Source organism: Thamnophis elegans, chromosome Z (genome assembly GCF_009769535.1).
Source record: "Thamnophis elegans isolate rThaEle1 chromosome Z, rThaEle1.pri, whole genome shotgun sequence".
Lineage (NCBI taxonomy): Eukaryota > Metazoa > Chordata > Lepidosauria > Squamata > Colubridae > Thamnophis > Thamnophis elegans.
The window spans coordinates 133196978-133324577 of NC_045558.1; the positions used below are offsets into that span (position 1 = coordinate 133196978).

A 127600-nucleotide genomic window follows, 5' to 3' on the forward strand; every position below is an offset into this window, starting at 1 on the left:
TAGAGTAGAATAGAATAGAATAGAATAGAATTCTTTATTGGCCAAGTGTGATTGGACACACAGGGAATTTGTCTTTTGTGCATATGCTCTCATGTACATAAAAAGACAAGATACATTCATCAAGAATCATAAGGATACAAGCAACAAAGTTACAGACATACTGTCAGGCCTGCAGTCAAATTCCTTTTAAGATCTTTGGCCTGCTACACTCTCTTTCTTTACTATGCTGTTTCATTAGTGGGGTAATTGGGAGGGGGGATAGTAAGGAGTAGAATTGTAGAATGTGTTGTCGTCAAAATAAAACATTCCTTTCTAGAAGCCCAAGGTCATTCTTTGTCTCCGCATCTCTGCACCTGACCGGAACTAGATGGGTGGAAATGCCAGCGTGGCAGAGGAAGCTTTCAGATTCGGGTTTCCCACAGATTGTACCAACATGTCTCTCTTATTAAATTGGAACTTTGAGGAAAGCTCTGCCTTGGACTCTGATTTAATTCTGGATGCTATTTGGAACGCTGACACATACAGTCATAAGTGGGAGGAGATGGGTGATAGGAACGATGAGAAGATTAATAGTAACCAATTCTGTTGTATTTAAGTCCAATGACAATAAAGATTATACTTGTAATTGTAATGCAGAATAATGATGGTAATATTGCCTTTCTAGATAGTTTGACAGTATTGGCGGAATTATTTATTTAGCAGAGTGATGGCACTGAGGAAAAAAACTGTTCTTTTGGTTTTGAGGGTAGAAGTTGAAACAATTTATGTATGTCCAGGATGCGAGGGATATTTTCACAGTCCTCTTTTTGACTCGTGCAGTATACAGGTCCTCAATGGAAGGCAGGTTGGTAGCAATTGTTTTTTTCTGCAGTTCTGATTATCCTCTGAAGTCTGAAATTATCCTCTGAACACCGAAGTACGGTTGTTCAAATCACTTCAGGAAGAATCTGCAATTCTTTATTCAATTTAGATCCTGTCTGAACTTAGATTGATCTCATTCTAAGAGAACATGTTAAGAGAGAAGGGTTCAAAACTTCAAAAATGGCTTTCTCAAGACTCCAACTGAGATCGAGAAATGGAGTTTAAGATGTACAGATATTGGGGGGGGGAGTGTCGTCTTTTGGCTGTAAATAAAGTAGTGTGATTGAAAATGTACAGAGCTGGGGAAGTCCAAGATACGGTGTTTTCCCCCTGTAATTCTCCCTATCAGATGTCAAAATGGCCTTACCTTGAATTTCTAACAGTGCCTGGGCTGGTATAGTTTTTAGAAAACCTGTGTTTAAAGATTTCATAGAAATAGGACATTTTGCACTCTTTGGTATTGTAGTGTAGCAATTCATTATCCTTGTGTCTTATTGCAGGGATTATATTTTGTAAACTGCCAAGAAGCCACTGAAGTGATGGTGCATAGAATGAATGAATAAAGTGAGTGAATAAATCAAATCTGAACAATGACTAGATAAAAAACAAAAAACAAAGTTATCTCTTGGCCATGCAGATTATTTTTTATTGACGTATAAGGTTGCAACAGATCTTGGGTTTATAACACACTTTCCATACATATTTTTTTTTAAATCCAGAAACTGTTTTTCCTACCGTCCAGATGTTGCAGCTTCATTAAAAGGGAGAACAAAACAACTGGTTTTATTAGACTTCAGCTATATGTTTCAATCATTAGGAATCGTTCCAGTAGGAACATTTAGAACAATCAATAAACTTGGTAAAATGGTTCTTTTAAAATGTTTTGCTAGTGTGGCAGCTTGGAAAAATGCCATGTTTTGCTGTCCTAAAAAAATAATAATGCAAAAGAAGGAATTGTTACAATGTTCTTTTAGGAAAGAAGGAAAGGGAAAAAAAAAACAGGAATTGCGTTGGCCGGGAATCGAACCCGGGTCAACTGCTTGGAAGGCAGCTATGCTCACCACTATACCACCAACGCTTCATAGGGAATCTTCTTGGAAAACATCTTTAGATCACAAGCGCTCTCTGCATTTTTGTATTGTAAAATGTTAAGAAAGTTATCAAGACACCAGGGGGCGCTGTTCCTTCTGAAGAATCGACCTGTCATTAAGTTGATGTGCCAATTAACTTTTTCTCTTGCTACAATTAAAGGTTAACCGCACCCATCTTTGCCGAATTTCCTTGCAGAAGTGGACAATCAATTGCAAAGAGTAACACGTTATGTTTGCAGTGACTGTAATAACAGCGGTACTTAATAGCATTCTTTATTGTTCAAGTGTGATTCGACACACAAGGAATTTGTCTTTGGTGCATAGGCTCTCAGTGTGCACGAAAAGACAAGATACATTCATCAAGAATCATGACACAGCACTAAATGATAGTCATGGGGTAGAAATAAGCAATCTGGAAACAATCAATATCAATATAAATCGTAAGGCTACGAGCAACAAAGTTGCTCCTGTAGTCATTAGTAGGAGGAGATGGGTAATAGGAATGATGAGAAGACTAATAGTAATAGTAATGCAGACTTAATGAATAGTTGGACAGTGGTGTGGGAATTATTTGTTTAGCAGAGTGATGGCATTCGGGGGGAAAACTGTTTTGTGTCTCGTTCTCTTGTTCTGCAGTGCCCTATAGCGTCGTTTGGAGGGTAGGAGTTGAAACAATTGATGTCCAGGTTGCAAAGGGTTTGTAAGTATTTGCACAGCCCTCTTTTTGACTCGTTCAATGGAAGGCAGGTTGGCAGTAACTGTTTTTTTCTGCAGTTCTAATTATCCCTTGAAGTCTGTGTCTTGTCTTGTTTGGTTGCAGAGCCAAACCAGACAGTTATAGAGGTGCAGAAGACAGACTCAATCATTCCTCTGTAGAACTGTATCAGCATCTCCTTGGGCCGTTTGAGCTTCTTGAGTTGGCACAGAAAGAACATCCTTTGTTGTGCTTTTTTGATGTGCTTCTAGTAGTAAATGAGAAGTATCAAGACGTTTGACACAGCCAATGGGATTTAGTTTTTAAATCACCGACTTACAATTGGAAACTTTCAAAAAAGTGAGAAAAAGTGCACATTCCTTGTTTTGCCTAATAGCAAATACACAAGATTTCACGATATGGAACATCAAAAGGGTGGGGGCTGGGGGGACCTTGGCATGAAAACTTAAGATGGAGGTTGGACTGGAAGACCTCTAAGGTCCTTCCAACCCCATTACGGGTAGTCTGTGACTTACCAAACAGTTCATTCAGTGACCATTGAAAGTTACTACACTAAAAAAGGTGACTTATGACCGTTTTCCACAGCTATGACCCTTTACAACCTCCCATAAACTTGTGATCAACATTTACAGTAGAGGTTGGCAACTTGTTCATATTTATGACCATTGCTGTGTCCCAAAGGTCATGCGATCCCTTTTGGGACCTTCTGACAAGAGAAGTCAATGGGTAAACCAGATTCACTTAACAACGGTGGCAAGAAAGGTCGTAAAATGGGGCAAAACTATCCCACACAGCAAATGTCTTGCTTAACAACAGACATTTTGGGCTCCATGACGGTCGTAAGTCGATTCTGTAATAGCTTTGTTCCCTATGTCATCCGTCTGGTAAACTCGCAAGATTTGTTTTTCTTGCCATGTATACATATATGCATCTGACGTAGACTGTGTTGTTTCGCTGTGTCATAGAATATATGTGGGTATATGCATAATTTTGTAATAATTAATTTATTTGTTCATGTTTAGGTAGTCTATATTGGAGGTGGTGACCGTTTGACAGACATATGCAATGAAATTTCATTTTAATGTAGACTGATTAGGGTACATTCAAAGTGACAATAAAATTATATTATTCTGTTCTGTTCTCATCCATTCCATTCCATTCTAATTCTAATCTGTTCTTGTTCATGTTCTGTTCTTGTTCCGTCCTGGTTCTGTTCTGTTCTGTTCCATTCCTTTCTATTCTAATTCTATTCTGTTCTTGTTCTATCCTATTCTATTCTATTCTAGTTTCAATTCCATTCTATTCTAATTCTATTCTGTTCTTGTTCTATTCTATTCTATTCTAGTTTCAGTTTCATTCTATTCTATTCTATTCTAGTTTCAGTTCCATTCCATTCTATTCTATTCTAGTTTCAGTTCCATTCTATTCTATTCTAGTTTCAGTTCCATTCTATTCTAATTCTATTCTGTTCTTGTTCTGTTCTGTTCTGTTCTATTTTATTCTATTCTATTCTAGTTTCAGTTCCATTCCATTCTAATTCTATTCTGTTCTTGTTCTGTTCTATTCTATTCTATTCTAGTTTCAGTTCCATTCCATTCTAATTCTATTCTGTTCTTGTTCTGTTCTATTCTATTCTATTCTAGTTTCAGTTCCATTCTATTCTAATTCTATTCTGTTCTTGTTCTATTCTATTCCATTCCATTCTATTCTATTCTAGTTTCAGTTCCATTCCATTCTATTCTATTCTATTCTATTCTAGTTTCAGTTCCATTCTATTCTAATTCTAGTTTTGTTCTGTTCGTCTTCTTGTTCTGTTCTTATACCAACCTATCCTATCCTTTTCTATCATGTCCTGTCCTGTCCTATCCGTGTTCTATGTTCAATACGTTTTCTAATTATTCCCAGATAAGAGAACCAAGGAGCAAAGAAAATCAGAAGGAGGTAAATATGTTGAGACTCGGAAGTGAAATCCTTTTACTTTATTTATTTATTCCTGTCTGAACCATCATGGTTAAAAAGCCCTTTGACTCAGCTCGTCCTTCTTAAGAAACGTGACACTTGAAACTATGCACCGCCTGCCAAAACAACTTCTTGGCTTCAACGTCGTTCAGTTTATATGTCAAAGGAGAGAATTCTTTACCAGCTGGCTCGTTGGTCTAGGGGTATGATTCTCGCTTTGGGTGCGAGAGGTCCCGGGTTCAAATCCCGGACGAGCCCTTCTTTTGATTTTTCTTTTCTTTTTCTTTTTTCAAATCCCCCCCTTTCCACAACTGTCTCTCTTTGCAAGTATCCTGTTTAAACTTGCGAATAATGATAGCTGTAACCAATCGCTGGCATAACTGGTGGCTGAATAAGATTCAGGCGACAATTGTTAGGGGAAGGTGTGTCAATTTGCATAAATTATATTAGAAATGTTGGAGAAAGAATCACATATTTGTCTCACGATCAGTGTGACACAAACAGCTTGTCGGGAGAGGGAAGGAAACAGACAATGGAAGAACAAACAGACAAAGAGACAAAACTTAAATTTACACTATGGAAACATAATTATAATGCTTACAGTTTAAAGGAAAAGATTTGATCATCCCGTGAGTTCATCACTCTTCTGGTTAATAAGAAATGCTTAAAAAACAAGAATACTACAAATATTGTTGCTAGAGTGTTTCCTATTTTGTAGTCTACTTTATGTGGGCTTTAACTCTTGAAAATACATTTCCTCCGGTTCCGTGGTGGGGTTCCAAAATTTTCGCTACCGGTTCGATGGGCGGGGCTAGGTGGGCAGGGCATATAACTGAGTGGGCGTGGCCAATGTGACATCACCCACGCCCATTCGGTCACATTTCCCCTCCCCCTTAGCCACGTCCACCGAACGTGGTCCAGGCAAGCTCTGGTTGGTGAAAAAGTGGCTGCCGTTTTCCGCCATCTTCTTCTCCATTGTCTTGCAAGTCCGCTTGGTGGAGTTTTCAGCAGCTTGCGGCCAGCCGCCGACCTTTTTGAAAACCAATATGCAAGGAGGCAGCGCAAGCAAGCAGCGACTACATGGGCGGGGTGAGCAACCGGTGACAGGGGGACGGGTTTGTGGGCATGGCCAGCCAGTTATCGCTACCGGTTCTCCGAACTGGGCAAAATTTCTGCCAGCAGTTCAGACGATCCGGTGCGAACCGGCCAGGGGTGGGTTTCTCGCCCCGTTCCAACCGGTTCGGTTGGAACGGGGCCGGCGGCGTCCTCGTGCACGCGCGCAGTGCACGCATGCATACTAGCGTCTGTGCGATGCTCCAGCTGCTCCTGGAGGATCGCGTAGGCGCTGTATGCATCCTGCACATGCGTGGAAGCGCAGAACTCATCAAAACCGGGTAAGAAACGCGGGCGGGGACCGCCACGAACCGCCTGAAACCCACCCCTGGAACTGGCTGAATGCTACCTTTGCTCCTGTTCAAGTAGAGGTTAGTCCTCAACTCACAGCCACAATTGTCCTCACTATCCATGTTGTTAAGTGAGACATTTGTTAAGTGAATTTTGGCCCATTTTATCATCCTCCTTGCTTGCGGTTGCTAAGTGAATCATTGCAGTTGTTAAGTTAGTCACACAGTTGTTAAGGGAGTCTGCTTCCCCCATTGACTTTGCTTGTCGGAAAGTCACAAAAGAGGATCACAGGACTCCGCAACCGTCATACATACGAGTCGGTTGCCACACATCCGAATTTTGATCACGTGACCATGGGGAAATGCTGCATTGGTTATAAGTGTGAAAAACAGTCCTAATGGTCCTAATTCACTCCCCCCCCCAAATGCCATTGGAACTTTGAATGCCATCTTATCACCGTTGTTAAGTGAATCACCGCGGTTATTAAGTTATTCCCACGGTTGTGAAGTGAATGTGGCCTCCCCATTGACTTTGCAACCATCAAAAATATGAGGCCAAGTTTTTGAATTTTGAATTTTGATAACATGATAATGGGGATGCCTCATTGGTCATAAAGTGTGAAAAATGGTCATATGTCTACTCCACCCTAACCATTCCATTCTATTTTATTCTATTCTATTCTGTTTTCCATTCTATTCAGCCCTTCCCTATTCTATTCTATTCTACCCTACCCACCCCCATCCTATTTCTATTTCTATTCTTTTTATATTCTATTCTATTTTCCATTTCCATATGCTATGCTATTCTATTCTTCCCTTCCCTATTGTATTCTATTCTATTCCATTCTATTCCACCCTACCCATCCCATCCCATCCCATCCTATTTCTACTTCTATTCTTTTTGTATTGTATTGTATTGTATTGTATTGTATTGTATTGTATTCTCTTCTCTTCTATTCTATCATACCCTACCTATTCTATTCTATTCCTTTTCCTATTCTATTCTATTCTGCTTTCCATTCTATTCATCCCTTCCCTATTCTATTCTACCCTACCCATCCCCCATCTTAATTCTATTTCTATTCTTTTTGTATTCTATTCTATTCTATTTTATTTTCCATTTCCATTTCCATATGCTATGCTATGATCTGCTATGATCTGCTATGATCTGCTATGATCTACTACGCTATGCTATGCTACACTACGCTACCCTACCTATTCTATTCTGTTCTGTTCCACCCTACCCATCCCATCCCATCCTATTTCTACTTCTATTCTTTTTGTATTGTATTGTATTCTATTCTATTCTATTTCTATTCCTATTCTATTCCTATTCTATTCTATTATATCCTACCCTAACCATTCTATTCTATTCTATTCTATTCTATTCTATTCTATTCTATTCTATTGTTTTCCATTCTATTCGTTCCTATTCTATTCTATTATATTATATTCTATCATACCCTAACCTACCCATTCTATTCTATTCCTATTCTATTCTATTCTGTTTTCCATTCTATTCGTCCCTTCCCTAATCTATTCTATTCTATTCCAATAAATAAATAAAGTTTGTGACATGCACTGAGTTAATAGAAGGGGGGGGGCAAGCGTTGATCTTTGAGTCGTAAGCGTTGAGTGATTATAGTGAAGAGTGAACAGAAGAAAAATAAGCAAGGTGTATCCGAAACGCCTTTATCCCGAAACAGTTTAAGAAAAACAAAAAAAAGCATTAGGATGAACCTAGAGATCCGGGGGGCGAAGTTTACCAGGGTCGCTCTTCGCCGCGCTCCAGTGGCGCAATCGGTTAGCGCGCGGTACTTATACAGCAGTACTAAGCAATGCCGAGGTCGTGAGTTCGAACCTCACCTGGAGCAGGTTTTTTTTTAAATTATTATTTCTTGGGGGAACTTTCTTAACTCGGCTCATAATATGACAATACTGCTTCTGTTTGTGTGCGTGTCAAAGTTTAGAAATTTTAGTTTTGAAAAGTTTAGAAAATCTATTAGGCAATTCCGGAGTTTTGACAGTTCCACTTTTCCTCTGTAAAGGGAACTGGAATTTCGGGAGGTTTCCCCAGTAAGTAAGTAAATAAGTAAGGAAGTAGTAAGTGTTCTCTGTTGCTTGCCTTCTGAAATAATGGAGATATACTTTATTTTTCTTTTCAGTGTCTCAATTGGGAATCTGCCTTTTTCTAGAAATCGGTGGTATTGCAAAACTTCAAATTTTATGCTCCAAACCCTTCCCCCCGTTTATTTTTAAAATGTTTGACACCAATATTTTTAAAAAAATTCTCCCAAATACAAATACATTTCCAGATATTGCAAGTTCTAGAATGAACAATGGCGTTTAAAAAAGATGGGAAAGGACTTTGACAATCAATTTAACTCTGTTATCTTTTAAACGAAAATGAAATTGTCCTGCCGTTAATTTTATTATACTTTTTTAAAAGTCTTGGGAGGAAAAAAAAGGAATGGCCCGTACGGGGATCGAACCCGCGACCTTGGCGTTATTAGCACCACGCTCTAACCAACTGAGCTAACCGGCCCTCATGCAAGCTGCTTCATTTTAACCCCTTGTTGCAGAAAAGGGGAGTGGAAAATATATTACTGTCGTCTAGGATGACCCAAATTATTTGCAACTTGCAAAAAAGGCCCTCAAATTTCAGATTCACAACAAAACCGCGGAGGGTTTGAACAACAACACAGGTTATTTTATTAAGGATCTATAAAAAGGTTTATAACCTTTATAAAATAGACCTTTATGAAAAGAAGATCTATGGCATAAATTGGCACGATTGTCAGAAATACAAATAGTATGACACCTTCTGTGCATTTATTAAAAAGATATTAACACTGCTGCATTACTGCTTTAATAATAGGACTTGTGGATAATACACTGCAGCTATATGGATATGAATGAAAGGACAATAAGACTTTAAAATGGATTTTGATGGGTCCGCTGCACAATTTCCTTTTGTAAGGAGTAATTATACATTTCCCCCCTCTGTCCTTGTTGTTCTTAATTGTGAAGCAGTGGTGGGTTTCAAATTTTTTTAGAACCTCTTCTGTAGGTGTGGCCTGCTTTGTGGGAGTGGCTTGCCAGCCATGTGACTGGGTAGCAGTGGCTTGCCAGCCATGTGACTGGGAAGGCGTGGCCAACATGTAAAATGTGGTGAAACTCACTTAACACCGCTCTTGCTTAGCAACCAAAATGTTGGCTCAGGAACTCTGGCATTTGAAGCACGCAAGTCTTAAAGCTGTCAAGTTACAAGACCCTTGCACCCCTCATCCTTTAGGAAAAAAAACAACCCAGGGGTGTTCAAACTTGACAGTTTTAAGACTTGTGGACTTCAACTCCCAGAATTCCTCCTCCAGTCATGTTGGCTCAGGAACTCTGGCATTGAAGTGTGCAAGTCTTAAAGCTGTCAAGTTACAAGACCCTTGCACCCCTCACTCTTTAGGGAAAAAAAACCCAAGGAGTGTTCAAACTTGACAGCTTTAAGACTTGTGGACTTCAACTCCCAGAATTCCTCCTCTCGCTCTTCATCTTGATGATGTGCAGACGGACAGGGGTAGGGAGCTGGAACCGGTTCTAAACGGCACTATAGATTTGTGGAACCTCTTCTATAGAAGAGGTTAGAAGGGGCAGGAACCCACCCCTGTTGTGAAGTCATGTCTGACCCATTGAAACCCCATGGACAACGTTCCTCCAGGCCTTCCTGTCCTCTACCATCCTCTGGAGTCCATTTAAGCTCATGCTGACTGCTTCGGTGACTCCATCCAGCCACCTCATTCTCTGTCGTCCCCTTTTTCTTTTGCCTTCAATCTTTCTCAGTGTTAGGCTCTTCTCCAGGGAGCCCTTCCTTCTCATTACTTTATTTATAGTCAAAAGACCCTCATATCTGTACATCTTAAGCTCCCATCCACGATCTCAGTTGAAAGGCATTTTTGACTGCTCCTTAGGACTAACTGGATGCAATTCAAGGTGCTGGTTATTACCTTTAAAGCCCTACATGGCTTAGGTCCAGGATACCTGCGAGACCGCCTACTGCCACATACCTCCCAACGGCCGGTGAGATCCCACAGAGTGGGCCTCCTCCAGATGCCGTCAGCCAGACGGTGTCGGCTGGCGGCTCCCTGGAGGAGGGCCTTCTCTGTGGCTGTTCTGACCCTTTGGAATGGACTACCCCCAGAGATCCGGACCTTGCCCACTCTCATGGCCTTCCGAAAAGCTGTTAAAACCTGGCTATTCCAGCAGGCCTGTGGCTGTTGACCTCATTGTTGAGGTCCAGCCTCAATCAGATTGGGTGCATGGGTGATGTTTTAAATTGTTTTCCTTATTTTTTTTATTAATTACTCTTCTTTTCGCTTTGTAAGCTGCCCGGAGTCCCCTGGGATTAGGCGGCCTATAAATCTACTAAATAAATAAATAAATAGACTTCTACAACCACAAGGGGGCAGCATGGCACATAGGCAAACTAAAGCCTTTCAGAATATCCTAAACCAAGTGATTGCTAATCTTTTCCTTGAGTGCTGAAAGCCTGTGCGCACCCCCCATAGTGCAACGCACACACAAACCCTCCCCATCTGTCAGTTAGCAGCTGCCTTCAGAGTCAGACATCAGTGAGGCAGATGAACAGCTGGAGCCTGTTCCCAGTGTGCAGAGTTGCCAGACGAAGGGAACAGCTAAAGAACAGGGGTCGATTTGGGAGTAAGGCCAGATGATGAATGGCTCCTCCCAGAGGAAATAAAAGAGGAGCGAAAGGGGAGTGGAGTTTGCAGGAGACAATTAGTTCACTTCATTGGTTTGTGACTCTCCGAGACTCCTTGCCAAGTTTTGCAGATATCATCCTGGCAGCTCTCCAAGCCAGATAAGGTCTGTGACCGTAAATCCTCCCTTGAAAGACTTTGCTGGATGTGAATGAGCAGAATTCAGAGTCAATTAATAAAAGGGGGTTTTGTCGGGACCAGGAGTTGCTTCATGCTCTCTGGAAGTCAGAACAAGGACTCAGATGAGCATAGATCAACTCCAAGGTTAACTTCAGACCAACCATAAAGTAGAATCTCCTTTTGTTACCTTCCGACTGGCAAAATCAGCAGGGAAATCAGATTCCCTTAACAAACATGTGACTAATTTAACAACAGCAACAATTCACTTAACAACAGTGGCAAGAGAAGTCCTACAATGGGGCAAAAATGAACTTAAATGTTTTGCTTAGCAACATACATTTTGGACTCGATTGTGGTCGTAAATCAAGGCCTGCCCAATTCATTAAAAAAAAACCTAATAATTTGTGTCAATGGCACCTCATGGACGTTCAATCAGCCTCAAGGTCTTAAGTTGTTTACCAGCACAAATCCTGAGCAGTATTCGTAATCTTGCTGAACTAACTTGTTTTTAAATTACTCAACAAATGAAAGAAACATAATTACTGTAAATAGCACTTCCATTCTCCCTTATGTAATAGACTGTGAAGCCAGTAGTTTTCACCTGCTTGTTATACAGGGTGCTGTAACTTTTCCCAGCCATCAAAATACTTACGAGTACTTTATGTAATATAAGGACAAAAATAATATAGTAACTATTAGTAAATAGTTAAAAGCATCGTATGCGTTAAGGATCAGAACAATTTAGTGAACCTTTTCTGAGATACCGACGAGGTGGCCGAGTGGTTAAGGCGATGGACTGCTAATCCATTGTGCTCTGCACGCGTGGGTTCGAATCCCACCCTCGTCGATGTCCTTTTTTTAAAAACTTTCAAGTATTGATAAAATAGCGTCAAACCCGGGAGTGCATTAAGGTTAAAGAGATTAAAAGCCTTGCACCGGTCACTTAGCGGTAGTAGCTAGCTACTGTAGCGCTGCTGGGAAGTTACTGTTGCAGGCTCGTATTTCAACATAGCTTCGCAATGAACCACGTGCGATGGTTTTGCACGGGTAAATTTTACTTACACCTCCGCTGATTCAAGCCAGCGAATTTTTAAAAACCAGAAATTGACATTCGTCTGGGAGCAAAGAATGCAAGAACGGAGATCGGTCGCTCTGCAAATAAGACACTGAAAAACATCTTTTATTTACATCTGGCTTTAGAAGCGGGGCACGTAAAACATTAGTGCAAATTGGAACCACCAAGAGACTCAGGTCATCCCTATAGAACGAAGGCTGCAGGAAACGTAATAATCTCGCTGAAAATGGAGTATTTGAGCAACATTAGAGTTAAATGGAGTTTTTTTGTTTTAAAAAAAATGAAAATCAGAAATGAAGCCAGCTCTTCCTTGGAAGCGGTGAAGGGCTCTTAAAAGAGCCGTTAAAAGCACGATCACTTTTCCAGTCTGCTCCCCCGACACCACCCGCAAGGCTACGCGTGTCTTTATGCCCTCTCCCCGCGGATGCGTCGGGCCAGCTGGATGTCCTTGGGCATGATGGTGACGCGCTTGGCGTGGATGGCGCAGAGGTTGGTGTCCTCGAAGAGGCCGACGAGATAAGCCTCGCTGGCCTCCTGCAGGGCCATGACGGCCGAGCTCTGGAAGCGCAGGTCGGTCTTGAAATCCTGCGCGATCTCGCGCACCAGGCGCTGGAAGGGCAGCTTGCGGATGAGCAGCTCGGTGGACTTCTGGTAGCGTCGGATCTCGCGCAGAGCTACGGTGCCCGGGCGGTAGCGGTGAGGCTTCTTGACGCCGCCTGTGGCCGGCGCGCTCTTCCGCGCCGCCTTGGTGGCCAGCTGCTTGCGGGGCGCCTTCCCGCCGGTGGACTTGCGAGCCGTTTGCTTGGTGCGAGCCATCCCTTCTTCTAAGCGCTCCGCCGCCGCTGCTCGCTGGAAACTGGAATGAAAGGAAGCTGTCGCGGTCGTTCTTTTATAGCCGGCTCGCTCTCCTCTGATTGGCTGGTGGGGAAAAGACGCGTTCGAGTGTTCGGGATTCGTCGGGGATTGGTCAGAATTAGAAAACCAGGCGAGATCTGGAATCCCAACCACGTCTCAATGGAACGGGTTTATTAACAGAGGTGGAAGGGACCTTGTAGGTCATCTAGTCCAACCCCTCTCTCCAAGCAGGAGAGCCTATTTCATTTCTGACAGATGGCAGCCTCTTCTTGAAACCTTCCATTGATGAAGCTCCCACAATTTCCGGAGGCAACTTCTGTTCCAAGTGGGGAGAAAGACAATGGAAACATGGTGGCTGTTTGGAAAAGATGGTTATAATGGTGGATGAGATCACATGCCTTGAAGATGTTGGGTGAAGAAAAAAAATGGGGTGGGGGAGAGATGCTGAGAGTTCCTAAGTTTTATACTCCCTCTGGGCTTTTGAATTTGAGATCGTATTCTGATTGGTTGTCAGACTACCATGGGGCTATGCAGGGGCAACTCTGTACGCTGTTCTGAGTCCCAGGCTTGGTTGAGCCTTGCTGGGTGATGTAATCTTCCCAGGTGCTATGTAGTGAGATGGGTAAAGAGCTAATCCTATCTTTGTTGGATCTTAGGTGAAGGCATTTGCCTATGGATAGACCTAGCTATCTCTTTAAGTGTGGACATCTGCTGTGGGCTATTGAGGATGGTGGGGGCTATTAAGAGTCAGTTTCCTGCCTAAAAACATGTTTCTCCATTTCTCATCCAGGGAAATATATTATTCTGCCTTTCTAATATTTCATTTTTCTAGGAAAGGGGATGGATGCTAACTTCCTACAGTCCCAAAGATCCTATCCTGTCCTTAGAGCTGGGTGGGGAATGTAGATTTTATGAGCCTTTGTTTTTCAACTTTCAATCCCTTCTGGGGGAGCTGGGCTGAAGGCGTTTTGTTTATGAATAGGCTGGCCTGGATTTCTTAATAGGCACAAAATATCCTTCTCTAAAGACTTCAGGCATCTGCTGGAGGCTATTAAGAAACACTGGGGGCTGCTTTCTGCCTCCAAGAGCATGTTTCTTCATTTCTCCTTTGGGGAGATATACAATTCTTCCTCTTTTAATATCCCCCAAAATATTTCATTCTCTTGGGGGTGTTTCCTACAATAATAAGGAACTGAACTGAAAAAGCTTCTTGAAGGAGAAGCTGTAGGAAGTTAGCACCCACCCCTCTCCTAGGAAAATGAAATATTCTAGGGAATATTAAAAAGGCAGAGTATTATAATTTCCCCTAAAGGAGAAACATGTTTCTAAAGACAAACTCAGAACCTCAGCTCTCTGTGCCCACCCCCAGCAGATATTTTGGTGCCAACCTATCTACAAGACAAAGACTGGACCAGCTAATCTACAACACTAAAGACATTGCCCTCAGGACGTGATAGGATTAGCCCTCTACCCATCTAGCCATAGAACTCACCACATGGCACCTGGGGAGATTACATCACCCAGTAAGGCTCAACCAAGCATGGGACTCAAGACAATACAAAGTTGCCCTTGCGTGCCCACATGGGAGTCTGACAACCAATCAGACTACATGCCCTTTCACAGGAACAGGAAGCTCCAAGGCAGGTCCAAGAGAGGGTATAAACCTCTCTCTCTCTTTCCCACTCATGTGCTTTTTCTTTTGCCCAGAATCTCAAACCATGTGGACCTGTCCACCATTAAACCATCTTTCCAAGCAGCTTCCATGTTTCCAGTGTCTTTCTCCTCCTTGGAACTGAACCCAGATGGACATTTCTTCCAACAAAGCAAAACATCTTCAACATCTTCCTTTTGAAAAAAAAAAAAAAAGCACCTTTGGGACAATCCTAATGACACCAATAAAGGGGTGGGTGGGTAACAGAGGACATGAGATTTTCTTAAACGTTGCTGCACAGGTTTAGCTAAACTTTGCTAAACAGGTTGCTTTTATTCAGTCAGTATTTGCCTATTACTAATTAATGGCTTGTTAAAACATCTTAAGGATGTATTGTTCCTGCATTAAATACGAGGGCAATCTTGAAAAGCCTCCATCTTGAATTAAAGGTGACTAATAAATGCAGAAGGACAGGACAGGAACTTTAGGACCTCATAGGATTAATGCACCACCATTGGAATAGTAAAAGACATAAGGCTCACTGCTTTGCACAACCCCCTGGAGCATCTCAAATCTCCATGAGATGTATGATGTATGAGAAAAGCCAGGCTGGAGGTTGATGGGGTTAAGAATTTATATTCCCCAACTCAAAATCTAAGGGCAGGAGAGGACCTTTACAACATAATTAACCCACCCCCATTGGAATAGTAAAAGACACAAGGCTCACTACATTGCACAACCCCCTGGAGCATCTCAAATCCCCAAACCCCAGAAGCCTGTATAGTCAGTCTACATTTTATTTCCAGTTCCCCACCACCACTCCTATTGCCTTTCCCTTCCAATACTAGGGCAATATTGAGAAGCCTCCATCTTGAATAAAAGGGCACCAGAACATGCAGAAGATCGCTAATAGATGGCGAATGCTGAAAAGTAAATATGGAAGCATTTTAAAAAGGTTTGGTTCTAAATTGATAATTTAGGGGGATAATAAAGGGGAAAGGAAGAGGGGGAAAAAATCCAATTACGTAGTTGGCAGGATTCGAACCTGCGCGGGGAAACCCCAATGGATTTCTAGTCCATCGCCTTAACCACTCGGCCACAACTACAACTGGAAAGCCACCTGTCTTAAGATCAAAGTAAATATTAAAATACTTGTTCTAACTTGCTTTGTTCTCTTCAATTTATCCCTTTTGTTCTGTAGTTTCATGCTATTTCATGAGATGTATGAGAAAAACCAGGCTGGAGGTTGATGGGATTAAGAATTTATATTCCCCAACTTAATAGCAATAGCAATAGCAGTTAGACTTATATACCGCTTCATAGGGCTTTCAGCCCTCTCTAAGCGGTTTACAGAGTCAGCATATTGCCCCCAACAATCCGGGTCCTCATTCTACCCACCTCGGAAGGATGGAAGGCTGAGTCAACCTTGAGCCGGTGAGATTTGAACAGCCGAACTGCAGTCAGCTGAAGTAGCTTGCAGTGCTGCACTCTAACCACTGCGCCACCTCGGCTCGGAACTCAAAATCTAAGGGCAGGAGAGGACCTTTATGACATAATTAACCAGTGGTGGGATTCAAATAATTTAACAACCGGTTCTCTGCCCTAATGACCGTCTGGGTAGGTGGGGCTCGGTGGTCATGTGACTGGGTGGGCGTGGCCAACTCAAGGTCACTCAGGTCGATGGGCGCTTCGCCTTAGCTGTTACAATGTAATAAGGGTTAACCGGAGAGGCAGCTTCTGTAAGCAGGGCAATAAAGATTAGGCTAGAAACACCACCAGAATGTTTCCTTCCTGCCTTCCTTACAGGATCAGCCCTGTAAAGTAGGAAAAAACAAAAGGAGATTTCTTCCAACAATCGGTTCTCTGAACTGCTTAGAAAGTTACCAACCGGTTCTCCCGAATAGGTGCGAACTGGCTGAATCCCACCATTGTAATTAATGCACCCCCGTTGGAATATTAAAAGTCACAAGGCTCATTACATTGCACAACCCCCTGGAGCAAGGTGGCGCAGTGGTTAAATGCAGCACTGCAGGCTACTGCTAGATCAGCAGTTCAGCGGTTCAAATCTCACCGGCTCAGGGTTGACTCAGCCTTCCATCCTTCCGAGGTGGGTAAAATGAGGACCCGGATTGTTGTTGGGGGCAATATGCTGACTCTCTGTAAACCGCTTAGAGAGGGCTGAAAGCCCTATGAAGCGGTATATAAGTCTACTGCTATTGCTATTGCTATCTCAAATCCTAAACTCTAGAACCCTGTAATAATCCATCAAAGATACTCAGCCATTTTGTCAGCCACCCCAGAAACATGTTGCTGTCACTGAAGTTTTGGAAAACAAAATAGACTTTCTTTCCTTATAGCCAGTTTTACATTTTATTTCCAGGTTTCCCCTCCCCCCACTCCTGGCTTGGAATCAGACTGGATTTCCCTTCCAACATTAGGGCAATATTGAGAAGCCTTCCTCTTGGAACATGCAGAAGATCGCTAGTAGATGGCGAATGCTGAAAAGTAAATATAGAAGCATTTTAAAAAGGTTTGGTTCTAAATTGATAATTTAGGGGGATAATAAAGGGGAAAGGAAGAGGGAAAAAAATCCAATTACGTAGTTGGCAGGATTCGAACCTGCGCGGGGAAACCCCAATGGATTTCTAGTCCATCGCCTTAACCACTCGGCCACAACTACGACTGGAAAGCCACCTGTCTTAAGATGAAAGTAAATATTGAAATACCTGTTCTAACTTGCTTTGCTCTCTTTAATTTATCCCTTTTGTTCTGTTGTTTCAGGTTATTTCTTGAGATGTGTGAGAATGGAAAGACTGTGAGGGGACATGATAGCAGTATTTCAGTATTTGAGAAGCTGCCACGAAGAGAAGGAGGACAAGCTATTCTCCAAAGCACCTGAGGGCAGGACAAGAAACAATGGATGGAAACTAATCAAGGAGAGTAGCAACCTGGAATTAAGGATAAATTTCCCATCAGTGACAACAATTAATCAGTGGATCGATTTGCCTTCAAGATGCTCCATCCCTGGAGGCTTTTAAGAAGAGAGACTGGGCAGTCACTTATGTAAAATGGTATAGGTTCTCCTCCTTGAGCAGGAGGCTGGACTAGAAGACCTCCAAGGTCCCTTCCAGATCTATTCTGATTCTAAACTCTGTTCAGGTATAGCTGTCTGGGAAGATCGCTGGCCTAACGCCAGGCTACAGCTAATAATAAAAGGAGGAAGTTTAGGAATTTGCTTCCGGAGCAAATGGACAAATTCAAATAGGCGAAGTATTTAGCCTATGGGAATTCGACTTACAAGAGTTCATTTAGTGAGCGTTGAAAGGTACGACAGCACTGAAACAAAACGATTTCCCCCCCACACTTAAAAAGCATGGCAGCATTCCCATGGTCATGTGATCAAAATTCAAAAGCAACTGACTCGTATTTATGATAATTGCTGTGTCTCGCCGGGGTCATGTAATTTGCTATCTTCTTCTGATAAGCGATGTCAACGGGGAAGCCAGATTCACTTAATAACCGTGTTACTAGCTAAGGTGCAGTGATTCACTTAACGACTGTGGCAAGAAAGCTTGTAAAATGGGGCAAAACTCACTTAACAAAGGTCTCACTTAACAACAGAAATGTTGGGATCAATTATGGTTGTAAATTGAGGACTCCCTTTAGTTGTGATGTTGGAGTACAGCTTGGGGAGGGGGCAGGGATGAGAAAAACCTGGCGGATAAAAAGAGCATGAATAGAATACAGTAGAGTAGAGTAGAGTAGAGTAGAGTAGAATAGAATAGAATAGAATAGAAAATATGGAATGGAATGGATAATAGAATAGAGTAGAATAGAATAGAAAATATGGAATGGAATAGAGAGTAGAGTAGAGTAGAGTAGAGTAGAGTAGAATAGAATAGAATAGAATAGAAAATATGGAATGGAATGGATAATAGAGTAGATTAGAGTAGAATAGAAAATATGGAATGGAATGGATACTAGAGTAGAGTAGGGTAGAGTGGAGTGGAGTGGAATAGAATAGAATAGAATAGAAAATATGGAATGAATGGATAATAGAGTAGAGTAGAATAGAATAGAATAGAATAGAGTAGAGTAGAATAGAAAATATAGAATGGAATGGATAGTAGAGTAGAGTAGAGTAGAGTAAGTAGAGTAGAGTAGAATAGAATAGAATAGAATAGAATAGAATAGAATAGAATAGAATATAGAATGGAATGGAATGGAATGGAATACAGTATAATACAGTACAATACAATACGGGAATGGAATGGAATGGAATACAAGACAACACAAGACAAGACAAGAAGAGAGGAGAGGAGAGGAGAGGAGACAAGACAAGACAAGACTTTATTTGACCAACTCTGATTACACAAGGAATTTGTCTTCAGTACAGAAACTCTCATTGTACATGCTAAATGGTAATCCTAATAATGAACTGAAGAAGCTTCTTAAAACATCTTCAACATCTTCCTTTTGAAAAAAAGCACCTTTGGGACAATCATAATAATGACACCAATAAGAGGGAGTAACAAAGGACATGAGACTTTCTTAAATGCTGCTTCCCAGGTTTAGCTAAACTTTGCTAAACAGGTTGCTTTCACTCAGTCGGTATGTGCATGTTAGTAATTAACAGCTTGTTAAAACATCTTAAGTATGTATTATTCATGCACTAAACAGTAGTGTAGGAAGCCCCCTGTCCCCAGATTAATATTTATTCCTAATAAGGTGAATATCTCCTGATAGAGAAATGGAGAAATATCTTAACAAAGGCAGAAAGCAGGCCCAGTGTTCCTGCCATAAGCAAACATAATAACTTTGAAGAGGCTGACCTTTAGGAATGCAGGTTTTATATACATTCAGAAAAACTGGGACAATCTATGCATTTTTTAAAAAAAACCTTCAGCCAGACTGGAGCTGATGGGATTAAGAATTTACATCTCCCCAACTCAAATTCTAAGGACAGGACAGAACCTTTAGGGGACAATAGGATTAACCCACCCGCATTGGAATAATAAAAACCACAAGGGTCACTACATTGCACAACCCTCTGGAGCATCTCAAACCCCGGAACCCTGTAAAAACCCACCCACTAACTCAGCCATTTTGTCAGCTTGGAAGCAGTCTGGATTTCCCTTACAATACTAGGGCAATATTGAGAAGCCTCCATCTTGAATAAAAGGGCACCGGAGCATGCAGAAGATCGCTAGTAGATGGTGAACGCTGAAAAGTAAATATGGAAGCATTTTAAAAAGGCTTGGTTCTAAATTGATAATTTAGGGGGATAATAAAGGGGAAAGGAAGAGGGGGAAAAATCCAATTACGTAGTTGGCAGGATTCGAACCTGCACGGGGAAACCCCAATGGATTTCTAGTCCATCACCTTAACCACTCGGCCACAACTACAACTGGAAAGACACCTGTCTTAAGATCAAAGTAAATATTAAAATACTTGTTCTAACTTGCTTCGTTCTCTTCAATTTATCCCTTTTGTTCTGTAGTTTCATGCTATTTCATGAGATGTATGAGAAAAGCCAGGCTGGAGGTTGATGGGATTAAGAATTTACATCCCCCCACCACTCAAATTCTAAGGACAGGAAAAGACCTTTAGGAGACAATAGGATTAACCCACCCCCATTGGAATAATAAAAACCACAAGGCTCAATTCATTGTACAACTCCTGGTGCATCTCAAACCCCAGAACCCTGTAAAAATCCACCCACTAACTCAGCCATTTTGTCAGCAACATGCTGCTGTCACTGAAGTTTTGGGGAAAAAAACAGAGACTTCCTTTCCTTGTAGCCAGCCTCTGTTTTATTTCTAGTTTTTTTTTCTCCTCCGGGCTTGGAAGCAGTCTGGATTTCCCTTCCAATACTAGGGCAATATTGAGAAGCCTGCATCTTGAATAGAAGGGGACTAGTAGATGCAGAAGATCACTAATAGATGGTGAACCTTGAAATGTAAATATGAAAGCATTTTAAAAAGGTTTGGTTCTAAATTGATAATTTAGGGGGATAATAAAGGGGAAGGGAAGAGGGGAAAAAAAAATCCAATTACGTAGTTGGCAGGATTCAAACCTGCGCAGGGAAACCCCAATGGATTTCTAGTCCATCGCCTTAACCACTCGGCCACAACTACAACTGGAAAGCCATCTGTCTTAAGATCAAAGTCAATATTAAAATACCTGTTCCAACTCTTTAATTTATCCCCTTTGTTCTGTAGATTCAGGCTATTCCTTGAGACGTATGAGAAACTCTGTTTAGATCAGTGGTGGATTCTGGATCCTGTTGCAACCAGTATGGTGCAAAGGGGGCCATGCGTCCACCACATGCACATGCGCAGCACATGCACAGCTCATGTGCAGCGCTGCATGTGTACATGCATAAGGTGACGCTCTGCAATGCTCTGCGACGCTCCAGCTGCCGCACGCTCCGTGTGTATGCGCAGAAGCCCTGATTGGCTCAAAGACAGGTAAGGAGGGAGGGAGGGAGGGAGGGCGGACCTGGCCTTATGGAGCACAGTACCTGATATTCCTAGCAGGCATTCCACCGCTGGTTTAAATATACTTTGTCTGGGATGATCAGCTGCCGGCCTACAACTAATAATAAGATGAGGGATTTTAAGAATTGGGTTCTGGTGCAAATGGACAAATTCAAATAGGCTCTGCGATTCAGTGGTGGGATCCTGCCGGTTTGACAACCAGTTCGGTGACTGTGTGCTTTGTGTGCGTGTGTGCTCTGCACACATCCGGAGTTTTAACAAAACTTACCTTCCACGTTACTTCTGGGGAGTAACACAGCTGAGGCGCGAATCAGCTGAGAGGATATAGGTAAGTAAAGCTTAGCTAGCTTACCAGGGGCGAGTAGGCAGGCGGGCCAACCTGATCGTCGGAGCACTCCGGTTCGCCCGAACTGGTCCGAACCGGTTGAATCCCACCCCTAAGGCTAAGTACTGGTAGCAATTGACTTATAACAGTTACATTTAGTGACCATTCGAAATTAAAACAGCACTGAAAAAAATAAGACTTCTGACCATTTCTCACACATAAAACCACGGCAGTGTTCCCGAGGTCAAGTGACCAAAATTCAGATGCTTGGAAACCAACTCATATTTATGATGGACTAGCCCTATCATGGCGGAAGCTGTGGTATGCAGGCCACAGATGGCACGCAGAGCCATATCTGAGGGCACATGAGGCGTTGCCCTCTATCACCTCCAGCGCGTGTGTGCACACTGAGCTAATTTTTCGGGCTTCCGGAGGGCGGGGGACAGTGGTGGGTTCCTGATCTCGTTGCAACTGGTACGGCGGCAACGGGGCCTGGCATCCCCCACATGAAAGCGAGCATTGTGCACATGTGTCTTACAATCCAGTGATGCCTCTGTGAGCCTCCGCGATGCTCCAGCTGCTCAGCAGAATGTCCCGCAGGCGCTGTTTGCACTGTTCACTGTGCGCAGAAGTGCCGAAGGATTTAAAGACAGGTAAGGAATGCGGGCGGGCAGATGAGCCCTTTGGAGCACTGTACTGGAATAGTACCCAGTGCTCCAGGCAGGCTCCGGTACGCCCGTACCAGGGTATACCTCCTGCAACCCACCACTGGCGGGGGAGGCCGTTTTCGCCCTCCCTAGGCTTCAGGAAACCCTCTGGAGCCTGTGGATCATGAAAAACGGGCCGAACGAGCTCACCGGAAGTTCAGAAATGAACTTCCTTTGGTCCCGTTGGTCCGTTTTTCGCCCTCCCCAGGCTTCAGGAAAGCCTGTTGAAGTCTGGGGAGGGCAAAAAATGGACTACTGGGCACACGAGAAGTCAGAATATGGGCTGTTTCAGGTGTGTGGGTGTGGGTGTCACATGTTCATGCTTAGGTGGGCACAATGGGGGTGCATTTAATTATGGGTGTGGGCACGCACGCACATGCTTTTGGCACCCAAGGAAAAAAAGGTTCACCATCACTGGACTAGCCGATAACCCGCCATTGCCCGAGTATTTATTTCTAGGGGGAGAAATGTCTGGACCAAACGTAATTTCTAATATTGGATTTTCCCCCTTATCAGAGGGAGCCCCCTGGTGGAGTACTGTGAAGCCGTTACCACAGCAACTCCACTGCGCTGCACAGTAGAAGCCATTTTTACAGCAGTACAGTAGAAGCCATTTTTACAGCAGTACAGTGAAGCCATTTTAAGGCACAACAGGCTGTATCTTAATAGAACACACACTCCGAGGGGTTTTAGGGGTGTTTTATCCCCACCATCTTGGTTTCCCGCGAGTAAGTCATCTGTGTACCAAGTTTGCTTGAAATTGCTTGAGGCATTCCAGAATCATGCTGGAGAACACACACACACACACACACACACACACACACACACACACACACACGAAGAAGACGATAGAATAGAAATAGAAATTCTCAATCCAGCTCCAGCCTTCTGTGGGAGCTGTGGCTGAATGTATTATGAATAGATAGGTCCAGTCTCTCTTAATAAATTCAAAATATCCATCTCTCAAAACTTGAGGCTTCTGCTTGAGGCTATGGCAGGAGAACTGGGGCTGCTTTCTGCCATTGTTAAGATTTTTCTCCATTTCTCCTTTGGGGAAATATAATATTCTGCCTTTAAAAAAATATATCCCCTAAAATATTTCATTGTGGGGGTGGGGGCTTCCCACAGTGTTGAATGATAGTTATAGGAAGATAAGCAACAGATTTAAACACCATAGAGCTATATTATAAACAAAACATTACAATCATCCAGCCATTCATCCCCTTATTTTATCTTATGTTGTTACAATCAGTTTTAATGTTATGTCATTGGTGGTTTTATTCTATAGCTGTACTCTGTTTAGGTTCATACATGTAATATATTCGGGTAGCCCTCATTTAGCCACCACACTTAATTGTGGCACCTTAGTCATGAAGTGAAGTGGTTGCTAAGTGAACACCAAAACTAAATTTATTAATTGATTTCCTCTTTCTTTACTACACAATCTGCAAAATCTGTAAATATGAGCATTGGTGGTAAAGTTACCTTTTCATTACTGTTGCAATTGCAAACATCTGAATATTGAATATTGAATGTGGAATGTGGAATGTGGAATGCCGAATGCCGAATATTGAATATTGAATATTGAATATTGAATATTGAATATTGAATATTGAATATTGAATATTGAATATTGAATATTGAATATTGAATATTGAATATTGAATATTGAATATTGAATATTGAATATTGAATATTGAATATTGAATATTGAATATCGATTAAATGAGTCAGTTGTTAACCAAGGAGTACCTCTAAAGCTGTTAAGTGGAAAGTGATCCACAAAGCTAACAAAACAGAAACTACTAACTAGACCAAGAATTAGTTTCATTGGAATATCTATACTGTTTTTTTTTTTAAAAAAAAAAATATTGTATCTGCCAATGGCCTATTCATTTTCAATTAAAAAAACGAATGATGCATGGTTTTGATCTTTTCTCTCTCTTTCTTAATGGAAAAAAAAAATTTATTTAATGATTTTTCAGAGCAGACTATCCATAATATTTTTTATAGGCAATAGCAAAAGTAGATCCACTTTTTTTACTTAGAAATAAATTTAAAATTCCTGAAACTTGCATCTAAATGAGAAAGTTAAGATTGTAGCTACTTTCAAGAAAATATCAACATAATCACCCTTGAGCATCAATTTATATGAAATATGAGCGAAAATGAGGCAATTTTAACCAAGGTTCCATGGTGTAATGGTTAGCACTCTGGACTCTGAATCCAGCGATCCGAGTTCAAATCTCGGTGGAACCTACATTTTTCGCGTTCATACGTTCCCGGATTTAAAAGGTCTTCAGTTCCATCTCCTCGTAGGGAATTCTAGGAAGGAGACGCTTCCTCTATTATTGACTCCTTTATTGGTTCCTAATCTTAACTTTTTTTAAAATCCCAAACCTGCAAAAACCCAGAGACAAGAGGTGGTTGGGATTGCGCTGCCATCTAGCGGCCGCGTGGGTTTTTGCAGGTCAGAATTGCCTTTATAAGACAAGAAATGTTTCAGTGGCTTTTTAGGATGGATATCCTTTTAAAAGATACACGCGTGTCAAAGACCCCATGTGGGTGCTTAAAATGTAACCACCCTCACGTGGAAATTTGGAGCCGAAATCAAGGGCTGCCTGCGGGCAAATAAACAGGAATAACAATTGCATTAGGAGAAGGGCGAATTCAGACGTGACACGTCGTTTAAGGGCTCAGAATTGGAAACTTAAAACAAATTATATATATATAAAATAAAATAATAAAGGGTGTATTGCATGACCCTCCTGCACCGAGACTGAGCTTAATTAATTAATTAAGAAATGTTTAAGAACCCCTAATAATGTTTGTGAACATGAAATTGTATTAAGAAATTGTTTAAGTGTATTATGACTACTATTATTATCAGTACTACTATTATTCTATTGTATAAGCAAATTGACTCAGACAATAATACACCGTTCATTAAGCACCTGTGTATATTAAAGAAAAACAAAATATAATTCTTTTTAAAAGAAATGTTTCAAGACCCCTAATGTTTTATGAAAATGAAAGTGTATTAAGCAATGTTTCAAGACCCCTAATAAATGTGTGTGAAAATGAAAGTGTATTAAAAAAATGTTTAAAGACCCATAATAAATGTGTGTGCAAATGAAAGTGTATTAAAAATGTTTAAAGATCCCTAATGTTTTGTGAAAATGAAAGAAAAAATTTCACTCTCCCCGTCGGGGAATCGAACCCCGGTCTCCCGCGTGACAGGCGGGGATACTCACCACTATACTAACGAGGAGTAGCTGTTCCCGGACTTTCGGAATGCTTCTCTTATAGCAAAACTCATCACTTGTAGTGGAAGGATGCTAAATTGAAATTCGTTTCCTCCACTTTCCTAGTGCATCATTTCTGTGTTCTCGGCGACTGGGGATTTACAGGCTTGGCTGCTTTAAGGCCGGAGAAAGGTTGTCTCCGTGCTTAAACATCAACGCAAACCGCAAAGGGTGGGGCGAGGTTAAGAGGAGCACCCTCTGCCTATGCTCAGAGGCACCCTTTCCACGGCTCCCCGGTAAGCAGAAAAGGCCAAACTGAGATTGCCATACAGCTGGCTTGTTCTGGCCGAGGGCAAAAACTTGGAAAGATCACGGAGGTTTCAAGAGGCAACTGGACTTTCTGGTTTTTATTTGAAGACGTTTCGCTTCTCCTCCAAGAAGCTTCTTCAACTCTGAACTGGATAACTGCGAATCTCCATAGATGTCACAGGTTTTGTGCCTAAGGGAGAGCCGCGCGGGTGAAGAATAAGAAGAAAGAAAGAAAGAAAGAAAGAAAGAAAGAAAGAAAGAAAGAAAGAAAGAAAGAAAGAAAGAAAGAAAGAAAGAAAGAGAAAAAAGATGGAAGGAAGAAGAAAGATAGAAGGAAGAAAGAAGAAGGAAGAAGAAAGAAGAAGAAAGAAAAGAAGGAAGAAGAAGAAAGAAAGAAGGAAGGAAGAAGGAGAAAGAAAGAAGAAGAAGAAAGATAGATGGAACGAAGGAGGAAGGAGGAGGAAGAAGAAGGAAGAAGAAGAAGGAAGAAGGAAGGAAGGAGGAAAAAGAAAGAAAGAAGGAGGAAGATAGAAGAAGAAAGATAGGAGGAAGGAAAAAGAAAGGAGGAAGGAGGAAGAACAAGGAAGGAAGAAGAAGGAGGAGGAAGGAAGAAGGAGAAAGATAGAAGGAAGAAGGAAGAAGGAAGAAGAAAGAAAGAAAAAGGAAGGAAAGAGGAGAAGGAGAAAGAAAGAAGGATGAAGAAAAAATGAAGGAAGGGAGGGAGGAGGAGGAGAAGAATAAGAAAGAAAGAAGGAATAGAAGGAGGAAGAAGGAGAAAGAAAGAAAGAAGAAGAAAGATAGATGGAAGGAATAAGGAAGGAGGAAGAAGAAATAAGGAAGAGAAGGAAGAAGGAAGGAGGAAAAAGGAAGAAAGAAGGAGAAAGATAGAAGGAAGGAGAAAGATAGGAGGAAGGAAGAAGAAAGGAGGAAGGAGGAAGAAGAAGGAAGAAAGAAAAGAGGAGGAGAAGAAAGAAAGAAGGACGAAGAAAAAGGGAGGGAAGGAAGGAAGGAGGAGGAGAAGCGAAAGAAAGAAAGAAAGAAAAGAAAAGAAAAGAATTGGCTACAGAAGGAATTTTTCTTCGGTGTATAAGCTCTGAATCGAGCCTGAATCGAATTTGCAAAGCTTCCTGGCGTAAATCGGGGCGTGGGAAGCTTTCAAGGTGAATTCCCTTTCTTTCCCTCGGCGTGTAAATCCACATTTTGGGGCTTCCTTTCATTGCAGACTGAACGAGAGAACGAAAAGGCAAAGGCGCTCCCTTAATTTCCGTAGAAGCAGCGGCAATAGTGATGTCATAAGCTCGAGAAGGGGATGACGGGAAGCTGCTTTGCAGGACGTGGCTCGTTGGTCTAGGGGTATGATTCTCGCTTCGGGTGCGAGAGGTCCCGGGTTCAAATCCCGGACGAGCCCATTTTCATGAACCACAAGGCGATATTTTTTTGCCCCTTCCTTTCTTTTCTCTCTCCCGGTAAAACTTGGCTGCAGGTTTTGCCGTTTTGGAACAAAAGGAAGCACGAAGACGCTGGAGGAAGAGGAACACCGAAGTTGGTTTCAAGGAAGGAAAGAAGGAGGAAGCGAGGGAGAGAGGGAAGGATGGATGGAAGGAAGGAAGGATAGAAGAAAGGGAGGGAGGGAGGCACGAAGACGATGGAGAAAGAAAAACACAGAAGTTGGTTTCAGGAAAGGAGGAAAGGAGAGAAGGAAGGAAGGAGGGAGCGAGAGAGGGAGGGAGGAAGGGGATAAAACCATGCCCTGAAATTATGACCTGGTCTTTAAAGGGTTTAGCTTCAGCCATTCATTTTGGAAATTAAAGATGTGACAAGCCCACTGTGGTGTGGATCTCAGGAAGATTGGGGCACAATTTTGGCTGGAAAAATCTGGACAACCACCAGGGGGCACAAAAGAGGTAGGAAGCTGCGACTCTTTGCTGCCACCCAGTGGCGGCACGTTGTAGAATTCTTCTCCTCTCCCTCATCCTCTCTCTTCCTCTTTCATATTTTTAAACCCTGCCTTTGTTTTTTTTATAAATAACTCAAGGCAGCAAAAATAAATGTAACGTTATTAAATAGGGCAGTCATCCTGCAAATCTTCTGCCCTGAGGATGTTGTACAGTATGACAGATTATTTGTGTGGGTGGGTGCGCCAATCAGCTGGTCTTTGCGGGTACCGGAGTGTGGGGAAATGGCCCAAAACAGCCCCGCCCCCCAAAAACAGACCTGTGTACACTGGCCAGATGGTTTTCGGGTTTCTGGTGATCCGGTGTGCACGAACATCAACTGGCCACCACTCATGCATGTATTGAAAACCCAAAGTCCAGACGGCCCCGGGGGGGGGGGGGGTGCTCATGTCCTCTGGCACACATGCACATCAGTGGTGGGTTCTGGATCTCGTCGCAACCAGTACACTGCTACAGGGCCGTCCTCCCTTGTTCCTTATCTCTTTTTAAGCTAGTGGGCCATTTACGCACCCACCACCCTGTGATGCTCCAGCTGCTCGGCGGAGCATCACTGAGGCTCAGTATGCTGCGCGCACAGGCGCAAATGGCCCGCTAGCTTAAAAAGAGGTAAGGAACGAGGGCGGACAGGTGGGCCCAGCAGAAGCACCGTTCCAGTATGGTGGCAATGTTCCCAGCTGCTGCTGGTATGCCCTTACTGGGGCGTACTGTCCGGAACCCACCACTGATACACATGCATTCTGGTTTGGGCACTTGATGCCCAAAAGGTTCTCCATCACTGGAATAGGAGCTAAACTTCCATCGATTAACATGCCTGTGTGGGAAGTTATCATCCAGCCCTCTGCCAGAAAAATGAAAGATCCTAGCAAATATTGAAAAGGCAGAATATTTCTCTGGATGTGAAAAGAAAGAAACATGCTTTAAAAGACAGAAGAGTTGCCTGTAGCTTCCTGCCCATCCCCACTTTGTCAATAGGCCATTGAGAAGGCCAGGCTAGCCCACTTTACATAATAAAGACTTCTCCACTGCAACTGCAGGGGGAAGGGATATTGGAACGTTGCTCAACTCTCCACATGGCATCTGAGAACTCATCACAGCCTAGAGAGTACGGCCTGCACGGCCCCATGGGAGTCTGACAACCAATCAGAATACATTTCTTACACAGGAACAGGAAACAGAGAGGTGGGACTAAACAGGGTATAAAAAGCCTAGCAAGCCCCTCCTTCAGCCCTTCTCTTCTTCTCCACCAACATTGAAGCATGTGATCACCTTTTATGTTCAGGGCTCAATCCATGTGGCCCTGTCCAACAATGAACCATCTTTCCAAGCAGCCTCCATGTCTCCAGTGTCTTCTTCCCCACTTGGAGCTGAACCCAGAAGGACATTTATTTCAACACCTGAAATAAAAAAGACAAAGAGGTGGGAGGTGGGTGGATGGGCCTATCACACACACAATGGCCAAATTCTCTCTCTCCCTCCCTCCCTCCCTCCCCCCCTCTCTCTCTTTCTCTCACTCACTCTCACTGTCAGGGCTGCTTCGCTCAGTAACCAAGAAAGAAACCACTCAACTCCATTTTGCAGAATTAAGAGTACTTTTACTGGCCATGAGTAGATAGTAGCTAGGTAAAGCAAGATCTGAGGCAGAAGCGTGTATAATCATAGATATCAATATGTGACCCAATCCCCTCCCCTTGGTAACCCCATCCTATAGTCCACCACAGGTGTCATGTGGGAGACATCGTCAAAAATCATCATCAGGTTGGAATGCCGGACAGTTGGCCTTGGCGGAAACTCCTCTCTCTGCAACATGCGCAGTAGATGGTGAGAACATCTCCCTTATTACAGTCCCTCCTGCACAGAATATTTCCCTCACCCAAATACCATGCCCCCGCTCCCCATTTCAATGGCAGCCAAAAAGCAAGCAGCAAAACAGAGGCTGACACACTCTCTCTCTCTCTCTTTCTCTCTCTCTCTCTCTCCCTCCCTCCTTCCCTCCCTCCCTCCGTGTGTGTGTGTGTGTGTGTGTGTGTTTTCCTAGGGATGTATATGTACTTACAAGCACAGATATGTACATGTTTGACATGAAGGCTGGGGTTAGTAAAATTGCAACAGGAACTGTCATGTCTGTAATAATTTTATGTAGGATTTGTCAATAGTTGGGAAATGATGGTACAGGGAGTCCAAATTTCCTTTACCTATTTTCATTCAAGACTTTATTTCCCCCTCAAGGAAATTTAGCCTGAGTCCCCTTTAGGGGAAAAGAGCGGCATAGAAATATAATAAATTCAATTCACAGAAATATAATAAATTCAAATTTCTAATCAACTACCAATAAAGATCAAAGGAGATCTGAGCCCGCAATTCTATTTTCATTTTAAGATTAATTCCCACTGATTTGCAGTGCACAGAACTGACTGGAAAAGACTGTCAAACGGCAGAGATTCTTAGAAGGGTATTCATATGTTAAGCTTCCAGTCACGTATTTTGCACCCCTGAAATGGATTTATTTTTTTTAATCAATTTTTCAATCCCGGTTAAACAATATCTGATCAAAGATTGTCTGTCCTTTATAAAAGCCATGCGTTTTCATGTCTTTTTATCGTATCTGGTTTGTATTTGCAGTTGAGGCCACCATAATGCAAAACTTTATTTAAAAAAAAATGATTTATTTTTCTAAGGGAGGAGCAGCAGGCTGCACCCATCAATCATCTTTTGATCAGAAGCATCATTGATGAGCTTTTGTTGTTCTCTCCCCCCTTTCTCCCAAAATGATGTACCATAGAAAAAGTAAGCATTGGATGGTTAATTGTAGCTTAAATAAGTGCCATCTCTGGCAAGGAAAAGACAAAAGTAATTTTAGCAGAGGATGGTTTCGATCCATCGACCTCTGGGTTATGGGCCCAGCACGCTTCCGCTGCGCCACTCTGCTGCTTGGAAATATTTACCTTTCTACTGCAAGTTGAAGGTTTTTTCCAACCATGAAACCACGCCATCGAGACACACACACACACACACACACACCCCATACTGAACGTAGACCATCTCCTTTTGCAACTTTGTATATCAAAATATTTTGTCGATCTACACCTCCAGGGGGCGCACATGGCTTGTCATTGTGTGCTTTCTATATATAGGCTTAATTAATGCTCTTGCTAGATTTTATATTTGGAGGCGGATTCAAACCGTGTTAATTGTAATGTACGGTAGGTAGTGACGAGTCAATACGAAATGCTTGTTCGGTCTTTTGGCTGCATTGTTTTAAATTATTAAAAGGGACCAGTTGCTTTAAACGGTGTTTTGTGTAGTTAATACACAAACATACAAAGACACATACGTACACGCACCTATATAGACATGTACAAACACTAATATAAAGACAAACACAAACATATGGAACAGCCCTCTCTGGAAAATGAGTTTTTCCCCAGCACGGGCCCCGAGAAACGACGCCAACAGCCGTATAGAAACCACAGGAAAGCAGCCATAATGTAGTTAATATAGAAAGCTTGACATCACATAGGCTGCACTCAATTTGTCCTTTTATTTTTTTTAGTATCTTTATAATTCACCTCTAACACCCAAGAAGTTTCCTTTCGAAATTTAAATCGCAACCAACAGCTTTTTTAAGGAAAATGTGATTGGCCCTTAAAAGGGCCTTTTTTGTTTAGTTTAGAAGTAAATGTTCGAAGGTTTTAACCACCGAAGCCGTAGAGGGTGCGGCCCTGGCGCTTCAAAGCGTAGACCACGTCCATGGCGGTGACCGTCTTCCTCTTGGCGTGCTCGGTGTAGGTGACAGCGTCGCGAATCACGTTCTCCAGGAAGACTTTCAAGACACCGCGAGTCTCCTCGTAGATCAAGCCCGAAATACGCTTCACACCTCCGCGGCGAGCCAGACGGCGGATGGCTGGCTTGGTGATGCCCTGGATGTTATCGCGAAGGACTTTACGGTGCCTCTTAGCGCCTCCTTTCCCCAAGCCTTTGCCTCCTTTTCCACGACCAGACATGACTGCGATGCTCTCTCTTTGTAAGCAGAAGAACTACTGACTTAATCGCCCGTGCACCGGCGCTTTATATACAGAGGAATCCGACCAGAAGGAAAACTAGAAGGAGGAACGTTCACTACCTCCCGCCTTGAAGCAATGGCCGGTTAATTCGATTTTGTCCAATCAGAAAAAGCCACTGGAGTTTCAAACACGCCAATCAGTACATTTTCTGTTGGCGGGAAAAAAGCTATTGTCCAGAATGATGAGGGGTCTTCTTTCAGAAAATTCATTTACTATATTTGAGAGTCGCAGTTTAATACTCTTTTCATATTATTTCCAAAACACGAGCAGCTGAAAAAAAAGCCCCTAGACCGGCAACTCAAAATCGATTTGGAATTCTTGAATAACTGATAAAATACATACATACATACCCATTTCTTTCTAGTTAGCTATGAATGGGACTTGACTATATTATTTTTACTAAGATGATTCCTGGAATATGGTTTCCATATTAAACTATTAATATAGCTTTTAGGACAGCAAATTTCCAACCAGGAAAAAAAACCCATAACATTGGACAGAGCGCCCCAAATTTGCATATTTGAGAGAATTTCTAATTGTTCTTCTGAAATCGCAACATATTACAAAGTAAACCAATGTATTAATTTACATGTAAATAGAGTTTGAATTTGAGAGGCAACTTTTTCTAGGATGTGGTTTGGATGATCCCATTCTAGAAAAAACACCCTCAAAATAGATCTACTTTGGTCTAAATAGGTCTGTTTTTCTCCTGGCTTTATTCATTTTGGCGCCCAAAACATTGAATTAAAGACTTGCTTACATGCTGCTCCTTTTACAAAGTAATCAGGGCGAAGGAAAGGTGTACATTTTACTAGAGACAGAATGAAGAAATAGTTTATTCCCCTCTCTCCTTGCCTTTGGTTGTGTTAGATTCTAATAAAAAAAAATTTAGCTGGCAAGCAGAGCTGCTCCGGGATGCCCAATGAGTCAGTCGTGCGACTAGAGCTCTGGGATACGAAACCGGGCAGGCAGCCCGTGGCGCAGCTGAAAACCCCCGCTGTAGAGGGAAGGACGTGCAACATGCAACTGGGAAAATGTGCAATGAGTAGCGCAGCCCTAGCCGGCCGGAAGTAGGTAATTGTGCTGGTGCGGCAAGGGAGCGAGGGTGGGGGGAGTGGCGGGTATGGGGGCCGAAGCAACGGGCGCCTGCAACCCGCGGCTCTTTCGTCTCTGTGCCGAACCCACCCTTTGCACACACTCCTCGCTAGGCTGAGGGAAAGGAAATGGGAAGCGCCCTGTACTTGCCTATTACAACGCATGTGCATTCTTTGTGCATTCTTTTGTGTGTGTGTGTGTGTGTTTAAATTTTTTATTTCTCATATATACATTCACAATTATATGATCTCATAACTGTTATTAATATGTATTTGTAACAATTGTTCTCCCCTACAGTTGACAATATACTTGAAATTGCTTTCTTACCATCCCATAAACCCATCTTATCTTACAACAATCCTACTTCTTCTTCCTTCCTTCCCTCCTACCTTCCCTCCTACCTTCCCTCCTTCCTTCCCCCTTCCTTCTCTCCTTCATTCCCCCCCTTCCTTGTGCATTCTTACTTACTTATGTTGTTGCTTTATTTTCCAAACTATGTGTATTTTGCACCTTCTAAACATGGAGCTATGCAGAATGAACCCTATATATATACATATATACATACATACAGTTCCTGGTTTAATGCCCTCTCTGGCCTTTGATCTTCACACACACACACACACACACACACACACACACACACACACACACACACAAACGAGATGAAGTGACAAGGCTTATCTGGCTTATCTAAGGAAGGATACATATTAGCCACCTATTCTTGGATGCGAGACACTTAATATATTTTTGAAATTGTTGGAAGAAATGTCCATCTGGGTTCAGCTCCAAGTGTGTGTGGGGGGAAGACACTGGAAACATGGAGGCTGCTTGGAAAGATGGTTTAAGGGTGGATGGGATCACATGGCTTGAGCTCCTGAACGGAGAAGGGGGATCACATGCTTCCAGATGTTGGGTGAAGAAGAAAAGAGACCAAGATGCTGAAAGTTCCTGGTTTAATGCCCTCTCTGGCCTTTGATCTTGTATCCTGATTGGTTGTCAAGCTCCCATGGAGCCATTCAGGGGCAACCCTGTAGGCTGTCAGTCTTCATTTGGTTGAGCATTGCTTCTTCCCAAGGTACCCTGTGGTGAGATGGGTAAAGGGCTAATACCATCATGCATTAATCCCATCACCCAGGAGCTGAAGGGGGAGATCTTTGTTATGTAGAATAGACCGGCTCAGGCCTTTTAATGGCCCATTGATAAAGGTGGGGGCTATTAAGAGTGAGTCTGCCCCCTGCCTTAAAAACATGTTTCTCCATTTCTGACCCAGGGAAATGTAACATTCTACCTTTTCAATATTTCCCAGGATATTTCATTTTTCTAGGAGAGAGGTGAGTGCTAACTTCCTACAAAACTTTGAGGTCTTTTTTTTTTACAAAATAGGTGGCTCTTAACACAGGACTGGGAAAGGCTAAGCTCTAAGGCAGTGGTTCCCAACCTTTTTTTGGCCATGCCCCACCTAAGCGCCTCTAAAATCCTGATGCCTCCCCCTGTAGGAAGTTATCACCCAGCACTCTCCCAGAAAAATGAAATATCCTAGGAAATATTGAAAAGGCAGAATATTTCACACTCCCATGGGCCCATGCACGGGCAACTCTCTAGGCTGCGTTTTGAATTCAAGTTTGGTTGAGTTCTCAGATGCCATGTGGGGAGTTGGGTAAAGGGCCAATATTATCATGCCTTAATCCCATCCCCCTGGAGCTGAAGGGGAGAACTCTTTATTGTGTAAAGTGGACTAGCTAAGGCTTTAATGGCTCATTGACAAAGGGGGATGGGCAGGAAGCTGCAGGCAGCTATTCTGTCTTTTAAAACACGTTTCTTTCTTTTCACATCCAGAGAAATATTCTGCCTTTTCAATATTTCCTAGGATATTTCATTTTTCTGGGAGAAGGCTGGGTGATAACTTCCTACAATGCACCAAGATTTTGAAGAGATACATTTAACCCCCCCCCCTCTGCAGGCCCCCCAAACCCTCTGCACACCTTGATTTTTTTGTGGAAAATGGGACATGCAGCGTTTGAGAGGCCTTCAAAGTACTCCTGGGGGCTGTGGGGGGGGGCAAAAAGGCTAATTTCCACTCATTTGTGCCCTCCCCAGCCCCCAAGAGCACTTTGAGGACCTCCCAAAGCCTCTCCACATCCATTTTTGTGAAGGGGGTGGGGTTTCAGGAGGCCAAAAATGCTGTATTCAGTGTATAAAGACACACCCAGATTTTCACCCTTTTTTGGGGGGGGAGTGCCTCTTATACTGTAATATTTTGCCTTTTTAATATTTCCTAGAATATTTCATTCTTCTAGGAAAGGGGTGGGTGCTAACTTTCTACAAAGGTTTTTTTTTAAAATCCTGAAGGTTTGCCACAAAAGAGTCCCAGTCCCACCTCTTTTTAAGATGTGTCCTGTACTAATTTTCAATTGGCTGAATGCCAAAAGGATTGCTATATCGCCCCTGCACCGCTGTCCTTTCTATGAGCAAGGAAACAGCTTGTTTTAATCATTTCAAACTTAAAAATCCAGACCCTTTTAGGATGGACAGCTGCAAGAAGTAAGGATAACCGAGGGAATTAAAAATGAAATCACTGCCAATGCATTAGCCATTTCAAAGCAGCAATAAAATGAGCTGAAATTCAGTTTTCTATAACTATTTTCATGCAAAAAAACTAGCTCCCCCCCCCAGAGGAAATTCCTAAGCAACTACCAATGAGAAATGATTTGAGATGGCAATTCTATTTTCATTTCAGATTAATTTCCATCGATTCAGTGTGCCCAGCAGGAAAAGGCTGTCAATCTGCAGAGATTCTTAAAAGTTTATTCATATATTAAGCTTCCAGTCACGTATTTTGCCCCCATGAAATGGATTTATTTCCTAAAGAGCAACAGCAGGCAACACCCATCAATCATCCTGTGATCAGAATGGCTCACAAACCTGCCATTCTCTTGGCCTTTCTCCCAAAGCTGAGCCCAATAGAAAAATCGGGGCATTAAACATTGGATGGCAATTGTAAATTAAATAAGAGCTATCTCTGGCAAGGGGAAAAAAGGGGAAGGACCGTAATTTTAGCAGAGGATGGTTTCGATCCATCGACCTCTGGGTTATGGGCCCAGCACGCTTCCGCTGCGCCACTCTGCTCCTTGAAAATATATGCCTTTCTACTGCAAGTTGGCGATTGGCTTTTTTTCTATACATGAAATCACCACAAACACTGCATACTGAAAGCAGAGAACTTTTTTTTGCATTTTTTTTATTTCAAAGTATTATTTTGTCGAGCTACGCCGTCCATGGGTATAAGGCTTGCCATTGGCTGCTTTCCTTGGTAGGTTATATTCTTAATAAATGCCTTTGCTGGATCTTCTACTAGAGGCCAATTGTAACAGTGTAATCATAGGTAACATAGATAGATACTGTATAACTTATGCCTCCATTAGAGGCCGATTTTAACAGTATCATCATAATGGTATTATAATGTAGGTAACAATGAATCAATGCATACGATTGTTTAAATCAGCAGTCACCAAACTGGCAGTGGTCTGCGGGAAAATTTTGGTGGTCCACAGTGCATGGGGGATGCTCCTTGAAAAAAATGCTTTCTACAGCGGAAAAAATGTGCTTTCTTGTACATGAAAGCAGCACACAAGGACAGCCACTGCATACTAAACGCAGAAAACATGGATTTTTTCGCAACTTTTTATATGGTAATATTAACTCCCCCCCCCCATCTACCTCTCCCTTGGTGTAAGGCCTGCCATTGGCTGCTTTCCTTGGCAGGTAAGTCACCCTTGCTGACTCTTCTACTGGAGGCAGAGTTTAACAGCGTCATTATAGGTAATATTATGGGTAAAGGTAACATGTTTCCCTTTTGCTTTCTTATACAACTAGTAAAATGTGCAAGGAGTAGCGGAGCCCTTGCCGGCCGAAAAGAGGTAATGTTGCTGTTACGGCAAAGGGTGGCGGGCCGAAACAACGGGTGTCTGCAAACCAGCGCAGCTTTCGTCCCTGTGCTGAACCCCCCCAGTGGCTGTCCCCGCCCCTCGCACTCACTCCTCACTTGGGCTGAGGGTAAAGTTGGGGGGAGATTCGCTCCATATTTCAGAGCGGGAGCTAACCGCCCCTATACTTGCCTATTACAACGCATCGCGCCGAGCGACCCAAGCTGCGTCCATTGAGGGAAAAAAGGTCGAAGCGCCCGCGATACCCATAGAGCACCGGAGAATCAGAATGAGAGCCAGAGATAGAAAGGGGCAGAGAAAGAGATGTGAAAGAGATGAGAGCAAGAAGAGATGTGTGTGTGAGAGAAAGATGTGAGAGACAGAGAAAGATGAGAGGAAGGGATAGAGAGAGAGAAGGGAGGGAGAGACAGACAAATAGGAGAGGGAGGGCTGAGAGAAAGATAAAGAGATGTGTGAGAGAGACATAAAGAGATGAGAGGGAGAGACAGATAAAGGAGAAGAGGGAGAGATACACCAGAGAGAAAGAGAGAGAGGAGAGACAGAAAAAGGAAAATGAGAGGGAGAGACAGAGAGCGCGAGACCGCTAAACTCATACTAATGATCGCCGGAATCGAAAATAATGAGTGTCGTAGGGCCCGAGGACGACTTATATACAGAGGAATCCGACCAGAAGGAAAACTATCAATTGGAAATTTCCCGCCTTGACTCAATGGCCGGTTAATTCGATTTTGTCCAATCAGAAAAAGCTACGTCATCAGTACATTTTCTGTTGGCTCAAAGTAAAGCTTTCGTCGAGAGCGCTGGCGGGTGTTTTTTTTTTTCCTTTCGGAAAATTCATTTATTTGAGAGTCTCAATTAAATGCGCTTTTCGTATTATTTCGAAGACACGATCAGCTGAAAAAAAAAAAGCCCACACATCGCAACTCAAAATCGATTTGGGATTGATTAACTGATAACTGATCAAATAAATACACACCCATTTCTACCCAGCTAGCTATGAATGGGACTTGAATATCTTTTCTACTAAAGCGATTCCCGGAATCTGGTTCCCGTATTAAAGTATTAAATCAGTACAGCTTTTAGGGCGGCAAATTTACACCAGGAAAAAAAATAAATCAAAACATTGGACAGAGAGCCCCAAATCTGTATATCTCAGAGAATTTCTAATCGTTCTTCTGAAATCACAACATATTACAAAGTAAACCATTGCATAACTTTACACGTAAAAGGGGGATTCGAGGGAGAAGTTTTTCTGGGATGCGATGTGGATAATCCCACTCTAGGGAAAAAAAACCACCAACAAAATAGATCTACTTTGCTCTAAATTGGTCTACCTATCCGTATTCCCTCTCCCCCCCCCCACCGCTTATTCCTTTTGCCTGCCAAAACACTGAATCAAGAGTTGCTTACATGCTCCTCCTTTTACAAATTAATCAGGGTGAAGGAAATAGGTCGAAGATCCCTTCCATCTCCCCTTTTAATAAGTCACGATTTAGGTATAAACCGGCAAATAGGTATGTAGATGGCAAACTTATTTTTCACCTAAAGCAAAAAAAGCAAAGAGAACAGCTCTTCCCTTGAGAAAGTGGGTGGCTCTTAAAAGAGCCTTTGGGTCTGTTGAAAGAGACTTTTTTTCATCTCAAAGCTCGTTTTATTTGGAGCTGGTGTATTTGGTGACGGCCTTGGTGCCCTCGGAGACGGCGTGCTTGGCGAGCTCCCCGGGCAGGAGGAGGCGGACGGCCGTCTGGATCTCGCGGGAGGTGATGGTGGAGCGCTTGTTGTAATGAGCCAGGCGGGAAGCCTCGGCGGCGATGCGCTCGAAGATGTCGTTGACGAAGGAGTTCATGATGCTCATGGCCTTGGAGGAGATGCCGGTGTCGGGGTGGACCTGCTTGAGGACCTTATAGACGTAGATGGAGTAGCTCTCCTTGCGGCTCTTCTTGCGCTTCTTGTCCCCTTTCTTCTGCGTCTTGGTGATGGCTTTCTTGGAGCCCTTCTTGGGCACCGGGGCAGATTTAGCCGGCTCGGGCATCCTTCTCAAAACAGAACTCCAAACGGGAGGGAAAAAAATAGAGAGAAAACCCAGAAAGCGATCTCGGGTGACAACTCTGCCACTCTTCTATTTATCCTACCCGTGAGAACGAGGCAAACTTTGACGCCCGGTGATTGGCCGCTTTCGGAGGCCGAACAGAACATTGTCCACTGACACGCCCCCGCTTTTTCATTGGACGCGGAGAAGGCGCCGCACGGTCATTGGCTGCGTCGCTTCGATGCTCCCGCCGGCCAATGGAAAGCGCGGATTTGAATCTCCGGGAGAAAATAAAAAGGGAGCAGGAGCCTTTCTTCAGCCATTCTCTTAGCCTACTCAGGTTAGAAGAAACTATTCTTGCAAAGGAGAAAAGAAGGAAGCATTATGTCTGGACGCGGCAAGCAAGGCGGCAAAGCCAGGGCTAAGGCCAAGACTCGCTCTTCCCGCGCCGGGCTGCAGTTTCCCGTGGGCCGTGTGCATCGTCTGCTTCGCAAGGGCAACTACGCGGAGAGAGTCGGAGCCGGGGCTCCCGTCTACTTGGCCGCTGTGCTGGAGTACCTGACGGCTGAAATCCTGGAGCTGGCGGGCAACGCGGCTCGAGACAACAAGAAGACGCGTATCATCCCGCGCCACTTGCAGCTGGCCATCCGCAACGACGAGGAGCTCAACAAACTCCTGGGCAAAGTCACCATCGCCCAGGGAGGCGTCTTGCCCAACATCCAGGCCGTCCTGCTGCCCAAGAAGACCGAGAGCCACAAGGCCAAAGGGAAGTAAAGAGCTCGCCCTCCTGCCTACAGGCTCGTACTTAGCCGCCAAGAACCCCCCACACACAAAGGCTCTTTTAAGAGCCACCCACCTTTTCATAGAAAGAGCTTGTGTCAACTTGCTAAGTGAAACGCGATCCTGAAATTCTTTTTTTCTTTAATTTCTAACACAAAAGCATTAAGGTTGCATGATATATCCTAAGAAAGATGTTTTTTATACATAATTGCAATGAAAAATAGACACTTGAGCCATCCAGTTGAACAGAATAGGGTAGGATAACGAGTTGGAAGGGACCTTGGAGATCTTCTAGTCCAACCCCTTGCTCAGGCAGGAAACCCTACTTCACTTGAAAAACGTTTTAAAATGACAGTTTGCAAAATCGTTAAGATTCTATTGCCTTGTAGAGCAACCAAAACATCCCTAGGAAACTCTTAAATCTGTAGGATAACACTTTTGGCTACCTTATATATAGAATAGAATAACAAGAGTTGGAAGGGACCTTGGAGGTCTTTTAGTCCAACCCCCTGCCTAGGCAGGAAACCCTACACCACTTCAGACAAATGGTTATCCAGCTTCTTAAAAACTTCCAGTGTTGGGGCATTCACAACTTCTGGAAGCAAGCTGTTCCATTGATTCATTGTTCTCACTGTCAGGAAATTTCTCCTCAGTTCTAAGTTGCTGCTCTCCTTGATTAGTTTTCGCCCATTGCTTCTTGTTCTACCCTCAGGTGCTTTGGAGAATAGTTTGACTCCCTCTTCCACCCCTTCTTGTCCTGCCCTCAGCTGATTTGGAGAATATAATTCCCTCTTTGTGGCAACCCCTGATCTAAACTATTCCATCAAATATATTAGGTTTCTCAATCATCTTCAATTCAATTCAAATCTTTATTGTCGGAGTACATGTATACCAGGAGGTTGGCTGAGCCTCCCTTCATGTGCCCCCCCCCCAACACAATGCACAGTGAAAGGCAAAAAATCCCTAGCCCAATGAATCCTACTGGCCAATACCCAGTCCGGTTCTTGGTTGTCTCAAAGATGCTTTTTCCAAAAGGCACCGGGACTTCCTTGGGGGTTTTCTTTTTTTTTCTTTGAAAATGTTTCGCTTCTTGTTCAAGAAGCTTAAGGTCACATGATACCAATAAAAAGCATCTTATTGGGGATATAATTACAATGAAAAAAACAGACATTTGAGCCATCCAGGTTGAATAGATCTAAACTGGATATATTCCATCCTAGTCTTTATGGAGATTTTCAATCATCCAGGTCATGGTTGTCTCAAAGGTGTTTTTTTCTTTCTTTCTAGAAGGCAACTGGACTTTCTTGGTCATTGTTGGGGGTTTTTTCCCTTTGAAAATCTTTGTTTCTCCTCCCAAGAAGCTTCTTCGGTTCTCCTGAAGACGTTCAACCAAAGAAAGCTGCTTGGATTGGATGCGAAGTGAAAACATTTCTGAAGAAAAACCCAATAAAGTTTGGTTGCCTTTGGGATTCCATGAAGTTCCAGAGCCCAAGGCAATTAAAAAAACAAAAAAACAACCAAATTCAGTTTGAATAGGAAACCGAGAAAATGAAATGAGAAAACTGGAAATGTATTACCAGAACAGAGTTGGAAGGTATCTTGGAGGTCATCTAGTCCAACCCCCTGCTCAGGCAGGAGACCTGTACTAGGGATTCGAACTGCCAACCTTTCTGATCAACAAGCTCAGTGTCTTAGCCACTGAGCCACCTGAAGGAAGAAGTCTTAAAAAAAGAGTAGAAAATATGTTAAGATAGAGGCACAAACAAGATGATCATTGTTAGTATTATGATGAGGAAGATAATTATGATTAATGTTGGTATTGTATTTTCATTCGAAGATATGTTAAGAAAATGAATAGGTTAATAATGTTCAATTACTTAATATATTGCAATTCTAAGATTAGAGGATTAATCTTAATGTGAATGATGTTGTAAATGCTGAAAACTGTTGCACAGAGATATTAGTACCCAGATGACACACTGATTAAGGAAAGATGAAATGTTTATATGTTGAAAAATAAAAATAAAAAACTTGTGCATTGTGCATTCTACAAAGACAATATGTGATAGGAACTGTCCAGAATATTTGTGCTTGTGAACACCAGTTTAAAACACACACACACACAGAGGGAAAATAAAATAAATGAGATATCTAATGCATAAACAGTTCTCACCATGGGCAGCAACTTCAAACTAAATTTTAGTTACTTAAATAGACGTTCGTGAATGAGCCTTCAACATTTTCTGGAAAAGAGTTGATAATGATAATTCCCTATTGTCTCCCTTCTCCCGCCCCCTTCAAATTTAATAAAGTGTTTAACATATACATACATATACACACATACACACACACATTTTTCTTTAGTAAACATAAAAACAGTGTATTGTGGGTACAATTAATTTTGAAAGGTAATAATAGTAACAATTCAAAATAATAATAATGGGATGCATTTTTGAATGTTCAGTTGACTGAGTTTCATGTTTAATAAATAAAATATATAACAATAACAATAATAAGGTAAAGGTAAAGGTTCCCTCGCACAAATGTGCTAGTTGTTCCCGACTCTAGGGGGCATTGCTCATCTCTGTTTCAAAGCCGAAGAACCAACACTATCCGAAGACATCATCATGTCGATCTCCGGATGCGCTTCAAGGTGCTATTGATCACCCATAAAGCCCTACATGGCAGTGGATCTGGATACTTGAGAGACCGCCTTCTGCCAATTACCTCCCTACGACCTATAAGATCCCATAGATTAGGCCTCCTCCGCATTCCATCGGCCAGCCAGTGTCGGCTGGCAACCACAAGGAGGAGGGCCTTCTCAGCAGTAGCCCCGACCCTTTGGAACGAGCTCCCCGTGGAGATTCGTACCCTCTCCACCGTCCAGGCCTTCCGCACTGCCTTGAAGAACTGGCTCGCCCGTCAGGCCTGGGGATAAGGATTTCTACCCCGCCCGAATGTTGTATGCATGTTGCTCATTATTTTATTATGTGTTGTTGTCTCAATGTTGTATTTCCCCTTTCCCTGGTTTTCTGTGAGCCGCCCTGAGTCCCCTCAGGGAAAAGGGCGGCCTACAAATGCAAATAAAACCTAAAACCTAAACCTAAACATCTCCATGGTCATGTGGCCAGCATGATTAAACCCTGAAGGCGCACGGAATGCTGTTACCTTCCCACCAAAGTGATCCCTATTTTTTCTACTTGCATTTTTACATGTTTTCGAACTGCTAGGTTGGCAGAAGCTGGGACAAGTAATGGGAGCTCACTCCGTTATGTGGCGCTAGGGATTCAAACCGCGGAACTGCCAACCAGGTCAGCGTCTTAGCCATTGAGCAACTGAGTCCCATCATCATCATCATCATCATCATCATCATCATCATCATCATCATCCCACTTATCCATACTAATAAACCATCATTGTGTAATTAATCATTGTTAAATTTTCAAATTTCCAACTTCTGTTTCTAATAGCTAACCATTTGTAAAACGAATCCCCTGTTGAAAAATATTCCATTTCTTCCTTATCAATTTTGAGTGTTAATCTATCCATCTCTGCCCATTCTCAATTTTTTTTAAGTTACACTTTCATCTGTAGGGAACTCCACTGTTGTGCAAAAACCTTCCAGGCGTCTTAAGGCTGCGGAATTTGAGAATTTTTTTAAAAAAAATTTCGGTAGGTCCTTATTATTGGCGTGTTTTGCACGGCCGGGATTGCAAATCGGCCGCCGGACTGAATTTGCAACCTTTGCATTTAAATTGTATTCGGCAAAAATTGCTAAGAGCTTTGAGACCAACACTAACAAACTGAGATACTCTTGTGTTTTGGGGTTGCTTTTTTGCTAAGGGACTCCATCCTAACGCAACAACATTACCAAGGGGAAAAGACAGTGCTACAACCTGGTTACAAAAATCGGGGGATCTTAACTTTTGCAGCACTGGTTTATAAGGGAATAAATAATATGTTAGAAATGTAGCTGTTCTATCTGGGAAAAAGAGTGAAGAGCGTAAACACAGGCGCCGAAATAGCTCAGTTGGGAGAGCGTTAGACTGAAGATCTAAAGGTCCCTGGTTCGATCCCGGGTTTCGGCAGACGCTTCTCTCTTTTTGGGCCTTTCAAAGAAAAACAAAAGTTGCCGAAACGGGAATTCTCACAACCTAATGAGAACAGTGAGCCTAATTCCCACGAGTAGGCTACCTATTTTAAAGCATGAGATATAAAAACGGGCAAACCCAGCAGTTTGCTTATTCAACTATTTTGTAATAGCAATAGCACCTAAGACTTATATACCACTTCACAGCCTTCTCTAAGCGGTTTACAGCCAGCCTATTGCCCCCCCCCCCCAAGAATGGAAGGCTGAGTCAACCTGAGTCATACCTGCCTATAAGATGTGTTCCAAAGTTATTTTATTTGTTTGTTTCTTAATATTTATTGTCAAGAACAAGAGTGACAAAGCCAGCCTTCCTTTATAGATGTGATGGAGAACTTATGGCGAACCTTCTTTGCGGGCGTGCCAGTCGTCGCCCCAGCCTAGCTTCATCACGCATGTCCGCGCGCCTCCTGCCAGCCAGATAGTCTCTGGATCTCTGCCACGCATGCTTTGGGGGGGTGCATTCAGGTGACACCCATGCGGGTATGCGCGGGGGGAACTCACATTGCATTTTGGGGATTCGCATGTATGCACGTGCCTGCACCCCATTTTGGGCCCGAAAGGTCTCCTGCACCAACCTGGAAATCAATGGGCGGGGGGGTGCATACACAGGGGACACATGAGCATGCGTGGGGGGGACATGTGTGGGTGATGCTCTCATTGCATTTTCGGGAGCATACATGCGCTTTGGCACTTGGCACCAAAAAGGTTTGCCATCACTGCTTTATATAAAGGACAATAAAATAATGTTTCCAAATATGTAATTAGCAGCATGTAAGTTTAAAAAGGGGAAGGATCAGTAGGGGGAGATTTGAGTAGTATCCATCACTCTTTCTCAGATCAGCCTGCCCCATCAAATAGGAGTTGTTCTCGGCTTACAACCATCAAATCAAATCAAATCAAATCAAATCAAAATCAAATCAATACAATACAATACAATAGCAGATTTGGAAAGGACCTTGGAGGTCCTCTAGCCCAACCCCCTGCCTAGGCAGGAAACCTTGTACCGTTTCAGACAAATGGCTATCCAGCATCTTCTTAAAGACTTCCAGTGTTGGGGCAATCACAACTTCTGGAGGCAACTTCTGTTCCACTGATTAATTGTTCTCACTGTCAGGAAATTTCTCTTTAATTCTAAGTTGCTTCTCTCCTTGATTAGTTTTCACCCATTGCTTCTTGTTCTACACTCAGGTGCCTTGGAGAAAAGTTTGACTCCCCCTTCTTTGTGGCAGCCCCTGAGATATTGGAACACTGCTATCATGTCTCCCCTAGTCCTTCTTTTCATTAAACTAGACATACCCAGTTCCTGCAACCGTTCTTCATGTTTTAGCCTCCAGTCCCCTCATCATCTTAGCTGTTCTTCTCTGCACTTTCTAGAGTCTAGAGTCTATTAGAGTATAATAAATTTATTACAAAGACTAGAGACCAGAGCAAATAAGAACACTCAATGAAAATCCAGTTCATTCAACTCTAGAATTAAATAATAAATGATTGTCCTATATCAGGGGTATCAAACTTGATTTCATTTTGGCCCATATCAGGGTTATGTTTAACCTCAGAGGGCTGGGGGGAGTAAGTGAGGCCGTGAGGGGGGGCGTCATGGTGGGCTTGACATGGGACTCATGTGAGGGCACATGTGGTGGCCAAGTGCTAAGGCAGGACTTCCCTGAGAACCTCCCTCACTCTCATCATAATTTCTTTCCTTTTCTTCTTTTTCCCTTCTTCTTCATCCTCCTTTCTTCTCCCTTCCCTCTTTCCTTATTTTCCTTCCTTGCTCTTTTCCTGTCTTACTTTCTTCTTCTTTCTCTTTCCTCTTTCCCTTTCTCCTTTCCTGCCCCTTCTTGCGTGTTCAAAGGCAAAAGGGGAAACATTTCTACTTTCTTTTTGTTTTTAGTTTGTTTTGATAACCCTCTGCCACAAAATGGCGCTCAGGGGTGAAGAGCAGGCCCCTGAGCTCCGTTTTCACTGGAAGAGGGCTGCGGGAAGCTATCCTGGCCAAAAATGGGGCGTAGGGGACTTGCACCCCCCCCCCCCCCCCGGTTCCATTTTTGCTAGAAGAGACACAGTGGGCTGATCCTTTCCTGTTTCCAGGCCACACACACCCATCACCACCACCACCCCGGGGCACATCTAAATACCTAGCGGCCGGATCCAGTCCATAGGCCTTGAGTTTGACACCCTAGATACACAAAATCACTTCTGTTTTATTGTACTTTAAAGTACTGTAGGGAGTTATCACCCAGCCCTCTCCCAAAAAAATGAAATATCCTAGGAAATATTGAAAAGGCAGAATATTTCTCTGGATGTGAAAAGAAAGAAACATGTTTTAAAAGACAGAATAGCTGCCTGTAGCTTCCTGCCCATCCCACACTTTGTCAATGGGCCATTAAGAAGGCCAAGCTACTCCACTTTACATAATAAAGGCTTCTCCACTTCAGCTGCAGGGAGATGGGATTAAAGCATGATAATATTGACCCCAACTGACCACATGGCATCTGAGAACTCAACCAAACCTGGATTCAAAACACAGCCTAGAGAGTTGCCCCTGCATGGGCCCATGGGAGTCTGACAATCAATCAGAATACATTTCTTATACAGGAACAGGAAACAGAGAGGTGGGACAGAACAGGTTATAAAAAAAGCCTAGCAAGCCCCTTCCTCAGCCCTTCTCTTCTTCTCCACCAACATTGAAGCATGTGATCGCCTTTTCTATTCAAGGCTCAAGCCATGTGGCCCTGTCCACCAATAAACCATCTTTCCAAGCAGCCTCCGTGTCTCCAGTGTCTTTTTCCCCACTTGGAACCGAACCCAGAAGGACATTTCTTTCATCAGTACAATCCCACCGTTTGTCATCTGGAGCTGGGTGGCCTCAAAAGAAGTCAAACGGGAGGAGGCCCTTTATTGGATGTTTTCCCGCAGAAAATGTCCCCTTTGCTTAAACCGGATCACTGCTCCAAATAATTACAGAAGTAATTACACGCCATCTTTTGACAATGAGCGGTTCGGTGAACACCTGAAAGGCCAAACTCTCATCTCCAGTCAAGTTAAAGGAAGTACTCAATTTACACCCATTTTAGTGACCACTCGAAGATATCGTGCAGGGGTGTCAAACTCAAGACCTGAGGGATCTGGCCTGTGGGACCATCCTGGAGATAGTAATGGACCGGCCCGTGGCAGCTCTGCCAGTGAAAATAGAGACACACACGCCCCTCCTGAGCTCTGTTTTCGGTGGCAGAGGGGTGCAGGAAGCCGTCCCAGCCAAAAACGGAGGTCATGTGGGCTTCGCGTGGGCCCCCCAGCTCTGTTTTTGCTGGCAGAGGGTTGTAGGAGGTCATCACAGCCAAAATTGGAGCCCGTTTTCACTGGGAGAATGCTTGGACTGCCACAGGTGCCTCTGAGATGAGTGACATCATGCTGGCCACGCCCCCTGGCCATGCCCACCTGGGCCCCTTGAGGTCAAACACAGCCCTGATGCGGCCCTCAATGAAATTGAGTTTGACACCCCCAATGTAGCCGTACTGAAGTCAGTGACTTATGATCCTTTTTCACACTTGCAAACATTACCGCCTCCCCATGGTCACGTGGACAAAATTCAGGCACCTGGCAACTGACTCGTATTTAGGATGGTTGAAGTACCCCGGGGTCATGGGATCACTTTTTTGCAACCTTCTGGCAAGCATAGTCAACGGGGAAGCCAGGTTCACTCCACAACAGGGTTGTTAACAACTGCAAGGATTCACTTAAGAACTGCGGCAAAAAGAGATCGTAAAATGAGCCCAAAACAGTGGTGAAATTGAATTTTTTTTACTACTGGTTCTGTGGGCAGGGCTTGATGGGCGTGGCAAGGGAAGGATACCGCAAAATCTCCATTTCCACCCCACTCCAGGGGGGAGGATACTACAAAATCCCCAGCCCCTCTCCACTCCTGGGGAAAGGATATTGCAAAATCTCCATTCCTACCCCATTCCTGGGGCCAGCCAGAGGTGGTATTTATTTGCTGGTTCTCAGAACTACTCAAAATTTTCACTACTGGTTCCCCAGAACCTGTCAGAACCTGCTGGATTTCTCCCCTGGCCCAAACTCACTTAACAATCATCGTGCTCAGCAACAAAAGTTTTGCCTCAATTGTGGTTGTAAGTTGAGAACTACCTGGGTATGTTGCCCTGTGATTGATTTGCATCTTTCAATTAACACCTGTTAATCCAAAATAAAGAATAATTTCCTTCTTTCACCACCTAATCCTAATCCATCCATCCATTTAAATAAATAAATAAATGTGTGTGTGTGTGTGTTCCAGCATAACTCTGGAACACCTTGAGTAATTTCAACCACTTGGTACCCAGATAATTTACTCTCTGGGGAAAAAACACTGTGGGGGCAAGATACCCCTAAAACCCCTTGGGGTGTGTGTTCTGTTAAGATACAGCCTGTTGTGTCTTAAAATGACTTCTACTGTACAGTGCAGTGGAGTTGCCATGGTAACGCTTTCACAGTACTCCACAAGGGGGCTCCCTCTGGTAAGGGGAAAAAACCCAACATTAGAAATTACATTTGGTCCGGACATTTTCCCCCTATAAATAAATATCTGGGTAATGCCAGGTTATGAGCTAGTTAAGATATAAACTTTGCTGATGCCTAAATTGAGGATATGTTGCCAAGCTGTTAAAATTTGCCCCGTGAAAGCAACACTTTTGTGAGTTGTTTTTCATAAGCTTTCTCCGTTATTTGACCTCACCTGGCTGCTGAGGGTAATATCCTGACACTGCAAGTAGGTTCAAGGGCAATTTCTTAATAACTCTTTCAAAAATCTATTACCTTCCTGACATCTTACAGTTTTCCTTCATTGCGATCCGTCCTCAAAATTCTAAATTAAGCATTGCAACCCCTCTCATAGAAGAATGAAATATTTTGAGAAATATTAAAAAGGGAGAATATTATATTGCCCTAAGGGGAGAAATGGAGAAACATGCTCTTGGAGACAGAAAGCAGCCTCCACCTTTCTTAATAGACCTCAGCAGATGTCAGCACTTAAGAGAGGAAGAGATAGATAGCTCTATTCATAGGCAAAGCAAATACTGCAGGCAGGGTATTTTGAAATTCCCTGCCACAAGGCCTGAACAAAGGTAGGATTCGCCCTCAGCCGCAATAGGAATTGCCCAACACCTTTTCAGCATCACCCTCAGAAAGTTCAACCAAACTTAGCTCAGACAAATAGCTAGGATTTGTACTTTGCCTCTAGAGTTAGCTATGACCCATACATGGCCCCATGGGAGTCCGACAACACCCAATAGAATACATGTTCTTACACAGGAACAGGAAGCTCAAGTGCAAAGCCCAAGAGAAGGTATAAAACCCCCCTCACTTTCAATTCCATGTGGTCAGCTGCCCAGAACCACCTCATGTGATTTTGCGTCATCATTAAACCATTTTTCCCCCAATCAGCCTCCAGCCTCCATTTTGTCTCCAGTGCCTTTCTCCCAGCTTGGAACTGAACCAGATGTATATTTCTTCCCACAGCATCCATGTCCAGGTTAAAGGCAATAAAAGTATGTAATTGCAGCCCACAATCCTCTTGTTTGTAGGGAAGCTAATTAAAGATATTACATTTGCATAGCAGCAAAGAAACTCATTCAAGACTCAGATAAGCTTCCTTAAAAGAACAGACATCTCCAATGGTATTGTTGTGGCCCATTCGGACAGTGAGGAAGTTGGGAAGGAACATGGGCCAGTCCTGGAGTCTGGGGAAGGCTCTGATAAGGGCTCTGTGTCGGAGGCAGAGAGGAGGCCAGAGCCGGATGCCAGTATTCAGCTGCCTTCTGAGTCAAACATCAGTGAGGCAGAGGAACAGCTGGAGGCTGTTCCCAGTGTGTGCATGTACAGAGTTGCCAGACAAAGGGAACAGCTAAAGAACAAGGGTCGACTTGGGAGGAAGGCCAGATGATGAATGGCCCCAAGGGCTCTACATGGGGCAGCCCTTGAAGAGCATTCGGAGACTTCAGCTTGTCCAGAATGCAGCCGCGTGAGCGATTGTGGGTGTACCTCGGTACACCCACGTTACACCTATCCTCCGCGAGCTGCACTGGCTGCCTATTGGTCTTCGGATACGCTTCAAGGCACTAGTTGTCACTTATAAAGCCCTTCATGGTATTGGACCTGGGTACTTGAGAGACCGCCTACTGCCAATTACCTCCAATAGACCGATTAGATCCCACAGATTAGGCCTCCTCCGAATTCCATCTACTGGCCAATGCCGACTGGCGACCACCGGGAGGAGGGCCTTCTCTGTGGCTGCTCCGGCCCTTTGGAACGAGCTCCCCGTGGAGATTCGGACCCTCACCACCCTCCAGGCCTTCCGCAAAGCCCTTAAAACCTGGCTGTTCTGACAGGCCTGGGGCTAATGAGTTTTTGTCCCCCCTCGAATGGTATGGTTGTTGAGTGTTTTAAATTGTGGTATTGTTTTGTTCGTGTTCTTTTTTCTTATTTGTAACCGCCCCCCCCCCCCCCCCCATTTGGTTGTGAGCCGCCCTGAGTCCCCTCCGGGGAATAGGGAAGCATAGAAATATAATAAACTCAACTCAACTCCCAGAGGAAATAAAAGAGGAGCAAAAGGGGACTGGAGTTTGCAGGAGAAAATTAGTTCGCTTAATTGGTTTGTGACTCTCCGAGACTCCTTGCCAAGTTTTGCAGATATCGGCCTGGCAGCTCTCCAAGCCAGATAAGGTCTGTGACTATAAATCCTCCTTTGAAAGACTTTGCAGGCTGTGAATGAGCAGAAATTGCTGTAAATTAATAAAAGGCAGTTTTGCCGGGCCATGGAGTTTGTTTCATGCTCTTGAGAAGCCTCGGTCAGAACAGATATGGGGAAAAAATATTTATAAGATTTTAAAGATTAATTGATTGGTAAGCAAGAAATATTTAAAAAGATTTTAAAGTTCAACTGCTTGGAATGGAAGGCATATTTAAAAGATTTTAAAGATAAACTGACTGGAATATTTCAGATGCTCTAAGGATATTAAAATGGCTTGTTTCATTCTGAGGTGGCTTCACGGTGGTGATTAAACAAGCCTTTTCTGAAAATTGAAGGGCGGGCGGGGAAGGCCCAAGAACAATTCAAATAAAATTTGGCTGAGCGCAAGTCACTATTAGTTTTTCAGAGAAATATTAGACAAATTATTTTTTTCATAGACGGGTTTTTTTTTTAAATTAGCCATGGTTTCCAAACACAACATGAAATGGTTGCATTCTTAGATATTGGACAGTAACAATTACCACCAAAGCACTAGATCTTAGAATAGCAGAGTTGGAAGGGACCTTGGAGGTCTTCTAGTCCAACCCCCTGCCTAGGCAGGTAGCCCTATACCATTTCAGACAGATTGCTATCCAACATCTTTTTAAAGACTTCCAGTGTTGGGGCATTCACAACTTCTGGAGGCAACTTCTGTTCCACTGATTCATTGTTTTAACTGTCAGGAAATTTCTCCTCAGTTCTAAGTTGCTTCTCTCCTTGATTAGTTTCCACCCATTGCTTCTTGTTCTACCCTCAGGTGCCTTGGAGAATAGCTTGACTCCCTCTTCTTTGTGGCAACCCCTGAGATATTGGAACACTGATATCATGTCTCCCCTAATCCTTCTTTTTATTAAAGTAGAAGATCTCCAACCTTGGTGACTTAGGACTGTGGAACTCTGGGAGTTGAAGTCCACAAGCTTTAAAGTTGCTAAGGTTGGGGACCCCTGTCTTAAAACATGTAGCACTTTCTGATCTTCTTTCATGGGATTCTTTATTATCTTAAAAAAAAAAATCCTGAGATAAAAGTTCTTCAACTGTGCAATATGCTGCTAATCGGCTCTGGAAAAATCAAACTGCTTTGAAATATGTGTGCGTGTGTGTGTGTCAGTGGTGGGTTTCAAAAATTGTTTGAACCTACTCTGTGGGTGTGGCCTCCTTTGTGGGAGTGGCTTGCCGCCCATGTGACCAGATATGAAGATGCGGACGACACTTGTCAGAACCGCCTTAAATTACCTCACACACAGCACTGGCATGCATAAGAATATGATGTAAACTTGTTTTTTAAAAGGCATCTTTGGTTTGCGTTAAAACTTCAACACACACAATGTTCTGATTGCACCACAAACGCAGTAGTCATCCTTACCTTTCACAGAGGCACTGAGTTTTATAAATATGAGCATGATAGTGTAGAATAATCATATCCAAGGACCAGTGGTGGGTTTCAAAAATTTTTGGAACCTCTTCTGTAGGTGTGGCCGGCTTTCCAGGTTCACTGGTGGAACCTCTTCTAACCGGTTTGGTAGATTTGACGAACCGGTTCTACCGAATAGGTGCGAAATGGTAGGAACCCACCTCTGTATTTTTCAGAGTATAAGATGCACCTTTTTTTCCTTAAAAGAGGCTGAAAATCTGGGTGCGTCTTATACATTGAATACAGCATTTTTTGCCACCCGAAGCCCCGCCTCCTCACTAAAATGGCCCTGCATTGCCTTATGGTGGCTTTCAGAGAGCTCCAGGGGGCTGGGGAGGGCAGAAATGAGCAAAAAAAGGGCTGTTTTTTGCCCCCCCCCCGTCACCAGCAGCACTCTATAAGCCTCCATAATGCTATGCATGCAATTTTTTTTGATGAAAAACGGGCCCATTTTCGTGAAAAATGGGCCATTTTTTAATCGTTTTTGGCCACACCACCTTCCCAGGAGCACTCTGCAAGACCCCCCCCAAGGCTATTCGTGCCTTTAAAAAAAAACAGGCCCGTTTTTGTGAAAAACAGGCCGTTTTGGGGAGGTTTGCAGAGTGCAAAAACTTTTTTTTTCCTTTTGCAAAGCTCTTTAACTGATTGATGAGACTTACATTGATCAAGTGCTGTGCCAGCAGAAACAAAGTCTTAGGTGCTGCAGATTATCAGCGATTTCCTTCTGCAGCACATGGATAGATACACCTGGAAACATCTACCTACCTACCTACCTACCTACCTACCTACCAAAGCTTATTCTAGAGAAAACCGAACAAAAGTAGACAGGCAATCCTCAGGTTACAGTGGCATCTTAAGACTAGAACTGGGCCGTTATCAGACAGTGAAGTGCCACAAGAACATGCTGCTTAATGACAGCAATTCCAACAGCCCCAGTTGTCCTTATTAAGCAAGGACACCGTGAGTCATTAAGTGAGGACCTCCCGCAATTAACTTCTGACCTCCTGCTGGCTTCCCCAATGACCTATCTTGGCAAAGTTGGAAATCAGTGTCACAGAACTGTGGCTTGCTGCGATCACAATCACAGAATCCTACAACAGACAGAACTCTTGATCAGCTGTAGACACCACCGTCCTAGCTTTGAACCGTTGCTGAATGAATGTTTGTAACCTGAGGATTACTTGTGTTATGGACCAAAATGACTTTTCGATTTAAGCAACATTTTTTTTAAGGGTAGGAGGTAGGGCAGGCTCTCAACACCTCCTCAGTAGGTGTTAAGGAAGCCTCCTCACCAGTGGTGGGTTTCAAATTTTTTTAGAACCTCTTCTGTAGGTGTGGCCTGCTTTGTGGGAGTGGCTTTCTGGCCATGTGACCAGGTGGGAGTGGCTTGCCAGCCATGTGACTGGGTGGGCGTGGCCAGCTTGTAAAATGTGGTGAAACTAACTTAACAACGCTCTTTCTTAGCAACCAAAATGTTGGCTCAGAAACTCTGACATTTGAAGCATGCAAGTCTTAAAGCTGTCAAGTTACAAGACCCTTGCACCCCTAACCCTTTAGGAAAAAAAAAAACAAGGGGTGTTCAAACTTGACAGCTTTAAGACTTGTGGACTTCAACTCCCAGAATTCCTCCTCCAGTCATGTTGGCTCAGGAACTCTGGCATTTGAAGCACGCAAGTCTTAAAGCTTAAAGACCCTTGCACCCCTCACCTTTTAGAGAAAAAAAAACCAGGGATGTTCAAACTTGACAGCTTTAAGACTTTTAAGGTTTAGATAGGACTCTTAGAGGCGGGCCGGGCAATTGGTGAGCCAGCCAATCAGTGAGTGGCGTGCAGGGCAAGTGTGGTGCGGACAGGCGGGGGGAGGGAGCTGGAACCGGTTCTAAACGACACGGTAGATTTGTGGAACCTCTTCTATAGAAGAGGTTAGAAGGGGCAGGAACCCACCCCTGCTCCTCACCCTATTTCGAGAATTTTATCAGTTGAGTACCAAAAAAACAGAAACTACTTTTCTACATGTGAAATGGGGGAGATACCACCACACTACCACAAGTCTAGATATAAGACCAGAAGAAGAAAAGTTGATTTCAAGTGTGTAAAAAGGTCAAACCCAGACAACTGGATCAAATCTTATCAAAGTGAGATGTTGCATTACCCCTCCAAGTAACTTCTTCAGTCAAAATAAAAAGAAATAGTAAGGCGGAGAGTCAGAAAGTAGTTGGAACATACTAACTCTTGTTATGTGGATGAGTGACGAAACATCTCAGTTTAACAAGCTTTGGTCCAGTTGCCCTGATTTCACCTTCTTAAGATACTTTTGGCCTGGATGATTGAGTCTTCATTTACACCTTGCAATACATTTTGGGGAGAAACTCTCTAATTTTTTTAAAAAATTGACTGAAGAAATTACTTGGATGGGTAACAAAATGCCACAATTTAACAAACTTTGGTCCAGTAAGAGCCGAGGTGGTGCAGTGGTTAAATGCAGCACTGCAGGCTACTGCTAGATCAGCAGTTCAGCGGTTCAAATCTCACCGGCTCAGGGTTGACTCAGCCTTCCATCCTTCCGAGGTGGGTAAAATGAGGACCCAGATTGTTGGGGGCAATATGCTGACTCTCTGTAAACCGCTTAGAGAGGGCTGAAAGCCCTATGAAGCGGTATATAAGTCTACTGCTACTGCTAAGTTGCCATGATTTACCATATTTTTCGAACTAGAAGACACACCTACCCTTTGGGGGAAAAAACAAGAACAAAAAATCTGCCTCTACCTCCTAGCAATTTGCCTCCTTGCAGCAAACAGCAAACAGACTGGTCAGCTTCAACACAGCCTGATTTAGCATGAGCAGCTGATTGACGGTTGGATCGGCCACACGGAATACTGATGATCAGCTGTTCCAGGCTGCGGGGATTGCCACTGCCCATAGCCGCCATTGCCACCTAACACCGCCTCTACATGTCCCATTTTCGGCCACCGCGCATCCTGTTTTCAGACCGTTCCAAGTGGCGGAGATCACTGCCGCTGCTGCCTAACAACACCAAATGGCGGCAGCAATCCACAGCAATCCCCACCGCCTGGAATGGACCGAAAACAGGATGCACGGAGACCGAAAATGGGGCAAGCGGAGGCCAACAATGGGGTGCACAGAGGCCGAAACGGGACGCGCAGAGGCAGAGACAGCAGTGGCAATCCCCGCAGTCTGAAACAGCTGATCATTGGTATTCTGGGAGGCCGATCCAACCGTCAATCAGCTTCTCTTGCTAATTCAGGCTGTTTGCTGTTTGCTGCAAGGAAGCAAATTGCTAAGAGGCAGAGGCCGAAGGATGGGGGCCGGCGGGTGGGCAGGGCTTTGGCAACATTTGCTCTATAAGACACATAGACAGTTCCACCCACTTTTAGGGGGGGGCGGTGAGTGCATTTTATAGTCCGAAAAATACAGTAATCATTTTTAGATACTTTAGGCCTGGATGATTGAGTCTTCATTTATCAATTCAAAGGTGCCATTTGGAACCTTCAATCAATGTTAACAAGTGTAAGAACCTCTATAAGGTATGAGAAGACAGTTATTGTGGCTGTAACAAACGAATAAGGGTATGCCACTATAGCAATCCATGTCCAGAAGTTTTCTTCGTCACTTGTCCTCATGCTCTTCATCCAGTCTTAAAAGGTCATCTTCCTCTTCCACACTCAGGTCTTCTCTTGGACCCAGGGGACTCTGGGAAGAAAGATCTCCAAGGGAGAGCCTCCAATCTGGAGGGATGAGGTGGCGATTCCTACGGATGAACGCAAACATTTTAACGTTAGCTGGGGAAAGGTTCTTGGGGTGGTCTCTTGATCCTGATGAACTGGGGGTTCCGCAGAGATCTTCAGAAGATGACGAACATGTTGGCGGGCACCCAAAGTGGAATACGGCCACCTTGAAGAGAGCTGGCCACATCGCCATCTTCCCTTGCCAATACAGCATGGGGTCCGCGTTTTCTCCAATATGGTCTACGTTGTCGTGGAGATATTCTTCCATTTCCCGAAGGGCTGTGGCTGCTCCCCCTTCAGAAGCCAAACTGGAAGCAGGATCACTTTTGGTGATGGCCCGCCAGCGTTTCATGGTGAACTGCCAAGCTGCTGAGCCGAGACAGCTGCCGGAACTGATGTTTTGGTCTTGAGAAGAGTGACTGAGTGGCGAGAACTCTGTATCTGCCCCTCCAGGAGGCACATAGGACCTGGTGGCCAAGTCAACGATGCGCTCCTTCAGCAGGGCGGCATCACTCAGGTCCGTCCCACCCAGCTTCATGGTGGTGATGTCTCTGAATCGGGGGTCAAGGAAGGCCGCGATCCGATACAACATATTGTCCTTTACTTCCCGCAGCTGATTGTCAGCCTCAAGGCAGTCCAACGCCTGTGTGGTCAGGCGAGCTGCGGTATTATTATTTTCTTGGTAGTATCTGGTCCGCAACGCCCTGAGCTGTTCCTCCAAGAACCACAGGAGAGGAAGGGCTTGGCAGAGAGTTGCGTCAGGCCGAATAACCAGCGCAGTGGCATCCTCAAACGGCTTCAAGATCTCCACCAAGCACTTCATCACCTTCCAGTCTGCGGGCGCCAAAAGCAGATGGGAGCCCTCTTCGTCTTCATCCAGCATGGCCCCGATGGCTTGACGCTGCCTATACAGGCACTCCAACATCAGCAAGGTGGAGTTGGACCTCGCTTGAGCATTTGGCCCCAGAGGCTGACGCAAGCCCAAGTTGGCCTGTACTTCCAGGAGACGCCGTCGGACGGCGGATGAGCGGCGGTAGCAGCTGCATATCCTCCTGGAAGTTTTCAGGAGACGTTCGACTTGAGCATCCCCAGCCAAAAACACTTTGGTGACCAGCTTCAGACAACGGGCCAGGCAAGGAACGTGCTTGAGGCGCAGCTCTTGCACCGCCCTTGCTGCATTGGTTCCGCTGTCGGACACTACGCCACCCGTCTTCAGATCGTACAGCCAATCCTGGAGGACTTCTTGCAACTTGTGGCAAATGTCCTCTGGGGCAGAGCAGCCTTCAAAGGTGCACACCGACAGAGTGGCATGTTGCCTGGTGAGGGTGCCTGCTAACTCTGCGATCCAGTGTCCCGACACCGACATGTACATGGCTGTTTGCCTGTCGCCCCAGGTGTCTATTGTGATATGGACCATGCGGCCGACGCTGCAGGCTACCGTTTGACGCACAGCCCGGGACACCACTTTGGATAACTCAGGCACTGCCTTGGTGGCGAAGAACGTCCGGCTAGGGATCATCCAACGAGGCTGAGCGGTGGCCATCAGCCGACAAAATCCTTCACTCTCCACGCAGGAGAAGGGCTGCATGTCCACTGCGAGCATCCACGCGGTATCGGAAGCCAACTGGATGGCTGTTGGGTGGGTGGGAGGGTAGTAGGGTTGGTTCCTCTCTTGCCGGGCAAATAGGAAGGTTGGAGGAGAAGGCTCAGTGACCACCATGGGAGTGCTGTGGGACCTCTCCTTTAGGGGCATCAGCGGAGATGGAGGAACCACTGCAACACCTGGCAGGAGAAGTCCATGGTGGACCTTCAAGTGCTTATGGAGGGCTGTGGTGCCCGGTCGGGTGCCTCCATCCTTTCCTCTCCTCACCCGTTTCTGGCACGTGCTACAAACAGCCACGCAAGGTTCCTGTGGGTCCAGAGTGAAGTAATCCCAAACAGCCGAGGTGGTTTTCTTCTGCACAGGTGATGGGACTCCACCCGCTGTTAAGATCTCCCGGTCACGGACACGCTTGGCATGAGTTGAAGCAGAGAGGTGGGTTACGGGCGTGAAAAAAGGGAACATCTTCCTTTCTCCCAGAAGGATGGACCTGCCCAGTGTAGCCATATAGGCTGGTAGAACAGGAGGGGGAGCAGGGGGTGGAAGAACACGTAGAGGGGCCAGAGATGCTATCTCAGTCAGCTCTTCCTCCTCCTCCTCCTCCTCCTTTTTTAAGTAGGAAAGCATCTCGTGGACTTCGGAAGGGCGGTGCTGCTTCACCACCGTTGGGACAGAAGGAGTGGGTGAAAAACTGCCGAGGTCAGCAGCGTTCACCTCTTCCTCCTCTTCTTTTTCCTTCCAGTAGGATAACAGGTCAGGCATTGAGGATGGGCAAGGTTTCTCCTCTTTCATCTTGGGCTCCAAGGAACCCACAGGAGCGACCACCACGGCCAAAGCCTCCTCAGATACGCCTCCTTCCATCGCACGAGGAAAAGGGGACCGCTGAAGAGAGGCAGAGAGATCCCTCCCGTTGAACGCTGCAAGTTGGAGTCGTCTCCCCCGGCCACGCCCTGGCATCATGGTTGGAATCCTGCAACGGAAAACCCAGAGAGAAAATATTTATTATGTTTCCGCAGCCTCAAACCAGCTGTTTTTCTTATCGGAAAGAAGGGAGATCATTCTAACTTTTCAGGTAATCTTCGATTCACGATCCCAAGTTCAGCCCAAATTGTACATTGGTAAGCGAGATGGCCGTAAAGGGAATTTTGGCCCCATTGTACAATGTTAATACGAGCAATCCTCGCGTCATGGCCATAACGGAGCCCAACATTTATGTTACTGAGTGAAACATGTCTTAAAGTGTGTTTTGACCCCCTTTTCCACAAATGTTTTTTGCCGCAATTGTTAAGTGAATCGTTGCAGTCGTGAAGTTAGGAACACAGCTGTTAAGTGAATCTGCCTCCCCCCCCCCCATTGACTTTGCTTGTCAGAAGGTAGCAAACAGTGATACATGAGCCCTGGGATGCTACAACTGTCACTATGAGGATGCCATGCAAATAGTCGTAAGTGTGAGACATGGTGGTATGTGACTTTTTTCAGTTCTGTTTTGACTTCGAACGGTCCCTAAACAAATGGTCGTAAGTCGAGGACTACCTGTCAGCAACCCGTGGCTGCAAAGCCACATGCGGCTCTTTCGTCCCTCTGCTGCGACTCCCACTTGGGTGATGCCACCATGTTTCCCAAAGAAAAGAAAACACCAGGAGCCATGACACCTGTGTAGGCATGGCTGGGTGGGTGGGGGGTTTCCCATGTGATTGGGTGGGAGTGGAATGAGTGACGTCGAGTTGGCCATGCCCACCCAGATTTTGTGGTTCCAGGTGTTTTCTTTTTTGTGGAAAATGGGCCCAAATGGCTCTGAGTGTTTAATGTTGCAGACCCCTACCCTATACAATTGGAAAGCTTAGTCTACTGTTGGAGTGAATGCAACGCTTTTCCTGTTGATCTTCCATGGAAGCTACCGTATTTTTTGGAGTATAAGACGCACGGGAGTATAAGACACACCAAGGTTTTGAAGAGGCAATTTTTAAAAAAAGAGTAGGTAGGTAGATAGAGGGATAGAGAGGGAGAGAAAGAGAGAGAAATACAGTAGGTAGGTAGGGAGAGAGTAGTTAGGTAGCTAGATAGGTAGATAGATAAAAGGGGAGAGAGAAAGAGAGAGAGAGAAATACAGTAGGTAGGTAGGGAGAGTGTGTGGGTAGGTAGGTAGGTAGGTAGGTAGAGGGATAGAGAGAGAAATAGAAAGAGAGAGAAATACAGTAGGTAGGGAGGGAGAGAGAGAGAAGGTAGGTAGGTAGGTAGATGTTTCCAGGTGTATTTATCCATGTGCTGGAGAAGGAAATTGCTGTCAATCTGCAGCACCTAAGACTTTGTTTCTGCTGGCACAGCACTTGATCAATGCAATTCTCATCAATCAGTTAAAGAGCTTTCCAAAAGGAAAAAGGTTTTGCACTCTGCAAACCTCCCCAAAATGGCCCATTTTTTAAAAGGCATGAATAGCCTTGGGGGGGGCTTGCAAAGTGCTTCTGGGGGCATGGGGGTGGGGAAACGGCCTGTTTTTTGCTCATTTCTGCCCTCCCCAGCCCCCAGCAGCTCTCTGAAAACCTCCATAAGGATATGCACGGCCATTTTGGTGAAGGGGCGGGGCTTCGGGAGGCAAAAAATGCTGTATTTGATGTATAAGACTCACCCAGATTTTCAGCCTTATACTCTGAAAAATACGGTAAGCCAGATCTGCCACAAAATCACCCCGTGTTTCTTAGTTTCTAATATCTACCACACTTGGTCATGCTGGCTAAATTCCTAAATGCCATTACATGACCGTTTTTCACAGGTGCAACTTTTGTAGTATCCCCATGATCACGTGATCAAAATTTAGACACTTATAAAGTATCATGTTCATATTTATGACCGTCGCTGCGTCCTTTGGGGGGGGGGGGTCATTTAAAAAAAAAAAACCTTTCAAAATTTCTTTTCCAAGATGGACTTTGCACATTTCTTTTTTGAATGGGTTTCATCCCTTGGAAACCTGACACCTTCCTTGCCATCGTTGTTAAGTGAATCACTGCAATTGTTAAGTCAGCGACCCGATTGTTAAGGGAATCTGGCTTCCCCGAGTGACTTTGCTCGTCGGAATGTCGCAAAATTCGATCCCATGACTCTGGGGACACTGCAACCGTCATAAATACGAGTCGGTTGCCAAGCATCTGAATTTGGATCACATGACCACGGGGAAGTGGCAACGCTCTGAAGTCACTTTTTTCAGCACCGTCAGAACTTCGAACAAAAATGGTCATAAGTCGAGGACTACCTGCACGTCCAAACACGCTAAAATATGCTAATCCCATGAAACAAAGAGAAAAGAAACAAAATAATGAAATCTTTATTCTGGTTGAAAGATGCCAGGCATTCAAGTCATTCTGGCCGGCTTCATTTAATAACAATACAATACAATAGCAGAGTTGGAAGGGACCTTGGAGGTCTTCTAGTCCAACCCCCTGCCTAGGCAGGAAACCCTATACTGTTTCAGACAAATGGCTCTTCAACATCTTCTTAAAGACTTCCAGTGTTGGGGCATTCACAACTTCCGGAGGCAAGCTGTTCCACTGATTAATTGTTCTAACTGTCAGGAAATTTCTCCTCAGTTCTATGTTGCTTCTCTCCCTTGATTAGTTTCCACCCATTGCTTCTTGTTCTACCCTCAGGTGCCTTGGAGAATAGCTTGACTCCCTCTTCTTTGTGGCAACCCCTGAGATATTGGAAGACTGCTATCCTGTCTTCCGTAGTCCTTCTTTTCATTAAACTAGACATACCCAGTTCCTGCAACCGTTCATATGTTTCAGCCTCCAGTCCCCTAATCATCTTTTGTTGCTCTTCTCTGCACTTTCTAGAGTCTCCACATCTTTTCTACATCGTGGTGGCCAAAACTGAATGCAGTATTCCAAGTGTGGCCTTACCAAGGCATTATAAAGTGGTATTAACACTTCACGTGATCTTGAGTCTATCCCTCTGTTTATGCAGCCTAGAACTGTGTTGGCTTTTTTGGCAGCTGCTGCACACGGCTGGCTCCTATTTAAATGGTTGTCCACTAGGACTCCAAGATCCCTCGCACAGTTACTACTATTGAGCAAGGTACCACCTATACTGTACCCGTGCATTTCGTTTTTCTTGTCTAAATGTAGAACCTTCCTCTTTTCACCATTGAATTTCATTTTGTTAGATAGTGCCCAATGTTCAAGTTTGTCAAGATCCTTCTGTATCTTAAGCCTGTCTTCCACGGACGTCCATCAAAACTATTCGGCTATGGATGAAACATGTAACAGGGATACCCATTGTCATCAGGGCACTTGGTACCATGTCCAAGAATTTTACAAAATACATCAAGAAATTGCAGCTTCCTGCAACAACACTGGTAGAACTGCAAAAAATCTGCGCTACTCAGAACATCGTACATCTTATGAAGCTACTTGATTGATACCTAGGATGCTGGCAGCAAACCGTATCAACCATCAGTGCCAGTCAATGGTATTTGTGATACCTTTTTAAATGTTCAGTTGGCTGAGTTTCATGTTTAATGAATAAAGTATATAATAATAATATTTAATAAATATAACATAAATATTTATTTAATAAATATTTATTTTATTTATTTATTAAATTTTGTATGCCGCCCACTCTCAAAAGAGACTCAGGGCAGCTTACAATAAAAGAGAGGGGGGATATAAAAAAATAAACAACAGATAAATATTTTAAATATAAATAATAAACATTTTAAGAAGGTACATGGTTGATACCTAGGATGTTGGCAGCAACCTGTATCAACCATCGATGCCAGTCAATGGTATTTGTAATGCATTTTTGAATGTTCAGTTTCAGTTGACTGAATTTCATGTTTATTGAATAAAGTATATTATAATAATATATTACTTGGTTGATACCTAGGATGTTGACAGTTAACAGAATTTCATTATTTTAATGAATAGAAGAGATGATGATGATGATAATAAGTTGACTGAGTTTCATGTTTAATGAATAAAGTTAATAACATTAATAACAATAATAATAATAAACTTGGTTGATACTTAGGAGGTTGGCAGTTGACTGAATTTCATGTTTAATGAATAAAGTTAATAATAATAATAATAATAATAATAATAATAATAATAATATAATACTTGGTTGATACCTAAGATGTTGGCAGTTGACGAATTTCATTATTTTAATGAATAGAAGCGATGATGATGATGATGATGATGATGATGATAATAATAATCACAAATGATCCATTGGAATTTGTGCAAAAATTATAATATTAAAACAGCAACAAACTGGTGGGAACATCAGCCTGAAAAAGTCACCGAAAATCAGATGGTCAAGATCTTGTGGGATTTCCATATACAAACGGACAAAATACTGGTGCATAATACACCAGACATCACACTGGTTGAGAAAAATAAGGTCACAATCATAGACTGGGTCGCCGAGAAGGAACATGAAAAAATTGCAAAATACCAGGACTTAAAAATTGAAATTCAACGACTATGGCACAAACCAGCAGTGGTAATTCCAGTGGTAATTGGCACACTGGGTGCTATTCCAAAAGCACTGGAATTACATTTAAAACAGTTAAAAATTGACAAAATCACCAACAGTCAAATGCAAAAAGCCGCACTGCTTGGATCTGCACGCATATTACGAAAATACGTTACAACGTCCTAGGCCCCTGGGTGGGGCCCGACTAGTAACCAATGCCAAATCCGGCGAAACAACTGGCCGCTGTGATACAATTGTATAATAATAATAATAATATTTATTTAATTAATAAATAAATAATAAAATATTTAAGAAGGTACTTGGTTGATACCTAGGACACTGGCAGCAATCAGTATCAACCATTAGCACCAATCAATGGTTTTTTTGATGCATTTTTGAATGTTCAGTTGATTGAGTTTCATATTTAATGAATAAAGTAAATTATTATTATTAATAATAATAACAACAATAATAATAATACTTGGTTGATACCTAAGATGCTGACAGTTGACTGAATTTCATTATTTAATGCATAGAAGAAATAATAATAACAACAACAAAACAAACAAAATAATGACAATGATAGTAATAATAATAACAACAAAACAACAAACAGAACAATAATGGCAATAATGAAATGAATATAATGATAACAATAACAAAATAACAAAAACAAAACAACAATGATGACAATGATTATAATAATAATGATAATAAAACAACAATCAAAACAATGATAATGACAATAGTGATAATGACGGTAATAATGATATTAATGGTAGTAATGATAACAAAACAAGCAACAAAACAACAATGATAATGATGATAATAATGATAATGATGATAGTGATAATAATAATAACAGATGGAATCAAGCCGCCCCCTCCTCCAATAAGGCGAGGCAGACTCACCCCGCCGCAAAATGGAAATCAGCTCCGTCCCCCAAAAAGAAAAACCCAACCCTTCTCCACTCCTCAACCTCCGCCGCTCCCTGAGCCGGGATGCTCCGAGGAAAACGATTCCCCGGCCGCGAACGCGCGGGACGCCACCTCGCCTGGCGGAAGGAGGGTGGGCGAAGGCCGCCACGCGCGCGCCTCCCGCGGAGGACCAAGCGGGTCGGTCGGGGACGCGCTTAAAGGAACAGGCTCAAAAAAATGAAAATTGGATGGTTGGATGGAGGGAAGGGGAGGGGCACAGGGAACACAGCCCCGGAGGAAAACACGGGAGTTCCTGGATGAAGTTTTGTTTTTTTAAAAAAACAAAATGCCTCACATTTTAAAAGAAGAAAATTATATATTTATATATTTAGCTGGTAGGTAGGTAAGTAGGTAGGTAGGTGAGTGGGAGAGTAAATAGGTAGGTGGTGGTGGGGGATTGGTGGGTAAGTAGGTGGGTGGGTATGTAGGAGGGTAAATAGGTGGGTGCGAATGTAGGTGGGTCAGGAGGTAAGTGGGAAGGTGGGTAGGATGGTAGGGGGGTGGGAAGGTAGGGGGGTGGGTGGGTAGGAGGGTAAATAGGTGGGTGGGAAGATAGGTGGGTGGGTAGGTAAGTGGGAAGGTGGGTAGGATGATAGGGGGTGGGAAGGTAGGGGGTGGGTGAGAAGGTAGGTAGGAGGATAGGTGGATGGGTGAGTAGGTAGGTGGGGTGGGAAGGTCAGGGGGTGGGTGGGTAGGAGGGTAAATAGGTGGGTGGGAAGATAGGTGGGTGGGTAGGTAAGTGGGAAGGTGAGTAGGATGGTAGGGGGGTGGGTGGGTAGGAGGGTAAATAGGTGGGTGGGAAGGTAGGTGGGTGGGTGGGTAGGTAAGTGGGAAGGTGGGTAGGATGGTAGGGGGTGGGTGGGTGGGTGGGTGGGAGGGTAAATAGGTGGGTGAGAAGGTAGGGGGTGGGTGAGAAGGTAGGTAGGTGGATAAGTAGGTAGGTAGGTAGGTAGGAGGATAGGTGGGTGGGTGAGTAGGTAGGTGGGTGAGAAGGTAGGTGGGGTGGGAAGGTAGGTGTGGGTAAGTAGGTGTGGATAGATGGGTGGGAAGGTAGGTGGGTGGGTAGGTAGGTAGATAGGAGGGTAGATGGATGGGTAGGTAGATGGGTGGGAAGGTAGGTGGATGGGTGGGTGGGTGGGTGGGTGGGTGGGTAGGTAGAGGGCTCTTCTTACTTGAGCAGCGGGACTTGGACTAGAGGACCTGCCAGGTCCCTTCCAACTCTTATTATTCATTCCCCGTCCAGCCCTTTCCTGGGATCATTGATCTTTTTTTTGATGTAGCCCCAATCCAATGTCCTTTTCCCCAATACTGTGTATTGGAGGATAATGGATTCCAGGGTGGGAGAAAGGGGGAGGGGAAAGGGCTCTTGCTAACCAAGGGTTCAGGGGCTCCAGACTGTGGGAAATTGGGAATGGGTGGGCTGGAAAGGACATCAGCTGAAAGGTGACGGTGGAAACTGCCAGCAGCAGCAGCAGCAACTTTCATTGTTCACAGCTGATGGGATCTGGAATCCAACCCAGGTGGAACAGCACCCCGATTGGAGAAGGTTGCTATGCAGGAAAAACTGCACATATTTCCCATTAGGTTGAAGAGGAGGGTAAAGGGTAGCGTTCGGACGTCCTGGTTCATTGCAATACAATGGAATGGAATTGGAATGGGAAATAGGGAATAGAACTGAATAATATAGGAATATAATGGAATATCGAATTGAATAGGGAATAGAATGGAATATAGAATAAAATGGTATGGAATAGGGAATAGAATGGAATATAGAATAGAATGGAATATAGAAAGGAATATAGAATAGAATGGAATGGAATACAATAGAAATATACTGCAATATAGAATAGAATATAGAATGGAATGGAATACCATAGGAATAGAATGGAATATAGAATAAAATGGTATGGAATAGGGAATAGAATGGAATATAGAATAAAATGGTATGGAATAGGGAATAGAATGGAATATAGAATAGAATGGAATGGAATGGAATACAATAGAAATATACTGCAATATAGAATATAATATAGAATTGAATGGAATACCATAGGAATAGAATGGAATATAGAAAAGGGAATAGAATAGAATGGAATACAATAGAAATAGAATGCAGTATAGAATATAATATAGAATGGAATGGAATACCATAGGAATAGAATGGAATATAGAAAAGGGAACAGAATAGAATGGAATACCATAGAACTAGAATGCAGTATAGAATATAATATAGAATGGAATAGAATACCATAGGAATAGAATGGAATATAGAATAGGGAATAGAATAAATGGAATACAATAGAAATATACTGCAATATAGAATATAATATAGAATGGAATGGAATACCATAGGAATAGAATGGAATATAGAATAGGGAATAGAATAAATGGAATACAATAGAAATATACTGCAATATAGAATATAATATAGAATGGAATGGAATACCATAGGAATAGAATGGAATATAGAATAGGGAATAGAATGGAATGGAATACAATAGAACTAGAATGCAGTATAGAATATAATATAGAATGGAATGGAATACCATAGGAATAGAATGGAATATAGAATAGGAAATAGAATAGAATGGAATACAATAGAAATAAAATCGAATATAAAATAGAATAATAGAATAACAGAGCTGGAAGGGACCTTGGAAGTCTTCTAATCCAACCCCCTGCTGAGGCAGAAACCCTATACCATTTCAGACATACGATTATCCAACCTCTTCTGAAAAACTGCCAATGTTGGAGCCCCCACAACTTCTGGAGGGGAGTTCACACCACAATGTCAAAGTTGTTCCACTGATTAATTGTTCCAACTGTCCGAGAAGAAATTTCAGGGATTGGATTCTGTTCCTTTCTTCCACGGATTCCCTCGCGGCAGAGGGGATGCAGAAGTTTATTTTATTTCCCCCCCCCCCCCCCCCAAAAAAAAAAGACGAACGGATTGTTCGGTATTCCATTTCTTCTGGAATGGCTTTCAGTGAAAGTTTCAGATCACATGAAGTGAACGAATCATTGGCGCTTCGTGTTTCACGCCTCCCTCCCGTAGCGCCTCCGAGAGGAATTCTCGAACGAGCTTCCGGCTCACGCGCGGACCAATCCCCTCGCCGCGTTTAAATCCTACTCATTTGCATACTTGGCGCGCTGGGGAGCGTGACGAAAAGACCTCTGGGCCAATAAGAACGCTGCAGGCGAACCCGTCGGCGGCCTATAAATAACAGAGCTTCGGCCTTAAGCAAGACACTTTCTGAGAGAAGGAAGACCGAAAAAGTGCTTGAAGATGCCCGAACCGGCCAAGTCTGCTCCCGCGCCCAAGAAGGGCTCCAAGAAAGCCATCACTAAGACGCAGAAGAAAGGGGACAAGAAGCGCAAGAAGAGCCGCAAGGAGAGCTACTCCATCTACGTCTACAAGGTCCTCAAGCAGGTCCACCCCGACACCGGCATCTCCTCCAAGGCCATGAGCATCATGAACTCCTTCGTCAACGACATCTTCGAGCGCATCGCCGCCGAGGCTTCCCGACTGGCTCATTACAACAAGCGCTCCACCATCACCTCCCGCGAGATCCAGACGGCCGTCCGCCTCCTCCTGCCCGGGGAGCTCGCCAAGCACGCCGTCTCCGAAGGCACCAAGGCCGTCACCAAATACACCAGCTCCAAATAAACGAGCTTTGAGATGAAAAAAAGTCTCTTTCAACAGACCCAAAGGCTCTTTTAAGAGCCACCCACTTTCTCAAGGGAAGAGCTGTTCTCTTTGCTTTTTTTGCTTTAGGTGAAAAATAAGTTTACCATCTACATACCTATTTGCCGGTTTATACCTAAATCGTGACTTATTAAAGGGGGAGATGGAAGGGATCTTCGACCTATTTCCTTCACCCTGATTACTTTGTAAAAGGAGGAGCATGTAAGCAACTCTTGATTCAGTGTTTTGGCAGGCAAAAGGAATAGGGGGGGATACAGATAGGTTGACCAATTTAGAGCAAAGTAGGTCTATTTTGTTGGTGTTTTTTTTTTCCTAGAGTGGGATTCTCCACATCGCATCCCAGAAAAATTTCTCCCTCGAATCCAAGCCCCTTTTACGTGTAAAGTAATGCAATGGTTTACTTTGTAATATGTTGTGATTTCAGAAGAACATTAGAAATTCTCAGATATACAGATTTGGGGCTCTCTGTCCTTTTGTTATGGTAGTAATATTGTTAACTGTATCCCTTATCCTTATCATTCCATTATTTGTTCGCCCTGATTAATTTGTAAAAGGAGCATGTTAGCAACTCTTAGTTCTGCCTTTTGGCAGGCAAAAGGAATAAAGTCAGGAGAAAAATACAGATGCAGATCTATTTAGACCAAAGTAGGTCTATTTTGAGGGTGTTTGGCAATACACACTAGCAAACATAAATAAGAACTGCTTAATATTACAAAGCATCTACAACATCAGGACATATTCTTAACCTATCTGTTTCTTGGCTATTCCACCACCAGAAGAAGTTACAGCTAATTTTTTTCTATTAGAATCTAACAGCAAAGAGAGAGGGGAATAAATCATTTCTTCCTTCTCTCTGTAGTAAAATGTACATATTTCCTTCGCCCTGATTAATTTGTAAAAATAGGAGCATTTAAGCAACTCTTGATTCAGTATTTTGGCAGGCAAAATGAATAAAAGGGGGGGGGGGAATACAGATAGATCTATTTAGACCAAAATAGATCTATTTTGTTAGTGGGTTTTTTCCTAGAGTGGGATCATCCACATCACATCCCAGAAAAAACTTCCCCCTCGAATCTAAGTCCTGTTTACTTGTGAAGTAATACAATGGTTTACTTTGCAATGTGATGTGATTTCAGAAGAACAATTAGAAAATCCAATATGCAAATTTGGGGCTCTCTGTCCAACGTTTTGATTTTTTTTTCCTGGTGGAAATTTGCTGTCCTAAAAACTACTGATTTAATACTTTGATATGAGAACCTGATTCCAGGAAATCCTCTTGGTATTAAAGATATATTCAAGTCCCAGTCATAGCTATCTAGGAAGAAACAGGACTGTTCTCTTTGCTTTTTTTAAACGTTATCTTAAAAGTAAGTTTGTGATATACTGGGGGAAGTTATTATCCAGCCCTCTCCCAGAAAAATGAAATATCCTAGGAAATATTGAAAAGGCAGAATATTTCTCTGGATGTGAAAAGAAACATGTTTTAAAAGACAATAGTTGCCTATAGCTTTCTGCCCATCCCCAGCTAATGGGCCATTAAGATGGCCAGGCCAGCCCACTTTACATAATAAAGACTTCTGCTCACTGCAGCTGTAGGGGGAAGGGATATTACTCAACTGACCACAAGACAACTGAGAACTCATCACAGCCTAGAGAGTAGCCCCCTGCATGGCACCATGGGAGTCTGACAACCAATCAGAATACATTTCTTACACAGGAACAGGAAACAGAGAGGTGGGACTGAACAGGTTATAAAAAGCCTAGCAAGCTCCTCCTTCAGCCCTTCTCTTCTTCTCCATCAACATTGAAACATGTGATCACCTTTTCTGTACAGGGCTCAAGCTATGTGGCCCTGTCCAACAATAAACCATCTTTCCAAGCAGCCTCCATGTCTCCAGTGTCTTCTTCCCCACTTGGAGCTGAACCCAGAAGGACATTTCTTTCAACAATACATAGCTGGCTGTATGCCTCTTTATGCTGAAATCATGACTTATTTTAGGGCGGGAGAAAGGGGGATGCCAAAGGGCTCTTCTACCAAGGTTTATGGACTTCCATTTGAAATAAAGACTTCTTGCATTTCCTCCTGGCTGATAAGGTCCATCCACTTTAATTTTTCCTTTGTCTTGGGAAGTCCTCAAAATCCTTGTATCATGCAAACAGTGTTTAATCAGCACAATCTTTACATAAAGTTATCAAGTAGTCTGGTATGTAGAAAAAAAATGCTGGGTTCCCCTTCTGAAAAGGAGAGTGGAGGAAGCTCGTGTTGAGTTGTTTAATGTTGCTTAGGGTCTAGTCCCCCCCCTCCTCCATCAGCATTTCGTTTTTTGCAGACCCTGCAAATCCTTAGATGCTGTTCTTTAGAATAGCTCAGTAATTAAATCCATGTTATTTGTTGGCTTAATTTAGCATTTTTTTCATGAGCAAAAGTAGCTTTTCTTTTCTTTTTTTTTAAACCAAGAGTGCGAAATATTTCCCGGTTCCCGAAAGGTTAGATTTGTGGGAAGTTGTCTCTAGTTTTCTCCTTAACAAATTATAAAAAATGTTCTTTCAAGTCAGAGTTAGCTTTTAGAGACTCTAAAAGAAGTCAGAAAGAACTCCCTTTAAAAGTGAGCTTTTTTAATCTGCCAAGTTGTGTGAGGCTTTTAATTTCAGACTCTAAAACTGGCTTATTTCCATTATCTTTAAGATACAGAAAATCGTAAATACCATTTTTATAAACCTCTTTATCTTTCATCCCCCTTATTTTTAATGGCAGATTAAATATGTGTAATAAATGTCTACTACTTGGAGTTCCTAAACAGACAGGAGCATGCAAGTTCGTATTTTTAAATTCCTAAATGAAATGTTAAATTTAAATTTCTCAATTTTGAAACAAGTTATGGTTTTTATATGTGAAATCGGGGTTTAAATTTTAAATTTAGTTTAGATTGTTTAATCCTGTCACAGACAGTCCTTGATTCAGGACCACAACTGAGCCCAAAAGGTATTTTTTCTAAGTGAGAAATTGGTTTTGAATTTTGCTCCATTTTACCCCTCACCTTGCTACAGTTAAGTGAATCACTACAGTCTTCGTTAGGTACATGGTTGTTAAGCCTCTTTCTTGTGAAGATTGGAAATGAGTTTGTGTTTAAACTAAAGCTAGAGTGACAGTAATTTACAATTTGGAAACATGGATCAATTTTCAGAAGAGGAAACCTTAATTTTGCAAAAGATTTGGGACGTAATTCAAAAGTTATTGGAGGTAACTTGGAGAATTGAAAAGAAGATGGAGTTTATATCAAAAAAATGAGGGAGATGGAGCTCCAAAAACTAAAGAGAAAAATGAACACAAAGATAAGAAAACTAAGAGCCAAGGTGGCGCAGTGGTTAAATGCAGCACTGCAGGCTACTGCTAGATCAGCAGGTCAGCGGTTCAAATCTCACCGGCTCAGGGTTGACTCAGCCTTCCATCCTTCGGAGGTGGGTAAAATGAGGACCCAGATTGTTGGGGGCAATATGCTGACTCTCTGTAAACCGCTTAGAGAGGCCTGAAAGGCCTATGAAGCGGTATATAAGTCTACTGCTATTGCTATTGCTATTGCTATAATGATTTGATTCCTGAAGTGAAAGTACTTGAAAGGGAAAATGTGGGAGAATGGAGAGGGAAACTCGATGGTCCGGATCACTACCTCAATTTTCAAGACACAAAAGAAGAAAAAAGAGAAAAAATGATGGTTTTAAAGAGAAAAATTTTATCAGAAGCAGGATTGATAATCAAAGATACATCAATTAAAGTAGCAAAAGGGCACCGAGATTACCTGAGAGATCCAATAGACAACAAGGTGCGGAGAAATAGATGTCCATATAAACTTTACCAAGGAAATAAGCAGAAAATTAACTCCACAAATGGCAAAAGAAATAAGACTATATGCCTTCTGGAAGGATACAGGTTGATATATGAAAATTGATAATTAAAAAAAATAGCTAAGTTTGATGATTAGTAAGTAGGAATTTAGTAATTTTAAGATTGCTTGCTTAAATAAATAGTTGATAATGGTGATAAGGTATATTTCTATGTTGGCTGAAGGTGAGGAAGCTGGATATAAGTAATAAATGATTGTGTTAAAAATATTAATGATAACAATAATAATGAAATGATAAGAGATATAGTTAATGACATATATATGTACTGGTTTAATATAAGGAACTTGGATATAAATTGTAAATAGTGACTTGGAAAAAAAGGCTTAGAAATGTTGTTAATTAATGATAAGAGATGTAGTTTATATATATATATATATATATATATATATATATATATATATATATATATATACATACATACATACATACACACACACACACACACACACACATACATACAGTATGTACTAGTTTAACATAAAGAATTTGGATATAAATTGCAAACAATGATTTGGGGAAAAAAGGTTTAGAAAATTAATTATTTCTTACTTTGAATATGTTATTAAGGTGTAATGTTATTGGATATATGAAAGTAGATAACAAAAAATGTAACTACGTTTTATAATTAGTAAGAAATTTAGTAACTTATAGATTGTTATATTAAATAAATAATTGATAAGGGCAATAAAGTATCTACATATATATATGTACTACCATAACAAAAGGAACCTGGACACAAATTGTAAACAGTGACTTGGGGGGTGGGGGGAAAGGGCTTAGAAACCTTGTCAACTAACTGTTGTTTAGAATATGTTATAAAGGTTTAAGGTTATTGGATGATTTTGAAATAATTAATAAAATGCCATCAGGTGGTTGTGTTTTTAACTATGGATTATTCTAGGCAAAAGGACACTAAAACAATTTCAGTCAAATGAGAACTATAATATGTTGAAAGTAAGACTCATTAAGAACTTTGACATTTGATATGAATGTAAGTAATGACTGTGGAAGAGATGCACGAAAGCTAATTGTAACCAATTGACACACTTTCTACAAGATGTAATGTAAGATGATTATTTTGTGTATTGTTTGTTTAATTAAAAAAAAACATTTCCAAAAAAAATAATAGCAAAAGACACGGGCTCTCATTACATTGCACAACTCCCTGCAGCTTTTCAGAAACAGTATAAAGCTAATTTTTCAGCTGCCCCAGAAAGACATGCTGGTTCTGCTCATCCATAAACTTTCCTTCCAATCATCTTATTTCCAGAGCCTTTCTCCCAGCTTGGAACTGAACCAGGTGGATTTTTCTTCCAACACCCTTTTTCAATCTGTTTACTACACAATCGCTCATGTTGTCAATCCCCTCCTCTCTCAAGCTTCCCTCAAATAATAGTAACCCAAGATTATTATTTTTTAGTTGGTGGTTAGCTTTGTAGGCTGTATGCACACCACACACATCCAAAGTATGATTAGCTGGGTGTTTACAACAGCTTGAATTGTTCCCCTGAAGGAATAGGATGGAATCTGAGTAATCAGCTGAATAATAAACTATGTTTGCATCCCTGCCTTAATTGTTGGTAGAAAACAATTAAGTTGGCTGACAACTATGAAGTTATTTTATGGTGCAAATCTTGAAACGTTCAGGATGGTAGCCTACAAACTTAAAATTTGGCACATATCTTCCTCTTGGCTTCTAGGTGCTCACGAAGAAAGGATTTTTCGAAATGACCATCAGATCATTAGTATTTCTTATACCGTAATTAACACACTCTGAAGCTAAGGAATTCTACTCTCCCGCCCAGAGGTGAGTTCCTACCAGTTCGCACCTATTCGGTAGAACCGGTTCGTCAAATCTACCGAACCGGTTAGAAGAGGTTCCACCAGTGGACCCAGAAAGCAGGCCACACCTACAGAAGAGGTTCCAAAATTTTTTGAAACCCACCACTGCTCCCGCCCCACCTGAAAAGAACTCTGTTCTGACTGCCAGTTGCCTCACATTCTGTTACCTCAGTTCAAACTGGCAGACGTTCCACGCCTTCACTCAGAAGCGGTCTGTGGCTCCTTACAGTATTAAACGTCGGTACCCCACCAACATGTCTATGCCTTCCACCTATGGAACTGCTTCTGGACTCAAGGCGGTGGGAACAATATTCCCTTATGGGTTTCAATCACTGGCCACCATTGTACCAACAGATTGAACCGGAGTGAACCGGATTTCTTCTGCATTTCCCAATCACATAGCTTCATCATGAAGCACGGGTATCCAGCTAGTTCCTACTAAGGCCCTTGCAGTTTCTCAAAGCTGACCACACACACACATACACACACCCCAAGACCACATATTGTGTGTGTGTATACATACATACATAATTACATACATTTATCCCAGTATGAGCCTTTGTAAACGAAAGGCATTCAGTGCAGGAAGAGAAAACATACATTACATTAATTATAATAAATGTATATATAAAAACTACAGGCATACACTGCAGTATATACATCTAACTCTAGTTCACAAATGCTGATGCTGGAATAATCGCTTTAAAACCAGAGATGGCAAAATGAAATCCAGTGGACTTATCATAATAAGCAGTTCTATTTCTGATCTTTCTCATTTTTCCTAAAAATAAAAAAACTCAAAGCGTCCCTGGGTGGGCTCGAACCACCAACCTTTCGGTTAACAGCCGAACGCGCTAACCGATTGCGCCACAGAGACCTCCACGAAGAAACAGCCGATCGTTTAGCGTGAACTTTTACCCAAGATTTGAAAGAGGATTAAGAATGTGACAATGTTCTGACCTTCAAAGCAAACGAATCCAATGCCGATGAATCCAAATAAAGGCACAGCCTAATTTTTCTTTTCTGGCAGTAATTTAATAACAAACTGTCTCTGAAAAGAGAAATAGTGATTTATTTTAATTTTATAGTATAGAGCAGGATTTCTTATTAGCCACTTTAAGACGTCTGGATTTCCAACTCCCAGAATTCCCCAAGCCAGACCCCGTTGCTATAAAACCGCTTTGATAGAGGATCGTGCAGCTTTCCTCCCCTCTCCGAGATCACATCTTCCCAAAACCTTTCCTGCAAGGTTAAATCCTCGGAGAAAGGCGCTTTTGGCTGCATTGAATTTTGCAAAAGGTAATTGGAGAGAAAGAGGGGGAAAAAATCACCTCTCCCCGTCGGGGAATCGAACCCCGGTCTCCCGCGTGACAGGCGGGGATACTTACCACTATACTAACGAGGAATGGGCTGAAAAATCCCTCTAAATGACTCCCTTTGACTTCCTGAATTCTTTCACTCACTCCAAAAAGAGAACTGATATTTTTCCTTCCGATATCAAATATTAAACATGGATTTAAAATATATTTTTAGCAAGCATCTCATTGTCCGCATACTTTTTCCTTTAGAAACAGGTAGGTACAATAACACTTAAGTGTTGCCCTTTGGGGGAAATATAAGTCACCTATTTAAAGTCTTAATTCTAACTTGGGGAAAATGAGGCTAATTTTTCCTTTTTTACTGCCCTTTAAGAAAAAAACAAGAAACAAGAAGAAATATAAGGGGGGGAAAACCAAGGTCTCCAGGGGTGGAGGGGTGAACTGTAATATTAGTTTTGCCCCCTTTTCTTTCTTTCTTTCTTTCTTTCTTTCTTTCTTTCTTTCTTTCTTTCTTTCTTTCTTTCTTTTTATTTTGATTTATATGTCTATGTTTGTTTGCATTAAAAATATTAAACTAACAATAAATAAAAAGCAAGGCAAGCAAAGGTTCTTTTTCAGGAGGCAACTGAAAATCAGACTTTCTTGTTTTTTTTCTTTTGAAGACATTTCGCTTCTCATCCAAGAAGCTTCTTCAGTTCTGACAGGATGGTGGGGAAGACTGATTTATATTCCTTGCAGACAGCTGGTCATTTGCATCCTTTTAGAGCAGTGAGGGCTAAACGTTTGGTCGCTGCCTGCTGACAGCGCTCCCATAATGCAATCCGCCTGTGACACCCCCCACCACTCCCCGCGCATGCGCGCATGACCCCAACATGTGTGTGGCACAGACGCAAAAAATACCTGGCCGGCGCAAGGTGCACACACATGCACAGTGGAGCTGAGCTGGGGCGATGGCTTGCGTGCCCGCAGAGAGATTTCTTCATGCCACCTGTGTGCCACCTGTCAAAGGTTCACCATCACAGTTTTAGAGGGTCCTTGAGGCCACTTGGAGGTTTATCTGTGTCCTCAGGGTCATCTGAATAGTGCCGATGGTTCCTGTAGTCAATTTTTCCTCTGGAAATCCATTCCTACTCCCATTCCATTCCAAGGGTTGTAGAAAGTTAGCATCTACCCAGTGGGAGGTTTCAAATTTTTTTAGAACCTCTTCTGTAGGTGTGGCCTGCTTTGTGGGAGTGGTTTGCCAGCCATGTGACCAGGTGAGGGGGTGGCTTGGCAGCCATGTGACTGGGTGGGCATGGCCAACTTGTAAAATGTGGTGAAACTCACTTAACAATGCTCTTGCTTAGCAACCAAAATGTTGGCTCAAAAACTCTGGCATTTGAAGCACGCAAGTCTTAAAGCTGTCAAGTTACAAGACCCTTGCACTCCTAACCCTTTAGAAAAAAAATCCCCAGGGGTGTTCGAAGTTGACAGCTTTAAGACTTGTGGACTTCAACTCCCAGAATTCCTTCTCTCGCTCTTCATCTTGATGATGTGTGGATGGGCGGGGGGGGGGGAGGGAGCTGGAACCGGTTCTAAACAGCACTGTAGAGGGGAAGGTGCCAACTTCCTACAGAAGAGTGAAATATTTTAGGAAATATTAAAAAGGCAGAATATTTTATTTCCCTGGATGAAAAAGGAGAAATGAACCTAGAACTACAGTTCCTTGCTCCCAACCAGATACTAAACTGAGGCCAGCTTTTAATAATGCAGATTGGGTAATCCCTTCAAGACAGGATATTTTGAACTCAAGGCAGAATTAGGTAGAATGGTAGGATCACTCAGGATCCAAACCAGGAAAGCCATTAGGCACAATAGGGATGACCCAACACGCTCTCAGGATACATTACATCATCTCAGAGAGTCCAGGCTTCAATCAAACTTAATTCATACAACCTCAAAAGTTAGCTATGACCCCTGCATAAACCCATGGCAGTCTAACGGACAACCAGACCCTTGCATCCCTAACCCTTTTGAAAAAAAATCCCAGGGGTGTTCAAACTTGACAGCTTTAAGACTTGTGGACTTCAACTCCCAGAATTCCTCTTCTCGCTCTTCATCTTGATGATGTGTGGACGGGTGGTGGGAGGGAGCTGGAACCAGTTCTAAACAGCACTGTAGATTTGTGGAACCTCTTCTATAGAAGAGGTTAGAACTGGCAGGAACCCATCCCTGATATGCGCACCGGAAACTGGAAGCTCAGTTTCCCAGCATGCACATGCGTGCCAGGGAGCTGTTCTCCCAGTTTGCAGTGCTCCCACGCGTGTATGAAGAAAAGTTGGCCAGCGCAAAGAGCAACTGTCGTGCCCGGAGGGATGGCTCTGCATGCCACTTTCTTGCTTGAGCAGGGGGCTAGACTAGAAGACCTCCCTAGAAGGGTCCCTTTCCAGCTTTCTTCTGACTGAAGATCTTTCACTTCTCATCCAAGAAGCTTCTTCAGGTCTAATGGAGTGATGGGGAATATTGCCTGCTTTGAAGGTTCAGAGCCTGGACAGAAAGGACTACTGGTTTGAAAGATGAGTCAAAGAGGTCCTCCTTTAACAGAAGGGGAAGGACATGACACCACCTACTTACAACACAGCCCTTTCAGCTCTCCCAAAATGGTCCCACACCCCTTTGCAACCTGATTCAGATGACTCTGTGGCCACAGATTAACACCACCACCCCCAGTGCTTTTAACAACTCTCAAGACTATTAAGGAGAGGCTGGCTGAGAACAGAATAAATCCTTCCATTCCCCACCACTTTCTTAACCTTCTTGGAAGAGAAGTCCAAGATTTGTTCAAGAAAAACCTAAGAAAGTCCAGTTATCATTTTGTTGGAAGAAATGTCCTTCTGGGTTCGGCTCCAAGTGGGGAAAAAGACACTGGAGACATGGAGGCTGCTTGGAAAGATGGTTTTAATGGTGGACAGGACCACATGGCTTGAGTGAGTCCTGAACAGAAAAGGTGATCACATGCTTCAATGTTGGTGGAGAAGAGAAGGGAAGGGAAGGGAGGAAGAGAAGCTGAGTCCCTGGTTTTATGCCCACTCTGGCCTTTGATCTTGTATTCTGATTGGTTGTCAGACTCCCATGGGCCCATGCTGGGACAACTGTCTAGGCTGGGTTTTGAATCCAGGTTTGGTTGATTCTCAGATGACATGTGGCGAGTTGGGTAAAGGGCCAATATTATCATGCCTTAATCCCATCACTTTGGAGCTGAAGGGGAGAACTCTTTATTATGTAATAGCTGGACTAGCTCAGGCTTTAATGGCACATTGACCAATGGGGATGGGCAGGAAGCTGGCAGCTATTCTGTCTTTTAAAATATGTTTCTGCCTTTTCACATCCAGAGAAATATTCTGCCTTTTCAATATTTCCTAGGATATTTCATTTTTTTCTGGGAGAGGGCTGGGTGATAACTTCTTACAATTTAAAGAAAAGCACCTTTGGGACAGCCCTAGCCAGGATGTTATTCTCAGACACCCAACCAAAGTAATGGTTGTCCCAAATATGCTTTTTCAGGAGGCAACTGGACTTTCTCATTTTTTTCTTCTGAAGATACTTCGCTTCTCATCCAAGAAACTTCTTCAGCTCTGACAAGATAATGGGAAATGGAATGACTTTTAGCCATTACCCTTTGAATGGAAGTTGTTGTGAAGTCATGTCCAACTCATTGTAACCCCAAGGACAATGGTCCTCCATTTCATTTCATTTTCCCTTTATTTGTATGCCGCCCTTTTCCCTGGGGGGACTCAGGGCGGCTCACAGTTCAAAAAAGCGGGGGGGGGGAGGGGGAAGAACAAACAGTTTCCAACATACAGACAATACAACATATTAAAAAAACACAACAGCCACACAATTCGAGTGGGGTTAGAGTCTTAACCCCAGGCCAGCCAGGACAGCCAGATCTTTAAGGCGGCGCGGAAGGACTGGAGGGTGGTGAGGGTCCGAATCTCCACGGGGAGTTCGTTCCAGAGGGTCAGAGCAGCCACCGAGAAGGCTCTCCTCCGGGTAGTTGCCAGTCTACACTGGCTAGATGATGGAATTCGGAGGAGGCCTAATCTATGGGATCGTATCGGTCTAGTGGAGGTAATTGGCAGTAGGCGGTCTCTCAAGTACCCAGGTCCAGTACCATGAAGGGCTTTGTAGGTGATAAGTAGCACCTTGAATCGCACCCGGAGATCAACAGGCAGCCAGTGCAGCTCGCGGAGGATAGGTGTTACGTGGGTGAACCGAGGTGCACCCACGATCGCTCCAGGCTTTCCTGTTCTCTACTATGGAAAGTTATCACCCAGCCCTCTCCCAGAGAAATGAAATATCCTAGGAAATGTTGAAAAGGCAGAATATTATATTTCCCTGGATGTGAAAGGGAGAAACCTTTTAAAGAGAAACTTCCTGCAGCTTCCTGCCCATCCCCTTTTGTCAATGAGCCATTAAAGCCTGAGCTAGTCCACTTTACATAATAAAGGGTTCTCCCCTTCAGATCCAGAGTGATGAGATTAAGGCATGATAATATTGGCCCTTTACCCAACTCACCACATGGCATCTGAGAACTCAACCAAACCTGGATTCAAAAGACAGCCTAGAGAGTTGCCCCTGCATGGGCCCATGGGAGTCTGACAACCAATCAGAATACAAGATCAAGATCAAGATCAAAGGCCAGAGAGGGCGTAAAACCGGGGACTCAGCATCCCAGTCCTTCCTTCTTTTTTCTCCACCAACATTGAAGCATGTGATCACCTTTTCTGTTCAGGACTCAAGCCATGTGGTCCTGTCCACCAATAAACCATCTTTCCAAGCAGCCTCCATGTCTCCAGTGTCTTTTTACCCAGTTGGAGCCGAACCCAGAAGGACATTTCTTTCATCACTACCATTCTCTGGAGTCCATTTAAGCTCATGTTGACTGCTTCGGTGACTCCATCCAGCCACCTCATTCTCTGCCGTCCCCTTCTTGTTTTGCCCTCAATCATTCCCAGCATGAGGCTCTTCTCTGATGAGCCCTTCCTTCTCATTAGGTGGCCAAAGTATTTGAGTTTCCTCTTCAGGATCCGGCCCTCTAAAGAGCAGTCAGGGTTAATCTCCTCTAGGACTGACCCTCCAAGTTCCGTCGACCAGCCAATGCCATCTGGCTACTACCCGGGGGAGGGCCTTCTCTGTGGCAGCGCCGGCCCTTTGGAATGAACTCCCCGCAGAGATTTGGACCCTCACCTCTCTCCAGGCCTTCCGAAAAGCCGTTAAAACCTGGCTGTGTCAGCAGGCCTGGGGTTGATGAGTTCCCTTCCCCTCTCGATTTGTGTGTCTGTTGGTTATTTTTAAATGCTTGTATTTGTAGTTTTTGTCTTTCCCTTTCCCCCCTTGAGTTTGTGCGCCGCCCTGAGTCCCGCTGGGAATAGGGCGGCATATAAATAAAACAAAACCTAAACCTGATTGTCTTGCAGTCCAAGGGACTCACAGGGAACATAAGAATGGATTTCCAAAGGAAAAATCGCAGATTACAGGAACCAGGAGCACTACCTTGAGAGGTCCCTTTAAACTTCCCTATAAGTTAAACCTTGTTAAAGAATCAATTGGCAAAATGTTTCTGGCTCCCCCGTGAGCAAATGTTTCAAGCGTTGCACTTAAGAACACAAAAGTAAAGCCTAATGCCTGCTCTTGCATTCCCCTTAGATTCAAAGTACGGTATCTACCTTTCAAAGACAGACTGTTCCTTGCCTATCCTGGTTAATTATGCCTGCTTTTTTTTTGGCCAACGAGACTATTGGGGAACAGCCAAGTTGAAGAATTTGCTACAGCCTAATTTACATTTTTACAGCATTTTTTAAACTTTACAGCAGCTGCCAAATAAAGCCAATACAGTTTTAGGCTGCATAAACAGAGGGATAGAATCAAGATCACGTGAAGTGTTAATACCACTTAATAATTACCTTGGTAAACCCACACTTGGAATACGGCATTCAGTTTTGGTCACCACGATGTAGAAAAGATACGGAGACTCCAGAAAGAGTACCGAGAAGCACATCAAAGAGGATTAGAGGACTGGAGACTAAAACATATGAAGAACGGTTGCAGGAACTGGGTATGTTTAGTTTAATAGAAAGAAGGACTAGGGGAGACATGATAGCAGTGTTCCAATATCTCAGGGTTGCCACAAAGAAGAGGGAGTCAAACTATTCTCCAAAGCACCTTAAGGCAGTATACGAAGCAATGGGTGGAAATTAATCAAGGAGAGAAGCAACTAAGGAAAATTTACCTGGCAGTGAGAACAATGAATCAGTGGAACAACTTACCTGGGGAAACTGAACCCTGAAAGTTTTAAGAAGAGATTAGATAACCCTGTCTGAAGTGGTGTAGGTTTCCTGCCTAAGCACGGGGTTGGACTAGAAGACCTCCAAGGTCCCTTCCAACTGTTATTCTGTTCTATATATAAGGCAGCCAAAAGTGTTATCCTACAGATTTAAAGAGTTCCCTAGGAATGCTTTGCTTGCTATACAGGGCAATAAAATCTTAACAATTTTGCAAACCGGCATTTTAAAACTTTTTTCAAGCGAAGTGGCTCTTTTTTTTGAGAAAGTGGGTGGCTCTTAAAAGAGCCTTTGGTGCAATAAAAGGGAATTCGGGGATGGCCGCGGGGAGAGAAGCTACTTGGAGCTGGTGTACTTGGTGACGGCTTTGGTCCCCTCGGAGACGGCGTGCTTGGCGAGCTCTCCGGGCAGGAGGAGGCGGACGGCCGTCTGGACCTCGCGGGAGGTGATGGTGGAGCGCTTGTTGTAGTGAGCCAGTCGGGAAGCCTCGGCGGCAATGCGCTCGAAGATGTCGTTGACGAAGGAGTTCATGATGCTCATGGCCTTGGAGGAGATGCCGGTGTCGGGGTGGACCTGCTTGAGGACCTTGTAGACGTAGATGGAGTAGCTCTCCTTGCGGCTCTTCTTGCGCTTCTTGTCCCCTTTCTTCTGCGTCTTAGTGATGGCCTTTTTGGAGCCTTTTTTGGGCACTGGGGCAGATTTAGCCGGCTCTGGCATCCTGGTCAGCGAAACACCTCCGCGTAAGAACGATGAGATAAATGAAAGGCAAGGAGACACCTTTCCTTTATTTATAGGGCGCGTATGCAAATGAGCGGTTTCAAAATCCTCAGCCGCGATTGGCGGGAAAGCGCCCTCTCTTTACGCTATTGGAAGAGAAGCCACCAAGTTTCAATTTTTATCGAGCCTCGGCGTTCCCATTGGTGCTTTTCAGATGGAACGTCTCATTGGCCCAATTTGAGAAGTGCGGCTGCTTATTGGCTAAATAGGCCAAGTACAAATCTCGTAGTAGTAAATACCTTTTTTACCTGTTGGTTGTTGTTTTTTTCCTTTGCAGAAAGTGGAAAGATTTTAAACGTTCCCCCCCATTTTCTTCCCGTGTGCATCCTTGGACAATCGGTTATATACAAATTATTTCAGATAATTATCTTCCAATTAAATCGACCTGAGAAATGGTTCTAAGACAAAAAAAAAGTTTTAAGATGTCAAATGACAAGAAACGGTTTCCAAGAAGCCGAAATAGCTCAGTTGGGAGAGCGTTAGACTGAAGATCTAAAGGTCCCTGGTTCGATCCCGGGTTTCGGCAGGGGTATTTCCTTTCGCCTTTTGATATTTTGTTTTTCAATCTGTTCATCCTACATCTTTAAACCTAGTTACATTAAACTACCTTCGATGCCACGTTGGTGATCGTGCAGACACCATTCGCTTGACTTTTGCAAAACACAGCGTCTCATAGGAAAGCAATCCCTATTGCCGGATTTAGTATCATTTAACCACTCTAGTTTTTTTTAAAAAACGCTTAAATTAGCACAGAAATGTGACAAAATAAATTTGAGCACCCAAGCGTTTTTCCCTAGCACGGGCCAATTAAGATTCAGACCCCGAGAAACGACGGCAAGTATAGAAATCAGAGTAAAGCAGCCGTAATGTAGTTAATATAGAAAGCTTGACTATCCTCAATTTGTTTTTTTTATTTTTTTAGTATCTTTATAATTCACCTCTAACACCCAAGAAATTTCCTTTTGAAATTTAAATCGTAACCAACAGCTTTTTTAAGGAAAATGTGATTGGCCCTTAAAAGGGCCTTTTTTGTTGTTAAGTTTAGAAGTAAATGTTCGAGGGTTTTAACCGCCGAAGCCGTAGAGGGTGCGGCCCTGGCGCTTCAAAGCGTACACCACATCCATGGCGGTGACCGTCTTCCTCTTGGCGTGCTCGGTATAGGTGACAGCGTCGCGAATCACGTTCTCCAGGAAGACCTTCAGGACGCCGCGAGTCTCCTCGTAGATCAGGCCTGAAATACGCTTCACGCCTCCGCGGCGAGCCAGACGGCGGATGGCCGGCTTGGTAATGCCCTGGATGTTGTCGCGAAGGACTTTGCGGTGCCTCTTAGCGCCTCCTTTCCCCAAGCCTTTGCCTCCTTTTCCGCGACCAGACATCTCGGCGAGAGAGAGAGAGAAAATGCACTACACACCTCTACCAAGCTCAGGGAAAAAGTGTTAGGCAGTTGAACGGGCGGACGGTTTATATAGCGAGGGTTCCGACCAGAGGGAAAACTTGGAAGCTAAGGTAGTGCCATTGTTATTTTGCATAATAAAGGCTATCCAATCCATGCGGCGCTGCGCATTTCAAACTAACCAATCAGAGTATTAAACTTCAAGCCGAGAAAGGCTCATTGGCGCCATTGTTAGCTTCCTGGGAGCGTTTCTGATATAGCTTAGGATCTTTAGCACCTATATAAATATAAATGTTAAAGTTTAATTCGATAGAACGTTTCTATTTGCATTTTTATTCTTTGTGGACCGGTTCTCAGTGAAATTGTTCTGTTAAAATGTTTACCCCCCCCCCCCCGTGTTTGAATTAGCAAACCCCAAAGTGTTGGATGTAAAATTTAGCAGAAATTAATGGACTTCAAGGTGAGATGGAACTAATCTCATTGATTTCCGGTTTGCAGCCCTTTATTATACAGTACATACTCCCCCCCCCCATTATACTCGTAAACGGAAAGTCTAAAATGGCTTATCAAACATTGACTTTGGGGGAACAATAAAGACCAAATATTTGGGCGCCTAGCTAAAGATGTATGAACTCAGAAGCGAAAGTTTTTAGCCTTAATGTATGGAATTGACAGTTGCAGAATGAACCTTTCTGCTAACCATTCAAATGGAGGTTGGACAATTTTGGGACAATCAGAAAGGAAGGAAAAGGCATTTCCGCAGTAGAAGTCAGGGAAATGAAAAATGGCTCATTTCTAGATAAACATATTAGAGCTGAAATGAATGTGAAACTACATACATTTGACTTATTGCCAAACTGTCTTGAGACAGATGGCGATTGTGGGAAGACACCCGTCTCTTAGAAGAATGAAATATTTTGAGAAGTATTTAAAAAGCTAGGATAAAATATTTCCACTAAAAGAGAAAATCTTACAGGAGACAGAAATTGAATCCCAACTTCTTCCCCCAACAGATACGTTTGTGCCCATTAGATTTAGATTTTTTTTAGATTTTATTAACATTTGTAGGCCGCCCTTTTCCCTGAGGGGACTCAGGGCGGCTCACATAAAATCAGGGAGGGGAAGTACAAACAGTAACATAGACACATATAATAAAAGTAATAAGCAACATACATTCATCATTCGGGAGGGGCAGCTATCCATGTCCCCAGGCCTGACGGGCTAGCCAGTTCTTAAGGGCTGTGCGGAAGGCCTGGACGGTGGTTGAGAAAGATTAGGCCAGCCTATTGTAGGAAGTTAGCATCCATTCCCCCCCCCCCCCCCGCTCCTAGAAGAATGAAATATTCTGGGAAATATTAAAAAGGCAGAATATTATATTTCCCTGGATGAGAAAAGGAGAAACATGTTTTTAAAGACAAAGCAGCTTCCTGCAACTCCCTGCCCCCTCCCCTTCAGCTCCAGAGTGATGGGATTAAGACATGGCCCTCAAGACATGATAGGATTAGCCCTCTCCCCATCTCATCACATAGCACCTGGGAAAATTACATCACCCAGCAAGTCTCAACCAAGCCCTGGGACTCAGGACAACCTACAGAGTTGCCCCTGCATGGCCCCATGGGAATCTGACAACCCATCAGAATACGAGCTCAAATTCAAAAGCCCAGAGAGGGTATAAAACTCAGGCATTCTCAGCATCTCCCCTCTCCCCCCCCCCCCCGGCAAAAAATTTCTCTCTCACAGCAGGCTAACAAGTCTGTCTGGCAGGGAGTGTCTGCCACACTTATTCATTCCCCCCCCCTGCCTTTTATCCCCAGAGCTAGGGTGGGGCTTCGCTAGCAGCGTGGCTCTTCCTTCCCAAGGATCAGCCCATAGATTTCCACTGCTCTCCTCTCCTCTGCCTTCTACGCATTCGTGTGTCAGGCACTGGACCCAGCTGTTCCTCCCTCATCAGCCACATCTAGACCTGGGGGCTGTTGACTCTCCATCTGAGGCCTGACGGATGGCCCAGGCTCCGCCTCTGACTCTCCCTCTCCCTCCCCCCTCTCTCTGCCAGCTCCATTCCCTCCATTGCCTTGATGCTGACACTGACCCTCCCGCCTCCTCCTCTTCCTCCTTTGATTCGGCTGCTGGTGGGTCCAGCGGCCGACAGGCCACAACGATCATGGATACAAGATTGGCGGTTCTTGTGCTCCTTCCTTAGCAGGTGATCAAGAGTGCTGGTGATGGGATCAGCCAGAGTTGATGGCTTGTAGGGTGCCACAAAGACTTGGTCCTATCTCCCGTGCTTTTTACCATTTTCATAAAATGCACCTTTCATTTTAAGCATAAGTTATCACCAAGACGGTGGTGTTCAACAGTTAACCCAAGCTACAGAGACAGGTCCCGTAGTCCTTGACGTATGGCCACAATTGAGCCACACCTTTCTGTTGTTAAGCAAGATATTTGTTAAGCGAATCGCCAACGGTTATTCCATTAGTAACAACATTGTTAAGTGAATCTGGCTTCTCATCCTTCCTATGACCAATCTCCTTTCCTAGTGTCTGAGGCAGTGATGGGGCCAGGGCTGTCTGACAGTTATCAGCTGCCTTCGGAGTCAGACATCAGTGAGGCAGAGGAACAGCTGGAGCCTGTTCCCAATGTGCGTATGCAGAGTTGCCAGATGAAGGGAATGGCTAAGGAACAGGGGTTGACTTGGGAGTAGGGCCACAGGTGGACGGTGAATGGCCCCTCCCAGAGGCAAGAAAAGAGGAGCGAAAGGGGAGTGGAGTTTGCAGGAGGCAATTAGTTCGCTTCATTGGTTCGTGACTCTCCGAGACTCCTTGCCAAGTTTTGCAGATATCGGCCTGGCAGCTCTCCAAGCCAGAGAAGGTCTGGGACTGTAAATCCTCCCTTGAAAGTCTTTGCTGGAGGTGAATGAGCAGAATTCACAGTCAATTAATAAAATGGATTTTTGTCGGGACAAGGAGTTTGCTTCACGCTCTTGGGAACCCAGAACACTCAAGTCAAACTCCTGCAATGGACGCAGAGCTGCCTTGGAAGACTATTGTAGAATCTTTTAATTGGTCCAGAAGACGGCTGGCTGGATGTTGGAAGATACGTTTCACACATTACAGGAGGTCCTTGACTTACGACCACAATTGAGCCTAAAATGTCTTTTGAGTTTTGCTCCATTGGATGACCTTTCTGTGAATCACTGCAGTGATTTAAGTTAGTAACGTGGTTAAGTGAATCTCAGCTTCCTCATTGACTTTTTCTTGACTCCGGGACATCGCAACCGTCACAAGTACATGTCAAGTGGCCAAGCCTCTCAATTTTGATCACGTGACCACAGGAATGCTGCCATGGTGGTGTGAAAAATGGTTCGCAAGTCACTTTTCTCAGTGACGTCGTACAACTTCAAGTGGCCACTAAAAAAAACCTGTTGTAAATCGAGGACTTTACCCGTACAAACAGGATTTTGGGGGGGATTCTGTGCTGGCTTCCCCATTAGCAGGGCAATTCAGAGTGCTTCTTTGGAGTGTTAATAACCCCATACATGGCTGAACATCTGCATATTTACAGGGACTCCTTCCCTGCCCAATTCAGATGCCCCAGGACAGGGGTCGGCAATCTTAAACACTCAAAGAGCCATTTGGACCCGTTTCCCACAGAAAACACCAGGAGCTACAAAACCCTTCGCATGCCTGACTATTTCCTGAGCAGCCACAAAACTAGTATATGTAGTTGAATGAAACGTTCTGTTTTCTTCTGAAACTTTTCTTTTCTTGGATATTTATCCATGGTTGGCCTTCCGGAGTCAAAGAGCTCAATAAATCACATTCTGGCTGGTGTCGACAGGGAGCCGCAGCAGAGGGATGAAAGAGCCACATGCGGCTCCAGAGCCGCAGTTTGCTCACCCCTGCCCCAGGAGAACTTTTGCGAGGTGTAATCAGGTAGAAAACTTGTAGTTTGTTGCTTTTCTGTGGGTACTCTTGGAAATAGCATCTCTTCCACCTCGCCATGGATCAATCCTCGGCAGTGGTGGGTTCCGGGCAGTACGCCTCAGTACGGGCATACCGGCGGCAGCTGGGAGAAGCGGCCACCATACCGGAACGGTGCTTTGGAGAGCCTGCCCGCCTGCCCTTGTTCCTTACCTTTATTTGAGATAACCGGGCCATTTGTGCACGCACATGCTGCGTACGGCGCCTGTGCGACCTCCACCGAGCAATTGGAGCGTTGCAGGGCGGTGGGTGGGCAAGCACGCGGAGTGTGTGCCCGTGATGAACGCCCAGCCCTGTTGCAGTGTACTGGTTGCGACGGGATTCGGAACCCACCACGGATCCTTGGTCTATCAACTTTCCTTACAAGCTCATTTACTGCTGGTTAAGCCAACATTAGCGCAAACGTGGCCAACACCAGAGTCAGGGCAATCGGTGGAATCAACTTTCCCTAAGGACAAAATAGAGTGGAGGGCATACTCCGAGTCCTTTTCCCCAAATATTGTCATCTGATGGGAGCTAGGAAGCCTGCCTCTTCGGTGGCAGCCCCTGCCCTATGGAATACCTCCGCCCCCTCTCCCCAAAATTTGGCAGGCCTCCACCTTCCTGTCTTTACGTAAAGCTTTGCAGACCTAGCTTGGAATAGCATGAGGTTGCTGCACATCAGAAGTCTGACTTAGCACCAGGTTTTTTATTATTTTCAACACTGCTTTTCTATAGTTTTAATATGATTTTTATGCTGCTTTAGGAGTTTCGATTGGGACACCACCACCCCCGCTCAGAGTTAGTTATAAGGTGAACAGCCATGTATTTAATTTATTTAATATATATGTTCCAGCATAACTATGGAATGCCTCAAGCAATTTCAACCAAACTTGGTACACAGATGACTTACTCTCTTGAAACAAATACTGTGGGAGTAAGACACCCCTAAGGGTGGGTGTTCTGTTAAGATACAGCCTGTTGTGCCGTAAAATGGCTTCTACTGTACTGCTGTAAAATGGCTTGGTAATGGCGTGGTGTTGCCATGGTAACAGCTTCACAGTAGAACAGAAGGATGAAAGAAGAGAATGAGAGGATGTCATGCAGGCGTTCTTTTTACGCTGAGAGGAATTGAAGATATCCTCATCCTTGCAGAAATAAGATTCCCCCACCCCCCCTGAAGACATGGTTTTGCCAGCTGGCCAGCGATCCCAGGGTACTATGGAGCCCACCAAGTGGTTGGTCCAATTGTTGTCGTCAGGGGTATGCTTTGTCAACCATGAAAGACAGGGAAGGGCTTTTGACTATACAGATAGTCCTCACTTAGTGACTTCTTGTTCAGCAACCATTCGAAGTTACAACAGTGCTTATGGCCGGTCCTTGAAGTTGTGGCTGTCGCAGTGTCCCCACAGTCATAGGCTGAGGATTGGGGCATTTGGCAACCGGCAGTTACAATGGTCACAGCTTCCTTCAGTCATATTCATCACCACTTATGATCTTCACTGCCAGCTTCCACTAAGTCAAGCTAATGAGGAAGCCAGCCACTACCTGATGTTGTGTTTAATGACTGCACATGATTCCTTAACAACCATAACCTGAACTGTCGTTGTACACTGAAGATCGCATTTAATTTTGTTGTACAAGGTGCAATGACAATAAAGTAAACTAAACAGTACTCCACAAGGGGGCTCCCTCTGATAAGGGGGAAAATCCAACATTAGAAAGTGTTATGGCCCAGCAGGAGCCGTTGGAGCTGCCAACAGACTCCGATAGCGAGGGACCCTATGAGTCGGCTCTGGAAGATGTTGAGGACCTTGGACAGGGTTCAGACTCCGAGCAGGGACCAGAGGCTGGTTGGCCACCAGGAGGCGCCTGAGGTATGGAGCAGCGGTGAAAGCCAAAGGGAGTTTGTCTCTGACGTCAGGCTCTGGAGCAGTGGGGAGGAGCTAAGGGAGTTGATCCCGGACGCCAGGCAAAGACGGGCAGATAAGCGCTGGCAGCAACTACGGAGATATAGAATTGGGCCCAGGTGGTTGTGATTAGGCTCCTCCCAAGAGAGTATATAAGAAGAGACTTTGGGAGGAGGCTTTTGCAGGACACAACCGTTATACTAAAGCTGGAGAAGCTCTTGTGTGTATTTCTTATCTGTGGAAGTCTGGGTTGCTGCCAAAGTCTTGTCTGTGTGTTAATTACTGTGAATAAATTGGCTAGCAGTAATCTTGTGTCGGCGTGACTCATCGTACGAGGGGGAGGGGGTGCTCAGAACAAGAAATTATGTTTGGTCTAGACATTTTCAACAACATCAGGGCTTTCCTGTCTAATACAGGATTAGGATAAATAAATACCCGGGCAACGCCGACTTATCAGCTAGTAAATAAATAAAAACACACATTTGCCAAAACACTACTTCGGGTACAACTTCTCTCCCCCCGCACCAGCCCAGAACGCCGTTCGCACCAAAAACACATCAAGCCAGCCGTCTAAAAACAATACGTCTTTTTTATTGTTAAGTCAATAAAGAGGTATCAAAATTAAAAGAGGAAAAAAATTACAAGGGATGTAACTGAACTAGGAGGAGCGAATGAAGGGAAATGGAGGTGGGACGACGACGAAGGGCGGATGCCAACCGAAGACACGAACATTGTAAAACACACAGGGCTGCGAGAGGGGGAGGAGGGCAGTGAGGAAGCAGCCAGCAAATTGGGGGCGGGGGGGAGAAGAGGAGACAGTGGGATGCGAGAGAGGCTCAATCAGAAGAACGCCATGTGGGCCAAGGAGTAGAGAGGGAAGAGAGGTATGTTAGGTTCTTAGGAGTCATCTTCGCCATTGGCACTGTCTCTGTCGTCTTCCCCTTCTTCCGGTTCCTTGTCGTCGCCCTTGATGGACTCCAACTGGGAGAGAGAAGGGGACAGGCAGAAGAGCCGAGTTAGCAAACGGGGAGAGCCGCCATCCTCACTCGAGGCTCTCTGCCTTCTCCAGCTTCGTACCTGGTCGTCTCCCCGGTCTTCGTTGTCATCGTCGTCCAGCAGGTCCCCTTCCTCGGCCGAGTCATCTGCCCCGGCCTCAGACTCCATCTTCACATTGCTCTCTTCTTTCTTGGTCGAGCTGCTGCTTTGCTCCTCTTCCGACTTGTCGTTCTTCAGTTCTGGGAAGGGAGGAAAGGCGGGCAGAGAATTAGAAACACTGGACGGCTTGGGGGTTCATCGTTGTTTGGGCCTCCTGCCTATTTGCTAGCAGTTAAACTACAAAGGGGGGCTTTAAGCCTTAAGAAATATGATCCAAACTCTCCCCCTCAACCATCCCAATAGTTAGCAATATTTTCGGGAAACAGCAACTTCTGAAGTTCGTATCCTGCTTGATAAGCTGCTGTAGAAAGCTTTTCCTCCACACATGGAAGATTCTAGTGCTGCGAGTGGTGTGGTGGCCTAGAGGGGGAGCTCTTGCCTCACAATCAGGAGGCTGTGAGTTTGATACTAGGTAGAGGCAGATATTTCTCTCACTCTTTCTGGGCACAATGAGAATATATCTGCCGGGAGGGGTGGGGGGAGAGAACGGGACTCCACACTGGGGACAGGAAGGGCATCCGGCCAGTAAACGCTCAGCTCCATTCAGCTGCCCAGACTCCACCGCGCAAAGGATTATGGGGTCTTTAAAAAAGGAGGGTGGAAGATTTGACTGAGGCATGTGCTCCTACAATGGGGTAAGAATATCTTGGGGGACCGGAAGAGGTTAACAGGAAGGATTTTAAAGGTTGCAGCATAAAAAGCCACACTGTAACTAGAGAAGCCCACTCTGTACCTACAAGATGTCCCAAATTCCACCTATGGCACAAAAATCTAACCATTCTTGACATAAGCTTTGTGTCAGGCCTGCAATTATATTCCTTTTAGAATTTTGGCCTGCCACGCTTTCTCTTATTTCATTATGCTGTTTCATTAGTATAGTTGATGGGAGGGGGGAATAGACAGGAGTAGGATTGTGGAATGTGTTGTTGTCATTCTTTTCGAGAAGACCAAGGTCATCTTTTGTCTCTCCACCTTTGCACCTGACCGGAAGCAGCTGGGTGTAGATGCCAGTGTGGAAGAAGATTGGACCATGTGATGGGTTGTGGGTGTGGGGACAAGATCATGAATTTTTAGCTGGGTGGGATTCTGATGTAATTTCCAGAATTGGGATTACACAGATGTGCTAAGTTGTCTGCTTTATTAAATTGGAACTTTTAAGGATCGTTTTGCCTTGGACTCCGATTTAATTCTACATGATACTTGGAACGCTGACATTTTGTCCATATTCAAACATGAATCTTGTGGCCCTCTTTCTCCCCTGGAGACTGAACCCGTAAACAAATGTTTCAAACCACGCATGCATCCCACACGGATCACCAGGCAGTTTATCTCGCCTCTCCCATCCCTCTCCCCTCCCACTATTTACTTTGATCCTTCTCAATCTTCTCAAGGCTTTCCAGAAGAGAATCCACTTTCTGCTTAATCTGGGTCAGTTCCTTCTTAATGGCTTGCAAGTCATCTCCTTTCACTGCAATAGAGAAGAGAGGGACGCTCAATTCACTGGAAGTTTCAGCACCGGAGCGTATTAAATAAGCATCAAATACTCCAGAAAACACATACAAATTTGTTTTTTCCACTTTATCTTCTAAAAGCCCTCCTCTCTCTCTTCAAAGAGGCACTGCAGCCAGGTTGAAAACAGGGAGGAGGGCAGGCTTTGGAAGAAGCCAATTTAAATAATACACAAAATCTCTTCACACACACACCCCACTTGCTGTAGACCCTTGCTCAATGTTCCGACACCTACATTTCCCAGATTTGGAGGACGATCCCCGCTGCCCGCTCTTCGAATTGAATCCGCTCTTCCCTCTGCGAGAGGTATTGCCAGAAACCCGCTGGCGTTTGGAAGGGACCACAGCCCTGGCAATAGGGGGTGGAGGGGGCACTCGTGCTTGGTAGCTGTACATCCTAAGGAGAATCCAAAAAGAAAGGCGGGGAATATATATATATATATATATACCTTAGCTTCAAAACCGCTTTGCGGCATCGCACTATAAATCTCTTCTTGAGGTTTCCCAAAATACCTTTCTTCTAATTAAGATAAGCTAATTGAGGGCATTATGTACTCCTTTGAAAAGAGCTTGGTGCTTTCTGTTATCTGTTACACCCACACTTCAGAAATATATCCCCTGGCTAAAGGAGACGGCCCAGAACTATTTTAGAATCAGAATAGAGTTGTAAGGGACCTTGGAGGTCTTCTAGACCAACCCCCTGCTCAAGGAGGAGACCCTATACCCATGATGGCAAACCTATGGCATGCGTTGCAGAGGGGACACACAGGGTCCCGTGGGCACTTGCGCCATCGCCACCTGGTTTTCTATTTCCAGCGCACGCATGCGTGCAGACCAGCTGGTCTTCACGGGCACTGAAGTGCTTGAAAATGGTCTGAAAAATGCCCCAAAAAAGACCTGAAAAACAGCCAAAAACCAGGCTGATTTTCAGGCTATTTGTGGGCCATTTTTTGGTCGTTTTCAGGCCCAAACCACGGCCTTAAAAATGGCCAAAAAACCCCAGGCATATTCGCACCAGCCAGCTGGTCTTCAGGTTTCTAGCACTCTGGCGCCTGTGCCGGCACACCCATTCTGGTTTGGGCACTCGATGCCGAAAATGTTTGCCACCACTGCCCTATACCGTTTCAGATAGGTGGCTGCCCAGTCTTTTCTTTAAAAACCTCCAGTGATTGGGAGCTCTTATACTTTAAACTCTGCTCCTGTACCTCTCCCCTCTCTCCAAAAACATTTGATCAAAATCTCCTCTTAAATGTTGTTAGTACAGTCAAGGGCTACCCATTTTCTTCCTAACTTTGGAGGACAAGGGATCTCAAGCGTTTTAATTCCCATTCAGCTAAACGTTTGGGAGGTAAAGAGGCGTGCCTAGATATCCTCTGCAATATCAGGAGGACACAAAAGGGGAGAAGAGCATTAAGCTCACACTCCATGAATTAAATGGAATGAATATGCTCAGGTTCCAACAATTTCCCCTGTGTTGTTTTATGAATTCGAGTCTGATTCACTGGATCTGGAGTTTGAGCCCAAGATTTTGGGGAGCCTGCATGCAGACCATCAGGGACCTTAGTTCTGTACTTTTGTTCTACAGCAACACTTTACTGGAGGGTGCGTGTGTGTCCGTGTGTGAAATGCTCCAGGATACTTCTGTCTCAAACCACCACACCCCAGAGAATTGTTTATAATATTACGAAACGGACGCATCCCAACTGAGACTCTCTACCGACTCAGTATTATCTATCCTAACAAAGCACAGGGGCGTCAAACTCGATTTCATTGAGGGCCACAGCAGGGTTGTGTTTGACATTGGGGGACCCGGGAAGGGGGTGGTGGAGGATGACCAGATCGACATCGCTTGTGTCGGGAGCATCTGTGGTGGCCTGAGCGCTTGTGCTAGTGAAAATGGGAGGACCACGTGCAGCCTTCCTGAGCTCCATTCTCGCTGGAAGACGGTTGCAGGAGGCCGTCGCAGCCAAAAACAGTGTTTGTCTGTCTGTATGCGGCCATCCCGAGCTCCGTTTTCGCTGGCAGAGGCACCGTGGTCCAGTCCTTCGCGGTTTCCAGGGCAGCTCCGAAGGCCAGATCTAAGCACTCCGCGAGCCTTTAGTTTTGACACCCCTGCTCAAGATGGTTCAAGTCTATTTGAAGATGTTCAGCACCACCCCCATGCAGAGAATGAATTTCACCGCTAATTTATAGCCTGCCTCAGAACTTCTCAGCCTCTTCCCTTTGGCTGTTATCTGCAGGAACATTCAGCCTTGACGGCATCTTTACTATGGGAAGCCTCTAGGAGGATTTCACGAACCCAAAGCACCCATCCCTTTGATGAAGCACTGCCTCCATCTTCTTCTTCCCCTCCCCCACCTCCCCCCCCCCAGCAGCTTTGGCAGTGGCTACAAGACTGCCTCTGGCTCAATGAGCGAACATTGCATTTCTGAGAATGAGTTAGACAATACAAACGACCTCCAGAAAGAGAGAGAGAACATCGTGCTGCCTTTTAGCAGAACTGCTGAAAAGAGGGCATGATTGCCAGCCAGAAGAGCAATACTTTTTTGGCGAAGAACTGGCGGTCTAGCCTTTTGAGTTGTGTGCCCTGAAGGCATGAATACAAAAGCTATTTTGTGGAGCTAAGCTAAGCTGACAATCTAAGTTTTAATTCAAACGGAATGCAAGTATTTGTATTATCCAGTCATGTTTTTGATAAACATCTCTATTTCTCTCTCTCTCAAACACATGCACAACTGAGCCCGTGTAATTGGGCAACAACTTTGGGGAGTTTTATGGGGGTCCACAATGAAGGCTTTGGAGAGGGGGCCAACGGAGCCCTAAGATTTTTTTGTTTTCTAGGACTGGGGTTTTCAGTTCAGAGCTGCTTTTCCCCACCAGGATTCAAAACACAAAAGCAGAGCAGAGAGCAATTTGACCCCACATACCTGTCATAATAGTCACGCTGGAAGTCATAATCGAGGTCAAATGAAGACCTGAAAGACAAAGGGTGGAACACATGGTCAGGTCTCGGGGGGAGTATAGGGATCCCAGCCCTCACTTCTAAAGGGCTGGGGATCACAAGACAATCCTTTAAACTATCAACATGAGTAGTTTTCAGTTTTCCCAGCCCAATTTAGCAAAAAAGTAAAATGGTTTAGATACAATGCAACGGTGAAAGCAAGCAGGGACCCACCCAATTCTCCCTCCCTGCATTTCTGCCCCCCCCCCCTTTGCTTAAAAAAAAAAGCCATCTGCCGCTCGGCACTGTGATTCCCCCAGTCTCATCCACCCCAAATATATCAAAGCCACACTGCAGTTTCTGACAGTCAGCTGGATTGCACAGACCCACCCGCGCATGCACGCACCCAACCCAATCGGACATTGCATCTTGCACCCATCCAAGCTGGACAGTACGGCAAGGCAGAGGCACTGCTCATTCCAAAGCCCATTCCAAAATTAAATTAGGATTTATTTTTTTTTTAAAAAGAGAAATAGAGAGAGAGAAGTTAAAAATAATGTAAACGTAAGGCTCCCGACCTGACTAGAGGGGACGGAGAAGGTGGTGCAGCTACTGACCCGTACATCTCTGTGGCCGATCTCTTCACCCCAGCTTTACCACGGTTCAACTTCGGCTCGGCAGCCAGATTAATATCTGAACGAGACACAGAAGCTCAAGTTTGAAACCTAGGATCTCCACAGGCCCTTGGGAGAAATCACAATTCTGCTGCCATGCGGCTTTTCTCACCCGAGGAGAACAAATTTTTCTCATTTCTAATTGTGAAGAGGTTTAAAAAAACATGTCTGCCAAATGTTGGAAATGCAATCAGAGACTGGGCTCGTACTACCATAGTGGGTGGACTTGCCCAAAGGCCAAAGAATAAAAAATAAATTTGGGGGACAAAAATACGTACATAGTTAGAGAAAAGGATAAAGCAACAAAATAGATTTAAAACCAGAAATATTCTTGTGAGTTATTTTGCCATCAAAAAAAATATCATAAAGGGCATGCATATTTAATACGATACATTTTGACAGCAGCAAGAATTGTATTAGCACAATCCTGGAAAAATGAGGAAACTCCTTCAGATGAAAATACATTTTTTTAAAAAAAACCTATTAGATTGTGCAGACATGGATAGGTTAACGCTAAAGATAAAGGATAAAGAAGACTTGGCATTTGTTTTATCAATGGTTAGATACATTGTTTTCTTGAAAACAAGACGGTCTTATTTTGTTTTGACCCCTGAAATAAGCACTTGGCCTTATTTTCGGGGAGGTCTTATTATTTTTGAGGTGCACGAGGTGGCGAGCGTGGTCACCCCATGGCTGCTGCTGTGTTGCAATATTTTCTGGGAGGGCTTATTTTCGGGGGGGAGAAGAGGGCTTATTTTAGCGCATGACTCAAAAGCCCGATTGGGCTTATTATCTGGGGAGGTCTTATTTGCGGGGAAACAGAATAAAGGTAAAAATTAGAAGCTGGAAGGATATTATTATATATACAAGCAAAGATTATTATTACTATTATTATGTATATGTAAAATGACCCGGACAATACACTATTAAATACTTACATATGTTAAAGGAAAATGCATAAATATTTTTTTTTTAAAAAAAGAAGTCGTTCCTAGCTAATTGCTGGGAGATTAGGGTTATAACAATTCGAGAACACCAGAAAGAAGACTGGCTGAAAATATTGTTATCTACCAGCTGTCTTTACTTATAATATCTGGAAAAGAAAAGAGTTCCACACCTTCTGGGGTTCAGTTTATGGTCACCCATTCACACAGCCTGTCAAGGCATACAGATCTTGTAAGCTCCCCCCCTCCTCTCGCTTCCTACCTGGGTTTTCCAGATAGGCAAGGCGAAGAACAGACAATACAATAATACACAGCTGTGGTCAATGGCTGGAAAATTAATGAGCGAGACATTCCAACCCCTTTCAACCAAGGGCAAACTGGCTCTTTGGAATACAAGGAATACATTCATTCTCCCCTCCCACCCACCCCCCAAGGGAAATTTCAAGTTAACAGCAAAACTTCATCGGTTACACTGTGAATTTGTTCCTTCTCCGCTCACCCACACCTTCCTAACACTTACGTGCTTGTTACCTACAGGCTGCCAGGCACTAACTTAGAAGGATGGATGCTCTGAATCCAAAAGAGGGGGTGGGCTTCAAGACACCCCCCACCTTTATCTCCCACAGGCCCTGCCTACTTCGTCGATTCACAACGCTGGCAGCTGCTCTTGCCTTAATTTGCACATCTGGTAGCAGGGTGGATAAAAATCAATGATTATATATATAATTTATTTTAATAAAATGCTTTTGGAGTAAACATCTATCTAAAGATAGTTTTCTATTTAAGATACATTAATAATTTAGTTCATTCAACATGAAATAGAGCTTAAGTTATGTAGCATGAGGCTATATACTCTGCAATATTGGGACTGTCGGTGAGTCAACAGGAGGGAAGAAGAGCCGGTGTGGGACAGAGATGACAGTTGCTTTTTTAAAATTATGATTTAAATTGAGTTGATTTAAATCAAGCCTTTTTACTAGTGATTTAAATCGTCATTTAAAATGTGATTTAAATTGAATCCATCCTGCAAAAGTCCACCCACTTCTAAGGGTCTCTGCTCCACTTTTAAATGGTGCTGTTATATACTTTAAGGTTTAGCTCAAAACTGCCTTCCATTTCAACTGCTCTTGTGCTAAGAATAACTGGGCTCCATCTTCTGCCTGACCACCTTTCAAATATTGGAAGTTTACCTTTGTAATCCCAGCAAAACAATCCCAGCCGTTTAAAACATTTGCCCTTACGTAAGTGGCCATTATGTGAATATTCTTCTTAAATTGTGGAGCCTTGATCCGAAGGCAAAACTCCAAATATACTTTGCCTGGCACTGAACAGAACAGAACTGCACTGTTCATGAACTGGAGAGTAATCTTCTCCTGAGGCAACCTATTTGTGTTAATTTGTAAGCAACCACCTTACTGCCCCATGTATTATCCAATAGATGCTTAGAACCTTTTTCCATGTATACAATGAGCCACTCTTCCCAAATCGACATGAAATTTTGATTTTAGGGTTTCAATGCCTATATTCAAGCATGTCCCTTTCTGAACCTAATCACATTACTCTCAGCCTTGTGTCATTGGTAAATTAGATAAAGCATTGCTTTATATGAATGCAGGACAAGAAGCAATGAATGGAAAATGAACAAGGAGAGATCCAACCAAAAAACAAGGAGAAATTTCTTGACAATTACAACAATTAATCCGTGGGACCGCTCGCCTCCAGAAGTTGTGGGTGCTCCAACACTGGAGGTTTTTAAGAAGAGATGGGACAACTGTTTGTCTGAAATGATGTAGGGTTTCCTGCTTGAGCAAGGAGTCCCTCCAAGGCCCCTTCCAACTATGTTATTCTGTTATCTAAGCATTTATAAAATCGTACGAACTGTGAAAGCCTTGGAGGCCATAGAGTCTAATTCAAATTAAAATAGCAAGAGCAGTTAGACTTATACAGGAGTCATGCGGTGGCCTAAAGGTGGAGGTCTTGCCTCACAAGGAGGAGGCTGTGCTTTCGATCCTAGGTAAAAGCAGATATTTCTCTCTCTAGGCGCAATGAAAATACATCTGCTGAACAAAACTCCGCATTGGCAACAGGAAGGGCATCTGGCCACTAAAACACTAGTGTTCTGACCTACGCTTCATGATACAGTAAAAAGCACACACTTTGTCCCCAAAACCCTTTTTATTTCAAAGGCTGTAAATTATGTTCATTCACAGCCCGTAATGAGTTCCAAATAGTTGTAAAGAGTCCTACAGTAGGCTGCCAAAGTCTTTCGGGATAAGACTGAAAAGCACCCACCCTTTACCTTCCTTGAAATGCTGCCAAAGGCTTAATTGGCAATTGGCTTGGCAAGGCCACACGGAGCAAAGAGTCAAAACGGAGCTTCAGAAGGTAAACTGACCAGCATGAACAAGTTGCTTCCTGCAAAGGCTAATGTGCCTTTGCTCCTTCTTTATGTCCTATGGGAGGGGCCAATCACCTCCAAGCCTTACTCCCGAGTCGTCCCTTCTGTCTTAACTGTTCTTGCCTTCTGGCAGCTCTGCACATGCGCGCACTGGGAACAGGGGGAGCCTGTTCCTCTGCCCCGCTGATGTCTGACTCTGGAGGCAACACATAACTCCCAGATGGCCTTGGCCACCTATCTGCCTCCGACATAGAGCCCTGGTCCAAGCCTTCCCCAGACTCCAGGACTGGCCCATGTTCCTCTGCAACCTCCTCACTGTCCAATTCTGCAGGCCGCTAGCGGACCACAACAGCTAACTCCATTCAGTTGCCCAGACTTCACGCCGCAAGGGAGTATGGGCTCGTTAAAAGACAATGACTTAAGACTTATATATCACTTCGCAACGCTTTACAGCCCTCTTAAGCAGTTTAGAGTCAGCCTGTTGCACACACACCCCAACCTTCTGGGTTGTTTTTTTTGCCCTCAGAAGGATGGAAGGCTGAGTCAACCTTGAGCCGGTCAGAATCGAACTACTGACAGTGAGCTAGCCTACAATACTGCCTTCCCACCACTGTGCTATCACAGCTCATCTAGTCCGGCATAGGATGGCTAGGTTTTTATTTTTTGGGGACAGCCAACCAAGAGAGTGCCTAACACCTTTTCTGGATAAACCCAGCAGCATGCCTGCAAATATTTCCTTAGGTTTTGGTGCACAACACCCGGTTAATATCCTTGGCACACTGCATAAAACGGGAGCGGCGAGGGAGAAAGAGAATGCCCCTATCTCAGAGGTGGACCACCTGAAGTTATATAGGGCTGCCCTCCAAAAAGCAGCCATGGAAAGCAGAAATGCATACAGGAAGCCCTCCAACTTACAACAGTTCATTTAGACACCGTTCAAAAGTTGCCACAGCACTGGGCGGGGGGGGAGTGACCGTTTGTCACACTTACAACTGTTGCAGCATCCCCCTGGGGTCACATGATCAAAATTCAGGCGCTTGGCTACCGACTCCTATTTGTGACACTTGTGGTGTCTCGGGGTGGGGGGTCATGTGATTGCGACCTTCTGACAAGCAAAAGTCAACCAGGAAGCCGGATTCCTTTCACCATGTTACTAATTTAACAGCTGAACAATTCAACTCTTTAAAAAAACAGCTGGCAAGAAAGAAATCTCGTAAAATGAAGGGGTCAAAACTCACTTAACAAACGTCTCTCTTAACAATGGGAGGTTTTCGGCTCCCTTGTGGCCTTGAGGTTCGAGGACTAGCTATAGTTCCCCGCAAACTGTGGCCCGCCATTATAAACAGCCAGGGCAATCTGGGGTGAAAAGAGCTGCTTCCTTAGCAGCAGGAGGATCCAAACTGCGTAGCGTGCTAGTAAAATACAACATTTCAGAGGCTCAGGTTACCCACAAAACTCCCTTCTTCGCTTTTGTTGCCAAAGAAAACCTAATATCACCTTTCACAAACAACCGGCTAAGCGGGAAGCAAGAGAATAAGCTAAAAGAAAAATCTTTTTAGAGGGGGAGTTTGGGATATTGAGTGGGAAAAACATCGGCAATTTTGTCTTCTGCTGGCAGAGGACGGGGGGAATGTTGCCTTCGGAAAAGAAAGGAAAAATTCTCTCCGGCAAGGCTTGAGCGTGTCTGAACTAGAGCAGTGTTTTTTTGTACCTGACATTAACAGGCAGGTCCCAACAACTGTTGAGAAGGGGGAAGGGAGCTTTTCCTGAAGGGGGAAACCTTGAATTTCTTCTTGGCTTCCAGGGTTTTTAAAAAAATTATTATTAGTATGTCAAGCATGACAGACCAGATGATCTGAAAACACTCCGGAGCTACTCATTCTTCTGACATTTATTTTCAGAGTTGTAAATAGGCAGGAGAGGAAGGAATCTGCATTCTGGTGGTGATGAGATTTTAGTAGTTTGGTTTCAAAGTCCAGCGCTCAGTGAAGCCAACAAGCTTTAAGGTAAAGGTTCCCCTTGCACATATGAGACTCTAGGGGGTGGTGCTCATCTCTGTTTCAAAGCCAAAGAGCCAGTGCTGTCTGAAGATGTCTCCGTGGTCATGTGGCCGGCATAACTAAACACCAAAGGCACACAGAACGTGGTTATCTTCCCACCAAAGGTGGCTCCTATTTTTTCTACTCGCATTTTTACATGCTTTTGAACTGCTAGGATGGCAGAAGCTGGGACAAGTAACAGGAGTTCATTCTGTTACGCGGCGCTAGGGATTTGAATCACCAAACTGTCGACCTTTCTGATTGACAAGCTCAGCATCTTAGCCACAGCGTCCCTGTGCCTTTATATACCCTTAAAAAAAAAGACATATATGTGTGTGCTTTTCTCTAGTCTGGTTCCAGGTTGCAGAAAGCTCCTAGATCAAGGCAAAGACAGGCCAAGAATAATATTTCTGTTTAGATAGAGAATTCTCCATCATAAAATCTGTGTTCTGTGACTGCTTGTCAGCCCAAACAGGTAGATCAGATCAGAAATCTACTCTGTAGGAAGGTTGAAACTTCTTCCCTCCTCAATATATTTAATTAGTTTAGTTTAGTTTATTGTTCATTGCACCTCATACAGCTAAATTAAATGCCATCTTCAGTGTACATCATACATAAAAAACTATAAAAATAAAACAAAAACATAAATCCTCCATGTTCTATACAATTGAATTGAAAACACCTGATATTGCATTGATATTGCACTATACAGTAGAGTTCAATATAATTACTGCCCTGGAATAGAAGCTGTTTTTCAGCCTATTGGTCCTTGTTCTTTTTCTCCTGCACCGTCTGCCAGATGTAATAGTTCAAAAAAAAAGGTGCCCAGGATGAGGATGGATCTTTTAAGGATGTTTTGAAGTTCCTTAAGGCAGCGGGAGCTATAAAGCTCTTCCAAGGAGGGGAGAGGGCAAGCCACGATCCTCTGGGCAACGACGTTGACCTTCTGGAGTGCTGCCCTATCTGCCACGGTCCAATTGGCAAACCATACACAAGTGCAGTAAGTTAAAATACTCTCTGTAAGTGCAGTGGTAGAAGGTCACCAGCAGTTTTTCACTCAGTTGTTGTTTCCTGAGAAGCCTCAGGTAGTATAATCTCTGCTGGGCCCTTTTGACCAGTGCTGCAAAGTGAGTGCCCCAGGTCACATCCTCTTTTACGATTACACCCAGAAACGTAAAACTGGCCACTTGCTCTCCATTGATAAGCAAGAGCTGGATATCTATTCCTTCTGTAGTCCACTATTAACTGCTTCTATCTTCCTTTCACTCTCCGTTTTATATTCCTACAATACCAGAAATTTCTTAACACTAACACACACACACACACACACACACACACACACACACACAGGCTGCAAGATGTATCTTGTTCGCACAGGGAACTGTTAGCAGACCCCGGGTTGAACAAGGCAAAAAGGGAAGCAAGCCAAAGTTCTTCACCGCTAGAAGAACCACCACTGGCAAATTCATTGGGATGATGGAAAAAACCAGAAGGGCCAACCCTGGAAGTCGCCTACTTACCAAGGACCTGGCCTGCTATCATCCTGCCATCCTCTCCCGCTACTGCAGAGCGGGCGTTGCGCTCGTTCACATACTGCACAAACGCAAAGCCCTTGTGCACGGAGCAACCCACAATCTTGCCGTACTTGGAGAAGATGGCTTCAACGTCGGACTTCTTGACCACGAGGGTATTGAGGTTTCCGATGAAGACGCGGGAATTGAGAGAACGGGGATCTGTCTTGTTGGTGACGTTGCTGGCCATAGCTCACCCACGCAGCAGAAAGGCTAACCTGCTGCCGAGGGCCAGGGAAAGGGAGAAAAAGATGGGTCAGCGAAAGGAAAACCGTCAGATGTCATAGCTTTTTACACAATATAACCCAACTGCACAAAAAGACACAAAACGCACATATTTTGGGGGGGCATCAGCTGCCAGGTAGCACTTCCTCAAAAGGAAAAGCTACCAGAGTGATGCATGCTGGGAAATCTCAGGTGCATCCTGTCTAGGGATAAGATACAGCAGTTTTGGCACCAAAAGAAAAAAAGAAAAAGAAAAAGTCAACACTAGAAAAAAAACTTTTCTGAAAAGTAAAAATTAAGAGAAAAGAGAGGCATTTTTAACCATTAGCCTACATAGTCTGCTATTTCAAGAAGAAAAAAAGCTGTAGAAGGATTGGATATATGAAAATATTTTTGTCTGACATATGCTATGGCCTTCAGCATGTCAACCCAAACTGCTTCCTTTTTTTTCAGCATCAAGCATCTTCTGAACAATGTCAACTCGACTCCTACCTTAGTTCTGCTCCAAGCAGCATTCTCAGGAAAACCCAAATCTACCATTTCAATACATGCTTTGGTCAATACAAGCAGCGGCATAGAGAAGACAAATGCAGGAAGCCCAGCAGACTTCAATTCAGAGACTATTAATAAAATTATCAAGGGACAATCTTCCCTGATTTCGTCTTTAGAATTGAGATGAATCTATAAAGGGAACCTAACGTTTTTTCAAGTTTCTGTATGTTCTACCCTTCACCTTCAATGCAAGGACATTCTGCCAGAAAGTTAAGAGTGAAGAGGGCAATCCAAACCCAAATTAGGAGAGATTTACATGAAGAAACTAATTTTACCACAAGTCTCTGGCCCACAGATTTAGGCTGTGTGTTAGAAGGGTGCCGCACTTGTATCTGGTGCTCTGTACATGGCCATGCACACTGTGCTTTCTAGTAGCTCTCTGAAAGCTTTGACTTCTCCTGGTTACATGCAGGGGCCGTGAAGGTCAGAAAAAGGGAGCGGCCTCTTTTAAGGTGCTGCCGACAGACTGTGCAGAGATCCAAAGCAGACCGTCCGGTTTTGGATTCAAATACCTGAATGTCCCTTTTATGCATTAATGTGTTTTATGTGATTTGAGGAAAGCCTCCCCCACCGAAAAAAAAATAGCTTAGCAGCAGCTGGAACATCACTCCTGTGCAAATTCTCAAGGGAGGCATATCTGGTTACAGTCTAATTTTGGTAAGGGCCTGAAGTAGCCTTTTCTTTATCTATATATTGTACTCACTTTCCCCTCAGGCTGCTTACAGGACAGAAATCAATCTCTCTCTATCTCTCTTATGTATGTATGTATGAATGTATGTCTGTCTGTCTATGTTCAAGCCTTCAATTGCCTCGAGCAATTTCAACCAAATTTGGTACACAGATGACTTTCTCTCTGGAAACAAATACTGGGAGGGGGGTGGTAACACCCCTAACACTCCTTAGGGTGTGAGATACAGCCTGTTGTCCCTTAAAATGGCTTCTACTGTACAGCACAGTGCCATGCTAACGACTTCACAGTACTCCACAAGGAGGCTCCCTCTGATTAGGGGAACAATCCGACATTAGAAGTTATGTTTGGTCCGGACATTTTCTCCCTATAAATACATACCCGGGAACACCGGGTTATCAACAGTTTTATTAAAATGCAAAGACGGCTTCTGTTTGCCAACAGTCTAAACCTTTAAGGGCAGGAGACAAAGTGGAGGGTGGAAGATTGGCTTTGGTTGTTAAAGGCTCCAAACTTTTTCTTGCAACCAAGTTCCCAGAAGGCTGCATGTTTTGTCTCTGCCAATCCCAATCCGTCAGTCTCAGCTAATGAGCACACAGCTATCTAGCCAAATGGGAGTGGATAGATGCACATTTAATGCACATGTACACATGAACTAAGAGCAAGGGCCCCAAGGAGGACAAGTGAAATGAGATTAAAAGTAGGAATGATTTTCACTGCCAGTATTGAACTGAACCCTGTGGCTAGTCCATTTGACTAAGGTTCTCTTCTCTTTGGTGCCTGATACTGACTTATCCCTAAACACTGAACCACAGCTTTGATTTTACCTATATATAGGTAAAACAAATCCACTTAAGGCTTCTCTCCTTCCACTCCATGTCTCCTGCTTCAAAGAAACCAAATGCTCATGCTTCTAATGAAGAGCAAGGCAAAAGCTTTTTTGAAACGGGTTGTTTGCTCCATTGCTCCTCCCTTCTTCTGTTAAAAATAACTTCAGTTTCTGCAGAGGTGAGGTGGAATTTATTTTAGCTAAATCAACCCGGCAAAAAATCTGTAAAATGAATTAAAGTCCTAACCAGCCTCAAGTGCCAGGAACGGTTTCTTTACTGGAAAGTCTTTTACAATATTTATGTGTGGTCTACACCTCGTTTTTTCTCTAGGACTTCAAGGTGGTAGTTCCATCTCCAAGTTTTGCTGAAAATTGTAAAGTAGATCAGACTTAGGGAGAGTGACACAGATGTCCGGTGGCTGATGTGGACTCTATACCAGTGGTTCTCAACCTTCCTAATGCCGCAACCCTTTAATACAGTTCCTCATGTTGTGGTGACCCCCAACCATAAAATTATTTTATGTTTTCCATATTTTTTTGAAAATGTTTTCCAATGGTTTAGGCGACCCCTGTGAAAGGGTCGTTCGACCCCCGAAGGGGTCCCTACCCTCATGTTGAGAACCACTGTTCTATACATGAGACAAGAAATTCTGCTCAACGAGCCAAACATCTTGAATGGGGAACAAATAACAGGTAATTCCTTTCCCCATATATGACAATCCTAAACATGCCTATTTGTGAATAGGTTCAGTCAGAATCTGCCTTCCTGTAGTTTAAATACTTTAATTTAAATCCTACATTCTGGGTTGAAATAGGCCTTCTGTTTAACTTTCCATGGGTTAAATCTTCTCAAAACTAAATGACCCCATTTCCTGCAGCCACTTCACAAGACACAAAGCAAATGAATTTGGCCAGGAAGCAAAATTGTTGCTGGTCACTAGAACTCCATTTGCCCAAGAAGGTAATAAGCCTCAACTGTTGTAAAATTTGAATCCATAAAAACTGTATTGGAAACTAAATGTTTTGCAGAGGTATCACACTATTTGTTTAACAAGTACCCAGCATGCTAAAAAAAGCCTCTACCCCTGGTCAGTGAAGATGATGGAGAAAGATACGGGACTATTTAGAAATAATCTTTATTCCAGGTTAGAGCATAACATTTTAAGGTGTCTTTCCCCAAGAAGGGACAAACTGACCCACTTTTTGTGACCATTCAAGAGCCTCCCATGGAGTTCCTACAAAATTTTGTTCTACATCAGGGTTCTCCAAACTTAGCAATGTTAAGACTTGTGGACTTCAATTCCCAGAGTTCACTAACCAGCATGGCTGGCAGAAATCTGGAAGTTGATGTCCACAAGGATTTCATGTTACTAAGTTTGGAGACCCCTGTACTATATTATAGACTGCCTGCATTCTGAAACTTCTAGAGTAGCAAGTCTATCACGTTTCCCACAGTATATTGGTTAACATTACATTTGTTGTTTATTACACAACTTCCCAAACAGTGTCTGGTTTTTTTCTGTGTTTCCTTCCTTTTATTTAGCTTTATGCATATTTCACCGGACAATTACTGCATTTTGTGATATTTGCAAAGCATTTGAGAACACCTCGGGGACTGCAGTGGCATTATTTTATAGCTATGTACTCTGAAATTCCAAGAAAGCAACTTTTATTACATGTATCCTACACAATTTTGAAGACTTTAAAAAAAAAAAAAAAAAAAAAAAAAAAAAAAAACCAGGAAATCGTTTAACCCATAATTGGAGTCTATTGTAGCTGCATTAGCTTTCAATGTATTTTGCCATTTCCCCAAGACCAATCATCTCTGTTAGCAGCTGGATCTACACATTACAGGTAGTCCTTGACTTACAACCACAATTGAGCCCGTGCATTTTTGTTGCTTAAGCAAGGCAGTAGTTGAGTTCTGCCTCCTTTTATTATCTCTGTGTCACAGTTGCTAAGTGAATCGCTGCAGCGAGCCGTTAAGTGAATCGTGCAGTCATCACGTGAAGCTGGTATTCCCCCATTGACTTTGCTTATCAGAAGCTGGTTGAGCATGTCGCAAAAGGGGATCACCTGACTCCAGGACACTGCAACCATCACAAATACATGCCAGTTGCCAGGAGCCTGAATTTTGATCATGTGACCATGGGCATGCTGCAATGGTTAAGGGTGAAAAACGGTCGTAAGCCACTTTTTTTTCAGGGCCGTTGTTAAAGTTGAATGGCCACGAAACAAATACTTGTAATTTCAAGTCTACCTGTATGCAGTTCCATTAACGCTCCCAAAAAGGACATTATACTTATTTTTGATGCCAGGGTTTGAACAGTGCCCTCAGATAATGCCATACAGGTGCATACACTTTAAGCAAGATCTTTAAGAGGGGATGGCTTGGAATGAAGCCAATGCAGCCCCTTACCATCAGCCAAGATGGGTATGCCCCTGCTCCATGCAAGGCTCCGCTGGTAGCTGCCTCTGTTACTCCAGACTGGGCATCCATGACGGTGCTTGTGGGGGGGACGGGGGGACGGTGCAGAGGGAAAGACCAGGATGGGAACTGAGAAGGCATGAAGGGGCGGAGTGGGGCCTCTGACTGGGGGGGGGGGGGGGAGAGGCTGTCACTGCTAGAGAGTGATCAGCCCCACGGGCAACAGTGCAGCAACAATTGAAAAATCGAATAGAAATAAAATATTAAAAATGAAAAATAAAAATAAAAAAGCGTAGAAACTTCCTGAGTTGTTCAAGTAAGTTCTGGAGAGGTTATCAGGTTCTGTTCTTGGCAGCCAGGTGATCAGTGAGGGAGGGGGGAAAAAAGAGTTAAATGCGATCAATCCACTTTCTTTAAAAAAAAAAAACCACGTGTTTTAAAAACCTGGTATGTATGTTTTTCCCCCCAAGGGGTTATATAAAAGCCCAGAGTCAGTTAGGATCATTCAGAAAAACTCCATTTTCATCTGGTTAAAAATCAGCAGTCATTTTTTTTTAAATCATCACCATCAGCAACACATCATTATAGTCACAGTCACCACCATTATTGCAGCAATAATATCAATAAAGTAACTAGCAACAACGATAAAAAGGAAATCAGTGGAAAGGCAGGAAAAAAAATGGAAAAAATTGGAATAACTTACTGTAGCTGAAGATCAAAAAAATCTCGCTGTAAAAAAACAAAAATAAAAATAGCCCAGATTAGAAAAACGGGAGGTGTAAAAAGGTCAAAGTCAATAACGATTTTTTTTTCTTTTTCTGTCCTTTTTCCCCCCCTTTCAAGCTCTCATTCCAGCCACGGTTATGGCAAAACCTGGCAGAGGACAGAGAGTTCCTGGCAGAAAATAATCCAAGCCCTTTTTGAACACCATTTCATTCTAAAAACGGCCTAAGAAAGGCCAGCTCATACGAGGCTAAAAGGTTCTTCCTCTAACCCAGCTGCTGCAGGGGAAAAAAAAAGGTGATTCCCCCCCCAAAATTACATTTTTCAATCCAGCTTTTTTGTTTTTTGGTTGACTGCAAGGCAACACTGGGCCACAAAGGCACAGTTTTATTAAAACAAACTTGTACTGAGACAGTGGGAGAGGAGGTGCGTGTAGTGGGGTGGGTAGGGGTTTTAAAAATAAAATAAAATAAGAACAAGCTGAGCTCCAGTGAAGGAAGGGTTGGGGGTTTTCTCCTTGCTGCCCTGTGAAAGGAGAAGGGACAGGATGAGTCAAGGGTACCCCAGAAACTTTGCCCACATCTCCCAGTTTCCTCCCCCGCCCCAGAGAACCCCAGCTTCCAGTCCCATGTGGCTACTCCAGAGGTCACAGCAGCCGCTCAAGCATGATTAAGTTCTTGCCATGTCTGATTGTTGCCAACAGGTCGACTTCAAAGTCACCTGCAAGCTTGTGATAGGTAGCTCATACAGATATCTAAAGCAAAGAGGAAGAAAACTGAGTGGGTGCAACTACCTACACACACACACACACAGATCAAGGGAAAATAAACAAGGTATATACAAAAATGCATGCGCTGGTATTCTGCTAGATTCTTATTACAGTGGTAAAATTCCCAGCAATAGAGATTGCTAGAATTCAGATATCACCACTTATCTACCTTTCCGCTCACCAAGTACTCAAATGCCAGGTAATTGGGGCAGAGAAGTCACCCACCTATGTTTTTACCCTGGCTTATTTTAAATTACAGGTAGTCCTTGAGTTAAAAATATAATGGAGGCCGCCAATTACATTCATAACCCGAGGATTTGTTTTTGTTGGAGTGAATTACATATGTGAGCACTCCCTGCTTTCGCCCAAGCATTTGCTAATTGAATGCACCCTTGTTAAGTACACATGAGATATCTCAGAGTGGGGAAGGCTGTGGGGAGCCGGGTGATGGAACAGGCCATCTGCTTAAAGCCTCCCCCACTGACATACCTCATGATCCCCACAGGTTTCCCCACCCACCATCCTGCCATGCCGGGTCACCCTACCTTGTGAAGATCAAGCAAGCGGTCTTCTCTCCAGCCTGTCTGCTGTGCAAGATCATGGCGGCCGGAAGCTTCCAGCCTCCACACAAAACCATTTCACTCCCTCAAAGGAAATCCTGGCAGCTTGCAAACATTTTGCGTGGAGAAGCAAACTTCGGTAGGGGAGGGGGGCCCTAATCTCGCAGCCTGAAGTTCCGTGATATCACACACACACACACAGAAGCTTCCAGCCTCCGCGCAAAACGTTTGCAAGTCGAGCGGATGCTGGAGGTGAAATCGTCCCGCTCTCAAAAGAAACCATGGCAGAGAGGAGACAGATCTTTGCAAGTCGAGTCCGGTGCAGCAGAATGGGAGGGAGAAAATTGTGGAGACCTTTTGGGGGGGGGGGGGAGTGGGGCACGGATAGGCAGTTATGGTGCCTCTGCAGTCGTTTGTAAGGGTGAACAACTGCTGTGCCATGGGTGCTGCAACATTGGTAATTTTGGGACTGCGTTGTAAACACTTGGGGTTATTGCGTAACTTTAAATAGTCACTAAGTGAACTGTCATAACTCCAGGGTATTAATTTCACTTTTCCTTGACACCTCAGTGCTGTTTTGTCTGGAGGAGAAACAGCCTGCCTTTCAAATGATCAGTCTGATCCCAAATGCAGCAAGGTGCAAACTTTATGAACAAACCATTTTGGAATTTATCAGTGTAACATGTAAGTAAACCTAACTCTCTACTCAGAAAAAGCTTTTCCAGATCAGCTTACAAAAATTGTTGAGCAATTCAAGTTGCGTGTGGCCGTGGAAGCTTTCCTGACTGTTGGAACAGGTAAGTTTTGGTAACAGAAAGGTAGGCAAAAAATGAAGTTTAAACATGGGAAGAGTCTATAGGTAGTCCTTGACTTACAAATTGGTTCGAAGTTACATCACTGAAAACTGTGACTTACAGAACTAATTTTCATACATACCCTGTTTTCCTGAAAATAAGACCTTCCCGGATAATAAGCCCAATCGGGCTTTTGAGCACATGCGCTAAAATAAGCCCTTCCTGAAAATATTGCAACACAGCAGCAGCCATGAGGTGACCACACTTGCTGCCTCCTCCACCTCAAAAATAATATTACCTCCCTGAAAAGAAGGCCAAGTGCTTATTTCGGAGGTCAAAAGAAAATAAGACCCTCTTATTTTCAGGGAAACACGGTACAATCATTTCAGCATCTCCAAGATCATGTGACTAAAATTCAGATGCTTGGCAACTGGTTCATATTTGTGATGGTCAGTGTCCTGGGGTCATGTAATCTCAATTTGAGACCTTCTGACAAGAAAAAAATCAAAGAGGAAGCCAGATTCACTTAACAACCATCTGACTAACTTAACTGCAATGTCTAACTTAACAAATTGGACAAGAAAGGTTGCAAAATGGGCCAAAACTCACTTAACAAATGTCTCACTTAGTAACATTCAATTTTGGGCTAAACTGTTGTTGTTCCCTTATTGGTGGATGGTCAAAGACCAGATATTTAATTTAGGATTGCCTAGTTTTGGATTTAAATCCTGGCCTAGAGCAAACTCACCCACTGCAGTACAATAAGAATATTGGAAAACTTCATCATTGCCCTCTGTGTGTAATGTATAACTTATGAATGGTAAATCTGTGTCTTTTTCATGCTGAGGATTACATGCTGAGGAGGTGCTATGATGAGATACAGGAACGAATTATGAACTATGTGGTACTCAAAATTTATGACCACAGATGAGCCCACTGCTAAGCAAAGCAGTTAAGTGAATTTTAGCTCATTTTACAGTTTTTCTTGCAGTTGTTAAGTGAATCAGTGCAGCTGTCAAGTTAACTTTAACCCAGTTTAAGTGGGTTGACTTTACTCTGTCAGAAGTTCACAAAAGGGGATCGATTACATGATTGGACACTGCATAAATACATGCTAGTTGTCAAGTGTCCAAATTTGTGACCATTGAAAATGCTGCAAGGGTTGTGTGAAAAATGATCGTTAAGACATTTTCAGTGCTCTTGCAACCTCAAATGGCTTTCAGCCAAGGATTATCTGTCCTGTGTATGCGGAGTGTTCTTAGGTTATTTGCATTGCAGTTCCACCTCCGACGTTACAACTTCAATAACTGGATTGGTAGCAAGGTAACCTGGGGCTCTGTTAACACATGCAGAATTCTTGCATCAGGCCAATCTACAACCACACTGTTTGACAAGTGTCAAGATTGGCATGGCTTTCTTGCCCAAAAAAAGGCATTGTGGCTTTCAATGTGAGACTAATCTATCAGTCCTACAATACAAGCTGCTTTTCAAACTTTCATTTTTCATACCAGGGACTGCAAGCAACGCAAGAGACAGAACAAGATACAAAATATCCCACCCTGCCAACTGCTTTTCAAAAAATTACAGACTTCCTCCAAAATCTGAGGCCTGGTGCGAACTGGCTTGCAAAAGTTTAAAAAATTAAGCACAAGTTCAACAAAGAAATGCATTAGGAGTTGCATCATTTTTGTTGGCAAATACAGCACAGTTACTTTTTATCAAAGTGAGTTCATTCAGAAACTTGCCTTTACGCTAGAAATATAAAGCAGATCCTTCGGAAGTTTGTGTCACTTACAGAAATCAGCACAAATAAAACTATCTCACTTTTTTAAAAAATACAAATAAGTATTTTTGTGTCAATCTTTTGTGGGAGCAAATACATACTGAATCCAACTGCCTTTGTTTACACTTAATACACTTCTATTCCTAAAAATGCTATATACTTGTTTCAAAACAAACATGCACCCCCAGTGCCAAATCCTTAAAATATCTATTGTAGTAATTCATGAAATAGCACCTATTTTTATTGCTCCAACATAAATGTAGGTCAGATAGGGGTCCCAACCTATATTAGTGTGCCAATTCTGCTGCTTTAGGCGTTTTACCATCGAATTAGTCTCGGTAGCCTATGAAAAATACGCATTTTTTTAAAAAAAAACTGCAAAATAAATCACAATCTGATTGTGTTAAGTGTGCAATGTAGTGTGCCAGTTCTGATGCTTTTAGGCATTTTACCATCTGAGATTTAACCTATGAAGAGTGCCTGCATTTTTAAAAAAAATCTGCCGTAAATTATAATCTGATTGTGGTAAGTGTGCAATATAGTGTGCAAATTCTGATGCAGTAAACAGTAACAGAGTTGGAAGGGACCTTGGAGGTCATCTAGTCGAACCCCCTGCTCATAGAGATCTATACTAAGGATTCGAACTGCCAAACTTTCTAATTTAACCACTGAGCCACCTTTTAGGCATTTTACCACCTTCAATTCAGCCTTGCTGGCCTATGAAGAGTGGTAAAATCTTCATATTGCTCCTTAACAAAGAAATATCTAGGTATTTTTTTAAACAAATAGGAGACTATTACTTTCCTCCTAAGGTTTTTTTTTTTAAAGGTCGGTTTAACAGCCCTGGGATCTCCTGGTGGTCTCCCTATCCAAGCACCCCCCTGGATTTGTGCTTAGCTTCCCTGGATCAGGTTGGCTGCGTGCCACCTTGCTGAGAGGCCTTTGGCATCTTGTCTTCCTGGCCTGTCAAATCCAGATTAGGCGAATTAGATCCGACCCTGAACGGCCAATAAAGGTCAGGCCCCATCCAAGCATGTGTCTTAAGCCGGCAGCCATACCTGCGAATGGGACCTGCGCGCGCACCCTCCATACGCTTCTTATATATTCAGGCGGCGAGGCGCGCACCATTATCGCTTCCCCGTACGTTGAGTATTTCTTACAACCCCATCCACGCATAACGTACCACAAACACACACACATTTTCCTCTCTTTCGCAGAACGGAAGAATCATCATGAAAGCAGTCTTCCTTCTCCCCCCTCCTTTGTGCCCAACATAATGGTCTCTCCCAAATAAACCCTCGGATGACACCAATACATTGAATAGAGGGGGAGGGGAGGAAAGGAGGTGCGAGTCCAAAAAAGACCGCCGCGGAGACCAAAACTGAGGGGCGTGTGGGCAATACCATTATCCGAACTCCCCTTCCCCCTCCACAAACACCCACACACTCAAACTCTCAAGCGGGAGGGGGGGGGGAGAACCGTCGCCACACTTTTTCCCTCAGGCGTTTTTTCTTCAGGCAACGAACTCACCGGGAGGCCCCAGATCCAGCACGCCGCCGCTTTGCTTATCTAAATGCCTAATTTTTGTAACCGTACACCGCTTCGCCCTCTCTTTTTCACAGCTACGCTCGCCTCATCCGTGCTCCAAACGCCTCACAAAATGGCGCCACAGCTGCCCTCTGCGCCGCGCAGCCGGGTCTGGGAAAGCTCCGCCCACTCTTTTTTCACGGCTCGTCCGCTCTCTGAGGTAAGTCTTCTTACCCCCGACCGCGCTCATTGGACACCGATCAAGCGCCAAGCCAATCAGCGCACGGCGGGGATGGGCTGGAGGTGGGGGGGGGAGACGAAGTCAGCTGGTTCGATAAGGCCGAGGGGAGGGCAAAGGAAAGAGGCGAGGCTCCAAAACAGGATAGGCTACATGTGCTGTCACTCAGCATGGCGTGGCTATTGTTCGCGGTGAGATTACACCACGGGACTATTATATCAACTGTTTCCCTTAGCTGCAGTCTTTTGCCCTCGTCGGCCGTTCATTTAGGTCCCACCCATATCCAAGCCTAGCTCTGTTTATGGCTAGAACTCCCTTCAATCATTTTAAACTTCATTGTCATAGGCTGCTATCGAACTACCAATAATATCAAAGGGGTCTCTACATTAAAGAAGGGATGAGTTGACGTAGATTTGGGCGACTGACGTAAACGAATTCTCCAAGCCCATTGGCCAAACCTCAGCGCTGCGTCGCTCGTAGCATCCAATTGACGTCTATTAAAAAACGCGGGATGCGGTGTCCCGCCTTCCGCTAATCAATGCTCACAACCCGCCTGTTAATTGGCCGGTTTGAAAAAAATAACATTTTTCTTTTATTTCTACCTCAGTACCTGCTATTGTACAGGCAGTCCTCGACTTACTGCCACAGTTGAGCCCTAAATTGATGTTGCTAAGTGAGACATAAGTGCATTTTGCCCCCATTTTACCACCTTTCTTGTCACAGTTGTGAGGCGAATCGCTGCAGTTGTTAGGTGAGTCACGCAGTTGTTAAGTGAATCTGGCTTCTTTATAGACTTTGCTTGTCAGAAGGTCACAAAAGGGGATCACATGACCCTGAATTTTGATCATGTGAAGTATAGGGATGCTGCAATGGTTGTAAGTGAAAAATGGTCATAAGTCACTTTTTTGGTCACTAAATGAACTATTGTGGGTTGAGAACCACCTGTATTGCAGGAGACAAAGTACACCTTTTATGTAGACTAAATGGCCAGGAGTAATAAGAGCAGACAAGCTACTTACCCTGAAAAATTGCATTGATTTCTGCTTTTAAAAAAATTGCACTAATCTCTGCTTTTTAAAAATATATATATATATTATTTGTTAAATTTATTTGCTGCCTATCTCACTCGAGGGTTGTGCTAGGCAATTTCCAACTGTAGGAAGTTATCACCCAGCCCTCTCCGAGAAAAAATGAAATATCCTAGGAAATATTGAAAAGGCAGAATATTTCTCTGGATGTGAAAAGAAAGAAACATGTTTTAAAAGACAGAATAGCTGCCTGTAGCTTCCTGCTCACCCCCATTTTTTCAATGGGCCGTTAAGAAGGCCAAGCTAGTCCCTTTACATAATAAAGACTTCTCCACTTCAACTCCAGGGGGATGGGATTAAAGCATGATAATATTGGCCCTTTACTCAACTGACCACATGGCATCTGAGAACTCAACCAAACCTGGATTCAAAACGCAGCCTAGAGAGTTGTCCCTGCATGGCCCCATGGGAGTCTGACAACCAATGAGAAATCAAGATCAAAGGCCAGAGAGCATAAAACCAGGGTCTCAGCTTCTCTTCCTCCCTTCTCTTTTCTCCACCAACATTGAAGCATGTGATCACCTTTTCTGTTCAGGACTCAAGTCATGTATTCCTGTCCAACAATAAACCATCTTTCCAAGCAGCCTCCATGTCTCCAGTGTCTTTTTCCCCACTTGGAGCCAAACCCAGAAGGACATTTCTTTCATCACAACAATAAAAAGGAAGAAATGAAAACTGTGTAAACAAAACAGCTGGAAGAACATCGTAGCAAATAGTTGTGCAGACAGGAAGTTGAACGGCGTGTTAAATGTGGTTGGCAGGCATTCGGCAAGCTAAGCGGTAATTTTCAATTTTCGCTATGCCTGAAGGGAAATGTTTTCGAACAAGGTGTGCTACTTCCTCTCACATGCCGGTAAAACATGGACACGAACCTCACAATCAATAGAAACGATACGAGTGGCACAAAAAGCCATTGAAATGTTGTGGCCCGCCAGCGGCCAGCAGAGCTGGTGGCAGACTCAGACAGTGAGGAAGTTGGGGGAGGAATATGGGCCAGTCCTGGAGTCTGGGGAAGGCTCCGATAAGTGCTTTGTGTCTGAGGCAGAGAGGGGGCCAGGTCCGTTCAACAGTTATCAGTTGCCTTCAGAGTCGGAGATCAGTGGAGCAGACGAACAACTAGATCCTGTTCCCAATGTGCCCATGCGCAGAGCTGCCAGGAGAAGGGAACAGTTAAGGAACAAGGGTCAACTTGAGAGTAAAGGCACAGGTGGACAGTGAATGGCCCCGCCCATAGGGAATAAAGAGGAGCGAAAGGGGAGTGGAATTTGCAGGAGACAATTGGTTCAATTAATTATTCAGATTTGTTCATGACTCTCAGAGACTCCTTGCCAAGTATTTTCTTGTACAGCATTGTGTTTGGAAGATATTGGCCTGGCAGCTCTCCAAGCCTGATAAGGTCTGTGGTTGTCAATTCACCCTTGAAAGACTGTTTGCCGGGACTTTGCTGGATGTGAATGCGAGGATTTCACATTAGCTTAATAAAAAGGGTTTTTTGTCTGGACAAGCAGTCTGCTTTGTGATTTTCTGAAGCCTATGTCAGAACAGGAAAGATCCATGCTGGATATTAGAAGACAAGATAGAAAGACCCGCACCTGAATTAGAGAACAATCAAAAGTATATGACATCATGAAGAGAGTAAATGAATTGAAATAGAAATGGACTGGTCACATAGCAAGAAGAACTGATGGCAGGTCATAGAATGGATCCCACTTGATAAAAAGCATCCATGAAAGAGACCTAAAATGAGATGGATCGATGAGATCAGCAAGTATTGCGGGCGCAATTGGCAAAAGAAAACTCAGGATCGTATTGGTTGAAAACAAGGCAGAGGAAGCCTTCAACCTGCAGTGGATAAACAATGGCTAAAACATTAATGATGAATTGCACAAGAGGATAAACAAATGTGCAAATACTGACTACATAGATAGGATTTGCCAGCGACATCTCCATTGCTTGGGGAATAATCAGTTGGGGGGGGCTCCCTTTGTATACCCGGGAAGTTTCCCACTTATCTGTTCATGATCGCTTGCTTTCGAATTGTTGGGTCAACAGGAGCTGGAGCATGGGCAGGGAACTCACCCTGCCTCGCGGCCGCAATGAGTCTCAAGCGTGAGCCTGCTGATCATCAGCCTGGCTTTACTAATCTTGTGAGCCTTCACATTCCACTACTACATAGATTAAATCATGATTTAGTTAGCGCATCACACCATTCAGTTGGAGATCCACAACATTGGACACTAGTAGCCAATCACGGTTTAGCAATGTTAAAGCTGGAATAATTATGGGGTTTTGTTTTTAACTGCTCAATGAGGTCAGTTGTCATGTCTTCAAGGTAGACCAGACAAGGGTGCTTGAGTTATGAATAATAATACAGGTAGTCCTTGACTTGCGGCCATAATTGAGCCCAAAATCTCTGTTACTTACTTTGGCTGTCCATGGCATATGCAATAATTTATGCCAGTACCACAGTTCAAAGGCGTCAATTCTTCGATCAGCTGTTGTTAGTGTCCCAACTCTCACACCCATACATCCTTATAGGAAAGACTTGAGGGGAATATAAAAACCGATTTTCCTTTTATTCAGACCTCTTTGTATGGAGCTCATTGATCAGGGCATTAGGGGGCAATATTGAGCTATATCTATTGTCCCAAACTAGGGATTTAAAAACTCTTCCCAACTTCCTTAAATACATATGTAATCCCTTTGGGTCACTTAGCCAACAGATTACCGAGCCAAAAAAGCAAGTATACCGATAAACTCTTTAGCATTTTTTCAAACCATAAATTTCCTCTTTGTGGCTTCCTTAATATATATTTAAATTCTGTGCAGTGATGAAGCTTCCACAACTTCTGAAGGCAACTTCTGTTCCATTGGTTGATTGTTCTCACTGCCAGAAAATTTCTCCTTATTTCCAGGTTGAATCTCTCTTTGTTCACTTTCCATCCATTATTCCTTGTCCGGCCTTCAGGTGCTTTGGAAAATAGCTTGACCCCCTCCTCTCTGTGGCAGCTCCTCAAATATTGGATAGCAATAGCAATAGCAATAGCAGTAGACTTATATACCGCTTCATAGGGCTTTCAGCCATCTCTAAGCGGTTTACAGAGAGTCAGCATATTGCCCCCAACAATCTGGGTCCTCATTTTACCCACCTCGGAAGGATGGAAGGCTGAGTCAACCCTGAGCCGGTGGGATTTGAACCACTGAACTGCTGATCTAGCAGTAGCTTGCAGTGCTGCATTTAACCACTGCGCCACCTTGGCTTTCAGAACCCTGCTATCATGTCTCCCCTGGTCCTACTTTTCACTAGAATAGCCATGCCCAGTTCCTGTTACCATTCTTTATATGTTTTAGCCTCCAGTCCCTAAATCATCCTGGTTACTCTTCTCTGCACTTTTTCTAGAGTCTCAACATCTTTTTATAGTGTGGTGACTAACTGGATGCAGTATTCCAGGTGTGGTCTGACTAAGGCTTTATAGACTGGTATTAGTACCTCTCTTGATCTTAAGTGTATCCCTCTGTTTATGCAACTTTTGATTGCATTGGCTTTTTTGGCTCATATTTAATTGGTTGTCCACCAAGACGCCAACATCCCTCTCACAGTTACTGCTATTAAGCCTGGTTTCACTCAATCTATAGGTGGGTTTTTCTTGCCTGTGTAATTTATGAATGTTATATTTATATTTATGTATGCATATAGCTATATTTATGTATGCATATATCATGTGTATGTATGTGTTATGAGAGCAAGGCAACAGAATTTCATTTTTAATGTGGGCCGGTATGCTCGCAGTAAAACAACAACAATAATGTTATTTTTTTTTTCCTTGCAAGCCCTGACAAATGAAATAGAGGTTTTCTGAAATTTGCAGTGAGCTTGTGGCGAAAGACTCCTGCTGCTTCTTCATTGCAAGCATGACTTTTAACATTGCCTCAACACACAAAAGCATTCAACTGTGGTGACACAAACAGCAATTTTCCATACCTACCCACATGAAAGCAACCCGACATCAGGGCTCATAGCAGACAGAAGATATGAAACTGCTAACTTTGATTTCGGTCTTTAGAACTAAGTTTTCTTCTGACTTCAGAAGGAAATTCTCAAAGCACCTGACGTGTTGCGTGTTTGGAAACTCAAAATGGCACTTTTGAGGTCAGGAAGTCCAAATATTTTGCACATCCCTGTTTCAGGTTTCACACAGAATCAGCTGTAAATATCAGCTGTCCAGTCATATAACATTCAACCAGTGGAACAGCTTTTGCCTTCAGAGGTTGCAGGAGCTTTATCACCGGAAGCTTTTAATTCCTTTTACATCACTGGGAGCTTCTACAGAGGAATTACTGAGTCTGTCATCTGTACCTCTATAACTGTCTAGTTTGGCTGTGCAACCAAACAAGACAAGACACAGATTTCAAGGGATAATTAGAACTACAGAAAAAACAATTGCTACCAACCTGCCTTCTATTGAGGACCTGTATACTGCACGAGTCAAAAAGAGGGCTGTGAAAATATCTACAGACCCCTCACATCCTGGACATCAATTGTTTCAACTTCTACCCTCAAAATGATGTTATAGAGAATTGCACATCAGAACAACTAGACACAAAGACAGTTTCCCCCCCACATGCTATCACTCTGTAAAGAACTAATTCCCACCACACTGTCAAACTATTTACCAAGACTGAAATTACTATTCTTCTTCTCATCCTTCCTCATCCTATTACTCTGTTTCCCTGAAAATAAGACCTCTGTGGATAATAAGCCCAATTGGGCTTAGAGTGTATGCGCTAAAATAAGCCCTCCCCAAAAATATTGCAGCACAGCAGCAGGCATGAGGTGACCATGCTCGCCATCTCCTGCACCTCAAAAATAATAAGCGCCAAGCGCTTATTTCGGGGGTCAAAAGAAAATAAGACCCTGTCTTATTTTTGGGGAAACACAGTACCTATCTCCTCCCATTTATGACCATAACCTTGTGGCTTGTATCTTTACCATTATAGAGCACTGTTGGAATATTTTCCTTATATTTTTTTCAATACTTTTAAATGTAGGAGTGACAAAAGATTGTATAAGCAGCAATAATGATATTTTATAAGAGGAAAAGGCTGGCTTCTACTGTTAACCAATAAATGAGCATTTTGTGTAACAGAACCAATGTAAAGGAAGACATATAGCTTGTGTAAAGGAAAAAATATATATATATATATGAAAAGTCAAATGCTCAGTTATCCAGGTATTGTGGTTAGATGATAGATGACAAAACAGAATTTTAACAGAATATGAAAGGAAGCAAACACTGCACAAGAGAAAAAATATACATATTCATAACTCTGGTAATAAACCAACATATACTATTCTATTCATTGGCTAAATAATCTTTAATTTTTTTAAAAAAATCTATTAGAAGGGAATCAGAGGAGCAGTCCATCACAGCTGTGATCCAATATTACTGTGAATAAATATCTTTTCTTTGCTTTGACCTCTGATCATCTGCTGTGTTTTGTTGTTGGATTCCCAGCTCGGATTCCTATGAAATGTGGGAACAGAAATGTCTGAATCTCTTTTTAACATGAGATTGGACAAACATTTGTCTGAAATGGTATAGGGTTTCCTGCTTGAGAGGGAGGTTGGACTAGAAGACCTCCAAGGTCCCATTCTATTCTATTCCATTCCATTCTCTTGTCCTATTCTATTCCATTTCCATTCCTTTCTCTGTGTCCTGTTCTGTTCCATTCCATTCCCATTCTCTGTTGTCCTGTCCTGTCCTATCCCATTCCATTCTCTGTTGTTCTGTTTGTTCCATTCCATTCTCTGTTGTCCTATTCTATTCCATTCCCATTTCATTCTCTGTTGCCTTCTTCTATTCTATTCTATTCTATTCCATTCCTTTCCATTCCATTCTAATTCCAATTCATCCCATCCCATCCATTTCACAGAGTATCAGAAATCAAAGTAACATTCCAATTTTCTCTCTCCCCCCCCCCCCGTACAAATAGGATCAGTGATTAGATTTTCCCACGCGGTAAGATTAAGGATCCGGAAGAGGCCTGGTGTTTTCACATTGCCTAAACGTAGAAGAGATTTTTGCTTCCGGCGAGAGGCCTTTTCTGCCGGCCCTGGAGAAGAGGCACCATCTGATATCCGTCCGAATATTTTTGAGGAGGTTATAGAAAAGGGGATCCAAGATATTGTCCAAAAGGGAAAGGCACAGTGTTGCGTGCTCGTAGATGAAGATGGCCCTCAGAGAGTCACAGACCGTCGCGGGAGGCGCTCTGACTTCCACCAGGTACCTATAATACGAAACGACCTGGTATGGTGTGAAGAGGAGGAGGAAGACCATAATGAGGAGGGAGATGAACCCGGAGATTTGCTTTTTGACTCTCTTCTCCAGGGAGACCACCTGCTTGACCTTGACGAGGACACTGATGTGGAAGAAAGCCATGAGGAGGAATGGGATGATGAAGGAGAAAGTTATAGTGCTGACCCGAAACTTGGCATAATGAAGATTCAGCATGGAGCTGTCCAAGCAGGTCTTCCTCTTTAGTTCGACCGTACGGATCTGTAAGCCGACGCCAACGGCGCAGAAAGTCAAGACCAGAAGCCAAACCAGGATGCTGATCTTCACGGCGCCTCGCACACTCTGCGCCCCGTGGAACTGGAGTGGGTGCACCAGGCCGAGATACCTCTCCATGGCAATGAGGCACAGGAAGCTGTTTTTAGCGTAGAAATTCGTACGGAAAGCCACGCCAACGAACAGACAGGCAGTTTTCCCCAAGCTCCACTGGTGATTGTTGTGGCTATAATACATCCAGAAAGGCAGGGTTAAGATCTGCAAGAGGTGGGCCATCACCAGGTTCATAATATAAACAGAAAGGACCACGGATTTCTTCAATTGGTAGATCAATGACCAAAATGCCAAGAGATTCAGAGGGAGGCCGAATGCCAGGATGATAGAATATATGGGAATTTTAAAGGTCTTGATAGCATCCAGGGGCACCAGAAGGCACTCGTTGTCGCTGCTGTTATTCATGGCACCAATATGAGAAGGTTGGGTTGGATGTTGTCAAACTTCAGACGGGTTTGCTTGGGTTGGTTGTGCCCTTAATACTTCCCTCTGACGTGTCTCAGTGAAGACGGTTTGCTCACTCTTCTAATCCAAGCTGCCTTTTAATTATCGGAAAGAAACCAGGAAAGAGGAAAAATAGGAAAGTAATTCAGATATTTTCACGGAACTGGCAAATAAAGATCGTCAAATGCATCAGCCTTAGGGCAGAGTTGAAATAAACAGGAGATTGTGACACCTCTCTGTCTGTCTGCCTGCCTGTCTGTCCGTCAGCCTGCCTGCCTGTCTGTCTGTCTCTCTCCCCCACCACCTCTCCATTCAATGTCCATCCATCCACCTCTCTCAGTCTTCTATCTCTTTCTCATTTATCTATCAGTTATCTTGTCTGTCTGTCCGTCCATCTATCCATCATCCATCCATCCATCCATCCATCCATCCATCCATCCATCCATCCATCCATCCATCCATCTATCTATCTATCTATCTATCTATCTATCTATCTATCTATTTATCTACCTATCCACCAAGCCACGGACTCACCCTTTCATCCTCTCTCTCTCTCTTGGCCTTCTGTCTCTCTGTCTCTCTCTGTAGATGAGAAAGAGACATCTCTTTCTCATCTGTCTGTCTGCCTATCTATCTGTTTGTCTCTATCATCTATCGATTCATCGATCCCCCCCCACCCATCCCTCCATCCAGGTGCAATTCTGACTTATATTAAGCAAATTTATGCGGCACCATTGCCCAGAACAAGCCTTGTTTAGATCTATGCATCAATTTATTTATATTTTTTTTCTTCCCTTCCTAGGGATTAAACAGTTATTTTGTGACCTCCTTTTTTTGCCACTTTGTACCCACATGCCATACATGAAAGCTACAAAACCCTGCTTCAGACCAGAATAAAGGGTATTTCAACTGGAAATTGTAAGCAAAGCAGTAATTTATTTTTTATTCTTGTAATAACAGGCACATTTTAGCTGTTCTGCCTCTCTTTCCCAGTGTTCCAAGTATGGAAGCTTTATTTCAGTTTTAAACAACACAGCTTTAAAATAACAGTGCCTTCTAGCTATCACCCAGCCATTCTTATTTATTTCATCTGGAATTTTTGGAGGTTTCACTTCAGGTTCGTAATGCCGGTGCCGCTGCTCACCCGCACAACGCCACAAAAAACTTCACGTTTCCTGCTTGTTTCTTTTCCCCAAACTCTGCCAGAAACGGGTCTTCGTGAGGCTTGTGCCAGTGCAGCCACTCAAAGTAGGACATCAAGAGATGAGAAATAGTGGGAGGAAGATAAGGATAGATAGAGATAAAGAGCAAAATGGAGATAAAAATAAATGAGGGGGGGGGAATAGATATAGAGATATAAAGATAAAGATACACAGAGAGAGGGTGGGTGGGGGCAGTGACGTGCGGTGAGGTTTATGGCTGGCAAGGCACTGACATAGTGGTGGGTTTCAAATTTTTTTAGATTTGTGGATTTCAACTCCCAGAATTCCACAGCCAGGCATGCTCAGTTCCAATTTAAAGTGACAGCATTTGTTTTTCTCCTTTGCAAAAAAGTTTCCTTCATTCTTTTTCTTCTCCCTCCCTCTCTCCCTCCCTCCCCCCTCTCTCAAACAAACACACGCACACAGAGAAGTTGGATTGGACTATCTCTCCTACCCCCTTCCCTCTCTCACTCACTCTCTTTCAAACACAAACACAGAAGTTGGATTGGAGCCGATCCGAGCCTTTGATTGCAAGCGCAACCAGGTTGCCTTTTCAAACTTGTAATCAGTGAAGCAGCTCTGTGTGTGTGCGTGTGTGTTTGAAAAGGCAACGTGGTTCTGCCTGCAATCAAACTACACTTGGGGAGGGATCTACACTTGAGGATGGAGTTTGAATTCCTCCCCCTCCCTCTGACCCACACGTACCTTTTCCAGCTGTTTCAGAGAGGATTTCAACTCTGCTCTTGCCTGTCGTCATGAAAAGGAAAAAAAATGTAAAAGGAAAAAGGCAAGAGCTGAGGTCAGGCTGAGCTAGTTGCTGCCAGAGTCACCGTGGATGACTCTGCTTAACTGTTTAAAAAAGCCTCTAAAAAGCGCCCTCTACAGGAGGCGGCAGGAGAACGCCATGCCTCACCTACATCAGGAATTTTTAGACTTTTAACCCTTGCTTAACTCTGCTCGAGTGATCATAAAACGCCTAGTCAGACTAGATGAGGCACGTCATTCTCCGGCCTCCTCCTGTAGAGGGCGCTTTTTAGATGCTTTTTTAAACAGTTAAGCAGAGTCATCCATGGTGACTCTGGCAGCAACTAGCTCAGCCTGACCTCAGCTCTTGCCTTTTTCCTTTTACATTTTTTTTCCTTTTCATGATGACAGTGGTGAGGATTTGCCTCCCCTGCCTCCCCTGACTGCACATCCCTGGGTGTGGGGTAGGGAGATAGGGAGATACATATACCTAGATAGATCATACATGATAGAGAGAGAGAAGGGGAAGGAGGGAGATTTTCCCCAAAATAAGACCTCCCTGATAATAAGCCCAATCGGGCTTTTGAGCACATGTGCTAAAATAAGCCCTCCCCTGAAAATAAGCCCTCCCCGAAAATATTGCAACACAGCAGCAGCCATGAAGTAACCATGCTTGCTGCCTCCTACACCTCAAAAATAATAATACCTCCCCGAAGATAAGGCCAAGTGCTTATTTCAGAGGTCAAAAGAAAATAAGACCGTGTCTTATTTTCAGGGAAACACGGGTAGGGATAGAGATAGAAAATGAGGGTGGGGGAAATTAGATAGATGATAGATAGATAGATAGATAGATAGATAGATAGATAGATAGATAGATAGATGATGATGGGTAGGTAGGTAGGTAGGTAGGTAGATAGATGATAGACAGGCAGACTGACTGACTTCCAGTGCATGCCTAACAAAAGCAGGGATTCCTTTCTAATGTTCTTTCTAAGGCCACAAAAGAAAAACATTACCGCCCGAGAAACAGTCGCAGCAAATTATTAATATTTCCTAGCATTTTCACTACAGGACCCTTGGCGGCCTCCCCTGTTGGCGCTGAAACGGAGTTGAGTTTTACTCCACCATTCAAAAGAGAAAGAGACACGGGCTGCAGCCTCAATCTGAATTTATTTTCATGTTTTGCCCTTAGATAGATAGATATATTTATACCCATCTTTTGATAAATAAAAATGAGACACTTACCAAACTGGCTGTCTCCCCAAAAATAATTTCCGACCTGCTCACTCAGGTGGTCTTGGTCTCTGCTGAATACTGAGTCACATCCTCGCTCTGTGGTTCTTCAGCTGACGTGATTTGTTTTGTGAACTTGCAGATGGCGTGCAAGGGACTAGTAGATGCTGGCTTCGTAATTGAACAACCCAGTTTTATGGAAGAGCTCAAGGTTTTTTATTTTCATGAAAGGAAACCACATCTGCTTTCTCATCCTCGCTGTTTTACCCTGTACGTGACTGGTCACAAATGGGTTTTGCATGGCGGGTGAGTTCATTCCACCTGTGAATCAAGTAGGAGTGACATTCAACCGGCTGCGTGGTTGCATTTTCCGGTGTTCAAAGACCACCAAGCCAATTACAATCTGCAGGAGATCTGTGAGAACCTCCTATAGACCTCACCATAGAGGCCAAAACAACAGCAGAGGGAACACCTCCTTAGGAAAACAAACAAACTAACTAAATGCATAGGCATAGTCTAGGGCTCTAGATGGTACCTGGCACAATAGTAGTAATTGTGAGAGGGATCTTGGGAGTCTTAGGGGACAACCACTTAAATATGAGCCAGCGGTGTGCTGCATCTGTCAAAAAAAAAAAAAAAAACCAGCACAGTCCTTGACTGTACTAATAGAGGGATTGAATCAACATCACGTATGGATAGGATAGGGTAGGGTAGGGTAGGGTAGGGTAGGATAGAATAAGAAAGGGGATAGGATAGGATAGGGTAGAATAGAAGAATAGAATAGAATAATAGAATAGAATAAGAAAGGGGATAGGATAGGATAAGAAGGGATAGAATAGAATAGAATAAGAAAGGGGATAGGATAAGAAAGGAGATAGGATAGAATAGAATAGAATAGAATAGAAGAATAGAATAGAATAGAATAATAGAATAGAATAAGAAAGGGGATAGGATAGGATAAGAAAGGGGATAGAATAGAATAGAATAAGAAAGGGGATAGGATAAGAAAGGAGATAGGATAGGATAGAATAGAATAATAGAATAGAATAATAGAATAGAATAAGAAAGGGGATAGGATAAGAAGGGATAGAATAGAATAGAATAAGAAAGGGGATAGGATATGATAAGAAAGGGGATAGGACAGGATAGGATAAGAAAGGGGATATGATAGGATAGAATAGAATAAGAAAGGGGATAGGATAAGAAAGGGGATAGGATAGAATAGAATAAGAAAGGAGATAGGATAGAATAGAATAAGAAAGGGGATAGGATAGGATAAGAAAGGGGATAGGATAGAATAGAATAAGAAGGGGGATAGGATATAATAGAATAAGAATAAGAATGGGGGTAGGGTAGGGTAAGGTAGGATAGGATAGAATGGAATAGAATAGGAGTTGGAAGAGACCTTGGAGGTCTTCAAGTCCAGCCCCCTGCTCAAGTGGAGACCCTATATCATTCCAGACAAGTGTCTAGTCTCTTCTCATAAACTTCCAGTGTTGGAGCATTCACAATTTCTGGAAGCAAGTTGTTCCACTGATTAATTGTTCTAACTGTCCAGAAATTTATCCTTAGTTCTAGGTTGCATCTCTTCTCGATTAGTTTCCACCCATTGTTTTCTAGTCCTGCCTTCCAATGCTTTGGAGAATAGATGGACCTCGTCCTCTTTGTGGCAGCCCCCTCAAATGTTGGAACACACCTATCATGTCCCCCCATGTCCTTCTTTTCTCTAGATTAGACAAATCCAGTTCTTGCAACAATTCTTTGTATGTTTTAGCCTCCAAGCTCCTATTCATCTTTGTTGCTCTTTTCTGCACTCTTTCCAGAGTCTCTATGAGTATGAGTATGAGTAGTTTATTTATATGCCGCCCTTTTCCCTGGGGGACTCAGGGCGGCTCACAATTCGGAAGGAAGGGAGGACAAACAAATTAATACATAAGACAGTATATCATTAAAAGCACAACATTCATACAATTCGGGTGGGTTGGGGTCTTTACCCCCAGGCCTAACGGGACAGCCAAGTTTTAAGGGCTATGCGGAAGGTCTGGAGGGTGGTGAGGGTACGAATCTCCACGGGGAGATCGTTCCATAGGGTCGGAGCTGCCACCGAGAAGGCTCTCCTCTGCGTGGTTGCCAGTCGACATTGACCGGCAGATGGAACTCGGAGGAGGCCTAATATATGCGATCTAATTGGTCTAGTGGAGGTAATTGGCAGTAGGCGGTCTCTCAAGTACCCAGATCCACTACCATGAAGGGCTTTGTAGGTGACAAGTAGCACCTTGAAGCGCACCCGGAGATCGACAGGTAGCCAGTGCAGCTCGCGGAGGATAGGTGTTATGTGGGTGAAACGAGGTGCACCCACAATCGCTCGCGCGGCCGCACTCTGGACTAGCTGAAGTCGCCGAATACTCTTCAAGGGCAGCCCCATGTAGAGCACATTGCAGTATTCCAGCCTGGAGGTCTACATCTTTTTTTTATATGGTGACCAAACCTGGATGCCATGTCCTAAGTGTGGTCCTTCTGAGGCTTTATAAAGCAATATTAATGCTTCCTATAGGGAACCGGTGACTCAGTAGCTAAGATGCTGAGCTTGTCAATCAGAAAGGTCTGCAGTTCAGGGGTTCGAAACCCCTAGCTCCCAGTTCCTGTTACTTGTCCCAGCTTCTGCCAACCTAGCAGTTCGAAAGCATGTAAAAATGCAAGTAGAAAAATAGGAACCACCTTTGGTGAGAAGGTAACAGCACCTTCAGTGTTGAGTCATGCCGGCCACATGACCACGGAGATGTCTTCGGACAGCGCTGGCTCTTTGGCTTTGAAACGGAGATGAGCACTGCCCCCTAGAGTCAGGAATGACTAGCACCTATGTGCGAGGTGAACCTTTACCTTTTACCTTTATTAATACTTCGTGCGTATTCCTTCAAAGAGAGGAAAGTCTGTCGTAACCGAAGACAGACAATCTGTCAATGTCACATTGTCCACAATGTGAGTCCTCCGGCAACCTGTTCTTTCAAACTAACTGGCTTCTTCATGCCTTAAGGAGCTTAACGGAGGCTGGATTACAAATGGATTTTCTCATTTCGTTCCAGGAAGTACCTAACGGGAGCGAGTTTGAGAAAGGAAAAAGGCCAAAACGCTTGTGAAGGCCCAACAAAAGGAAAGGAGGAAGAGGAGAAAGAAGAAGGCGAATTAGCCGACATTCCCGGGAG

General features: G+C 43.7%; 8 protein-coding genes and 18 non-coding genes across 33 annotated transcripts; 9 read left to right on the top strand and 17 right to left on the bottom strand.

The window, feature by feature from the left end:
* Positions 1-1867: 1867 nt before the first annotated feature.
* TRNAG-UCC lies at positions 1868-1939 on the bottom strand. The gene has a single exon. It is a non-coding gene; the product is annotated as a tRNA-Gly (tRNA).
* Positions 1940-4812: 2873 nt separating this feature from the next.
* Positions 4813-4884, top strand: TRNAP-UGG. The gene has a single exon. It is a non-coding gene; the product is annotated as a tRNA-Pro (tRNA).
* Positions 4885-7814: 2930 nt separating this feature from the next.
* TRNAI-UAU lies at positions 7815-7903 on the top strand. The gene is given in 2 exon segments: positions 7815-7852; positions 7868-7903. It is a non-coding gene; the product is annotated as a tRNA-Ile (tRNA).
* A 597-nt stretch (positions 7904-8500) lies between these two features.
* TRNAI-AAU lies at positions 8501-8574 on the bottom strand. The gene has a single exon. It is a non-coding gene; the product is annotated as a tRNA-Ile (tRNA).
* A 3109-nt stretch (positions 8575-11683) lies between these two features.
* TRNAS-GCU lies at positions 11684-11765 on the top strand. Its single transcript has one exon. It is a non-coding gene; the product is annotated as a tRNA-Ser (tRNA).
* Positions 11766-12118: 353 nt separating this feature from the next.
* LOC116521849 (histone H3-like centromeric protein CSE4) lies at positions 12119-31566 on the bottom strand. Its single transcript, XM_032236498.1, has 2 exons — positions 31235-31566; positions 12119-12985 (listed from the first exon to the last, which is right to left on the bottom strand). The coding sequence occupies exons 1-2, from the start codon at positions 31539-31541 to the stop codon at positions 12399-12401; spliced, it is 894 nt and encodes a 297-aa protein (XP_032092389.1). The 5' UTR covers positions 31542-31566; the 3' UTR covers positions 12119-12398.
* On the bottom strand, positions 15524-15605 carry TRNAS-AGA. The gene has a single exon. It is a non-coding gene; the product is annotated as a tRNA-Ser (tRNA).
* On the bottom strand, positions 17098-17179 carry TRNAS-AGA. The gene has a single exon. It is a non-coding gene; the product is annotated as a tRNA-Ser (tRNA).
* Positions 19823-19904, bottom strand: TRNAS-AGA. The gene has a single exon. It is a non-coding gene; the product is annotated as a tRNA-Ser (tRNA).
* TRNAS-AGA lies at positions 20555-20636 on the bottom strand. Its single transcript has one exon. It is a non-coding gene; the product is annotated as a tRNA-Ser (tRNA).
* On the top strand, positions 24219-24290 carry TRNAQ-CUG. Its single transcript has one exon. It is a non-coding gene; the product is annotated as a tRNA-Gln (tRNA).
* On the bottom strand, positions 25231-25302 carry TRNAD-GUC. The gene has a single exon. It is a non-coding gene; the product is annotated as a tRNA-Asp (tRNA).
* TRNAP-CGG lies at positions 26922-26993 on the top strand. The gene has a single exon. It is a non-coding gene; the product is annotated as a tRNA-Pro (tRNA).
* On the bottom strand, positions 30395-30466 carry TRNAM-CAU. Its single transcript has one exon. It is a non-coding gene; the product is annotated as a tRNA-Met (tRNA).
* A 4184-nt stretch (positions 31567-35750) lies between the features above and the next one.
* TRNAM-CAU lies at positions 35751-35822 on the bottom strand. Its single transcript has one exon. It is a non-coding gene; the product is annotated as a tRNA-Met (tRNA).
* Positions 35823-38291: 2469 nt separating this feature from the next.
* LOC116522388 (histone H2B 1/2/3/4/6-like) lies at positions 38292-38672 on the bottom strand. Its single transcript, XM_032237283.1, has one exon. The coding sequence runs from the start codon at positions 38670-38672 to the stop codon at positions 38292-38294; it is 381 nt and encodes a 126-aa protein (XP_032093174.1).
* Positions 38673-39053: 381 nt separating this feature from the next.
* LOC116520486 (histone H2A type 2-C-like) lies at positions 39054-39443 on the top strand. The gene has a single exon (XM_032234721.1). It carries the CDS (start codon positions 39054-39056, stop codon positions 39441-39443), a length of 390 nt encoding a protein of 129 aa, XP_032090612.1.
* A 4021-nt stretch (positions 39444-43464) lies between these two features.
* Positions 43465-43537, top strand: TRNAF-GAA. The gene has a single exon. It is a non-coding gene; the product is annotated as a tRNA-Phe (tRNA).
* Positions 43538-66853: 23316 nt separating this feature from the next.
* On the top strand, positions 66854-67325 carry LOC116522368 (histone H2B 1/2/3/4/6-like). Its single transcript, XM_032237252.1, has one exon. It carries the CDS (start codon positions 66872-66874, stop codon positions 67250-67252), a length of 381 nt encoding a protein of 126 aa, XP_032093143.1. The 5' UTR covers positions 66854-66871; the 3' UTR covers positions 67253-67325.
* A 6514-nt stretch (positions 67326-73839) lies between these two features.
* TRNAN-GUU lies at positions 73840-73913 on the bottom strand. The gene has a single exon. It is a non-coding gene; the product is annotated as a tRNA-Asn (tRNA).
* Positions 73914-74369: 456 nt separating this feature from the next.
* Positions 74370-74441, bottom strand: TRNAD-GUC. The gene has a single exon. It is a non-coding gene; the product is annotated as a tRNA-Asp (tRNA).
* A 6573-nt stretch (positions 74442-81014) lies between these two features.
* On the bottom strand, positions 81015-81395 carry LOC116522404 (histone H2B 1/2/3/4/6-like). The gene has a single exon (XM_032237298.1). The coding sequence runs from the start codon at positions 81393-81395 to the stop codon at positions 81015-81017; it is 381 nt and encodes a 126-aa protein (XP_032093189.1).
* A 513-nt stretch (positions 81396-81908) lies between these two features.
* Positions 81909-81981, top strand: TRNAF-GAA. Its single transcript has one exon. It is a non-coding gene; the product is annotated as a tRNA-Phe (tRNA).
* A 392-nt stretch (positions 81982-82373) lies between these two features.
* On the bottom strand, positions 82374-82871 carry LOC116520391 (histone H4). Its single transcript, XM_032234558.1, has one exon. It carries the CDS (start codon positions 82829-82831, stop codon positions 82520-82522), a length of 312 nt encoding a protein of 103 aa, XP_032090449.1. The 5' UTR covers positions 82832-82871; the 3' UTR covers positions 82374-82519.
* Positions 82872-89286: 6415 nt separating this feature from the next.
* On the bottom strand, positions 89287-113005 carry HNRNPC (heterogeneous nuclear ribonucleoprotein C). Of its 8 annotated transcripts, none has more exons than XM_032238003.1 (9): positions 112829-113005; positions 107373-107398; positions 101897-102168; positions 94939-95014; positions 94308-94355; positions 91617-91777; positions 91239-91340; positions 89795-89952; positions 89287-89698 (listed from the first exon to the last, which is right to left on the bottom strand). In XM_032238003.1, the coding sequence occupies exons 3-9, from the start codon at positions 102135-102137 to the stop codon at positions 89615-89617; spliced, it is 870 nt and encodes a 289-aa protein (XP_032093894.1). In that variant the 5' UTR covers positions 102138-102168; positions 107373-107398; positions 112829-113005; the 3' UTR covers positions 89287-89614. The 8 variants fall into 8 exon arrangements, with proteins under 8 accessions (XP_032093894.1, XP_032093893.1, XP_032093887.1 ...); XM_032238002.1 differs by having other exon boundaries at positions 94900-95014; XM_032237996.1 differs by having other exon boundaries at positions 89287-89952; positions 94900-95014; positions 101897-102165.
* A 7172-nt stretch (positions 113006-120177) lies between these two features.
* LOC116521850 (G-protein coupled receptor 4-like) lies at positions 120178-121179 on the bottom strand. Its single transcript, XM_032236499.1, has one exon. It carries the CDS (start codon positions 121177-121179, stop codon positions 120178-120180), a length of 1002 nt encoding a protein of 333 aa, XP_032092390.1.
* Positions 121180-127600: the final 6421 nt, after the last annotated feature.

Bases quoted from the DNA above. Each gene is read 5' to 3' on its own strand.
- LOC116521849 (XM_032236498.1), bottom strand. From the start codon at position 31,541: ATGTCTGGTCGTGGAAAAGGAGGCAAAGGCTTGGGGAAAGGAGGCGCT. The intron at 12,986-31,234 runs GTTAAAACCTTC...TTGGGATTCCAG, and splicing joins CACCCTCTACGGCTTCGGTG to ATCTCGCCTGGTTTTCTAAT.
- LOC116520486 (XM_032234721.1), top strand. From the start codon at position 39,054: ATGTCTGGACGCGGCAAGCAAGGCGGCAAAGCCAGGGCTAAGGCCAAG.
- LOC116520391 (XM_032234558.1), bottom strand. From the start codon at position 82,831: ATGTCTGGTCGCGGAAAAGGAGGCAAAGGCTTGGGGAAAGGAGGCGCT.
- LOC116522388 (XM_032237283.1), bottom strand. From the start codon at position 38,672: ATGCCCGAGCCGGCTAAATCTGCCCCGGTGCCCAAGAAGGGCTCCAAG.
- LOC116521850 (XM_032236499.1), bottom strand. From the start codon at position 121,179: ATGAATAACAGCAGCGACAACGAGTGCCTTCTGGTGCCCCTGGATGCT.
- LOC116522404 (XM_032237298.1), bottom strand. From the start codon at position 81,395: ATGCCAGAGCCGGCTAAATCTGCCCCAGTGCCCAAAAAAGGCTCCAAA.
- LOC116522368 (XM_032237252.1), top strand. From the start codon at position 66,872: ATGCCCGAACCGGCCAAGTCTGCTCCCGCGCCCAAGAAGGGCTCCAAG.
- HNRNPC (XM_032237998.1), bottom strand. From the start codon at position 102,137: ATGGCCAGCAACGTCACCAACAAGACAGATCCCCGTTCTCTCAATTCC. The intron at 94,356-94,899 runs GTCGGGAGCCTT...TTTGTCTTTCAG, and splicing joins TCTCCGTCCCCTCTAGTCAG to GTCTTCATTTGACCTCGATT. The intron at 91,778-94,307 runs GTATGTGGGGTC...GATTCTCCTTAG, and splicing joins CAGCGTGACTATTATGACAG to GATGTACAGCTACCAAGCAC.